The following is a 144,179-nucleotide window of genomic DNA, read 5'->3' as shown; positions in this document are numbered from 1 at the left end:
AATCAGAGGCCGAGGGTCCCTGCCCACCAAATCGGAGGCCGAGGGGCCCCGCTAACCAAATCAGAGGCCGAGGGGCCCCGCCCACCAAATCGGAGGCCGAGGGACCCCACCCACCAAATCGGAGGCCGAGGGTCCCCGCCCACCAAATCGGAGGATAAGGGGCCCCGCCCACCAAATCGGAGGCCGAGGGGCCCCACCAACCAAATTGGAGGCCGAGGAGCCCCGCCCACCAAATCGAAGGCCGAGCGGCCCCACCCACCAAAGCGGAGGCAGAGGGACCCCGCCCACCAAATCGGATGCCGTGGGGCCCCGCCAACCAAAGCGGAGGCCGAGGGTCCCCACCCACCAAATCGGAGGCAGAGGGACCCCGCCCACCAAATCGGAGGCCGAGGGGCCCCGCCCACCAAAGCTGAGGCCGAGGGTCCCCGCCCACCAAATCGGAGGTCGAGGGTCCCCGCCCACCAAATCGGAGGCCGAGGGTCCCCGCCCACCAAATCGGAAGCCGGTCCCCGCCCACCAAATCGGAGGCCGAGGGTCCCCACCCACCAAATCGGAGGATGAGGGGCCCCACCAACCAAATCGGAGGCCGAGGAGCCCCGCCCACCAAAAGTAAGTGCGGCCCCAAAAGTAAGTGCGCCCCCGGGTGCAAAAGTAAGTGCGCCCCCGGGTGCAAAAGTAAGTGCGCCCCCGGGTGCAAAAGTAAGTGCGCCCCCGGGTGCAAAAGTAAGTGCGCCCCCGGGTGCAAAAGTAAGTGCGCCCCTGGGTGCAAAAGTAAGTGCGCCCCCGGGTGCAAAAGTAAGTGCGCCCCCGGGTGCAAAAGTAAGTGCGCCTCTGGGTGCAAAAGTAAGTGCGCCCCTGGGTGCAAAAGTAAGCGCGCCCCCGGCCCCGGGTGCAAAAGTAAGCGCGCCCCCCCAGTCCCGTGTGTGAAAAGTGCTGCTGTAAAGCTGGTAGCGCTGTTCAAGCACCATGTATTTCCTTCAGGAAATGCCCATCTAATATATAATTGCCTAGAATACTACTTCCTGCAATTTGTGCCAACTTCCGTGGCTTTGTCCGGAGCTAATGTCCGGAGATAATGTCCGGAGCTAATGTCCGGAGCTAATGTCCGGAGCTAATGTCCGGAGCTAATGTCCGGAGATAATGTCCGGAGCTAATGTCCGGAGCTAATGTCCGGAGATAAGTGACGTCACCAGTGTCCTACACCCAGGCAGAGCACAGGGGCCCCAGGCAGCATATGGGGCCCCAGGCAGAGCACAGTGGCCCCAGGCAGAGCACAGGGGCCCCAGGCAGCATATGGGGCCCCAGGCAGCATATGGGGCCCCAGGCAGAGCACAGGGGCCCCAGGCAGAGCACAGGGGCCCCAGGCAGCATATGGGGCCCCAGGCAGAGCACAGGGGCCCCAGGCAGCATATGGGGCCCCAGGCAGAGCACAGTGGCCGCAGGCAGAGCACAGGGACCCCAGGCAGAACATGGGGCCCCAGGCAGAGCACAGGGGCCCCAGGCAGAGCACAGGGGCCCCAGGCAGCATATGGGGCCCCAGGCAGAGCACAGGGGCCCCAGGCAGCATATGGGGCCCCAGGCAGAGCACAGTGGCCCCAGGCAGAGCACAGGGGCCCCAGGCAGAACATGGGGCCCCAGGCAGAGCACAGGGGCCCCAGGCAGAGCACAGGGGCCCCAGGCAGAGCACAGGGGCCCCAGGCAGCATATGGGGCCCAAGGCAGAGCACAGGGGCCCCAGGCAGCATATGGGGCCCCAGGCAGAGCACAGTGGCCCCAGGCAGCATATGGGGCCCCAGGCAGAGTACAGTGGCCCCAGGCAGAGCACAGGGGCCCAAGGCAGCATATGGGGCCCCAGGCAGAGCACAGTGGTCCCAGGCAGAGCACAGGGGCCCCAGGCAGCTTATGGGGCCCCAGGCAGAGCACAGTGGCCCCAGGCAGAACATGGGGCCCCAGGCAGAGCACAGTGGCCCCAGGCAGAGCACAGGGGCCCCAGGCAGAACATGGGGCCCCAGGCAGAGCACAGGGGCCCCAGGCAGAGCACAGGGGCCCCAGGCAGCATATGGGGCCCCAGGCAGAGCACAGGGGCCCCAGGCAGCATATGGGGCCCCAGGCAGAGCACAGTGGCCCCAGGCAGAGCACAGGGGCCCCAGGCAGCATATGGGGCCCCAGGCAGAGCACAGTGGTCCCAGGCAGAGCACAGGGGCCCCAGGCAGAGCACAGGGGCCCCAGGCAGCATATGGGGCCCCAGGCAGAGCACAGTGGCCCCAGGCAGAGCACAGGGGCCCCAGGCAGCATATGGGGCCCCAGGCAGAGCACAGGGGCCCCAGGCAGCATATGGGGCCCCAGGCAGAGCACAGCAATATTTTGGACCACTGTGCGGTGTTTCAGACCCCCTGTGTGATGTCTGGGGCCCTGTTCTTAAGTATATTAAAGATTAAAGTAACGTATATTAAAGTATATTATAGATCAAATTTGACACGTTTATGAGCACCATTGAGTGATATACTCAAGAATGACATAATTTTTCAACATTTTATGGTTTCAAACTGTAAACACTCAGAGTTTTTTTTACTTCAACCAGAAAACCTTAACGGTTCAAAAAAAACTTGACTGTTCAGGATATGATAAAAGTCATAGTATTCTAAATCTTTAACTTATAAAGATACCTTTACATGGGGTGATTATTGGTTCCAGAGAGGCTTTCGGCCGATAATCGTACACATGGCTGGTGACAGGACAATACAATATAAACGTTCAAAGGTAAACACTGATAACATTAAAATCTAATATATAATTGCCTAGAATGCTACTTCCGGCAATTTGTGCGAACTTCCGTGGCTTTGTCCGGAGATAATGTCCGGAGATAAGTGACGTCACCAGCGTCCTACACCCGCTCAGGGTGGACAAAGATATATGCCTTCGTGGTGCGCGGCACTTTTCTGATTGGTTGCCGCCTGCCGCGAGCGACCAATCAGAAATGTGCCGTACTGTCAAGAATTGTCAAGAGCTGGTGAGTGCAGCCATTTTTTGTTCTTTCTTACTATTATTTATTAATTGTATTATTCTTACATTTGAATAAATAAAGTATATATGGATTCTAGACTCCCGATTCTTTAGAATCGGGCTGCCATCTAGTACTATATAAGCTTGGTGGTTGCTCCTCATTAGAAATTGCATTTTTGGCATGTTGGTTGCAGCACATTCATAGTGGCACAGTTACTCTCTCATTGACTACTTATCACAATCGGTGAACTTGAACATTGTACAACTTTGTGCAACCAATGTTAACTTCACAGAGGCCAAAAGTAAGTGTTACTTATACACAATCTTCCATGACTATGCATATTCTAACTTTAGCTTATAGCTTTACATACAACTCTAAAGGGGTTTTCTGGTTTCAGCAATCTGCATGCCATCAGCATATTAAACGAAATACAAACCACCGATGCTCATCCTTCCCGACTGCAACATTGTGTTTCTGCAGCTGCTTTAGGCTACGTTCACATTTGCGGTCAGCGCCGCAGCGTCGGGCGCCGCAGCGGCGCCGCATGCGTCATGCGCCCCTATACTTAACATGGGGGCGCATGGACATGCGTTGTGCTGCGTTTTGCGCCGCATGGCCGCAAGCGTTGGACGCAAGAAACGCTTCAAGTTGCATTTTTTTTGCGTCCAACTTGCGGGCAAAAACGACGCATGCGGCGCAAAACGCAGCGTTTTAGCGTGCGTTTTGCCGCGTTTTTGTTTGCGTTGTGCGCTGCGGCGCCGACGCTGCGGCGCACAACGCAAATGTGAACGTAGCCTTAGTGATGGTTTACCGGCTGCAATGGTGACATCACATTAAGAGGTCTGCAGTATATTACCAGGCTCAGCAATTCGTGTCATCTACAATCACAGGAGCAGTGGTGGATAGAAAGTGGTAGTCCCAGAAAGGGTGATTAATGGCTGTTTTAAAGGCATGTAGAATAGAATACTAGAAGCAGAGAACCATTCTACATACTTCTACTAAGAAGGAGGGTTTCTCTCTAGACACCTGATTCTCTTCCTAAGCACTCTTGTAAGCAACCTTCTCAAGGCAAAACCCTATTATGCCCCCATTTAATTAACTACATTATGGAACTGTGCCATCAAGATTACATAATGGGTCTCAGGAAAAAAAAACGTTTGGATCAGGGAAGAAGAGGAAAAACCTGAAGCACAACAACAAAAAATGGCCCTGTCACGATGGGGTTAAATTCCAATACTAGGCCTAATATATAAATCTTAGATCTTTTCTGCTTGCCACCAAGTTGGACCCCAAACTTTCATAAAAAATATATTAAGATAAGGAGAAATGCCACAATTACAATATGCCATACAAATTGTTTTGTTTTTTTTCATTTTCCGTAATTATTATTTTTTTTTTTTTAAATAAGAAGCTACTGCTCAGTTCACTGCAGGCAATACCAAGCCACTTTGGCAAATAACACTGTTGACAGTCAATAAGCCCCTAGGTCACACACACTTTGTGATCTTCTCAAATGGTACATTTCCTCTATGAATACAATTTCCTCTGTTTCCATGGCCACAATGACTTGAGTGTGCCACTTCTGAAGACTATTCAGCAAACACTACATGATGTACTTATTTATTACCTGGCCATAAAAGCAATAACATATAACTATTTAAAATAATCATCCACTGGTTGAATAGTGTAATCAAAGCAAAATGAAAATTCTGAGTATGTAAAGTTACATTTCTGTTCCTCTAAGGACAGTATGTTCTTATTCGCCAGCCTAATCCCAGTACTCTGTTAATCTTATTCTTAGATCTTATCCAGGGAAACTGGAAATTCCAGGTTAGGCAAATGAGGTTATTACTAAAAATGTGTGCAAATAAATGGATAAATGTTCACTTCCTATTTTCAACAACTTGTAATTATTCTGGGTGATAAATATCTAATGATAGCATCAAAGATTTATTTTTTGTTGTTTTTCTATTTAGTCTTTATTCAACCCTTTCCTGACATTAAACATATCCATATGTCTTATATGCTGTGGTTTTCCTGTAAATGGACATACAAGTACATCCAGGAGATTGTGCCAGGACAGGAGCAATGCCCTATACAATAATCTTAACTGACAGCCTAGCTCCTGCATCGATCTTGGCAATTTACCCCTCTAGCAGACACTGTCAATAGGGTCAACAGTGTTTAGATGCTTGGGAGAGGCTCCAACTTTAACCCCCTTAAGCACTCCTGTGCATCAATCGTGCTGATAGTTGTCATGGCAATCAGAGGTCAAACCATGGCTTCCAGGTCTGCCCGTTACTGTGGCCTGTTAGGCCCTGTCATAAACAAGGTGTAACAGGCCACCATTTTATGTAACACTGACTGGTTTAATGCACCGCAATACAACATTTTAGTGGAAAACATGTAGGCCCCAATTCATCAAAGTGATGACACCGGAATTCTGACGTACATCTCTTTAAAAATTAGCAAAATTTTTGTTAATTTTGGAGTTTTCACAGCTTTGCCCAGCTTTGCCAAAATGGGCAGAGATAGAGAATGATGGAGCTGCGATGGGGATAGTATCCAAGTTGTGATCACTTGATTGTGGTTTCTGCTGTTTTCTGGTACTCTGCAAATGCGACGAGTAACTTTTGCTTTCATTTGACTTTGTGCTAATTCTGTGAAGTAGCTGAGTGGTTAATAAACTTTTTGAATGTGGTTTTGAATATTTTGAGAAGTGCAGTTTTTTTAAAATAAAGCTTTGATTGTTTGTTTTTCTGACAAATAGACCCCTCCAAGTCACTTTAAAATGAAGCGGTGACTTAAAAAAAGGTTTTCTAAATTTTTGTTAAAAAATGAAAAACTGTTGCTAAAATTTTAAAGGGAATCTGTCACCCCAAAATTGGCCTATAAACTAAGGCCACCAGCATCAGGGGCTTATCTACAGCAGTCTGTAATGCTGTAGATAAGCCCCTGATGTAACCTGCAAGATAAGAAAAATGAGTTAGATTATACTCACCCAGGGGCGGTCCTTGTCCGGTTCGGGTCCAATGGGTGTCGCGGTCCGAGTCCAGCGCCTCCCATCTTCATGTGATGACATCCTCTTCTTCTCTTCTGGCCACGGCTCTGGCGCAGGTGTACTTTGTCTGCCCTGTTGAGGGCAAAGTACTGCAGTGCGCAGGCGCTGGGCCTCTCTGACCTTTCCCGGCGCCTGCACACTGCAGTACTTTGCTCTGCCCCCAACAGGACAGACAAAGTACACCTGCGCAGGAGCCATGACAGGAAGACAAGAAGAGGACGTCATCGCAACGAGATTTGAGGTGCCGGACCCGGACCGCGATGCCCATCGGACCGGACTGCACCAGGACCGCCCCTGGGTGAGTATAGTCTAACTCGTTTTTCTTATCTTGCAGATTACATCGGGGGCTTATCTATAGCATTACAGAATGCTGCAGATAAGCCGCTGATGCCGGTGGCCTTAGTTCATAGGCCAATTTTGGGGTGACGGATTCCTTTTAAGCCTTCTAACATCCTAACAACATAAAAGTACAAGTAAAAGATTAAACTAGACATACCATACTGTGTATATATATATATATATATATATATATATATATATATATATATATATATATATATATATATAGCAAAAAGTTGAATATTTTAAAGGCTTCAAATTTTTGTAATTTTTTTTAATCTCACATATTAAATAAATACAAAGCATATTAACCTAAATTCACCACTAAGAAAAAGAAAAATGAGTCATGAAAAAACACTCTCAGAATCACTGGGATATGTAAAATGATTCCAGAGTTAATACCACATAAAGTAACATATTTAAGAAATCTGGTCTGATCTGATGTTGCCTGCAATTTGGCTGCAGTAGGAAGTGGTTAAAAAACAACTTTTACTTGTCAATAATGTGTAGTTGTGTTAATTGCTATAAACACTCTCTGTTCTCTTTAGTATGGCAAGTTTTCCTTATTGTTCCTGCACATTTTGTTCCCGAGATACAGTATGACTCACTTTTTCCTTATATGTATATCTAGTCCTGTTAGCTAAGCAAGTAAGCAGGTGTGATCTTCATGTAGATGCCCACAGGTAAGAGATGAGAATCACACTACTTTGCTAAAAAGATTAGAAACAGGATGAGGTACAAAATAATGGAAAATCAATATTAGATTCAAAAGAACAGGGGCATTTTGACCAGGTGAAAGTTATACCAGTTATTTAAAGCAAAGGACACGTCCTCTTCAAAGAGAAACTGTCAACAAGATTTTGTAACGTAAAGTAAAGACAAGACTTTAATGGCATTTTAACACAAATTACATTGATAGCTTTGGTGAAGAAATTTGCTCTGATGTTCTTCTTTAACCACCATTTGAACTTTTCTGCTAATTAGATTTCAGTGCAGGGGCTGGACTGTCCACAGGGTCTTCTCCTCCCTGTCTGTGATGTACCAGCCTCTCTCCCTGCCTTCTTTGGGTGACCTGCCTCCATTCTTCGAAATCTCCTCCACTGAACTGTCATTCAAAGACCGGATGTGAGCAGAGGGAACAGAGAATCCCAGGCAGGGAGAAGATGACTAAGTGCACTGTGCACCGAAATCTAATTTAAGGTATCAATTTAATCTGTATTACATGGTCATTATAGTAATATTTTTAATTTACATTACAAAATCATGCTTACAGGTTCTCTTTACATTGATTTTCCAGTGTGTTCACACTATTATCCTGGTTGTAGGTTATCAGAAATTAGAAAACATCATTTTAACTAATGAAAGCAAAAAGGTAATTATTAAATAATTTAAGAAGTGTTTAAAGTCTTAGTACCTATGCTGAAAGTGAGCAAATCTGAAGACAAATAGGTCAAAAATGGTCTCTAGGAAATCGTTGTAGTTAAAAAACATACCTTAGACATAGAAATTGGGCCAAGGGACTGAACTGTGTATGAAAACATAAGAACTGAGATTCTGAAAAATGACATGTGCTGTGATCTGATGAGTCAAAATAGAAAATATTTGACAAACAGAAGGCTGTTAGATTGTTGGAGGACTGGAGAACGATGCAAAAATAGGTGTCTGAAAGGAACAGTGAACTATGACGGAGGTTCCTTGCAAATTTGGGGCTGCATTTAAGCAAATGAAGTTGGAATTCACGTAATAAATACTTTAAATGGGACAATTGATCAGAATAAAAGATAAAGATCATAATAATCTAGATGGTGCAACAGTCCATAAAAGACAAAAAATATCCCTGATGTAAGAGGTAATAAAGCCTTTTCCCCCTTATTGTAATGAAGTAAGTATAAATCAACAAAAAACATACTTAATAACAAATTTATAGCGCTGGCAATCAGCAGTCCAAATAGGAGAGTAGGTAAATAGCAGTATGCTAAAATAGGCACACAGAGACTTAAGAAAAAAAAATATAATAATAAAAATGATGAGGACAAATTCCATAGTTATATTGACCTAGGAGGAGCACAAAATAGTAGAGGACTATACCAGACAAAAAAGAGAATATGTGAAGTAATTTGAGGTCTCTGTTTCTCTATTGTATTTTAGTCAATTCATATTTACTTCACTATATTAAGGGGCAAAGGGTATTTCTTGCCTCTTACATCAGGATTATTTTTGGGCCTTTTATGGACTATTACACCATCTAAAATATTCTGATGTTTATTTTTTAGTCTGATATTTCTCATACTGTCTATTGATACTTGTTATAGACTTATTAATAAACTTAATTTATTTTATACCTTATTACTTGTTGGCCCCTATGTTTTTTGTTTTGTAAACATTTATTTTACTGTTGTTGTTTGGGTCATACATTATTGGTTATACATATTTATTTTCTAGGTGGTTTATTATATTCTTTAGATCATATGAAGGTTGGGAAGTTGGTTACAAGTAATGGCATTCTCAATGTTAAGATTTACAGGCAGAAAATTATCCATCATGTAATGAGGAAATTGTTTGACTCCAAATTTATTTTCCAGCAGGACAACAACTGTAATATACCATTAAGAACTATCTTCATAGTAAAGAAGAGCACAAAGTACTGGAAATGATGATATACTGTTAGGGATGGTGGATTGCACTAAATAAATTTAATAAAGAAGTGCAATGGCAACCCGAGGTCCACCGTGCAGAGATGTAAAACTGCAGCTAATGTGAACATTGATGGAACACACAGCGAGTGATTGCTTGTACACACTGAGCTAAATGTCACTCAGTGAACAGCAAATGAAGCTGTGTCACTTGCACACAGACATAGAAAAGATGCTCTGCAATAGAGATGTGTCACTCGCACACAGTAACAAAATAGATGCTCTGCAAAAGAGCTTTGTCACTTGGACACAGTAACAGAATAGATGCTCTGCTAACAGCTGTGTCACTAGCACACAGTAACTGAATAGATGCTCTGCTATAGGGCTGTGTCACTCACACACAGTAACGGAATAGGAATGATTCTAGATACAATCCCTGTTAACCTCACAGGGGAACAAAGCCCACTCATAGGGTAAGAAGCAAACAGTAGTCACACAGTCAGCAAAGCACTCACCAAACTCCTCTCTGGAGATCCGGAAGCGTGATGAGCACATGCTGATAAAGACCACACTGTTGCAATGTCTCATGCACACATGTAAAGTGATTGACACTAGAGTACCCACGTGCGCTTCTGAGACCCTTTTATATGTTCAGCTCATGCCCAGTCAGAAAGGACCTTGTTCGCGGACCCATCCGAAGCTGCCACACCAGAGCAGCTGATGACTGACCACCAATGAAATGTCGCCACATCATGAGCATGCTCAGTAGGGTGATTTCTGGACTTAGTCTCCAGAGCGTTCGCTTGTTGCTGCCTACCGCTGCTTACCATAGGCTTGGCTGAAGAGCCAGCAGTACCCAGACAAGCAGCACAAGCCTGAGCAAGATGCTGAGACTGATGTCTATGCTCAGCAGCACCTGCAGCGGCCAAAGATGAATGGGGGACCACTGATGCAGGCAAGGCTTGGGATCTACCCTGTGCAGTGTGACAATCCCAGTGCCTAACATAGGGCCCAGCTGAGCCCTGATCTCAACATTGTTGAGTCTTTGTGGAATTACATGGAGAGACAGAAGGTTTTTTGCAACTGTACATCCACAAAAGATCTGTGTAGCTAAAGGCATTGAGATAGATTTATCATTTGTTTATTCAATTTGAATTAACTAATAAACACTTATATTTTTTGAAAAGCATTCTTGCTTTGCAGCATTTTTACCACATATGCCTAAAACTTTTGCACAGCACTATAATATGTGGCAGCATTATTTATTTACAGTACAATATATAGCTGTATTAAAAATGAGAGCATTATGCATAATCTCTTTTTGATAAGTTTTTATTAAATATATCAAGACTCATACACTGGATCAAAATTGAAATGCAATAAAACATCAATATGACAAGCCCAGCAGCCAGTCTCAAGGGGCCCGCAAAATAGCATTAGTTGAGGGGAAACCACAAATATTGAGTTGTTCTCAGATCAATTCTCCCTTACCTATTCTATACAAAAGGATTAGATAACTAAAAATAAATAAGAAAAAAAAAACTAAACCAAGCTGAGAGAACAGAAAAGAGAGGAGAAAAATAGAAGAGAAAGAAAAAAAAATAGGTGTAGGGGATAGTAAACATGAAGGCATCCTGTAGTATATAATACTTGACATCCAACCGCTGTCTGCAGATTAGTAATTATAAGCCACTGTACACATACCCAGCTATTTTAGGAAGTTCATGGGAACAAAATTTTAATGAAGACATCAGAGCAGTCATGTTCTGTTTCTATTATCTCCATCATTCTCATAATGCTGTATAGCTCTAAACCCATTCACAGAGAGTAAACCGCATTTGTCCTCAAATGCAGAGGGATAATTATTAAATAGCAAACAATTGAGAATCAGAAAAAGCCAGAAGATCAGTCAGTCTTTCTTTAGGGCCTACCCATGGAGATGTAAGCAAGTTGTAAGTATCAAACTCCACCAATTATTTACAATCTTTATTATGGACCCAATCCTGAAAACAGGCTAGGATTTCAGCATCAAGTTGAAGCTGTAAAAGAGGTAAACTCACTTATTTAGATTTAGTGAAGGCCTTCTTTCCTAATTTAGGCACATTCCAAATCAACTTAGTAAATACAATTGTGCTCAAAAGTTTACATACCCCAAAAGAATTTTTGCTTTCTTGGCCTTTTTTTCAGAGAATATGAATGGTAACACCAAAACATTTTCTCTACTCATGGTTAGTGGTTGGGTGAAGCCATTTATTATCAAACTACTGTATTTTCTCTTTTTAAATTATAATGACAACCCAAAACATCCAAATGACCCTGCTCAAAGGTTCACATATCCTGGTGATTTTGGCCAGATAACATGCACAGAAGTTGATACAAATGGGTGAATGGCTACTAAAGGTAACACCTCACCTGTGACCTGTTTGCTTGCAATCAGTGTGTGTGCATAAAAGCTGAGTGATTTTCTGTGATCCACACAGACTATTGCAACTTTCATCCAGCCACTGCTGTTTCTGGATTGTGAGTCATGGGGTAGGCAAAAGAATTGTCAATGGATCTACGGGAAAATGTAGTTGAACTGTATAAAACAGGAAATAGATACCATAGGATATCCATGGAATTGATAATGCCAGTCTGCAGCGTTCAAACTGGGATTAACAAATGGAAAATCAGGGGCTCTATAAAAACAAAACCACGGTCAGGTAGACCAACAAAAAATTTTGCACAACTGCCAGGAAAATTGTTTGGGATGCAAAGAAAAACCCACAAATAACATCACCTGAAATACTGGACACTCTGAAAACTAGCGGTGTGGTTGTTTCAAGATGCACAATAAGGAGGCACTTGAAGAAAAAAGGGCTGCATGGTCGAGTTGCCAGAAGAAAGCTATTACTGTGCAAATGCCACAAAGTATCTCACCCTATGATATGCAAATAAGCGCAGATATAAACATCAAAACTTCTGGAACAAGGTAATTTGGAATGATGAGACCAAAATTGAAGTTTTTGGCCACAACCATAAACGATACATTTGGAGAGCGGTCAACAAGGCCTATGATGAAAGGAACACCATTCCTACTGTAATGTTTTGGGGATGTGTGAGCTACAAAGGCACAGGAAACTTGGTCAAAGTTGAAGGAAAGATGAATGCAGTAGGTTACCAGCAAATACTGAAGGCAAATTTGCACTCATCTGCCCGGAAGCTGCGCATGAGACATGCTTGGACGTTCCAACATAACAATCATCCAAAACACAAGGCCAAGTCAACCTTTCATTGGCTACAGCAGAACAGAGCGAAGGTTCTGGAGTGGCCATCTCAGTCTCCTGACCTCAGTATCATTGAGCCACTCTGAGGAGATCTCAAGAGCGTGATTCATGCTCGACAGCCCAGGAATTTACAGGAACTGGAGGCTTTTTGCCAAGAAGAGTGGGCAGCTTTACCATATGAGAAAATAAAGAACCTCATCCACAACTACAACAAAAGACTTCAAGCTGTCATATATGTTACAAGTAGCAGTACACGGTACTAAGAAATGGAGTATGTGAACTTTTGATCAGGGTTATTTGGATGCTTTGGGTTATCATTATAATTTAACCCCTTTATGACCCAGCCCATTTTGACCTTAATGACCTGGCCATTTTTTGCAATTCTGACCAGTGTCCTTTTATGAGGTAATAACTCAGGAACGCTTCAACGGATCCTAGCGATTCTGAGAATATTTTTTCGTGACACATTGGGCTTCAAGTCAGTGGTAAATTTAGGTCAATAATTTTTGCATTTATTTGTGAAAAAATTGGAAATTTGGAGAAAATATTGTAAATTTTGCAATTTTCAAATTTTGAATTTTTATTCTGTTAAACCAGAGAGTTATGTGACACAAAATAGTTAATAAATAACATTTACCTCAAGTTTACTTTACATCAGCACAATTTTGGAAACAAATTTTTTTTTTTGTTACGAAGCTATAAGGGTTAAAAGTTGACCAGCAATTTCTCATTTTTACAACAAAATTTACAAAACCTTTTTTTTTAGGGACCACTTCACATTTGAAGTCAGTTTGAAGGGTCTATATGGCTGAAAATACCCAAAAGTGACACCATTCTAAAAACTGCACCCCTTAAGGTGCTCAAAACCACAATCAAGAAGTTTATTAACCCTTCAGGTGTTTCACAGCAGCAGAAGCAACATGGAAGAAAAAAATGAACATTTAACTTTTTAGTCACAAAAATGATCTTTTAGCAACAATTTTTTTTATTTTCCCAAGGGTAAAAGGAGAAAGTGGACCCCAAAAGTTGTTGTCCAATTTGTCCTGAGTATGCTGAAATCCCATATGTGAGGGGGAACCACTGTTAGGGCGCACGGCAAGGCTCGGAAGGGAAGGAGCGCCATTTGACTTTTTGAATAGAAAATTAGCTCCAATCATTAGCACACACCATGTCGCATTTGGAGAGCCGCTGCACGCCTAAACATTAGAGCACCCCCACACGTAACCTCATTTTGGAAACTAGACCCCCCAGGGAACTTATCTAGATGCATACTGAGCACTTTGAACCCCCAGATGCTTCCCAAATTGATCCATAAAAATGAAAAAGTACTTTTTTATCACAAAAATTTTATTTTAGCCTCCATTTTTTCATTTTCACATGGTCAACAGGATAAAATCGATCCTGTAGTTTGTTGGGCAATTTCTCCTGAGTACACCGATGCCTCATATGTGGGGGTAAACCACTGTTTGGGCACACGGCAAGGCTCGGAAGGGAAGGAGCGCTATTGAATTTTTTCAATGGAAAATTAGCTCCAATTGTTAGAGGACACCATGTAGCGTTCAGAGATCCCCTGTGTGCCTAAAAATTGGAGCTCCCCACATATGACCCCATTTTAGAAACTAGACTTCCCAAGAAATTACAGTTAACCTTTTACCTGACCTGCAGGAACGCGATCATTCTGTGACACAGCATATGCGTCGTGCAGCGCCCCAGAGTCCTGGTCGTTGCAGTACTGTGGCTCCGCCACTAAGGGGAGCCATGGTGCGTCTGATGGCACTGAAGGAGTTCATCTGATCAGGTATCACAGACACCAATACATTTCACAGTCGGGCCCCCGGGGGGAGCTAAGGGTTCTATTCACTAGGCCATTCCCCACCATAGTGGGTAAACTGGGGGTCAGGCAGGAAGTTAGATGAGAAAGCTGACTGGGTTGGAACCAGGCAACACCTTGTGGCAGAGGGTGTTGTGGGGGAAGATACAGTAGGGTCTCTGTCAGGGGTGGGATCCTGACAGAGGCTTGGCAACTTGAACGAACGTAACGGGACCGTGCCTGCTCAGGATAGCGGCGGTGCCCAAGGAAGGATTAGAAGCGAGATAGATTGTGCTGAGTGAGAAACGAGATCACGCAAAAGGAGAAATACCAGTAGGAGTCGTGCTGTAAGACCGAAGCAACATCCTACTGAGGCGCACTACCGGTGGCCGGAACGCCGAGGGAGTATCATAACATTCAGCTTCAAGCAATACTCCAAACAGCGGCAGGACAGTCAGTCTAAGGCAGGCTGTCTAACTTTAATCACCTATGCAGTCTTGGGGGGCAACTTGTGGAGAGGGGCGACTCTAGGGTCCTGGAAGAGCTCCGAGCCTACCCGTCAAACGGGTGCCGTCCCAACCAGAACACCAGGGAGGGACGGAGGATTAGCAGAACATCATCTAATCGAGTTGTGAGGGAACTTAAGAAACAGACACAACAGTTGTGGGGACTTTCTGTAAGCACAGCAGGGAAGGACCACAACACATAGCGCTAGCAGGAAGGCACAGATTTCCACCTGCTAAGAGAACTCTGGAGGTGCCATTGGGCGGGCCGGACTTGCGCAGCCTGGTTATCCGGATTCCGGACTGAGGACCCAGAAATCTTCAGTAAAGAGGTAAAGAGACTGCAACCTTGGGTCCTCGTTATTTACTGCACCGCACCACCACAGCCTCACCACCTTCACCCGTCACATCATTCACTGTGCGCCCCTCGGCAGGGTCATGGACTGGGCCTAGCCACCGTGACAACTCCAGAGCAGAGGCTCACAGGCCCGGTACCAGGTACCCCTCGGCCCTGCGGCGGTGGGGGCGCTCCAACTTGGCGTCACGAACAGGATCTACTTAAGCCTGAAGAATCAGGTCATGTGTGCCTTGGAACTGTGATTTACTGTGATTTACTGTACTTTATTGCAAAGACTGTGGATTGTCACTTGCCGCCAAAAGTTCGCGCCAAAACCGCCGCCATTACGGCGCTAAGGAGAGCGCAGGAGAAGAAGAAGGGCGTGGAAGTGGGCGTGAACAAGCTGAAGAGCGCGAAAGACAATGGCCACCCAGTCTAAATATCTCGGCCCCTTGAGGACGTGTCCATCAGCAGCCGAGATCCGCCTCCTGATCCTCAATGGTGGGCAGAGACAGAGAAAACGAAACCGCCCACGAAGGAGAGAGCGGGAAAAGGACGAGGAAGAAGAAGTCAGCGACATGGAGGACGCCATGGCCAGCCGCCCGGAGCCGGAGCGTGGGGTTGGAGCCGAGGACTCCCCCAGCTACCCAGAGAGGCACCGCAGCCAGACCTCCATAGTTGACGCTGACCTCCTGCAGACCGGAGGGACCGCATCTGAAGCAGGTATGAAGGACGACCCTGCCCTGATGACTGACACCACTCCCGCGACTGCTAGTGCCACAGCTGCTGACTCCGTTCCAGTGACTGATCTTGCAGCAGCCGCTACCTCTGCTGCAGCAGATGCCCTGTTGTGATTCGGTTCGTGGGCTCCCCCGGTGGTCTCTTGTGGTACTGGTGTCCTGCAAGCTTTGCCTTCTCAGTTCACCTGTTCCTATCAGGATGTGGGAGTATCCTATTTAACCTTGCTCCTCAGTCATTCTAATGCTGGCCATCAATGTATCCAGAGTGATTCTGTTGCTTGTTCCTGCTCCCAGTTTTCTGCTCAGCTAAGTTGGACACTTTAGTCCTTAAGTCTATTTTTGTATGTTTTGTCCAGTTTGCACTTATGTGAATCTCTGCAGCTGGAAGCTCTTATTGGGCTGAAATTATCACTCCGGTGTCATGAGTTGTCACATGAGTTAAGGTAATTTCAGGATGGTGTTTTGAAGGGTTTTGCAGCTGACCGCGAAGTCCTCTGTTGTATCTTTCTGCTATTTAGTTAGCGGGCCTCTCTGTGCTAAATCTGCTTTCATACTACGTGTGTCTTTTCATCTGCTCTCACCGTTATTATATGTGCGGGGCTGCTATCTCCTGTGGGGACATTCTCTGGAGGCAAGCCAGGACTGTGTTTTCTTCTACCAGGGGTAGTTAGTTCTCCGGCTGGCGCGCGGCATCTAGAGACAACGCAGGAATGCCCCCTGGCTACTTCTAGTGTGGTGTGTAGGTTTAGCATCGCGGTCAGCTCTAGTTTCCATCACCCGAGAGCTTGTCCGTTTATTCTATGCTTCTGATGTTTCCTTGCCATTGGAAACCATAACAGTATGGCCAGCCCAAATGTTTAATCTATAGGCTGAAGCAGGAGAGAAAAGGAACTGTGTGAAACCTTTTTTTTTTTTTTTTTTATTCCTTCCTCTGAAGTTGCACTCCAGCTCTAATTGCAGTCTCCTGTTTTCCTCTCCTCTTAACCCCTGAATGGCTCAGACTTTATCTGTTGAAATATGGATCCCCAGAGTCTGGCTACCAATTTGAATAATCTTGCCTCTAAAGTTCAGAATATACAAGATTTTTTGTTACATGCTCCTCGGTCTGAACCTAAAATTCCTATACCGGAGTTTTTTTCTGGAGATCGATCTTGTTTTCTAAATTTTAAATACAATTGTAAATTGTTTCTTTCGCTGAGATCTCATTCTGCTGGAGATCCTGCCCAGCAAGTAAAAATTGTTATTTCTTTACTGCGGGGTGACCCCCAAAATTGGGCATTTTCATTGGCACCAGGGGATCCTGCGTTGCTCAATGTGGATGCGTTTTTTCTGGCTTTGGGGTTGCTTTATGAGGAACCAAATTTGGAGATTCAGGCTGAGAAAGCCCTAATAGCCCTCTCTCAGGGGCAAGATGAAGCCGAAATATATTGCCAAAAATTTCGAAAATTGTCTGTGCTTACTCAGTGGAATGAGTGCGCTCTGGCGGCAATTTTCAGAGAAGGTCTCTCTGATGCTGTAAAAGACGTCATGGTGGGGTTTCCTGCGCCTACTGGTCTGAATGAGTCCATGACAATGGCAATTCAGATTGATCGGCGTTTACGGGAACGCAAACCTGTGCACCAGTTGGCGGTGTCTTCTGAAGAGGCACCACAGAGTATGCAATGTGATAGCTTTCTGTCCAGAAGCGAACGACAGATTTATAGGCGCAAAAATCATTTGTGCTTCTATTGTGGAAATTCTACTCATGTTATATCAGCATGCTCTAAACGAACAAAGAAAGTTGATAAATCCTCTGCTATTGGCACTTTGCAGTCCAAGTTTATTTTGTCTGTAACTCTAATTTGTTCGTTATCTTCTATTGTTGCGGATGCGTATGTGGATTCTGGCGCCGCTTTGAGTCTTATGGATTGGTCCTTTGCCAGGCGCTGTGGGTTTGATCTAGAGCCTCTGGAAGTTCCTATACCTTTAAAGGGTATTGATTCTACACCATTGGCTAGTAATAAACCACAATACTGGACACAAGTGACTATGCGTATGACTCCAGACCATCAAGAGGTGATTCGCTTCCTTGTACTGTATAATCTACATGATGTGTTGGTGCTGGGATTGCCATGGTTGCAAATTCATAACCCTGTCCTTGACTGGAAAACAATGTCTGTACTAAGCTGGGGATGTCAGGGAAATCATGGGGACACATCTTTGGTCTCGATTGCTTCATCTATTCCCTCTGAAATTCCTGAGTTTTTGTCTGATTATCGTGAGGTTTTTGAGGAATCTACTCTTAATTCTCTTCCTCCTCACAGAGATTGCGATTGCGCCATAGATTTGATCCCTGGCAGTAAATTTCCTAAGGGTCGTCTATTCAATCTGTCTGTACCTGAACATGCTGCCATGCGAGAGTATATTAGGGAGTCCTTGGAAAAGGGACATATTCGTCCTTCTTCGTCTCCTCTTGGAGCGGGGTTCTTTTTCGTAGCTAAAAGCGATGGTTCTTTGAGACCTTGTATTGATTATAGACTCTTGAATAAGATCACAGTCAAGTATCAGTATCCTTTGCCATTGCTGACAGATTTATTTGCTCGCATTGAGGGGGCGAAGTGGTTCTCTAAGATTGATCTTCGCGGTGCGTATAATTTGGTGCGAATTAAGCAGGGGGATGAGTGGAAAACCGCATTTAATACGCCCGAGGGCCATTTTGAGTATTTGGTGATGCCTTTTGGTCTGTCAAATGCCCCTTCGGTCTTTCAGTCTTTTATGCACAATATTTTCCGTGAATATCTGGATAAATTTATGATTGTGTATTTGGACGATATCTTGATTTTTTCGGATGACTGGGAATCTCATGTTCAACAAGTTAGGAGGGTTTTTCAGGTTTTGCGGACCAATTCTCTGTTTGTTAAAGGTTCAAAGTGTGTTTTTGGGGTTCAGAAGATTTCTTTTTTGGGGTACATTTTTTCCCCCTCTTCTATTGAGATGGATCCTGTGAAGGTTCGGGCTATTTGTGACTGGACGCAACAGACTTCTCTTAAGGGCCTTCAGAAATTTTTGGGCTTTGCTAACTTTTATCGTCGATTCATAACTGGTTTTTCTAGCGTTGTCAGGCCTTTGACTGATTTGACTAAAAAGGGTGCTGATGTTGCAGATTGGTCTCCTGCTGCTGTGGAGGCCTTTCGGGAGCTTAAGCACCGTTTTTCTTCTGCTCCGGTGTTGTGCCAGCCTGATGTTTCTCTTCCTTTTCAGGTGGAAGTTGATGCTTCCGAGATCGGAGCGGGGGCGGTCTTGTCGCAGAAAAGTTCAGATTGTTCAGTGATGAGACCTTGTGCGTTCTTTTCTCCAAAATTTTCGCCCGCCGAGCGAAATTATGACGTCGGTAATCGGGAGCTTTTGGCGATGAAGTGGGCATTCGAGGAGTGGCGTCATTGGCTTGAGGGTGCTAAACATCAGGTGGTGGTCTTGACTGATCACAAAAATTTGATTTATCTTGAGTCGGCCAGACATCTGAATCCTAGACAGGCGCGCTGGTCGTTGTTTTTCTCCCGGTTTAATTTTGTGGTTTCGTATCTGCCAGGTACTAAGAATGTGAAGGCGGATGCCCTTTCTAGGAGTTTTGAACCTGATTCCCCTGGTGATTCTAAACCTACGGGTATACTTAAGGATGGGGTGATATTGTCTGCTGTCTTCCCAGACCTGCGACGTGCTTTACAAGAGTTTCAGGCGGATCGGCCTGATCGTTGTCCGCCTGGTAGATTGTTTGTGCCGGATGAGTGGACCAATAGAGTCATCTCGGAGGTTCATTCTTCTGCGTTGGCAGGTCATCCGGGAATTTTTGGTACCAGAGATTTGGTGGCTAGGTCCTTCTGGTGGCCTTCCCTGCCTCGGGACGTGCGTACTTTTGTGCAGTCTTGCGATGTTTGTGCTCGGGCCAAGCCTTGTTGTTCTCGGGCTAGTGGGTTGTTGTTGCCCTTGCCTGTTCCTAAGAGGCCTTGGACACACATCTCTATGGATTTTATTTCTGATCTCCCTGTTTCTCAGAAGATGTCCGTCATTTGGGTGGTGTGTGACCGCTTTTCTAAGATGGTTCATTTGGTGCCCTTGCCCAAGCTGCCTTCCTCATCTGAGTTGGTGCCCCTGTTTTTTCAGAATGTGGTTCGGCTGCATGGTATTCCGGAGAATATCGTTTCCGACAGGGGATCCCAGTTTGTGTCCAGATTTTGGCGGGCGTTTTGTGCTAGGATGGGCATTGATTTGTCTTTTTCGTCTGCATTTCATCCCCAGACAAATGGCCAGACGGAACGTACTAATCAGACCTTGGAGACTTATTTGAGGTGTTTCGTGTCTGCTGATCAGGATGACTGGGTCTCCTTTTTGCCGTTGGCTGAGTTTGCCCTTAATAATCGGGCCAGTTCTGCCACTTTGGTCTCCCCTTTCATTTGAAATTCAGGGTTCCATCCTCGTTTTTCATCTGGTCAGGTGGAGTCTTCGGATTGTCCTGGAGTGGATACCATGGTCGATAGGTTGCATCGTATTTGGGGGCAGGTGGTGGACAATTTGGAGTTGTCCCAGGAGAGGACTCAACGTTTTGCTAATCACCATCGTCGTGTTGGTCCTCGTCTTCGTGTTGGGGACTTGGTGTGGTTGTCCTCCCGTTTTGTCCCTATGAGGGTCTCTTCTCCTAAGTTTAAGCCTCGGTTCATCGGTCCTTATAAGATTTTGGAAATTCTTAACCCTGTGTCTTTTCGTTTGGACCTCCCAGCATCCTTTGCTATCCATAATGTCTTCCATCGGTCATTATTGCGGAGGTATGAGGTACCACTTGTGCCTTCTGTTGAGCCTCCTGCTCCTGTGCTGGTTGAGGGTGAATTGGAGTACGTGGTGGAGAAAATCTTGGACTCCCGTGTTTCCAGACGGAGACTTCAATATCTGGTGAAATGGAAGGGCTACGGTCAAGAGGATAATTCTTGGGTTACAGCTTCTGATGTTCATGCTTCTGATTTGGTCCGTGCCTTTCATAGGGCTCATCCAGATCGCCCTGGTGGTTCTTGTGAGGGTTCGGTGCCCCCTCCTTAAGGGGGGGGTACTGTTGTGATTCGGTTCGTGGGCTCCCCCGGTGGTCTCTTGTGGTACTGGTGTCCTGCAAGCTTTGCCTTCTCAGTTCACCTGTTCCTATCAGGATGTGGGAGTATCCTATTTAACCTTGCTCCTCAGTCATTCTAATGCTGGCCATCAATGTATCCAGAGTGATTCTGTTGCATGTTCCTGCTCCCAGTTTTCTGCTCAGCTAAGTTGGACACTTTAGTCCTTAAGTCTATTTTTGTATGTTTTGTCCAGTTTGCACTTATGTGAATCTCTGCAGCTGGAAGCTCTTGTTGGGCTGAAATTACCACTCCGGTGTCATGAGTTGTCACATGAGTTAAGGTAATTTCAGGATGGTGTTTTGAAGGGTTTTGCAGCTGACCGCGAAGTCCTCTGTTGTATCTTTCTGCTATTTAGTTAGCGGGCCTCTCTGTGCTAAATCTGCTTTCATACTACGTGTGTCTTTTCATCTGCTCTCACCGTTATTATATGTGGGGGGATGCTATCTCCTGTGGGGACATTCTCTGGAGGCAAGCCAGGACTGTGTTTTCTTCTACCAGGGGTAGTTAGTTCTCCGGCTGGCGCGCGGCATCTAGAGACAACGCAGGAATGCCCCCTGGCTACTTCTAGTGTGGTGTGTAGGTTTAGCATCGCGGTCAGCTCTAGTTTCCATCACCCGAGAGCTTGTCCGTTTATTCTATGCTTCTGATGTTTCCTTGCCATTGGAAACCATAACAATGCCCATACTCAAGCTGCGCGGACCTCCATCACTGTGCATGATTTAACTGTACATGAAAGACGGATTAACGGCGTTTGTCCAGCACTGGGTGTAACCCTGGACCTCACTTTGCCCAGGCCAAGAAGGGTTAAGTGCCAGGTGCAGCCCTGGAAGCTGTCCAACTAAACCTCGGAAACCTGAAACTGTACATAGTTAACTGTTTGTTTCCCTGCTTTTTGCTACTTTAAACCCGACCTGGGTTATTCTTAAAGGGATCCCTTTGTTTACCCGGGATCCCTTCTTCTGCTTTTTTGTTTTGTTTCCTGTTTATTCATTACTGAAAGAACTGCTGGATCATGAACAATGCATGATACAAACTCTTTGTAAATAGATGCACCTTCTTAAAGGTGCTCCTTAATGGTTTTACATAAAAGAAGGACTCTTTGTGAAGTTACCGCACCGGAGCCTTTGCTGAGTACGAACTGGTAGCTTGAGAAGATGTGCTACCTCATAGAGACTTGGTCCCCTCCTAAAGGGGATGTTCATGTGTTGCACTTAGAGAATAGTATTGCTTTAAGACTGAGAGATAGCAATAATGTTTTGACGAAAAGAAAGTGATGATAATGTTTGTATGAGAAAGTTATATGTATCCAACTAGTTAATTGTACAGAAATGCTGATAATGTTCCCTGAAAGAAAGTGAAAGCTAGAAGAAGGATGCAGTGGGCCCGTAGGGGTAGACGTAGTGTCCTGCATACGTGTTAGTAAGAAGGTAATGAGAAGGTTTAATGTTATGTAAAGAAAATGGTTGATAATGTTGATAGACAAAGAGGATAGAAGGTGAACCCTGAGTCCTCCTGGGAGCCATATAGAGATGGTTCAGTGCTCTTAAACTGAAAGTAATGTTATGTTCTATACTGTGTATAGTAGTTGAAAAAGCAGTAGGCCCGGGCTGAAAGGAGCGGTCCTGTAAGAAAGGAGAGGCAGTAGGTCTTGTGCCGTTAGGACAGGCGGTCCTGCAGATTTAAAGAAGGAGAATGAAAAAGTTAAATTGCCTTATAATGTGATTATAAGAAGGTCTTTAGTGGATTCAGAGTGTATGTCCTTAAAGGCAATGTTAAATTATTGTTCAACAATTTTGCACTTAGTAGAATACCCGGTTGGGTAAGAAAAGTTAATTGTAGCATGTTGCTATGATATCTAACCATGTTTGTAACGTTCAAGTGTCCTTACCTCCCATAAAGGGAAGCTCTGTTTAAATATGCTTATTGTTATTGCACTCAACAAAACTGTATGTCTTTTTGCTAACTTGTATTGTTGTTTTCTTCCCAGTCCCGGAGTACTGTGTTTAACCAAGGGGGAGTGCAGCGCCCCAGAGTCCTGGTCGTTGCAGTACTGTGGCTCCGCCACTAAGGGGAGCCATGGTGCGTCTGATGGCACTGAAGGAGTTCATCTGATCAGGTATCACAGACACCAATACATTTCACAGTCGGGCCCCCGGGGGGAGCTAAGGGTTCTATTCACTAGGCCACTCCCCACCATAGTGGGTAAACTGGGGGTCAGGCAGGAAGTTAGATGAGAAAGCTGACTGGGTTGGAACCAGGCAACACCTTGTGGCAGAGGGTGTTGTGGGGGAAGATACAGTAGGGTCTCTGTCAGGGGTGGGATCCTGACAGAGGCTTGGCAACTTGAACGAACGTAACGGGACCGTGCCTGCTCAGGATAGCGGCGGTGCCCAAGGAAGGATTAGAAGCGAGATAGATTGTGCTGAGTGAGAAACGAGATCACGCAAAAGGAGAAATACCAGTAGGAGTCGTGCTGTAAGACCGAAGCAACATCCTACTGAGGCGCACTACCGGTGGCTGGAATGCCGAGGGAGCATCATAACATTCAGCTTCAAGCAATACTCCAAACAGCGGCAGGACAGTCAGTCTAAGGCGGGCTGTCTAACTTTAATCACCTATGCAGTCTTGGGGGGCAACTTGTGGAGAGGGGCGACTCTAGGGTCCCGGAGGAGCTCCGAGCCTACCCGTCAAACGGGTGCCGTCCCAACCAGAACACCAGGGAGGGACGGAGGATTAGCAGAACATCATCTAATCGAGTTGTGAGGGAACTTAAGAAACAGACACAACAGTTGTGAGGACTTTCTGTAAGCACAGCAGGGAAGGACCACAACACATAGCGCTAGCAGGAAGGCACAGATTTCCACCTGCTAAGAGAACTCTGGAGGTGCCATTGGGCCGGCCGGACTTGCGCAGCCTGGTTATCCGGATTCCGGACTGAGGACCCAGAAATCTTCAGTAAAGAGGTAAAGAGACTGCAACCTGGTGTCCTCGTTATTTACTGCACCGCACCACCACAGCCTCACCACCTTCACCCGTCACATCATTCACTGTGCACCCCTCGGCAGGGTCACGGACTGGGCCTAGCCACCGTGACAACCCCAGAGCAGAGGCTCACAGGCCCGGTACCGGGTACCCCTCGGCCCTGCGGCGGTGGGGGCGCTCCACGTCACAGTTCGGATTGGCCCCGACTTTCATGATGCATACGCTGTGTCACAGGTCGCGAAGGGGTTAAAAAGAGAAAGCACAGTAGTTTGACAATAAATTGCTTCACCTAACCACTAACCATGAGTGGAGAAAAAGTTTTGGTGTTATCATTCATAGTCTCTGAAAAAAGGCCAAGAAAGCAAAAATTCTGCTGGGGTATGTAAACTTTTGAGCACAACTGTAAATTCTGAAGTGGGAAGTATGGTTTTTTTTAGCTCAATTGAATAACTATTGGGAATTCTGAAGAGACAAGTTGTGCATCGCTCTCCATCCATCATCCAAGAATAAAAAGAGATGTCATTCTTCCAGAAAAGTAAAGATGTTGCCGTATTTTACAAACTTGTACATGTACAAGACTTGATGCTGTCCTTAAAAATCATGGAGGTCATACAGAGTTCTAGATGTAGTAGTTTGTGGCATTGGGTGTATTGAATTTTGCATCAACTCATTTGAGCAAAGCTGAAGATTTTTTCATTATTAACCTCACTTTCATGTCATTGGTTAAAAAATTGTTCCGAAAATTGTTCTTGTGTTCAGTGAGATATTGATAAAAATCTTACTTTTCAAAAGGGGTGTATTCATTTTTAGATATTATTTTCTTATTCACTATGTAAGAGAATAATATATGTATATATATTATTCTATATATTCTCTATATATACAGAATAAGAGAACAACAGAGAACGTTTTCTTGCCCTAGTACACTGGGTGCTGGCATGGTTGTCTTCCTGCCCTCCGTCTTATATTTTTGAACACATAGCTGACAATTTTGAGTGATTAGTCTCTTATAGTACTGTGTTGTTCAGGGTTGCTGACCTACAATTAAACGTTTTTTGGACAACTGAACCAAAATTCACAGAAAGTCACAATTTTTTAAAGACATTTTCCACAACCTCTTAATAATGACTGCTCTCCTAATAAAGAGCATGACCCCTAAGCCATTTAGAATAAGAGCATACATTGCGAATTACACTTAGTATGCAGGACAGGATGTGCATAAGTATATATATATATATATCTACATATATATTTATGCACATCCTGTCCTGCATACTATGTGTAACTCTCTATATCTGTATTATTTTGTATTTATGTTCATGGCATGTTAACAATTCTCCTTCCTCAGTCTCACTTGGGCACCGATTCATCCATAAACTGAAGTACACATAAATCATGTGACCACATCGACCATGAAGATCTTGAACATGCAAGTTCATGATTATGAATGACCTTCGACATTCGCACTACTTCTATCTGTCCCATGCATATTCTTTTCTCACAGCTCTGTATAAGCCTGTCCTGGATGAGAAAATATTTCCTGTGATAGTGTTACCGTGTTCATTAAAAATTAAGATTTACTCTGCTACAACCTCCCCTCTCCCGGCTGTTCAGTGGCATCTTCAAAATATAAAAGCGTGCTTTGCTACCTCAGGTTGCATGAGGTTGTTTTGCTTTCACATCATTTTTTTACCACATGAACTATTTATGTACAATTATGTATTTTATGATGTAATAATATGTTGTACCAGTCTTAGAGACTGTAGCGTGGTAAAGGAAAGACCGCGAGCTGTAGAAGCCATAGTGTGGACCAGAAGAGACCATAAGTGGTGGAGGCTGTAGTGTGGACTAGGAAGAGCGGGAGGGTTGAAAGGCTGCAGTGTGTCTTAGGAAAGGGCAATGATTGCAAAAACTGTGGTGCAGTCAAGGAAGAGCCATTAATTGAAGTACCTGTGGTGTGGCCCAAGAAAAACCATGAGCTGCAGACACTATAGGGTGGCTCAGGTGAGGCCATGGCTGTAGAACCTGGAGTGTGGCTCACGAAAAGCTATAGGATGAAGAGGATAATTATATCCTCAAGAAAGACCTATAGTCTGCAAAGGTTGTAGTTTGGCTTGGGAAAGACAACAGTGGGTGCAAAATGCCTTAAAATTATTCCTTTGACAAATAGAAACACTATGCAATATGCAAATGCAAATATATCAAATTTTATTAGTTAAACAAGTACATTGAAAGCTACTGAAGAAAATTTTGAAAAAACAAACCATAAAAAACCCCAAGGGAACGGACAGCATGGTAAATAGTAAATCCCACGATGGCTTAAAATAATCAAGTGTATGATATATTAGTAGCACAGCAAAAGTACGATGCAGAAATGTTCATGGTAATGAAAAACACTGTTAGGGTTGGTGGATTGCGTAAAATAAAATAAATAATAAAGCGCACTCACAACCTGGGGTCCACCGTGCAGAGGTGGAAAACTGCTGCCAGAAAATAATTACGGAATACACGATGAGCGATTACCCATACACAGAAATGAAACAGATGCTCTGAAACTGAGCTGTGTCACTCGCAAACAGAAATGAAAGAGATGTTCTGTAACTGAGCTGTGTCACTCACACACAGAAATGAAAGAGATGCTCTGTAACTCAGCTGTGTCACTTGCACACAGAAACAAAAAAGATGCTCTGCAACTGAGCTGTGTCACTCACACACAGAAACAGGAGAGATGCTCTGCAACTGAGCTGTGTTGCTCACACACAGGAATGAAGCAGATGCTCTGAGCTTAATACCCTGACTATGGTTGAGCTTGCTCTGAGACTATACTGTGCTAACTGCACACATGTAGGTAACAGATGCTAAGCCAAGTGGCTAATTGCCCCCAGTGATGCTAGCTGCCTGCCTAAGTGTACAGTCCTAAAGCTAAACAGACATACAACACTTGCAGAGTGGTAGAGCCTCCACTCATATAGCTACATACAAATGACACGCGCTCCTGTGTGTGCCGCAGGGGGCTTTTTGTACATAAGGCTCTGCCCCAAACACTTACACCCAGTCGGTCGAGACATCACACGCGAGCCAATTCGGAACTGCCAAATCACGAACATGCTCTGTACGGAGAACCTGGACTTAGGCTCCAGAGTAGCAGGCTGCTCCTGTATAACACTGGTTACACAGGTCTTGGCTGGAGAGCCTGCAGTAGCCAACCATACACCACAAGCCTGAGCTAGACACTGGAACCGATGTCTATGCTGAGCAGCACCTGCCACGACCGAGCCCGAATTGGAGACCACCAAGGCACACAAGGCTTGGGATCTACCCCGTGCAGTGGGAGAATCCCGGCACCTAACAAACACATTATAGGAACTCAAAGCATGATTTAGAAACAGAACAATATAATAATTATAACTGAACATCCCCTGATTTGAGAATGAGTCACTTGTAAGAGATCTCCTAACAGTATCCAGCAACAAAAGACAAAAAATACCCACCACAAGCCATAATTTGTGGACCAAATAATAAACCACACTGCCTAGAATCCCGATGCACTTTTTTCCTATAGCTTGTCAATGTGGCTCAGGAAAGACCATAGGCTGTAGAGGCTGTAGTTTGGTTCAGATGGGATAGAGATGATTTCTCAACACAAGTGGATTCCTCAGAATCAGGAAAACAAATAGACCCTATATTGAACATTAGGGCTACTGATCAGGCTCCTTCTGAACATTATATAAGAGATTTGATAATGACTGAAAAGTTCTTTGAAAATTGATATAGGTGAACAAATTAATATTATACAGGCATCATTTGAAGCAATTGCTCACTAAATTGATTGCACATACAGTAAATTTGGGCATCTCTCAAATGCTAATAAAGTTATAATAAAGGATCAATCAACAACTAAGGAAGAAGTTAAAGATCTTAGAGCAAATAGTTGATTTAGAAGATTGGAATCAGAGAAAAAAACTAAAGATGAAAGGGATTCAAGAGAGCATGTAATCTGACAATCAGTAACTTAATATCAAAGACCTTATAAAAAGTGGTATCCCACAACTCACAGATCTAGAATTAACAAATAATCATGCTTATCGCCTGACAAGGCAAAAATTTATCACTGATGACATTCCACAAGACGTAGTCTTCCGTGTATACTTTTTCAAACGAAGAACTTATTAACAAATTGCTTTAAGAGAAATAGAAGTCTCCCTGCTCCTTTTCAAAATGTTAAAGTCTTCATGGACTTATCTAAAGAAACTTTGCTGTTAAGAAAAGCATTTGGACCAAATACAATGTCCTTATGCCGAAAAGGATAATATATAGATGCGGATACATAATAAATTATTGTTCATCATAGGAAAAATGACATCATTACTGTCTCCAGAAGAAAGAAAAAGATTCTCGAAAAACTGGGAATGGATATTCCATAAATATATGATCCTTTTCTTCTCAAATAAAAATAATGACTTGAGCATTCAATAAAATAATGGATATATATGTAAATATACTCTTTCTTCACCATAGAGGATTTAAAATGGCTACTTACAACTTTTATTTAAAACTTAAAAATGTTCTCTCTTTAAAAGTGGTAATAACTGAATATACAATTTGATATATGATCCTTATGAACTCCTAAATACCCTACAAAAGGAATAATAATTTTTACATCCTTTAAAGAAGCAGAATAGAACTATTATAAACATTAACATTTAATTTCTGCATAACAATATATACATCAAGAAGTATCACTGGATATTTGATTATCTCCCTTTAATTTTTTCTACTTGAAGGAGAATAAACAGGATTTTTCGGGAACTATTGCTCCACATGCTCCACATGGATGTTACCAATATTTTTATTCTTGCATGTTCCTGTGAAAGGACAAGGCACTATAACTTTGATTCAATGTGTTTTTAACTCTTTTGCTTGTATAACCCTTTTTTTCCCTTCTAGTTCTTCATTTAGTAAGTACAGTAACGTGAACGATGATATATTTTATTTTATAATAGAAGCAAATTGTATCTGGAATTATCACTCACTCAAGTTTACCTACAATTAAAATTGCAGACCTCTCTATTCTTTGTAGGTGGGAAAACTTGCAAAATCGTCACTGTATCAAATACTTATTTTCCCCATTTTAATACAATGTCACTTTTAGTTGGTTTGTAAGCTAAACAACCCTGTGGTCTCTGATGTGCTTTTGGTACTCATTCTAGGCCTTGCCATACATAGCCCATGCAGCTAGAATAATGGAATTCTTCTCCAGTGAGATCACTTGTTCCCAGAAGCTGTTTTTCTTTCAGAAATTGCTCCAAAAACACCTAAAACTGGAAACATGACAAGGCATCAGCTAAGACATTTTGAACCCCCTCTGACGTGAAGTGTCTTAAAGCAGATAAGTATTTGTCTCCAAGCAGCAGAGTATTAAATGTCAGAGAAGAGTTAGGACTGGAAGGGTGGAAGAAGAAGTTAAAGATAGATTGAGTAGATAACACTAACATTGTCAGACCAAAATAAAATTCTTTAGTTTGATAAATCTTGGCCCAATATTTCATATATAACTACCACTATGGGGAAAAAGCTCAAGTAAGTGAGGTGTTGGGGTAAACCACTGTCTTGTGTGCATAAAGCAACACTAGGAGCACCAGTGTGTTCCAAATATTGCCCTAAAGTGAAAAGATCCTGATGAGTCGGTGTACAGCAAAAATGTAAGAATTGGAGATCTCTCCAACCAGACAGCATATGTAGCCATTGAGATAGATCTCCAAATTGTCAAATTCCTCCACAACTGTGTTGATATACTTATCCTATGACCTAACTCATGGGTAGAAAAAGACAGGAACCATGAAAAAACTCAGCCTATGGATACTATCCGGCAGGTGAAAAGCAAGAGTCCTAGAGTCACTTTTTTAACACTTTAAAAGCCTGAAATAAGATCTAATAGGTGGTCCATCTTGTACCTTGGTAAACAGAAATCAATGGCCATGGTGTCTCTTTGACTAAGAACGATAACATTTTGTTGCAACTTCTGTTTTTTCTTCAGATAGGGAAAAACAGAAATGAGCCATTATGAAATAAAAAGCTTAAAAAAGGAACATTTAACTGTTGCTAACTGCTGAGACAACAAATAGGATGACAGCTGTAGAACCAGTGTCATGTCATACCATCTTTTCAAGAAAACAGTTAAGCATCTCAAAACAGTGTCACAAAATTAAGCAGCCCTTTGGGAGGCACTTTTTAAAAAATAATGATCCACTGCCTTAGAACCTTAGAAGTCAAAACAGTCAAGGTGCACTGGTAACAATCTGAAAACTTAGATGAACAAATGGAGAACCTTTAACAGGAACATCAAGCTTTTTCCTTGTTCCTTATACAGAGATCATAAATATGGAGGACTGCATGGCATCAGGTTTACTAATCCTCTACTGATAAACTTTTTTCTCTTTTTCTCAAAACTACAGCAAGCAGCTCAGTAAGTGGCACTGTTAGGGTTGGCGGATTGCATTAAATAAATTAAATAATAAAGTGCAATCATAACCCGGGGTCCACCATGCAGAGATGTTAAACTGCAGCTAGTGTGAACAATGACGGAACACACAGCAAGTGATTGCTTACACACACAGTTAAATGCCACTCTGTGAACAGCACCAGAAAATAACATACAAGCAGAAACAAAACAGATGCTCTGCTACAGCGGTGTGCCGCTCGCACACGCTAACGGATCAGATGTTCTGCAATAGAGCTGTGTCACTCGCACACAGTAACAGAATAGATGCTCTGCAAGAGAGCTGGTATGGCGCTAGGCACGACCTCTGTTGACCTCACAGGGGAACGTGAACCGCTAATGGGGTAAAGGCAGACAGTGGTCGCACATCATCAGCAAGTGCACTCAACCAACTCCTCTCCGGAGGTGCCAGAATTCTAATGGCTAAATGCCAGCCCAGAACTCATACAGACAAACTCCTCTCCAGAGGTTCCGGAATTCTAACAGCTTTCCACTGACTCTGAACACATGCTGGCAAAAACCAAACTGGTGCAAAGTCCCATACACACATGAACAAAGATGATACTAGTGCACCAGAATGTGCCTTTGAGAGCCTTTTATATGTAAAGCTCAAGTCCATTCGGACAGGACCTTGCCCGTGGATCAATCCAGAGCTGCCACATCACGAGATCAGCTGACAACCGAGCACCAATGAGACAGCACCACCTCACGGACATGCTCAGTAGCGTAGTTTCTGGACTTAGGCTCTGGAGTGCAATGCTGCACGTGTAAACCAATGTTTACCATAGACTTAGCTGGAAAGCCAGCAGTAACCGCATGTACAGCACAAGCCTGAGCAATACGATGGGGCCAGAGTCTGTACTGAGCAGTTATCCCAGTGGCAGGGCCTGAATGGGAGACCACAGCACCCGACAAGGCTTGGGATCTATCTGGTGCAGCGGAAATATCCTGGCGCCTAACAGGCACATTACTAGAATCAGTATCTCTGTCTCTATATTATGCTGTTCTCAGTTTAGGATGCAAAAAACTGATGACATATTCCCATTAAGATGTGTGTTCCAAAACTTTTGCCAATATAAAGCATATATGCTGAATATTATTGTCAAATGCTTAGGTTTTGAGTAAGCTGGCTAATATGGTTGCTGCTATTTTACATATTGCAGAAGATTACATCATTCGCCCTGCCTCTAAGAGTACATTGGGATGCTGAGGCACACGCCAGGGAAAAAAAAATCACACTATATGGTTTTGACGACAGTTATGGATTCCAAGGTCAAGAAATTATGCTACCAGTGAGATAAAACAAATAGGTTAAATCAAGGCAATATATGGAGGAAAAAGTAAATATCAAGATCCACTGACACATGCAAACAAAAGCAGGAGGGAAGACCAGCCTAAGATATATTCATGGTCATGAAGGATGTCCAATTATTTCCAAAAAAAATGCTTCTGAAGAGGTTATATCACAAATTGGAATTAGTGGGAATCTTGACTGTGGCTGAGGAAAAGAATCTTTGTTGATTCTGGAATCCTTTTCAGTCAATGCGAGACACCAGTAGCAGTGGTGGAAACTCTCAAGTGGACCAGGAAAAGGTGAGTACATTGCAGTTTGTTTCTTTGTAATAAACTGCAGCCCAGGACATTCATTTGCTGAAAGGGAACCAATTCCTTTACTCCTCCAGGAAAACCAATTGTATTGGGATCACATATACCTACAGAAACAAAGCCATGGGGGCTGCTTGTGCTCCCGCTTATAGAAAATTAGCTCTTGGCACATGAGAGATATTCCAGGCTGATCCCCCTCATGTCATGCAAAATGTTCATACCTGTAATTGTTATATAATTGATGTTTAGTTAACTTGGGAAGATATTATATCATGGTTATTGATATCAAGCCTCATTTCTAAATGAGATTTACAAGTTAGGCTTTAGTAGTAGAATGAAAAAAACAGTCAGAGGAGCGCTAGGAACTCAAGTACGCAGGTAGATTAGATGATTCCACAACGCGTTTTGACAGCCACCCTGTCTTCATCAGGTGGAAATCTCCACCTGATGAAGACGGGGTTACCATCAAAATGCATTGTGGAATTATCTAATCTACCTGTGTCCTTGAGTTGCTAGCTCTCCTCTTTCATTCAACTAAGGCACCCATCCTCCATCGGAGGCACATGGCTGGAGCTGCGGTGGACCTTTCATTCCATCTGACCTACCTGCTTCATCTGCGCTTCCCAGAGACCACAATACACTTGACTGGTACTTACAAGTTAGGCTTGGCATTCGCCCTCTGTATATTTATGCTGCATTGGATATCCAATGAAGACTTGGGGAGAAATTACTTTAAAATCACTGATAATACACCCCCTGACAAAGCATGCATCCCTCAAACATAGGCACATTTTTAAACCACTGACTATGTTTCTCCATGCGTCCATGTGATTGGTGCTAATAGTAACAAACACTAGTGTTGGTAAGACATTTCATATATGGACTATTTTGCTTGTAAACACTCTTTTATAACTTCATTGGGTGGATATAAATAGTCATACATGACACAGTATATCCTATGTAACCTATTATATTTCTCATGACTTATTGGAACATATATGTATAACATAATGCACACAAAAAAGTCTTTCAGGTATGTTCATCACTGTGCCATTTTCATCATGAGGAAATTGTGATTTATTCAAATTCAGTATATATGTGTTTTAATAATTATTTTTTAATAAACTTAATAATTCTATTGGGAGTTGTATTGCACTATATGGTTCTTACAGGGATGCCCATGTTTATGGGACTCCCTGATATGTTGTTTTGAATGTCATTTGGTGCATCCTTGCTAATTTGAATTATATGGAGCGTTCTAAGGATTGAATATAATGATCTATACGCATAGAAGTACGATGGGTATGACTAGACAGGAGGTGAGAGTTAGTCTGCACTATAATGCAAAAAAAGATTTAAAAAAAATAATAAATGACCACTGATTCCAAGTATTGCAGCTCAGTCTCTATTTAAGCATGTTTTATGATTTGTATTCAACAAAAATGATTTCATTGGAGATTAAAAACTTACTTATAAAGCTATGTTCCCACATAGAGCTTTTCATGAGTTTTTGATGCTGTATAATTTGTATTCCATTTCTGCACCTATTATTTAAATTAGATTACTTCCTTTCCTTCATTGCATTTTTGAGTGCATTTTTATAACATAAGTTTTTATCATGTTTTTGATCCTCCATTTTTTGCCTTTTGTTGCTATGCCATGCTTTAAATAAAGCTGCTTTGTTTTTGATACTTCCTGATATTTGATTTTGAAAAAACTTTATTTATACAGTCATGTGTGGAATACATGTGTTTTTGATGCATTTCTTCATGTGCCTTTTTTACCTGCAAATGTTCCACATTTATGGGGGAAATCCACCCAGAAAACTCTGCGTACCCGCAAGAGAAATTGACCCGTTGTGGATTTCATGCTGAGTAAAAAAGAAGCACAGTGAGCATGAGATTTCTACAAATCCTATCGACTTTGGTGGATCTGTAAGGGTGAGTATACAAGGTCCGGTGTTGTGAATTCTGCTTTTGGGCTCCCTCCGGTGGTTGTAGGTGGTAATGCAGTTGCGCCTGAGTTGCAGTCCTGGTCAGGTGTATCTGCTGATTGCAGTTCTGACTGGGGTATTTAGGCGTGCAGGATTCATTAGTCCTTGCCAGTTGTCCATGGTTGTTGGGAGGTTTTGGTCCTGGTTTGGTTCCTTCTGCCTTCTGCCAAATCAGCAAAGATAAGTTTCTGGTTTTGTTTCTGTGGCACACATGCTGTGTGCTTAATAATTCTGTGCTATTCAGTGTTTTTTGTCCAGCTTAGATTGTGTCAGTATTTTCTCAGTCTTGTTGGATTCTCTGGAGTGGCAGATATACATTCCGTGTCTTTAGTTAGATTGTGGAACTTTTTGTATTATCTGCTGTGGATATTTTTGGAAGGGTTTTAATACTGACCGCTTAGTATTCTGTCCTATCTTTCCCTATTTAGCTAGAGTGGCCTCTTTTGCTGAATCCTGTTTTCTGCCTGCGTGTGTCTTTCCTCTCCTACTCACAGTCAATATTCGTGGGGGGCTGCCTATCCTTTGGGGTTCTGCTCTGAGGCAAGGTAGTATTCCTATTTCTATCTATAGGGGTATTTAGTCCTCCGGCTGTGTCGAGGTGTCTAGGGTTTGTTAGTCACACCCCACGGCAACTTCTAGTTGCGGTGTTAGTTCAGATTTTGCGGTCAGTACAGTTTCCACCTACTCCAGAGAAAGTTCATGCGGCTCCAAAGTCACCGGATCATAACAGTACAACTGGCCCACTATGAGTTAAATGCATCTCAGAAGAAGGGAAGAAAGGTGTTGAGTCATTTTTTTTTCTGCAGTTTGCTTTGCCTTTTCTTCCTTCTTTTTCTCTGGGTGGCTAAGGAGTCTTGTGTTAGCATGGATGTTCAGGAATTAGCTTCTCGTGTAGACCAGCTTGCTGCTAGGGTACAGGGAATTTCTGATTATATTGTTCAGACTCCTGTTTTAGAGCCGAAGATTCCTACTCCTGATTTGTTTTTTGGTGACAGGTAGGGTTGAGCGAAACGGGTCGATCATTTTCAAAAGTCGCCGACTTTTGGCTAAGTCGGCGTCTCATGAAACCCGATCCGACCCCTGTGCTTGTCGGCCATGCGGTACGCGACTTTCGCGCCAAAGTCGCGTTTCAATGACGCGAAAAGCGCCATTTCTCAGCCAATGAAGGTGAACGCAGAGTGTGGGCAGCGTGATGACATAGATCCTGGTCCCCACCATCTTAGAGAAGGGCATTGCAGTGATTGGCTTGCTGTCTGCGGCGTCACAGGGGCTATAAAGGGGCGTTCCCGCCGACCGCCATCTTACTGCTGCTGATCTGAGCTTAGGGACAGGTTGCTGCCGCTTCATCAGAAGCAGGGAGAGCGTTAGGCAGGGTCCACTAACCACCAAACCGCTTGTGCTGCAGCGATTTCCACTGTCCAACACCACCTTCGGTGTGCAGGGACTGTGGAAGCTATTTTTTTTTTTTTTTCCCCTCAGCGCTGTAGCTCATTGGGCTGCCCTAGAAGGCTCCGTGATAGCTGTATTGCTGTGTGTACGCCACTGTGGAAACCAACTGCTTTTTTCAAAGCACATATCCTCTTGTTCCTTCCTTTCTGCACAGCTATCTTTTCTGTTTGTCCACACTTTTTATTTAATTTGTGCATCAGTCCACTCCTATTGCTGCCTGCCATACCTGGCTTACATTACTGCAGGGAGATAGTAATTGTAGGACAGTTTTTTTTTTTTTTTTGTTTTTTTTTTTTGTGGGAGATTAAGATTGGCATTTCTGCTACAGTGCCATCCCTGTGTGTGCCATCTCTCACTGAGTGGGCCATAGAAAGCCTATTTATTTTTTCCGTGATTTGTGTTCTAAAATCTACCTCAACACAAAAACAGTACATCAATCAGTGGGAGAAAAATATTGGCCTCAGTCAGGGCTTGTGTGCCACTGCTGTGTGTGCTATCTCTCATTCAGTGGGCTATAGCAAGCCTATTTTTTTTTTTTTTTTTTAATATTATTTGGTTTCTAATTCTCCCTGAAAAAAAAAAAAAAAACCTAAAAAAACAGTGGGAGAATAATATTGCCCTTTCAGCTTGTGTGCCAGTCTTGACTCCTGGGTGTGCCACCTCTCTCCCTCTCATTCAGTGGGCCATAGAAAGCCTATTTATTTATTTTTTTAAATATTATTGGGTTTCTAAAGTCTCCCTGAAAAAACAAAAAATACATAAAAAAACAGTGGGAGAGTAATATTGCCCTTTCAGCTTGTGTGCCAGTCTTGACTCCTGGGTGTGCCACCTCTCTCCCTTTCATTCAGTGGGCCATAGAAAGCCTATTTATTTTTTCCGTGATTTGTGTTCTAAAATCTACCTCAACACAAAAACACTACATCAATCAGTGGGAGAAAAATATTGGCCTCAGTCAGGGCTTGTGTGCCACTGCTGTGTGTGCTATCTCTCATTCAGTGGGCTATAGCAAGCCTATTTTTTTTTTTTTTTTTTTTTTTTAATATTATTTGGTTTCTAAAGTCTCCCTGAAAAAAAAAAAAAAACATAAAAAAACAGTGGGAGAGTAATATTGCCCTTTCAGCTTGTGTGCCAGTCTTGACTCCTGGGTGTGCCACCTCTCTCCCTTTCATTCAGTGGGCCATAGAAAGCCTATTTATTTTTTGGTTTTTTTAATATTATTTGGTTTCTAAAGTCTCCCTGAAAATAAAAAAAAAAAATACATAAAAAAACAGTGGGAGAGTAATATTGCCATTTCAGCTTGTGTGCCAGTCTTGACTCCTGGGTGTGCCACCTCTCTCCCTCTCATTCAGTGGGCCATAGAAAGCCTTGTTTTTTTGTTTTTTTTTTAATATTATTTGGTTTCTAAAGTCTCCCTGAAAATAAAAAAAAAAAACATAAAAAAACAGTGGGAGAGTAATATTGCCATTTCAGCTTGTGTGCCAGTCTTGACTCCTGGGTGTGCCACCTCTCTCTCTAATTGTGGGCCATAGAAAGCCTATTTATTTTTTGGTTTTTTTAATATTATTTGGTTTCTAAAGTCTCCCTGAAAATAAAAAAAAAAAATACATAAAAAAACAGTGGGAGAGTAATATTGCCCTTTCAGCTTGTGTGCCAGTCTTGACTCCTGGGTGTGCCACCTCTCTCCCTTTCATTCAGTGGGCCATAGAAAGCCTATTTATTTTTTGGTTTTTTTAATATTATTTGGTTTCTAAAGTCTCCCTGAAAATAAAAAAAAAAAATACATAAAAAAACAGTGGGAGAGTAATATTGCCATTTCAGCTTGTGTGCCAGTCTTGACTCCTGGGTGTGCCACCTCTCTCCCTCTCATTCAGTGGGCCATAGAAAGCCTTGTTTTTTTGTTTTTTTTTTAATATTATTTGGTTTCTAAAGTCTCCCTGAAAATAAAAAAAAAAAACATAAAAAAACAGTGGGAGAGTAATATTGCCATTTCAGCTTGTGTGCCAGTCTTGACTCCTGGGTGTGCCACCTCTCTCTCTAATTGTGGGCCATAGAAAGCCTATTTATTTTTTGGTTTTTTTAATATTATTTGGTTTCTAAAGTCTCCCTGAAAATAAAAAAAAAAAATACATAAAAAAACAGTGGGAGAGTAATATTGCCCTTTCAGCTTGTGTGCCAGTCTTGACTCCTGGGTGTGCCACCTCTCTCCCTTTCATTCAGTGGGCCATAGAAAGCCTATTTATTTTTTGGTTTTTTTAATATTATTTGGTTTCTAAAGTCTCCCTGAAAATAAAAAAAAAAAATACATAAAAAAACAGTGGGAGAGTAATATTGCCATTTCAGCTTGTGTGCCAGTCTTGACTCCTGGGTGTGCCACCTCTCTCCCTCTCATTCAGTGGGCCATAGAAAGCCTTGTTTTTTTGTTTTTTTTTTAATATTATTTGGTTTCTAAAGTCTCCCTGAAAATAAAAAAAAAAAACATAAAAAAACAGTGGGAGAGTAATATTGCCATTTCAGCTTGTGTGCCAGTCTTGACTCCTGGGTGTGCCACCTCTCTCTCTAATTGTGGGCCATAGAAAGCCTATTTATTTTTTGGTTTTTTTAATATTATTTGGTTTCTAAAGTCTCCCTGAAAATAAAAAAAAAAAATACATAAAAAAACAGTGGGAGAGTAATATTGCCCTTTCAGCTTGTGTGCCAGTCTTGACTCCTGGGTGTGCCACCTCTCTCCCTTTCATTCAGTGGGCCATAGAAAGCCTATTTATTTTTTGGTTTTTTTAATATTATTTGGTTTCTAAAGTCTCCCTGAAAATAAAAAAAAAAAATACATAAAAAAACAGTGGGAGAGTAATATTGCCATTTCAGCTTGTGTGCCAGTCTTGACTCCTGGGTGTGCCACCTCTGTCCCTCTCATTCAGTGGGCCATAGAAAGCCTTGTTTTTTTTTTTTTTTTTAAATATTATTTGGTTTCTAAAGTCTCCCTGAAAATAAAAAAAAAATACATAAAAAAACAGTGGGAGAGTAATATTGCCATTTCAGCTTGTGTGCCAGTCTTGACTCCTGGGTGTGCCACCTCTCTCTCTAATTGTGGGCCATAGAAAGCCTTTTTATTTTTTTCCTTCATTTGTGTTTTAAAATCAACCTCAACACAAAAACACTACATCAATCAGTGGGAGAAAAATATTGGCCTCAGTCAGGGCTTGTGTGCCACTCCTGTGCGTGCCATCTCTCATTCAGTGGGCCATAGAAAGCCTTGTTTTTTTGTTTTTTTTTTAAATATTATTTGGTTTCTAAAGTCTCACAGAGAAAAAAAAAAAAATAAATTAGGTGGGAGATTAATATTGACATTAGTGCTTGAGTGACAGTCCTGCGTGTGTGTCATCTCTGTGATTTGGTGTCACAGAAAACAGAGTGTGTAACATTGTGCCTGATTTTCCTTGTGGTCTCACCAACCTGTTAAGGGATATTGAAATCATACTGAAGTTATAGCTCACCGTGTAAGTTGTTTGACAGCAACAAATAAAGTTAGTTTGGTTACGATTTTTAAACAATGAGGAAGTCTGGTGCAAGAGGTCGTCGTGGGCGTTCATTGTCAGCTGGTAATGATGGTAGTGGTAGTGGAGCATCAGGTGGTCGTGGGGATAAAAATATTCCACCTAAGTCTGGAGCTGTGGAGCCAGTTTCGTCGTCAGGCTACACAAGGCCTCGAACGCTCTCTTTTCTGGGAGTAGGAAAACCGCTTTTAAAGGCGGAGCAGCAACAGCAAGTTTTGGCTTACATTGCAGACTCAGCCTCTAGCTCTTTTGCCTCCTCTTCCGAAACTGGTAAATGTAAAAGCAGCGCGTCGCTTGTGGATGTTCACGGTCAGGGACAAGTCGCTTCCTTGTCCTCCTCAGCAAAAACTACAACAAGAGAGAAGGATGCAGCAGGCGACACAACGGGTCACTCCATGGAGCTCTTTACACATACCGTCCCTGGCTTAGAAAGTGAAACATTTAACAGGCCATGCCCATTACAAGTAGATTCTGACATGGAGTGCACTGATGCACAGCCACAGCCAGAGTACTATGCTGCTCCTTTGACTCAGACCACCACATTGCCCTCTCAGGGTACAGATCCACAATCAGACCCTGATGAGACTATGTTGCCCCGCCACGAACGCTATACCACCGACCGACACAGTGACACAGACGAAGTTGCACACGAGCTCGAAGAGGAGGTAATAGATGACCCAGTTATTGACCCCGATTGGCAGCCATTGGGGGAACAGGGTGCAGGCGGCAGTAGTTCAGAAGCGGAGGTGGAGGAGGGGCCGCAGCAGGCATCAACATCGCAACAGGTTCCATCTGCCGGGCCCGTATCTGGCCCAAAACGCGTGTCAAAGCCAAAACCTGTTGGAGGACAGCGTGGCCATCCGGTTAAAGCTCAGTCTGCAATCCCTGAAAAGGGATCCGAGTCTAGGAAGAGTGCAGTCTGGCATTTTTTTAAACAACATCCAACTGATCAGCGCAAAGTCATCTGTCAAAAATGTTCAACTAGCTTAAGCAGAGGTCAGAATCTGAAAAGTCTAAATACTAGTTGCATGCATAGACACTTAACCACCATGCATTTTCAAGCCTGGACTAACTACCAAACGTCCCTTAAGGTTGTAGCACCCTCGGCCAATGAAGCTAGTCAGCAACGCAACATCCCTTCCGTCACTGTAAGGCCACCATTTTCCGCACCACCGGCAGTATCTGTGCAGGTTTCTTTGCCAGCCAAAAGCAGTCAGGGTCAGGGAATCACCAGTTTAGTAGGAGGAAATATTGCATCTAGGGCACCGGCGGAAACAATACCGTCTCCAACCGTCTCTCAGTCTGCCATGTACACCGGCACACCCGAAAGTTCCACGATCTCCTGCTCTCCAGTCCAGCTCACCCTACATGAGACTCTGGTTAGAAAAAGGAAGTACTTATCCTCGCATCCGCGTACACAGGGTTTTAACGCCCACATAGCTAGACTAATCTCGTTAGAGATGATGCCCTACCGTTTAGTTGAAAGCGAAGCTTTTAAAGCCCTGATGGAGTACGCTGAACCACGATACGAGCTACCTAGTCGACACTTTTTTTCCAGAAAAGCCATCCCAGCCCTGCACCAGCATGTTAAACAGTGCATCGTCCATGCACTTAGGCAATCTGTGAGTACAAAGGTGCACCTGACTACAGATGCATGGACCAGTAGGCATGGCCAGGGACGTTATGTGTCCATCACGGCACACTGGGTGAATGTGGTGGATGCAGGGTCCACAGGCGACATCAATTTAGGGACAGTTGTGCCTAGCCCACGGTCTAGGAAACAGTTGGCTGTAGGCGTTCGCACCCCCTCCTCCTCCTCCTCGTCCTCCTGCAGAAGCTACAGCTCTTCCACAGAACGCAGTCGGCCAACCACTCCATCGGCAGATGACACTGTTGCACACCAGTTGTCCCATTATGGGCCAGCTACTGCCAAGCGTCAGCAGGCTGTATTGGCTATGAAGTGTTTGGGCGACAACAGACACACCGCGGAAGTTCTGTCCGAGTTCTTGCAACAAGAAACGCAGTCGTGGCTGGGCACAGTAGATCTTGAGGCAGGCAAGGTAGTGAGTGATAACGGAAGGAATTTCATGGCTGCCATCTCCCTTTCCCAACTGAAACACATTCCTTGCCTGGCTCACACCTTAAACCTGGTGGTGCAGTGCTTATTGAAAACTTATCCTGGGTTCTCCGACCTGCTCCTCAAAGTGCGTGCACTTTGCTCACATATCCGACGTTCGCCTGTACACGCCAGCCGTATGCAGACCTATCAGCGGTCTTTGAACCTTCCCCAGCATCGCCTAATCATAGACGTTGCAACAAGGTGGAACTCAACACTGCACATGCTTCAGAGACTGTGCGAACAGAGGCGTGCTGTTATTTATTTGTGGGAGGATACACGGGCAGGCAGTAGGATGGCAGACATGGAGTTGTCAGGTGTGCAGTGGTCGAAGATACAAGACATGTGTCAAGTCCTTCAGTGTTTTGAGGAATGCACACGGCTGGTTAGTGCAGACAACGCCGTAATAAGCATGAGCATCCCCCTAATGCGTCTGCTGATGCAAAGTTTGACGCACATAAAGGAGCAGGCGTCTGCACCAGAGGAAGAGGGAAGCCTTGATGACAGTCAGCCATTGTCTGGTCAGGGCAGTGTACAGGACGAGGTAGCGGGCGAAGAGGAGGTGGAGGACGAGGAGGATGATGGGGATGAGTATATTTTTAATGCGGAAACTTTCACGGGGGCACAGGAAATTGGTTGCGTGTCACGGCCGGGTTCTGGTTTTTTGAGGGACACAAGTGACGTAGATTTGCCTGCAACTGCCCCTCAACCAATCACAACCGGAGATTTGACAACTGGAACTTTGGCCCACATGGCGGATTATGCCTTACGTATCCTAAAAAGGGACACACGCATTACGAAAATGATGAACGATGACGATTACTGGTTGGCCTGCCTCCTTGATCCACGCTATAAAGGCAAATTGCAAAATATTATGCCACATGAGAACTTGGAACTAATATTAGCAACCAAACAATCAACTCTTGTTGACCGTTTGCTTCAGGCATTCCCAGCACACAGCGCACGTGATCGTTCTCACACAAGCTCCAGGGGGCAGCAGACTAGGAGTGTTAGGGGTGCACACATCAGAAGTGGCGTTGGACAGAGGGGTTTTCTGACCAGGTTGTGGAGTGATTTTGCTATGACCGCAGACAGGACAGGTACTGCTGCATCAATTGAAAGTGACAGGAGACAACATTTGTCCAGTATGGTTACTAACTATTTTTCATCCCTTATCGATGTTCTCCCTCAACCGTCATTCCCATTTGATTACTGGGCCTCCAAATTAGACACCTGGCCAGAATTGGCAGAATATGCATTGCAGGAGCTTGCTTGCCCGGCAGCAAGTGTCCTATCAGAAAGAGTATTCAGTGCTGCAGGTTCAATATTAACCGAAAAAAGGACTCGTCTGGCTACCCAAAATGTTGACGATCTAACATTCATTAAAATGAACCACAACTGGATTTCGAAATCTTTTGCCCCACCTTGCCCGGCCGACACCTAGCTTTCCTATGAAAAGCTCTTGCCTGTGAATTACTTTTCTAATGTCTAATTTGCTGCAGCTGATTGTACAGCATACGACATGTTTACACCTCCCTAAATGGCAAAACTCCCCACACGGGGCCGTGGTATCGCGACTTGGCGCAAGCACCCGTGAGACTGCTGTTTGTCTGAAGAGGTGGGTGTGCTCGCTTTTGGTTGACGGCATTGCTACTGGGTCCCTCATAGTACAATGTAGTGTCTCTGGCGGTGGTGGTGCGCACCCAACGTCAGACACACCGTTGTAACATGAGGGGCCCTGGGGCGGTCCCGCCGGCCTCAAGAGAGTTCCCCCCTACCCCAGCTCAAAATGTGCTCTACCACGTGCAAAATTATGTCGCACAGCTCCACCAATCTTTAGTCTATTCGCTGACATCATTCAATGTCTGGCACTGACAATACAAATTTGTAGACATCTATGATGCAACTTAAAGTAGTCTGTGTCTGTGTCCTATATTGGCACCATTAAATAGTTACTGCCAAATTACAATGTCAGAAACTCAGTAGATGAGCCCACCCCTGTACCTAAGTATGCCACCTTTTTTTTTTGTTTTGGTTGTTTTGCGAGACATTAACATCTATTTATATTTTGGGAGTACTGGGACAGACACTCCTTGCACTACTCCTCCACTCACCACCAAGCTGCCTGTGTATCCATGTAACCGCTGTAAAACTGCCATGAGCCTATTGTTTGTTATTTTAGGCCTTTGATAGCCTGTCTGCGGTCCCTACTTTAAATACTCCTCCACTGACCACCAAGCTGCCTGCCCGTGTATCCATGTAACCGCTGTGAAACTGCCATGAGCCTATTGTTTGTTATGTTAGGCCTTTGATAGCCTGTCTGCGGTCCCTACTTTAAATACTCCTCCACTGACCAGACCACTGCTGCCCGTGTACCCCTGGAACCAATTATAAAGTGCCTACAGCCAGCCCATTTTCTTATGTTAGGCCTTTGAAGCCTGTCTGCGGTCCCTACTTTAAATACTCCTCCACTGACCAGACCACTGCTGCCCGTGTACCCCTGGAACCAATTATAAAGTGCCTACAGCCAGCCCATTTTCTTATGTTAGGCCTTTGAAGCCTTTCTGCGGTCCCTACTTTAAATACTCCTCCACTCACCACCACCAAGCTGCCTGCCCGTGTATCCATGTAACCGCTGTGAAACTGCCATGAGCCTATTGTTTGTTATTTTAGGCCTTTGATAGCCTGTCTGCGGTCCCTACTTTAAATACTCCTCCACTCACCACCAAGCTGCCTGTGTATCCATGTAACCGCTGTAAAACTGCCATGAGCCTATTGTTTGTTATTTTAGGCCTTTGATAGCCTGTCTGCGGTCCCTACTTTAAATACTCCTCCACTGACCAGACCACTGCTGCCCGTGTACCCCTGGAACCAATTATAAAGTGCCTACAGCCAGCCCATTTTCTTATGTTAGGCCTTTGAAGCCTGTCTGCGGTCCCTACTTTAAATACTCCTCCACTCACCACCACCAAGCTGCCTGCCCGTGTATCCATGTAACCGCTGTGAAACTGCCATGAGCCTATTGTTTGTTATTTTAGGCCTTTGATAGCCTGTGTGCGGTCCCTACTTTAAATACTCCTCCACTCACCACCAAGCTGCCTGCCCGTGTATCCATGTAACCGCTGTGAAACTGCCATGAGCCTATTGTTTGTTATTTTAGGCCTTTGATAGCCTGTGTGCGGTCCCTACTTTAAATACTCCTCCACTCACCACCAAGCTGCCTGCCCGTGTATCCATGTAACCGCTGTGAAACTGCCATGAGCCTATTGTTTGTTATGTTAGGCCTTTGATAGCCTGTCTGCGGTCCCTACTTTAAATACTCCTCCACTGACCAGACCACTGCTGCCCGTGTACCCCTGGAACCAATTATAAAGTGCCTACAGCCAGCCCATTTTCTTATGTTAGGCCTTTGAAGCCTGTCTGCGGTCCCTACTTTAAATACTCCTCCACTCACCACCACCAAGCTGCCTGCCCGTGTATCCATGTAACCGCTGTGAAACTGCCATGAGCCTATTGTTTGTTATTTTAGGCCTTTGATAGCCTGTGTGCGGTCCCTACTTTAAATACTCCTCCACTCACCACCAAGCTGCCTGCCCGTGTATCCATGTAACCGCTGTGAAACTGCCATGAGCCTATTGTTTGTTATTTTAGGCCTTTGATAGCCTGTGTGCGGTCCCTACTTTAAATACTCCTCCACTCACCACCAAGCTGCCTGCCCGTGTATCCATGTAACCGCTGTGAAACTGCCATGAGCCTATTGTTTGTTATGTTAGGCCTTTGATAGCCTGTCTGCGGTCCCTACTTTAAATACTCCTCCACTGACCAGACCACTGCTGCCCGTGTACCCCTGGAACCAATTATAAAGTGCCTACAGCCAGCCCATTTTCTTATGTTAGGCCTTTGAAGCCTGTCTGCGGTCCCTACTTTAAATACTCCTCCACTGACCAGACCACTGCTGCCCGTGTACCCCTGGAACCAATTATAAAGTGCCTACAGCCAGCCCATTTTCTTATGTTAGGCCTTTGAAGCCTGTCTGCGGTCCCTACTTTAAATACTCCTCCACTCACCACCACCAAGCTGCCTGCCCGTGTATCCATGTAACCGCTGGGAAACTGCCATGAGCCTATTGTTTGTTATTTTAGGCCTTTGATAGCCTGTCTGCGGTCCCTACTTTAAATACTCCTCCACTCACCACCAAGCTGCCTGCCCGTGTATCCATGTAACCGCTGTGAAACTGCCATGAGCCTATTGTTTGTTATGTTAGGCCTTTGATAGCCTGTCTGCGGTCCCTACTTTAAATACTCCTCCACTGACCAGACCACTGCTGCCCGTGTACCCCTGGAACCAATTATAAAGTGCCTACAGCCAGCCCATTTTCTTATGTTAGGCCTTTGAAGCCTGTCTGCGGTCCCTACTTTAAATACTCCTCCACTGACCAGACCACTGCTGCCCGTGTACCCCTGGAACCAATTATAAAGTGCCTACAGCCAGCCCATTTTCTTATGTTAGGCCTTTGAAGCCTGTCTGCGGTCCCTACTTTAAATACTCCTCCACTCACCACCACCAAGCTGCCTGCCCGTGTATCCATGTAACCGCTGTGAAACTGCCATGAGCCTATTGTTTGTTATTTTAGGCCTTTGATAGCCTGTCTGCGGTCCCTACTTTAAATACTCCTCCACTCACCACCAAGCTGCCTGCCCGTGTATCCATGTAACCGCTGTGAAACTGCAATGAGCCTATTGTTTGTTATTTTAGGCCTTTGATAGCCTGTCTGCGGCCCCTACTTGCAATACTCCTCCACTGACCACAATGCTGCCTGGAGTGCCTGCCTGTGTATCCATGTAACCGATGTAAAACTGCCATGACTGCCTACTGTTTGTTATTTTAGGCCTTTGATAGCCTGTCTGCAGCCCCTACTTGCAATACTCCTCCACTGACCACACCAATGCTGCCCGTGTACCCCTGGAACCTATTTAAAAGTTCATAGAGCCTAGTTATATATTTTATTTACTATTAATAAGGCCATGATGGACTACGCTGTACCACGCTACAAGCTAACCAGTCGACACTTCTTTTGCGAGAAAAGCCATCCCAACCCTCCACCAGCATGTAGAAGACCGCATTGTCCATGCACTCTGGCAATCTGTGAGTACAAAGGTGCACCTGACAACAGACGCATGGACCTGTAGGCATGGCCACGGAAGATTACGTGTCCATTACGGCGCAATGGGTTAATGTGGTGGATGCATGGTCCACAGGGGACAGCCTACTAAGTCTGTCTGCAGTCCCTAATTCAAATTGTGCTCCACTGTCTAAATCGGAACTTCCACCTTCTGGCTTTCGGCCTATAGTATCAGAAATTAAACTGCATTTGGCCTTCAACTTTGGTTAGGGCCTACTAACGGCTTCTGCCCCTCCCTGGTGTTGCCCTCAACTAAATAAAGCTGAGCTTCAACCTTCTGCTCCAAATTACCATTTTGAAAAATGCAATAGGCTTTTCAGGCCTACTAAAGGAGTCTGTCTGTGTGCCCCTCCCTGGTGTTGTCCTCAACTAAATAAAGCTGAGCTTCAACCTTCCGGCTCTCATTATGTGGTTTTAAAAAAAAAAATGGTGGTTAGGGCCTACTAACGGCTTCTGCCCCTCCCTGGTGTTGTCCTCAACTAAATAAAGCTGAGCTTCAACCTTCCGGCTCTCATTATGTGGTTTTAAAAAAAAAAATGGTGGTTAGGGCCTACTAACGGCTTCTGCCCCTCCCTGGTGTTGTCCTCAACTAAATAAAGCTGAGCTTCAACCTTCCGGCTCTCATTATGTGGTTTTAAAAAAAAAAAAGGTGGTTAGGGCCTACTAACGGCTTCTGCCCCTCCCTGGTGTTGTCCTCAACTAAATAAAGCTGAGCTTCAACCTTCCGGCTCTCATTATGTGGTTTTAAAAAAAAAAAGGTGGTTAGGGCCTACTAACGGCTTCTGCCCCTCCCTGGTGTTGTCCTCAACTAAATAAAGCTGAGCTTCAACCTTCCGGCTCTCATTATGTGGTTTTAAAAAAAAAAAATGGTGGTTAGGGCCTACTAACGGCTTCTGCCCCTCCCTGGTGTTGTCCTCAACTAAATAAAGCTGAGCTTCAACCTTCCGACTCTCATTAAGTGGTTTTAAAAAAAAAATGGTGGTTAGGGCCTACTAACGGCTTCTGCCCCTCCCTGGTGTTGCCCTCAACTAAATAAAGCTGAGCTTCAACCTTCTGCTCCAAATTACCATTTTAAAAAATGCAATAGGCTTTTCCGGCCTACTAAAGGTGTCTGCCCCTCCCTGGTGTTGTCCTCAACTGAACAAAGCTGAGCTTCCACATTCTGGCTTTCGCCCTATACTATCAGATATTAAACTGCATTTGGCCTACTAGTGTGGTTAGGCCCTTGAAACAGTGTCTGCTGCTCTTGGGTTTGCTACTCCACTGAACAAAGCAATGCCGCCTGTTTAGTCCTGTTACCAATTTTGAACTGCATGTAGCCTACTTTATTCTTTGGCCCTATATCTGTTTCCTCCTCATCCTGCCCATTGCCCAGCCACTGCTAAATGAGTCTGCTGGTACATTGACCGAGACCACTACATTCCCCTTGTACTCTACACAGCCAGAATCTGTCCCTGCTGAAAGTAAGGTTCCCCTTCCCGCATGTTATACCACCTTACACAGGGACAAAGAGGAAGGTGCAGATGAAAGTGCAGGTTCCTTCATCAGGTGGGGGGGCATACTCGTTGGCGACGTCACTGGCACAGGGCCCCTCAGAGTACGCAAAAGTGTCGCTGCTGGTGGGAGGCGCCCCCGCCATGCAAACACACCGCCGTACTTTGAGGGGCCCTGTGCCAGTGGCAATGCGAACGAGTGGGCCCCCCCCCTGCTTGCTCAGGATCACAGCACTTGCAACTTTTAAATAATTACCTTTCCCTGCAACACCGCCGTGACGTAGTCCGCATTTCCTGGGCCCACGAAAAACTTGAGCCGGCCCTACTCCCCCCACAACTTTTGCCAAATGACCCCCAATTCCCTATGCCCAACTATTATTATAAAGTTAATTAAGATTGACAAGCTTCAGAAACAAGAATGGATGTTTTTGGCATTAAAATGGGCACTGTAGGTGTTTTCCTGGCCTCCACTCACTGCCGACTATGCTTCCCCATTGACTTGCATTGGGTTTCGTGTTTCGGTCGATCCCCGACTTTTAGCGATAATCGGCCGACTGCACTCGACTCGACTCTGGACAAAATCGGGTTTCCCAAAACCCTACTCGATCTTAAAAAAATGAAAGTCGCTCAACCCTAGTGACAGGTCCAAATTTTTGAGTTTTAAAAACAACTGTAAACTGTTTTTTGCTTTGAGACCTCGATCCTCTGGGGATTCTATTCAGCAGGTTAAAATCGTCATTTCCCTGCTGCATGGTGATCCACAGGATTGGGCATTTTCCCTGGAATCTGGGAATCCGGCTTTGCTTAATGTAGATTCCTTTTTTCAGGCTTTAGGACTATTATATGATGAACCTAATTCTGTGGATCAAGCGGAGAAGACCTTGTTGGCCCTATCTCAGGGTCAAGAGGCGGCAGAATTGTATTGTCAGAAATTTAGAAAATGGTCTGTGTTGACTAAATGGAATGATGATGCTTTGGCTGCAATTTTCAGAAAGGGTCTTTCTGAATCCATTAAAGATGTTATGGTGGGGTTTCCCACGCCTGTCGGTCTGAGTGATTCTATGTCTTTGGCCATTCAGATTGATCGGCGCTTGCGGGAGCGCAGAACTGTGTGCGCTGTGGCGTTGTCCTCAGAGCAGAGTCCTGAGCCAATGCAGTGTGATAGGATTCTGTCTAGGACAGAACGACAAGGACTCAGACTTCAGAATAGGTTGTGTTATTATTGTGGCGACGCTTCTCATGTCATTTCAGTCTGCCCTAAACGGACAAAGAGGATCGCAAGTTCATTTACCATCAGTACTGTACAACCTAAATTTCTGTTATCGGTGTCCTTGATCTGCTCATTGTCATCATTTTCTGTCTTGGCGTTTGTGGATTCAGGCGCCGCTTTGAACTAATGAATCTTGAGTTTGCCAGGCGTTGTGGTTTCCCCTTGCAGCCCATGCAGAACCTTATTCCTTTAAGGGGCATTGATGCTACACCTTTGGCTAAAAATAAGCCCCAGTTTTGGACACAGGTGACCATGCGCATGGCGCCGGCCCATCAGGAAGATTGTCGATTTCTGGTATTGCATAATTTACATGATGCTATGTTGGGTTTTCCGTGGTTGCAGGTACATAATCCTGTGTTGGATTGGAAGTCTATGTCTGTGACTAGTTGGGGTTTTCAGGGGGTTCATAATGATGTTCCTTTAATGTCCATCTCCTCTTCTTCCTCTTCCGAAATTCCAGAGTTTTTGTCTGATTTTCAGGATGTATTCGATGAGCCCAATTCCAGTTCTCTTCCACCGCACAGGGACTGTGATTGTGCTATTGATTTGATTCCAGGCTGTAAGTTTCCTAAGGGCCGACTCTTCAACCTGTCTGTGCCTGAATATACCACTATGCGGAGCTATGTTAAGGAATCTTTGGAGAAAGGGCATATTCGGCCATCTTCTTCACCGATGGGAGCAGGATTTTTTTTTGTTGCTAAGTAGGATGGCTCCTTGAGACCCTGTATTGATTATCGCCTCTTGAATAAGATCATGGTCAAGTTTCAATACCCTTTACCTTTGCTTTCCGATTTGTTTGCTAGGATTAAGGGGGCTAGTGGGTTTACAAAGATTGACCTTCGGGGGGCGTATAATCTTGTTCGTATTAAGCAGGGTGATGAATGGAAAACTGCGTTCAATACGTTCGAAGGCCATTTTGAATACCTTGTGATGCCGTTCGGGCTCACTAATGCTCCATCTGTTTTTCAATCTTTCATGCATGATATCTTCCGGACTTATATTGATAAATTCTTGATTGTATATTTGGACGATATTTTTATTTTTTCTGATGATTGGGAGTCTCATGTGGAACAGGTCAGGATGGTGTTTCAGATCCTTCGTGACAATGCTTTGTTTGTGAAGAGGTCTAAGTGTCTCTTTGGGGTGCAGAAGGTTTCTTTTTGGGGTTTTATTTTTTCTCCTTCATCTATTGAGATGGATCCGGTTAAGGTTCAGGCCATTCATGATTGGATTCAACCCACGTCCGTAAAGAGCCTTCAGAAATTTTTGGGTTTTGCAAATTTTTATCGCCGTTTCATTGCTAACTTCTCCAGCGTGGTTAAACTCTTGACCGATTTGACGAAAAAAGGCTCTGATGTGGCGAATTGGTCCTTTGCGGCTGTTTCTGCCTTTCAGGAGCTTAAACGTTGATTTACTTCTGCTCCGGTATTGCTCCAACCAGATGTTTCCCTTCCGTTTCAGGTTGAGATTGACGCTTCTGAGATTGGCGCAGGGGCCGTTTTGTCCCAGAGGGATCATGTTGGTTCCTTGATGAAACCGTGTGCATTCTTTTCCCGTAAATTTTCGCCTGCTGAACGCAATTATGATGTTGGCAATCGGGAGTTGTTGGCTACGAAGTGGGCATTTGAGGAGTGGCGACATTGGCTTGAGGGAGCTTAGCACCGTATTGTGGTCTTGACCGATCATAAGAATTTGATTTACCTTGAGTCTGCCAAGCTGCTGAATCCTAGCCAGGCTCGATGGTCCTTGTTTTTTTCCCGTTTTGATTTTGTGGTCTCGTATCTTCCGGGTTCCAAGAATATTAAGGCTGATGCCCTTTCTAGGAGTTTTTTGCCTGATTCTCCTGAGGTCCTTGAACCGGTCGGCATTTTGAAAGAAGGGGTGGTTCTTTCTGCTATTTCCCCTGATTTACGACGGGTTCTTCAGGAATTTCAGGCTGACAGACCTGATCGTTGTCCAGTGGGAAACTGTTTGTTCCTGACAGATGGACTAGTATAGTGATTTCTAAGGTTCACTGTTCTGTGTTGGCTGGTCATCCTGGTATTTTTGGTACCAGAGACTTGGTTGGTAGGTCCTTTTGGTGGCCTTCTTATGTGATGTGCGTTGTTTTGTGCATTCCTGTGGGACTTGTACGCGGGCCAAGCCTTGTTGTTCCCGTGCTAGTGGGTTGCTTTTGCCATTGCCGGTCCCTGAGAGGCCCTGGACGCATATTTCTATGGATTTTATTTCTGATCTTCCGGTTTCCCAGAGGATGTCGGTTATCTGGGTTGTTTGTGACCGGTTTTCTAAGATGGTTCATTTGGTGCCTTTGCCTAAATTGCCTTCCTCTTCAGATTTAGTTTCGTTGTTTTTTCAGCATGTGGTTCGTTTGCATGGTATTCCGGAGAATATTGTGTCTGACAGAGGTTCCCAGTTTGCTTCTAGGTTTTGGCGGGCCTTTTGTGCTAGGATGGACATTGATTTATCTTTTTCCTCTGCATTTCATCCTCAGACAAATGGCCAAACCGAGCGAACTAATCAGACCTTGGAGACTTATTTGAGATGCTTTGTGTCTGCTGATCAGGATGATTGGGTGGCCTTTTTGCCATTGGCCGAGTTTGCCCTTAATAATCGGGCTAGTTCGGCTACTTTGGTTTCGCCTTTTTTTTGTAATTTTGGTTTTCATCCTCGTTTTTCTTCTGGGCAGGTTGAGCCTTCTGACTGTCCTGGTGTGGATTCGGTGGTTGACAGGTTGCAGCAGATTTGGGCTCATGTGGTGGACAATTTGGTGTTGTCTCAGGAGGAGGCTCAACGTTTTGCTAACCGTCGTCGATGTGTTGGTTCCCGGCTTCAGGTTGGGGATCTGGTCTGGTTGTCTTCCCGTCATGTTCCTATGAAGGTTTCTTCTCCTAAGTTTAAGCCTCGGTTTATTGGTCCTTATAGGATTTCTGTGATTATTAATCCGGTGTCTTTTCGATTGGCGCTTCCGGCCTCTTTTGCTATCCATAATGTCTTCCATAGATCTTTATTGCGGAAATATGTGGTACCCGTTGTTCCCTCTGTTGATCCTCCGGCCCCTGTGTTGGTTGATGGGGAGTTGAAGTATGTGGTTGAAAAGATTTTGTATTCTCGTTTTTCAAGGCGGAGACTTCAGTATCTTCTCAAATGGAAGGGTTACGGCCAGGAGGATAATTTTTGGGTTTTTGCCTCTGATGTCCATGCTGCTGATTTGGTTCAAGCTTTTCATCTGGCTCGTCCTGATCGGCCTGGGGGCTCTGGTGAGGGTTCGGTGACCCCTCCTCAAGGGGGGGTACTGTTGTGAATTCTGCTTTTGGGCTCCCTCCGGTGGTTGTAGGTGGTAATGCAGTTGCCCCTGAGTTGCAGTCCTGGTCAGGTGTATCTGCTGATTGCAGTTCTGACTGGGGTATTTAGGCGTGCAGGATTCATTAGTCCTTGCCAGTTGTCCATGGTTGTTGGGAGGTTTTGGTCCTGGTTTGGTTCCTTCTGCCTTCTGCCAAATCAGCAAAGATAAGTTTCTGGTTTTGTTTCTGTGGCACACATGCTGTGTGCTTAATAATTCTGTGCTATTGTACAGTGTTTTTTGTCTAGCTTAGATTGTGTCAGTATTTTCTCAGTCTTGTTGGATTCTCTGGAGTGGCAGATATACATTCCATGTCTTTAGTTAGATTGTGGAACTTTTTGTATTATCTGCTGTGGATATTTTTGGAAGGGTTTTAATACTGACCGCTTAGTATTCTGTCCTATCTTTCCCTATTTAGCTAGAGTGGCCTCTTTTGCTGAATCCTGTTTTCTGCCTGCGTGTGTCTTTCCTCTCCTACTCACAGTCAATATTCGTGGGGGGCTGCCTATCCTTTGGGGTTCTGCTCTGAGGCAAGGTAGTATTCCTATTTCTATCTATAGGGGTATTTAGTCCTCCGGCTGTGTCGAGGTGTCTAGGGTTTGTTAGGCACACCCCACGGCTACTTCTAGTTGCGGTGTTAGTTCAAGTTTTGCGGTCAGTACAGTTTCCACCTACTCCAGAGAAAGTTCATGCGGCTCCAAAGTCACCGGATCATAACAGTCCGGATTGACAGCGCTGTGGACGAAGTGGATAACCCGCTCTGCCCCCTTCTGTATGCATGGTGATTCTGGATGTGTTCAGTGAACACATCCGGAATCACCGCACCCTATACATAGAACCCTGTTATTTACCTTGCGGCAGCATGTCCGTAAACGCATGGCCGCCGCATGTGTGTTCGCACGGCTAGTGGAGACGAGATTACATAAAATCCCCTCCACTATGATGTAACATCTAGACGCTGCGGGTTGAAAGGTGCGGCTTTACGCAGCGTTCAATCCGCAGCTAATGCGGATGTTATCCGGCCCGTGGAAACATACCCTTAGACACTGTATTTTCAACGCAAAGGAAGTATGCAGCTTCAGAAAAAAAAGCTCAATGTGAGAACATAACCTTAGGCTAAAACAATGCACCCACTGTGGGCAACCATGTTTTGGTAATTCTTGATACCCATTTTCCTAGGTGATGATATTAGATTTATTAAAGTCCAGTTTTTACTTTTAGACATTATTCTCCTACTATTACACAAGAACTTACAGCAAAGTTGGCTGTACTTGTGAACTAATAAGTGTGCCTGAGAGTATACAGTTAATAAGGAAACCAAACAACTGTGCTGCTATTTACATAAAATAAGATGGTTTGCTCAATCAGACATGTATTGTTCCCGATGGACAACTCTAGCAGTCCTCTTTGTCTTGTCTACAAAAGATATTTTTTTCATGATTAATAAAGGAATACATGATGGCTCATTTGCTACGAAAGCCTGTCATTTATCATGTTTTTCTTCCCACTCTGAAAAGTTTCTGAGCAAGAAGTGCCTAATTGCACATAATGTAGAATGCTGTTTAACAATAATATGTTTGCTAATTAGCCAAAAGACCTAATGAGATCTCTAAATGCTATCAAAGTAATTAATAGCCCATTCCATTAACAAACCAAGTTGTTACTTGCAAGGTTTGACCCAGATTCACATTGCAGAGTTGAAGCCCCTTATGTAAAATAACAGGTTAAGAGAAATGCAAAGTGTTTCAGAGCTTTGCTATTATTATTATTAATAATAATAATAATAATAATCAATGTGTGCACATAAAGACTTTCAGGGCATACTTCCCACAGTCTATAAATAATCTTTTATAATTGCACCACTGCCAACTGCACATTGCTGAAGATGACAGGAGCCATTGTTCCAGCTTGTTACATCCATTGTTAAAGGGGAGGAATGGAGCTGTTTCACGCCCTGGAAGCGCTTTGTCCATCCACACTTTGTGTAATTTAGATCCTACTTCTAATTGCAGGCGTTAACTATGATGTACAGAACAACTAGTAAAAAATCTACAGGTAATAGGAGAAACTTCAAAAAAAACTACTTCTTCATGTATCCTGCATTATTCTGCTGAAGAAATAAAGGAAAAATGGTTGTTAAAAGTAATATGAAAATTATGACATTTAATATACAGTTAGGTCCATATATATTTGGACAGAGACAGCATTTTTCTAATTTTGGTTATAGTCATTACCACAATGAATTTTAAACAAAACAATTCAGATGCAGTTGAAGTTCAAACTTTCAGCTTTCATTTGAGAGTATCCACATTAAAATTGGGTGAAGGGTTTAGGAGTTTCAGCTCCTTAACATGTGCCACCCTGTTTTTAAAGGGACCAAAAGTAATTGGCAATTGACTCCAAGGCTATTTCATGGACAGGTGTGGGCAATCCCTTTGTTATGTCTTTCTCAATTAAGCAAATAAAAGGCCTGGAGTTGATTTGAGGTGTGGTGCTTGCATTTGGAAGGTTTTACTGTGAAGTAAACATGCTGTCAAAGGAGCTCTCCATGCAGGTGAAACAAGCCATCCTTAAGCTGTGAGAACAGAAAAAACCCATCCGAGAAATTGCTACAATATTAGGAGTGGCAAAATCTACAGTTTGGTACATCTTGAGAAAGAAAGAAAGCACTGGTGAACTCATCAATGCAAAAAGACCTGGGCGCCCACGGAAGACAACAGTGGTGGATGATCGCAGAATAATCTCCATGGTGAAGAGAAACCCCTTCACAACAGCCAACCAAGTGAACAACACTCTCCAGGCGGTCGGCGTATCAGTATCCAAATCTACCATAAAGAGAAGACTGCATAAAAGTAAATACAGAGGGTTCACTGCACGGTGCAAGCCACTCATAAGCATCAAGAATAAAAAGGATAGACTGGACTTTGCTAAAAAACATCTAAAAAAGCCAGCACAGTTCTGGAAGAACATTCTTTGGACAGATGAAACCAAGATCAACCTTTACCAGAATGATGGAAAGAGAAAAGTATGGCGAAGGCGTGGTACAGTTCATGATCCAAAGCATACCACATCATCTGTAAAACACGGCGGAGGCAGTGTGATGGCTTGGGCATGCATGGCTGCCAGTGGTACTGGGTCACTAGTGTTTATTGATGATGTGACACAGGACAGAAGCAGCTGAATGAATTCTGAGGTATTCAGAGATATACTGTGTGCTCAGATCCAGCCAAATGCAGCAAAACTGATTGGTCGTCATTTCATACTACAGATGGACAATGACCCAAAACATAACGCCAAAGCAACCCAGGAGTTTATTAAAGCAAAGAAGTGGAATATTCTTGAATGGCCAAGTCAGTCACCTGATCTCAACCCAATTGAGCATGCATTTCACTTGTTAAAGACTAAACTTTAGACAGAAAGGCCCACAAACAAACAGCAACTGAAAACCACTGCAGTGAAGGCCTGGCAGAGCATCAAAAAGGAGGAAACACAGCGTCTGGTGATGTCCATGAGTTCAAGACTTCAGGCAGTCATTGCCAAGAAAGGGTTTTTAACCAAGTACTAAAAATTGACATTTTATTTAAAATTATTGAATCTGTCCAATTACTTTTGATCCTTTTAAAAACAGGGTGGCACATGTTAAGGAGCTGAAACTCCTAAACCCTTCATCCAATTTTAATGTGGATACCCTCAAATGAAAGCTGAAAGTCTGAACTTCAACTGCATCTGAATTGTTTTGTTTAAAAATCATTGTGGTAATGTCTATAACCAAAATTAGAAAAATGTTGTCTCTGTCTAAATATATATGGACCTAACTGTACTTTATTTTATTTATGTAATGGCAAAAAACATTTTTATAGCGAATAATTATTCTACTACAACTTCAGAATCCCGTGATGATCTGTTATGAGACTATGGATATTGCTTTTTTGTACAGGACAGAGTCCCTGAGAAAAATGAATATATGGGCTAATTTATTTATTTTACTCACTCATATAGCGATTATATACAAACATTATAATTAGTGATGAGCGAGTATACTCATTGCTCGGGTGATCTCCAAGTATTTGTTGTTGCTCGGAGATTTAGTTTTCATCGCCTCAGTTGCATGATTTACGGCTACTGGACAGGCTGAATGCATGTGAGGAATGCCTGTTTGTTAGGGAATTCCCACATCTATTCAGCCTGTCCAGCAGTTGTAAATGCTTATAATCACAGTTCCCGTTGGGGCTCACAATATAGATTCCCCATCAGTATGTATTTGGAGTGTGGGAGGAAACCGGAGTAAAGCCACACAAACAGAGGAGAGCATGCAAAATCCTTGCAGATGTTGTCCTCAGTGGGATTTGAACCCAGGATCCCAGCACTGCAAGGCTGCAGTACTAATGACTGAGCCACTATGCTGCTCTAATAGGACATATGTACAAGGATTGCAATATTAAAATCTGAAGGAATTAAATGATTTGTTTTGAATTTATGCTTTCTTATTCCCAAACTATACTCACTGGACCTGTGGATGATACCGTATGTCTTCTGAGCGTACTGCTAAATTTTATTGACATCCAGGTACCAAGCAAATGATGTATATGCAGTGTAAATTCATGGGTTAATGCTAAAAATGAGTGGATCTATCTGTGGAGGATTGACTTTAAGTCAAATTTTCTTAAACACTCTGAGATTTAAGGTACCGTCACACTCAGCAACTTTGCAATGAGAACGACAACAATCCATGGCGTTGCAGCATCCTGGAAAGCGATCTCGTTGTGTTTGACACGCAGCAGAGATCTGGATCCCGCTGTGCCATCGCTGGTCGGAGCTAAAAGTCCAGAACTTTATTTCGTCGCCAGGTCGGCGTGTATCGTCATGTTTGACATCAAAAGCAACGACGCCAGCAATGTTTGACATGGAGCTAACAACCAGCAAGAACGAGAAGTGAGTCGCCGTTACGTCATTGGATCGCTCCTGCATCGTTCTGGAGTTGCTGTGTTTGACGTCTCTACAGCGACCTAAACAGCGACGCTCCAGCGATCTAGTTTAGTTCAGCTCTTTGTCTATATCGCCGCAGCGTCGCTGAGTGTGACGGTACCTTTAGTTTATGAGGATCGCCAACAGGAAAAAAAGTTCTAAGCCATTTCATACAATGCTGAAGACTCAGAGAGCATGACATCAGCTGAGTGTGTTTTCTCTAATTCTCTACAGCACATCACTTGGTCTGGTGCAGCCAATCAGGGGGGCTATCACAGCCTATTTACAATATGGAGGCTTGCCAAAAAGAACAATTTTATGCCTTTATAGTGTTAGGACAAGAAGTTAGTTAGAACCTAGAGATCGAAAAAGGCCTAATCTATGAATTATAATCCAATAATTCAAGTAGTACTGGAGGAAGTGCTGTATTCAATGTTACTGCAAAGTGATTGATGTGTGATATACTGCAGTAACAGTACCTTATTAATAGCTTTTTTATTCTTCACACTCTGGAAACAAGGAGGGCAATATTAAACACATTATGGCATTAGTGCTAATTTTACTACTAAAACAAAATTCTGAATCAATGGCTTTCGTGTAACAGAAAGTTTCCTTCCTGTCTCGTAAGTTGGATAAAACATATATTTTTCAAAGCCAAAAAAGGAAAATCTCTATAAAACAGAACAGTCTACATCACAAAGTGTGTGTTATTTTTTTTTGCACACTTTTTTGTAATAATAAATTACAACTCAATACACCCACAAGTCTTCATCCTCTGAGCAAAGCCAATGCAATAAATCCACTGTGATAAAAAGACTGGCACTCTAACTTCATTATAAAATTAATTCAGTTTATTTTGTGAAAGAATGATATAAGACAACATATAGACTCAAATATGCAGACATTTGATGCATTTCAAAAATTACATATCCTTATTCATCACCGTTGTTGGAATAGTCCAATCTTACCAATGGTTACCATCCATTTTCCCATAGTCAGATAGGTTGAGTTCACTTGGAAATGAATAAGGCTGTGTTGCGTTAACAATCTCAAAACAGGATCAATGCAGTCCTAGGAGAAACTCATATTGTTATACATGTATTTTATGGTTAATAAGACGTTTTTCGGTATTGCAATCTAATTTGCTGCAAACTGAATTTCGGAGCAAAATCTGGCAAAACGTACAAATTCGTATTTCAAATTATCTGCCCAACTCCAGTTATTGCCTTTGGTCCACAAGTCTCAAGTTCATGTAAAGGACCCATACACAATAAAATATTTCTGGCCCAGTTTGCTAATTTTGGCAGAACTAGACAATCATCTAATGTGTATGGGGCCAACCAATTCTTCCCAACAGAATATGTAGGGTATTAGAAGTATTAAGTATACAGGTCTGTTGTGAAATTGGATTTTGGGCTCCCCCGGTGGCCACTGGTGGAATTGAACTTGTGTGCATCATCCCCTCTGTTCACCTGTTCCCATCAGGATGTGGGAGTCGCTATTTAACCTTGCTCCTCTGTCACTTCCATGCCGGTCAAACATTGTAATCAGAAGCCTTTCTGTGCATGTTCCTGCTACCAGACAACTTCCAGCTAAGTCGGACTTTTGTCCTTGTTTGTTTTTTGCATTTTGTTCCAGTTCACAGCTGCAGTTTCGTTTCTGTGTCTGGAAAGCTCTTGTGATCTGAAATTGCCACTCTGATGTTATGAGTTAATACTAGAGTCTTAAAGTAATTTCAGGATGGTGTATTGATAGGGTTTTCAGCTGACCATGAAAGTACCCTTTCTGTCTTCCTGCTATCTAGTAAGCGGACCTCGATTTTGCTAAACCTATTTTCATACTACGTTTGTCATTTTCATCTTAAATCACCGCCAATGTATGTGGGGGCCTCTGTCTGCCTTTCGGGGAAATTTCTCTAGAGGTGAGCCAGGACTATATTTTCCTCTGCCAGGATTAGTTAGTCCTCCGGCCGGCGCTGGGCGTCTAGGGATAAAACGCAGGCTACGCTACCCGGCTACTGTTAGTTGTGCGGCAGGTTTAGTTCATGGTCAGTTTAAGTTTCCATCCTTCCAAGAGCTAGTTCCTATGTATGCTGGGCTATGTTCTCTTGCCATTGAGAACCATAACAGTTTGACCGGCCATCAAAGGGTTAAATTAATTGGCAGAGAAAGGAGAGAAAAAAGAAGTCTGCTGAAATTTTTTTTTTTTTTTTCCTTCAGTTCTGAGTGTGCTTTCAATTGAATCACTTGCAAGTCTGCCTATATTGCAGCCTTCCTCTCTCTCTCTCCTTCTAATCCTGGAATGGCTCTGTGTTCACCTGTTTAAAATGGATATTCAGAGTTTAGCTGCAGGTTTGAATAATCTCACCACGAAAGTTCAAAATTTACAAGATTTTGTTGTTCATGTTCCTATATCTGAACCTAGAATTCCTTTGCCTGAATTTTTCTCGGGGAATAGATCTTGCTTTCAAAATTTCAAAAATAATTGCAAGTTGTTTTTGTCCCTGAAATCTCGCTCTGCTGGAGATCCTGCTCAGCAGGTCAGGATTGTGATTTCCTTGCTCCGGGGCGACCCTCAAGATTGGGCTTTTGCATTGGCTCCAGGGGATCCTGCGTTGCTCAATGTGGATGCGTTTTTTCTGGCCTTGGGGTTGCTTTATGAGGAACCTCATTTAGAGCTTCAGGCGGAAAAAGCCTTGATGTCCCTATCTCAGGGGCAAGATGAAGTTGAAATATACTGCCAAAAATTCCGTAAATGGTCTGTGCTTACTCAGTGGAATGAGTGCGCCCTGGCGGCGAATTTCAGAGAGGGTCTCTCTGATGCCGTTAAGGATATTATGGTGGGGTTCCCTGTGCCTGCGGGTCTGAATGAGTCCATGACAATGGCTATCCAGATTGATAGACGTCTGCGGGAGCGCAAACCTGTGCACCATTTGGCGGTGTCTACTGAGAAGACGCCAGAGAATATGCAATGTGATAGAATTCTGTCCAGAAGCGAACGGCAGAATTTTAGACGAAAAAATGGGTTGTGCTTTTATTGTGGTGATTCAACTCATGTTATATCAGCATGCTCTAAGCGTACTAAGAAGCTTGATAAGTCAGTTTCAATTGGCACTTTTCAGTCTAAGTTTATTCTATCTGTGACCCTGATTTGTTCTTTATCATCTATTACCGCGGATGCCTATGTCGACTCTGGCGCCGCTTTGAGTCTTATGGATTGGTCCTTTGCCAAACGCTGTGGGTATGATTTAGAGCCTCTTGAAACTCCTATACCTCTGAAGGGGATTGACTCCACCCCATTGGCTAGTAATAAACCACAATACTGGACACAAGTAACTATGCGAATTAATCCGGATCATCAGGAGATTATTCGCTTTCTTGTGCTGTATAATCTACATGATGTGTTGGTGCTTGGATTGCCATGGCTGCAATCTCATAACCCAGTCCTCGACTGGAACGCTATGTCTGTGTTAAGCTGGGGATGTAAGGGGATGCATGGGGACGTACCTTTGGTTTCCATTTCGTCATCTATTCCCTCTGAGATTCCTGAATTCTTGTCTGACTATCGTGACATTTTTGAAGAACCTAAGCTTGGTTCATTACCTCCGCACCGGGAGTGCGATTGTGCCATAGATTTGATTCCGGGTAGTAAATACCCTAAGGGTCGTTTATTTAATCTGTCTGTGCCTGAACATGCTGCTATGCGAGAATATATAAAGGAGTCCTTGGAAAAGGGACATATTCGTCCTTCGTCATCTCCCTTAGGAGCCGGTTTTTTCTTTGTGTCTAAGAAAGATGGCTCTTTGAGGCCGTGTATTGATTATCGGCTTTTGAATAAAATCACGGTTAAATATCAATATCCGTTGCCACTGCTGACTGATTTGTTTGCTCGCATAAAGGGGGCCAAGTGGTTCTCTAAGATAGATCTCCGTGGGGCGTATTGGTGCGAATTAAGCAGGGGGATGAGTGGAAAACCGCATTTAATACGCCCGAGGGCCACTTTGAGTATTTGGTGATGCCTTTTGGCCTTTCAAATGCCCCTTCAGTCTTTCAGTCCTTTATGCATGACATTTTCCGTGATTATTTGGATAAATTTATGATCGTGTATCTGGATGATATTCTGATTTTTTCGGATGACTGGGACTCTCATGTCCAGCAGGTCAGGAGGGTTTTTCAGGTTTTGCGGTCTAATTCCTTGTGTGTGAAGGGTTCTAAGTGCGTTTTTGGGGTTCAAAAGATTTCCTTCTTGGGATACATTTTTTCCCCCTCTTCCATCGAGATGGATCCTGTCAAGGTTCGGGCTATTTGTGATTGGACGCAACCCTCTTCTCTTAAGAGTCTTCAGAAATTTTTGGGCTTTGCTAACTTTTATCGTCGATTTATTGCTGGTTTTTCTGATGTTGTTAAACCATTGACTGATTTGACTAAGAAGGGTGCTGATGTTGCTGATTGGTCCCCTGCTGCTGTGGAGGCCTTTCGGGAGCTTAAGCGCCGCTTTTCTTCCGCCCCTGTGTTGCGTCAGCCTGATGTTGCTCTTCCTTTTCACGTTGAGGTCGACGCTTCTGAAATCGGAGCTGGGGCGGTTTTGTCGCAAAGAAGTTCCGACTGCTCCGTGATGAAACCTTGTGCTTTTTTTTCTCGTAAATTTTCGCCCGCCGAGCGGAATTATGATATTGGGAATCGAGAGCTTTTGGCCATGAAGTGGGCTTTTGAGGAGTGGCGTCATTGGCTTGAGGGGGCTAGACATCAGGTGGTGGTATTGACCGACCACAAAAATTTAATTTATCTTGAGTCCGCCAGACGCCTGAATCCTAGACAGGCGCGCTGGTCGTTGTTTTTCTCTCGGTTTAATTTTGTGGTGTCATACCTACCGGGTTCTAAGAGTGTTAAGGCGGATGCCCTTTCTAGGAGTTTTGAGCCTGACTCCCCTGGTAATTCTGAACCTACAGGTATCCTTAAGGATGGAGTGATATTGTCTGCCGTTTTTCCAGACCTGCGGCGGGCCTTGCAGGATTTTCAGGCGGATAGACCTGATCGTTGCCCACCTGGTAGACTGTTTGTTCCTGATGATTGGACCAGTAAAGTCATTTCTGAGGTTCATTCTTCTGCGTTGGCAGGTCATCCTGGAATCTTTGGTACCAGGGATTTGGTGGCAAGGTCCTTCTGGTGGCCTTCCCTGTCACGAGATGTACGAGGCTTTGTGCAGTCTTGTGACGTTTGTGCTCGGGCCAAGCCTTGTTGTTCTCGGGCTAGTGGATTGTTGTTGCCCTTGCCTATCCCGAAGAGGCCTTGGACGCACATCTCGATGGATTTTATTTCGGATCTTCCTGTTTCTCAGAAGATGTCTGTCATCTGGGTGGTGTGTGACCGTTTCTCTAAGATGGTCCATTTGGTTCCCCTGCCTAAGTTGCCTTCTTCTTCCGAGTTGGTTCCTCTGTTTTTTCAAAATGTGGTTCGTTTGCATGGTATTCCGGAGAATATCGTTTCTGACAGAGGAACCCAATTCGTGTCTAGATTTTGGCGGGCATTCTGTGCTAGGATGGGCATAGATTTGTCTTTCTCGTCTGCTTTCCATCCTCAGACTAATGGCCAGACCGAGCGGACGAATCAGACTTTGGAGACATATTTGAGGTGTTTTGTGTCTGCAGATCAGGATGATTGGGTTGCTTTTTTGCCTTTAGCGGAGTTTGCCCTCAATAATCGGGCCAGCTCTGCCACCTTGGTGTCTCCTTTTTTCTGTAATTCGGGGTTTCATCCTCGATTTTCCTCCGGTCAGGTGGAATCTTCGGATTGTCCTGGAGTGGATGCTGTGGTGGAGAGGTTGCATCAGATTTGGGGGCAGGTGGTGGACAATTTGAAGTTGTCCCAGGAGAAGACTCAGCTTTTTGCCAACCGCCGGCGTCGGGTTGGTCCTCGGCTTTGTGTCGGGGACTTGGTGTGGTTGTCTTCTCGTTTTGTCCCTATGAGGGTTTCTTCTCCTAAGTTTAAGCCTCGGTTCATCGGCCCGTACAAGATATTGGAGATTCTTAACCCTGTGTCCTTCCGTTTGGACCTCCCTGCATCTTTTTCTATTCATAATGTTTTTCATCGGTCATTGTTGCGCAGGTATGAGGTACCGGTTGTGCCTTCCGTTGAGCCTCCTGCTCCGGTGTTGGTTGAGGGCGAGTTGGAGTACGTTGTGGAAAAAATCTTGGACTCCCGTGTTTCCAGACGGAAACTCCAGTATCTGGTCAAATGGAAGGGATACGGTCAGGAGGATAATTCTTGGGTGACTGCCTCTGATGTTCATGCCTCCGATCTGGTCCGTGCCTTTCATAGGGCTCATCCTGATCGCCCTGGTGGTTCTGGTGAGGGTTCGGTGCCCCCTCCTTGAGGGGGGGGTACTGTTGTGAAATTGGATTTTGGGCTCCCCCGGTGGCCACTGGTGGAATTGAACTTGTGTGCATCATCCCCTCTGTTCACCTGTTCCCATCAGGATGTGGGAGTCGCTATTTAACCTTGCTCCTCTGTCACTTCCATGCCGGTCAAACATTGTAATCAGAAGCCTTTCTGTGCATGTTCCTGCTACCAGACAACTTCCAGCTAAGTCGGACTTTTGTCCTTGTTTGTTTTTTGCATTTTGTTCCAGTTCACAGCTGCAGTTTCGTTTCTGTGTCTGGAAAGCTCTTGTGATCTGAAATTGCCACTCTGATGTTATGAGTTAATACTAGAGTCTTAAAGTAATTTCAGGATGGTGTATTGATAGGGTTTTCAGCTGACCATGAAAGTACCCTTTCTGTCTTCCTGCTATCTAGTAAGCGGACCTCGATTTTGCTAAACCTATTTTCATACTACGTTTGTCATTTTCATCTTAAATCACCGCCAATGTATGTGGGGGCCTCTGTCTGCCTTTCGGGGAAATTTCTCTAGAGGTGAGCCAGGACTATATTTTCCTCTGCCAGGATTAGTTAGTCCTCCGGCCGGCGCTGGGCGTCTAGGGATAAAACGCAGGCTACGCTACCCGGCTACTGTTAGTTGTGCGGCAGGTTTAGTTCATGGTCAGTTTAAGTTTCCATCCTTCCAAGAGCTAGTTCCTATGTATGCTGGGCTATGTTCTCTTGCCATTGAGAACCATAACACAGGTCCTTCTCAAAAAATTAGCATATAGTGTTAAATTTCATTATTTACCATAATGTAATGATTACAATTAAACTTTCATATATTATAGATTCATTATCCACCAACTGAAATTTGTCAGGTCTTTTATTGTTTTAATACTGATGATTTTGGCATACAACTCCTGATAACCCAAAAAACCTGTCTCAATAAATTAGCATATCAAGAAAAGTTTTTTTGGGTTATCAGGAGTTGTATGCCAAAATCATCATTATTAAAACAATAAAAGACCTGACAAATTTCAGTTGGTGGATAATGAATCTATAATATATGAAAGTTTAATTGTAATCATTACATTATGGTAAATAATGAAATTTAACACTATATGCTAATTTTTTGAGAAGGACCTGTATTACAATTAATGCCCCATTATACATTAGATAAAAGTCAGCCAAAACAGGGAACAACTGATGACCTAGTGTTTATGGAGCCTACCCAAACTCAATTCATATGCTGAGAGAGAGAAGGAATTGTCCTGTGAACTTTCAATGGACAATTTTTTCGTTTAGTGCTAAGATAAGGTGCAGTCAGAGTGAACACAAGTAGAGTTGAGCGAATATGTTCAGGTTCCCTCTTATTCAGCAAGCTATAGCGATTGCTGAATAAACTGCAGAGGGAACCTGACTTCCTGGATCGTGCCGGCCGATCAGCTCATCGGAGCGGCAGCTGCATGTGTCGCGGCTGTGTCACAGTCACGACACATGCATGAAGAGCCCAACAAACAGGATCTCCATGCATGTGTCTTGACTGTGACACAGCCGCGACACATGCAGCTATGGTGCCGATCAGCTGATCAGTCAGTGCAATCCAGGAAGCCAGGTTCCCTCTGCAGCTTATTCGGCAAGCGCTGTAGCTTGCCGAATAAGAAGGAACCCAAATATATTTGCTGAACTCTAAACACAAGAACATTTGGCAGTGAGAAGTATTTCTGCATATGGCGGAGTTAGAAGTGTTATCTTTCGGATGAACATTAGTTATCTAATGTCTATGGCTATTTTTACAGTGTCCAATCTTATTGTTTTTCAGGGAGAAAGTTGTCTTTAAATTCAGGAAATGTTACTTTTGATTGAACAAGTAGTCAACTGACTGTTATCCAAAGCGCATGGTACGATAGAATGAGTCACTGTCAGACATTCTGACATGCTTAACAGGAAGACGTTTTGAGAAAAACCTTGATTAATCAAACATTACCAATCTAATTTTTAAAAATAGTAGCAGCCATAAACTTGAATTAATTTAATTAGAAATGCAAATATTCACAAAAACACATGTTAGGAGCACTTTTAGATCAAGCCTTCTTTAAGAACATCACTGTTCATTGCTATTGCTCTAAACAACAGTTGCCTGTCTTCCGCATATTTGAGCTTTCCACTGTCAGTAATAGTCATATCTATAAATAAACCTCAGCTGAACACTTAAGTGGTTAAATTCCAATTTGCAATAACACCACACCTTCATATCTCTTGTTCATTTCTCTTTCTAGTTTTCTGCTTTTAATTTCCACCCAAAGAGGGTATTAAATAAACTTTTAGTTGTGTACTTAAATAGAAACACAAACCTCATATTCACAACACGAATCATTGAAAAATTATCAAATAATCTTTTTTTCATACATCATAAAAACACATAAAGTAGGGAAGATTCATCCTAAACAAAGGCCGCAAATAAACAAAGATAACAAAATTTGAACATACTGAAAATAATACAATAAGTAAACTGAACAAGAACCAGTGTATCATTATCAATTACAGTGTGGTGCTGTTCTTTTATTCTTCCATACTTTTTCTTTGCATTTACCCATTAAAAAAATGTCACTTTATTACGGTATTTCTATTTTATATTTGTTGCCATAAGGTTATTCATTTTTTTTGTTCCATTTGAATTTTTTCCTTCTTTGTCATTTAGGTTAAAAAAAAAGTACAAGTTTGCTTTCCCTTTTAAACTTATTAGTTTAAATGGGAGAAACACTCTAAAAAGCATCTAAAAGAAAAAACTGATTAAAAATAGCAGGTCGTAACTGTTAAACTGGTAACCAGTCCCTTGTGTTTGATGTTTTGAGGTTGCTTAGTGTAGAAGATTCTTGGGGAATCACTTACTTCTGACAACTAGTTCTCAGGCTGAGACATTATGCAATAGTTTCTCACATTCTATTACGGCTGGGTTAACGCTTCACTTAGTGAAGTGTTTTGATCTATTACGAAGAGGAGACTGCACAGACAATCCTCTTCTGTTGGGACATGCTGTTGCTATAAAGTCACAGGAAGTTCTGCAGATACTGCAGCAGGTACAGTAAGTGGCAGGACGAAGATGCTCCATTGCGCAGCACGTTGGATGTCCACACCCTAGCCTGATTATATAAGATTTTAAAAGCATGTGTCATGGCAAGCCTGTGTTAATAATTGATTATATGGCTCTGATGAACCATGTTTAAGCACTTGCTCGCGTCACCTGACACATGTGTTTTCTCAAGTTTACTGTGAAAAACATAGGAGATGACCTTAGGTTATAAAACATGAAGAAGAAGAAGAACAGAGTTCCAGTACGCACTCATGATACCAAAATACTTCTAATGGCAAACAGAGCAAAGTACTCTCTCGAAATGCCTTTGCTTAGAGATAATCACAGCTCATGCTCTGGAATCTGAGATACGCTTAAAGGGAAACTATGGTTAAGATACTTGTCCTTGCTATCTCAGGGAGTTATGTAACACACACAAGTGTGCCATTTCATCTATTTTAATTTGCATTCCTACTGTAGTACCGGCATACGATGCTCAATTCCTGCAAACCGTAGTATTGAACATCACTGTGTACTCTATTTATGCAACTTGGTCATGTCGATTCTGCCAATGGATAAATTGCAAAGCACTTTCCAGAGAAAAATGTTTTGTACTGCATATTGTGAGGTTTTATATAATTTTAAAAAATGTCTAAATATTAGGTAAGGCTCATAGCACATCTGTGGCAATAAAATATAGTCAACTGTATTTTTCAATATAAGGCCATTGTGTCGTGATATTTACTAGTGAAAGCTATACCAAAAGTACTCGTCTTATGAATAGAAATGTTTTCTGCTTAATATCACCAGTAGAGCTGAATATCTTGGTAAAATAATTTTTTTTTGCTCTCTTAAACCAAAAGATATTAAAATCAGCATTGCATTCTTTTTATTAAATAAACCAGGTTACCAATTACTCAGAGTAGGAAAAACGCTGATTACAACAGCTACAAGCAGCAAGGTCCACCAAAATCAGCAACTCTCGTGAGGCCTGCAGTCTGAAAAAAGGTAACCCTAATTGTAAATCCTATTAAAATGAAATATGTTATTGCTCACGTAGTTCTTTAATGAGCTAATCAGCAGAAAAATGTCCGACTATGATTACTACTTTCTGTTACATATCTCAAGCTCTGAAAACCTTCAGCTATGATGACATATAAATGTACTTATTAGCAGCATTTTATAAGTTTTAGTTTTATTTGCATATTACTTTAGGATCATTCAGATGTCCAGTTTTCATGTACGTGTTATATTCATGATTTTCACAGATAGTACAGTTATATGAAAAAGTTTGGGCACCCCTATTAATCTTAAGCTTAATGTTTTATATATTTATTTTTTTTTGCAACAGCTATTTCAGTTTCATAAGCTGTCAATTTCCACTGTGAGGAACATAGTAAGGAAATGGAAGAACACAGGTACAGTTCTTGTTAAGGCCAGAAGTGGCAGGCCAAGAAAAACATCAGAAAGGCAGAGAAGAAGAATGGTGAGATCAGTCAAGGACAATCCTCAGACCACCTCCAGAGAGCTGCAGCATCAACTTGCTGCAGATGGTGTCACTGTGCATCGGTCAACTATACAACGCACTGTTTTTTTGCCGCCATGCATAACGCCTTTTTGTATGACCAAACAACTCAATCTTGGTTTCATCAGTCCGCAGGACCTTCTTCCAAAAAGAAATTGGCTTCTCCAAATGTTCTTTTGCATACCTCAGCCGACTCTGTTTGTGGCGTGCTTGCAGAAACGGCTTCTTTCGCATCACTCTCCCATACATCTTCTCCTTGTGCAAAGTGCGTTGTATAGTTGACCGATGGACAGTGACACCATCTGCAGCAAGTTGATGCTGCAGCTCTCTGGAGGTGGTCTGAGGATTGTCCTTGACTGATCTCACCATTCTTCTTCTCTGCCTTTCTGATGTTTTTCTTGGCCTGCCACTTCTGGCCTTAACAAGAACTGTACCTGTGTTCTTCCATTTCCTTACTATGTTCCTCACAGTGGAAATTGACAGGTTAAATCTCTGAGACAGCTTTTTGTATCCTTCCCCTTAACAACTATGTTGAATAATCTTTGTTTTCAGATAATTTGACAGTTGTTTAGAGGAGCCCATGATGCCACTCTTCAGAGGAGATTCAAACAGGAGAACAACTTGCAAGTGGCCACTTTAAGTAGCTTTTCTCATGATTGCATACACCTGGCTATGAAGTTCAAAGCTCAATGAGGTTACAAAACCAAAAAAAGTGCTTTAGTAAGTCAGTAAAAAGTAGGTAGGAGTATTTTAAACAAGAAAATGATAAGGGTGCCCATACTTATGCACCTGTCAAATTTTGTTTGAGTGCAGATTGCACATTTTCTGTTAGTTCAATAAACCTCATTTCAAGGCAGAAGCATTACTGTGTCCAACACTTATTAGATATATGAAACTGAAATAGCTGTTGCAAAAAAAACAATTTTTATAAAACATTAAGCTTAAGATTAATAGGGGTGCCCAAACTTTTTCATATAACTGTATATGTCCCCAATATACAGTAATTTATGGAGCTGCATATTTTTCCATATTTTTATGCAGATAGTGAATCTGCAAAAAATATCACAGAAATGTGTCTTTGATCTCTCTCATGGATCAAAATGACCCATAAAAGTAAATATAATGAATAGGGAACGGGAGAAGTCAGCTCTCCATTTGCAGTATCTTTCCAAGAATGAGTTCCATGCACGGAGCCGCCTGGGCTTGGGCGTGCAACTTCCAAAGAATTAAGAAAAAAAGCATAGAAAAATATAAAACTTCATCTTTAATGGAAAAAATCATAAAAACAGGCACAATGCGGACTTCATATAGATCCCAGAGAACTACCAACCGACACATTTCGACACTCCGATCTTAACCATGTTTAATCTTATTCCTTCTTCTGTGCAGGCGCCGGTGAGTCACTGCTACTGCCCAGTGACTCACATGCGCAAAAGAAGGATGAAGACACTGCCCAGAGAAGGACGGATAAGGTACAGATGATAGCACGAGTGCAGGGCACAGATGCGGGATTAGGGCACCACAGCTGCACATCACAGGGCTGTGACATGTATGGGAGAGGGTTGTGTCATGGTTTGGACAGGGTTCATGCCCTGCCCTCTCAGGGTTAATTGTTTGTGGCCTCCTTTTGGATCTGGGAGGAATATTTATTTCCGCTCTGAACCTGGATTCCCTGTCAGTTATACTTTTGTTCTGTCTGTGTGTCTGACCCCCTGGTGTGTGTGTGCATACTGCATTTGTTTGACTGCTTTCCTTGATGCTTACCTCCAGCTTTCACCTGACTATCCTTCTGTCTCACCCCCGATACCTCATTGTCCACCCGAATTTGATCTTGGCACGTTTGACTTCTTTCCAGTACCGTCCGGCTCCCTGGCACTCAAGCACCTATCCCCGCCCTTGGCCACTCCCCCTCAGTCACGAGGCTCAGGTCCTGCTCACTGCCCAGTGAGATCTCTGTCGCTCTGTTCGTGTCTGCAGCAAGCTGCCTGGTTTGCGACAGGTACACCTGGGGATTGTGACAATATAACTGACTGCACATTCTCTTTCCACCGGGTCAGGTGGTGGGGTGTCTGCTGTTATGGATCCGGTACAGACTCTCTCAGATCAAGTAAGTGGGCTCTCCCAGTTAATGCAGAAGCTGTACATGGAACAGCAAGCCCTGGCTCACTCGCATCTACAGATGCAGAGAGATGTGGGAGGAACTTTACAGGGTCCTGTTCCGTCGGGAACTCAGGATGGGGGCTCCACTAATGTGTCTTTTGTGGACCCCGAGCCACTAGTAAAATTACCTGACAATTTTTCCAGGGATAAAAAGTTGATTAGGGTTTTTACAGAAGGATGCAAGTTGTTTTTTGAGTTACATCCCTGTGCTCCTGTAAATGAAAGGCGGAGGGTGGGGATCGTTATGTCCTTGGTAAGTGGGGCTCCACAGGCGTGGGCTTTCTCTCTATCTCCCTCTGCACAGGAATGCATGTTGGTGAGTCTGTTTTTTGAGGCACTGGGGCACATTTATGACAAGCCTGATGGAATGTGCCTGGCAGAGGATATGGTGATGAGTGTGACAAAGGGGAAGCACTCAGCGGAATGGTTCTATTCATAGTTTAGATGCTGGGCCACTGACGTATCCTGGAATGACGCTGCCCAGAGGGGGTTGATCCGCAGGGGCCTGTCCAACCATCTACAGGATGCACTGGCATTATATCTGCCCCTGATACTCTGGAGGACGCCATGACTCAGGCTGTCCACATGGACTGAAGGCTCCGTGCTAGAGGAGTGATGCAGCAGGAGACTCCATTTTACTCCAACCTGAGTAACATTGCGTCCGACCCTGAGCCAATGGAGGTTGGGGCTGTCTCGTTGAAGGAAAGAGAGAGAAGATGCCAAAGAGACAACCAACTAAGCTTTTACTGTGGAGCCTCTGGACATAGGAAAAAGTACTGTCCCTCTTGTCCTTTTTCAGCCAGGCCATCGGGAAACGCCTAAGTCTGGGTAATGATTGAGGAGTTTGCCCAGACTATCAGGTACATTTTTCCTCACTTGCAATAATTCTTCTTCGGGTGGAGTTATATCTTGCTGGCGGTCCCGTGGTGACCACCGCCTTCGTTGACTGTGACTCTACTATTAACCTGATTGATAATTTGGTGGTGACACTTAACAAAATAGGGACAGTCAGGCTTAAAGATCCTGTTAAAATCATGGCTACTGACTCTTCTCCTCTCACCCATGATGGAACTTGTTCAATGTCTGAAATTTTTTAGCTGAAAGTGGGTCCTACTCATGTGGAAAAATTAAGTTGTTTTTTTCTGAATAATTTGCCTGCAGGTCTGGTATTAGGGATGCCTTGGCTTCAACACCCCAACCCTATTATTGATTGGGTCACGGGAGAAATCATTCAGTGGGGATTTTAGGCTAACAGTTTGTGTTGTAACTTGGTACCTTTTGTCACCCCTGTAAAATCTGTGTAAGTATCATCTGTCGGTCTAGAGGGTATTCTGGAGTACCTAAAGGACTTTGAAGACGTGTTTTCCAAAAGTGAGGCTGAGGCGCTTCCACCACATAGACCTTTTGATGGTGCCATTGATTTAGTCCCACGAGCCAAGTTACCCAAGGCTCATCTGTTTAATTTGTCCGGGCCAGAGTGTCAAGCAATGAAGGAGTACATCACAGCGAGTCTCCGCAAGGGGTATATTTGGCCTTCTGTTTCACCTGTGGCAGCGGGGTTCTTTTTTGTAAAAAAAAAGGATGGTGGTTTGTGGCCGTGCCTCGACTTTCAGGAACTGAAGCAGATTACGGTGAAAAACCCTCTTCCTGATCCCCGATTTATGTATCCAACTCACCGGGGCCAAATGGTTCTCTAAGCTTGATTTACGAGGGGCTTATAACCTTATTCGAGAAGGGGATGAATGGAAAACAGCATTTCTAATGACTGAAGGGCAGTTTGAAAACTTGGTTATGATCTTTGGTCTCACTAACGCTCCTGTTGCTTTTCAGAATGTCATTAATGTTATTCTCTCCGACCTAATTGGGCGTTATGTGGGTATCTACCTGGATAATATTTTGGTGTATTCGGTGGATAGTCAAACTCACTTCCACCATCTGCGTATGGTTCTTTTGAGACTCAGGGAAAATCATGTTAGGGGTCGAGTTCCCGCCGCTGCACAGGGGGAATCTCGAGCCATGTCTGCTGCGGTCTCCCATTCTGCATCAGCCGCAGTGGAACCTGCTCAGCAGAAACATCGGTCCCAGCATCTCACTCAGCCTTAGGCTGCCGTCACAGTAGCAGTATTTGGTCAGTATTTTACATCAGTATTTCTCAGCCAAATCCAGGAGTGGGTGATAAATGCAGAAGTGGTGCATAGGTTTCTATTATACTTTTCCTCTAATTGTTCCACTCCTGGTTTTGGCTGAGAAATACTGATGTAAAATACTGACCAAATACTGCTAGTGTGATGGCAGCCTTATACTGTACAAAGGGTTACTGCTGCCTTTCCAGGCTCTGCTTTTGTAGCCAGCACTGGTCAGCGGCGAGCAGGCTTTTCTGGGACTAAGTCCTGCTTTCCACACACTGAGCATGCCCACAGGAGGACCTCTCATTGGAGGTCGGGGGTCACACACTCAGGTCCTGTAGCAGCTCCAATTGGACCACTAGGAAGGTCTTTGTCTGCTGCTGCTATATAAGGTTCACATGGCCGTACGCGCTAGTATCAACCTATGTTATGAGCTTTGCTACTTGGTGGTCATGTCTGCATGAGGTCAGGATTGGCTGAAATAAGCCCCTAGAATACCGGCACCTCTGGTGAGGAGTTTTGTATGCTTGGATTCAGGGCCCAGCTGAAATAAGCCCCTAGAATACCGGCACCTCCGGTGAGGAGTTGTTTGTGTGCTATGCTGTCTGCATGACCACTCTTTGCTTTGCTCAATTAAGAAGCTGTGATCCTCTGTGAGGTTATCAGGGCACAGTGTTTTCATATCTTTGCGATTCTGTGAAGTTAACAGAGTTCGCTTATACCACCATATAGTGCTGCCAATTACTTTGCAGCAGATATCTCTGCACGGTGGACCCCCGGCTGAGAGTGCACCTTGTTGTTTTTCTTCCTATACTCGGTGCGTTCCGCTAGCCCTAACAAATCATTTGTATGCCAAATTGGAGAAATGTTCATTTTTTGTACAAGAACTGTCCTTTCTGGGTTTAATTGTTTCAGAGGAGGACTTCCGCATGGATCTTAAGAAGGTCCAGGCCATTACGGATTGGGTGCAGCCTCATGACTTACAGGGGTTGCAGTGATTTTTGGGCTTTGCTCACTTCTATAGGAAATTTATTTAGGGTTTTTTGCAGGTGGTAATGCCTTTGACGGACCTTACTCTCAAGGGGGCTGATGTGAAAAATTGGTCTGTGGCTGCGAAAAATTCTTTCCTGACATTGAAAAAGTGTTTTACTTCAGCTCCTGTGTTGGTACAACCCGATCCGTAAAGACCTTTTATCGTGGAGGTTGACACTTCTGAGGTGGGGGTGGGGGCAGTTTTGTCTCAAGATTTCTCCACCCTTACTAATCTTAAGCCGTGCGCCTTGATTTCTAAAAAATTCTTCTGACGAGAGAAATTTTGATGTCGGCAATAAGGAATTGTTGGCGGTTAAGTTGGCCTTTGAAGAATGGAGGCATTTCCTGGAGGGGGTCGCCCATCCCATCACAGTTATCACTGATCATAAAAATTTTGCCTATATTTAGTCTGCCAAGAGATTGACCCCCAGACAGGCTCGGTGGGTGCTTTTTTTCTCATTTTCATTTTACTATCACATTTCGCCCTGAATCTAAGAATATTAAGGCTGATGCTATATCCTGAAGCTTTGATTCTGTGTCCCCTCCGGAACCCCCTCCTCCATTCTTCAGCCAGGAGTAGTGGTGGCCGAAATCTCATCTGATTTACAGAGAGAAATTTTGGAGGCCCAAACGTGGGCTCCTAGTAATAAACCTTCAGGTAAATTGTTCGTACCTGAACGTTTCTGTCTCAGACTCTTGCAGGAGTTTAATGATTCTGCGTTAAGTCCTCATCCTGGGATTGCGGCTACCTGGGAGGCAGTCACTAGGGGTTTCTGGTGGCCCTCTATGGTATCAGATATTAAAAAGTTTGTGATTGCATGTGGGGTGTTAGCCCGTTCTAAAAGTTCTCATGTCTGGCTGGCCAGGGAGTTGGTGCCTTTGCCAATTCCGGATAGACCATGAACACATTTGCTTATTTATACAGCATCTAGTTCAGTTGCATGGAGTGCCTGTGAATGTGGTGTCAGACAGAAGTGTGCAGTTTGTGGCCAGGTTTTGGAGGGCTTTCTGTAAAAGCTAGGGATTACTTTGTCCTTTTCCTCTGCCTATCACCAATGCACAGACTTAACGCACAAACCAAACTTTGGAGCAAATTCTGAGATGTCTGGCCTCTCCAGCAACTGGATTCAGCAACTTGTTCAATTGTGCAGGATATCACTGTCGGGTGCTAGGTAGCTCTACCATTCGTGGGCAGGCAACAACACTAGGGATGGGAATGATTCAGAGCTTTCATCCATCGACAGGCATTCATCCACACACACACAAGTTGTTAAGTTTACACTAGCGCATGGCCAAGCGGCCATGCGAACCTTTTATAGCAGTAGTGCTCAAGGACCTTCCTGGTGGTCCAATAGGAGCCGCAACAGGACCTGAGCATGTGACCCCCGACCTCCAATGGGAGGTCATCCCGTGGGCATGTTCAGTGTGGGAAAAGCAGGACTTAGTCCCTGAAATGCCTGCTCGATGCTGAACAGTGCTGGCTACAAAGGCAGAGACTGGAAAGGTAGCAGTACCCAAGCGCACAGTATCAGTTTGAGCCAGACGCTGGGATCGGCATCTCTGCTGAGAAGGTTCCACTGTGGCTGGAGGAGAATGGGAGACCCCAGTGGACATGGTTCGAGATTCCCCCTGTGCAGCAGTGGGAACTCAACACCTAACATTACCCCCTCTCCTAGGACACCCCCTACTTGGGCCTTGCTACATTCAAAGGCTGCAATGAGCAGCGGAGCCTGAATGTGCTCCAGAGGTTCCCAGGTTCTGTCCTCTGGGCCGTGACCCTTCCAGTCTACCATATAGTACTTTTTGCCACAAACCACCTTGCACCCCAGGATAGAATTCACCTCGTACTCGTCCGTGGACGAACCCGATGTCACGGCAGATGACTCAGAAAACCGGGACATGTAACCGGACTTTAAGAGGGACACATGAAAGGTGTCGGTGATACCCAGGTGTGGAGGATGAGCCTGACAGTAGACCACAGGATTAACCTGTTCCAGAACCTTGAAGGGACATAAGTAGCGAGGCGCAAATTTAGTGGACTTGGTTCGAGATTCGCCCTGTGCAGCAGCGGGAACTCGACACCTAACAGGGAGGTTCAGAGGAACATCTTTAAGGCCCAGAAAAGGTACAAAAGGTTTGCAGACAGTAGGAGGGGGTCAGGTCCAGCGTTTGCTGTGGGGGAGAGGGTGTGGCTATTCACCCATAATATCAAGCTTAAGATACCATCTATGAAGCTGGGCCCCAAGTTTATTGGTTCCTACAAAATTATGGACGTTTTCAATCCAGTGGCCTGCAGGCTTTAGTTGCCCACCTCCTTTAATATTTCTGATGTTTTCCACAGGTCCCTGTTAAAGCCGGGGGGGACGGTTAGGGAAGACTCTTCGTTTGATGCTCCTTCATTATTGGTAGAGGGGCAGCTGGAGTATGAGGTGGGACGCACCATTGACTGTCGGTGGGTGCGCCAGAAGCTCCAGTTAATGATACATTGGAAAGGGTATTCTATGGAGGATCGCTCATGGGTCCCGGCCAGTTCGGTGCATGGCGATCGACTGGCACGGGCCTTTTATGCCAGATACAAAGGGAAGCCTGGGGGTCCAATGGCCCCCTGATAAGAGGAGGGTACTGTCATGGTTTGGACAGAGTTTATGCTCTGCCCTCTCATGGTTAATTGTTTGTGGCCTCCTTTTGGATCTAGGAGGGATATTTATTTCTGCTCTGAACTTGGATTCCCTGTCAGTTATACTTTTGGTCTGTCTGTGTGTCTGACCCCTGGTGTGTGTGTGCATACTGCATTTGTTTGACTGCTTTCCTTGATTTTTATGGAGCACCCCCAGACGCAGGGCCGCGGGGTACTCGGTACCGGGCCTCTCTGTCTCAGTTCTGGGGTTGTCACGGTGGCTAGACCCGGGCCGTGACCCTGATAAGTGGTCGTGCTAGGTGGTGCGTGGTGCAGGTCGTGAGGAATAACGAGGACACAGGGTTGCAGTCTCTTTACCTCTTTACTGAAGGCTTCAAGATCCTCAATCCAGAGTACGGTTAACAGGGCTGTCTGAGACCGGCCGGTCCGATGGCACCTCCAGAGTTCCCTTTGCAGATGGAAATCTGTGCCTACCTTCTAGCGCCTGTGTGTTATAGTACTTCCCTGCTGAGCACCACAGGATAGTCCTCACAACTGTTGTGTCTGTTTCTGATGTTCTTTCCCACAACTTATGTCTGTTCTGATGTTCTTCTCCGTCCCCCAGATGATATGGATAGGATGCACCTGTATGACGGGTAGGCCTGGAGTTCTTCCAGGACCCTAGTGATGCCCCTCTCCCACAGTTGCCCCCTATGTCTGCTTAGGTGATTTAGGTGAGACAGCCAACCTATAATTAACTGTCCTGCCGTTGGTTTGAAGTAATGCTTGGAGCCCAATACTTCCTCGGCGTTCCGGCCACCGGGTACGCGCCTCAGTAGGATGTTGCCTCAATCTTACAGCACGACTCCTACTGGTGTTATCTCCTTTTTGCTTTGATCTCGTTTCTCACTCTCCACAATAAACCTCGCTTCTTGTTCTTTCTTGAGATACCGCCGCGATGTAGTGCAGATGCGGTTCCTTAACGTTCTGTCCTTTTCGCTAGTCCTCACCCCTGACAGGGACCCCCCTGAATCTTCCCCTGCAACACCCTCTGCCACAGGATGTTGCCTGGTTCCAACCCAGTCAGCTTCTGTCTAACTTTCTATCTAACCCCCAGTTTTACCAGATTGTGAGGAGTGGCCTATTACATAGCGCCCTTAGCTCCCCCTGGAGGCCAGACTATGAAGTGTATTGGTGTCTGTGATACCTGGTCAGGTGAACTCCTTCAGTGCCATCAGACGTACCATCACTCCCCTTAGCGGCGGAGCATCAGTACTGCAACGACCAGGACTCTGGGGCGCTGCACTTACCTCTGGCTTTCACCTGACTATCCTTTCATCTCACCCCCGGTACCTCATTGTCCTCCCGGATTTGGTCTCAGCATGTTTGACTTCTCTCCGGCGCCATTCGGCTCCCTGACACTCCCCCTCAGTCACGTGGTTCAAGTCCTGCTCGCTGAGCAGTGAGTTCTCCTCCGCTCTGCTCTTGTTTCCCTTACTGTGGCGAGCCACCCGGTTTGCAGCAGGTTCAACTGGGGATCGTGACAGGTTGCTATGACAATGAACACAGGAGACAGAGATTTCTTCCAGGCACCTCATGCCCCAGAGCCTGGAAGAAATCATTAGCATAAAAGTTTAAAACTCAATTTCTCAACAACTAAACCTGAACTTTGAGGCATACAAGTAAGAATATTTTATCAATTGTATTACCTGTAACAGCTTAAAAGTGTCCAAGGGGGTGACAGATTCCCCTTAAATGGTGCCAGGAGTCCTGATTCCTCAGTCTATACAGAGACAATTACAGATTTTCCTGTGCAAATTGCCTCTTCTGAGAAAAAGAGGACTTAACTCTATAGCGCCACCTGTTGGAAGTAGCGATCCTACAAGTCACAATCAACCCTCTAACGAGTCGTGCATTATGACTTAGGATAAAAGCCAAATCAGTATCTCAATTCGCAGACACAGTGTTTTGGGCTGTTGGCCCTCGTCAGTGCAAAGCATTCCTGTGTGAGATTGAATATAGAATCCTTAACTCCACTGTCCTAGTAAAATTTTACCACAGCTCCAAATAAGTACTTAAAGGCGTTAAAGTATATTTTAATCAATAGATCTTGGAATAAAAATAAACTCCACAACTGACTGTGTTTAAAAAAATTATCCTGTGCTGATATAAACTTATTAATGTGCCCCTGCTGTGTGCTGTTTAATGGCTGTGTCTGACCGTGCAGGAACGTGGTCTGATCATACCACATCTCTTGGGCAGGGGAGGACACAAGAGAGAATATACAGGCATTGCAGCATCAGATCACAGCTGATTCTTTTTGTGAGTAAAAAATGTCACTGCCTATTTTTAACCCCTTTGTGACCTTGAACGGGATAGTGCGTCCAAGGTCAGAACCCTTGCTTTGATGCGGACTCCGGCGGTGAGTTTTATACAGCTGACATGTGCCCGCAATAGCGGCGGGTGAAATCTCGATCCACCTGCCGCTATTAACTGGTTAAATGCCGCTGTCAAATGTTGACAGCGGCATTTAACTAGCGCCTCCGGCCTTCAGGCCGGAAATGCGCACATCGCTGATCCCCGTCATGTGATTGGGGGTCAGTGATGCGTTAGCATGACAACCAGAGGTCTATTGAAGATATTGATTGCTGTGAACACCACCCTGTGGTCGGCGCTGATAGAAATGCAGCAATTCTACTACAAGGGAACAAGCTGAGCATCGCTCCTATGTAGCAGAGCCGATCAGGCTGTGCTAGCTTCTAGCCTCTCATGGAGTAAAATAAGTAAAAAAAAATAAAAAAATGAGCCATTACCCAACCCCAGATCACGAAAAATGGAGACGCTACGGCTATTGGAAAATTGCGCAATTTTTTGTTTTAGCAAAGTTTGGAAAAATATTTTACCACTTAGATAAAAAAGATCCTAGACATGTTTAGTGTCTATGTACTCGTAATGACCTGGATAATCAAAATTGAAGGTCAGTTTTAGCATTTAGTGAACCTAGCAAAAAAAGCAAACAAAAACAAGTGTGGGATTGCACTTTTTTTTCCAATTTCACCGCACTTGGAATTTTTTTCCTGTTTCCTAGTACATGGCATGCTAAAACCAATGATGTCGTTCAAAAGTACAACTTGTCCTGCAAAAAATAAGCCCTCACATGGCCATATTGACGGTAAAATATAAAAAAGTTATGGCTCTTGGAAGGAGGGGGGCGAAAAATGAAAACGCAAAACAGAAAAAAGCTGAGGTCATAAAGGGGTTAAACAATATTTTACCTCAAAGAAAGAATCATCTGTGACCCCCTGCTGTACTGTCTGTATACTCTCTTTTGCTTCCTCGCCTGGCCAGGAGCTGAGGTATATATGACCATGTTCCTGCATGGTGGGACACGATCATTACACAGGGGGACATTTACAAGATTATCTCAGCACAGGAACATTTTGCTTAAACACATCTAATTTAGTTTTATTTCAAGATCTGTTGATTAAAATATGCTTTACTTCATGGCACAACCCCTTAAAGCACGACTCCAACAGGTGGTTTTTTTCATAGCTGTAATGTTGCTTTAAAGGTAAGTCCCCTGCATCTGGTCATATACTCAACCACCGGTGTCTTCACTGTTTTTCAGCACAGCTCCGGTCCCTTGGCACCATCTTGTGAGTGCCATATTTGACTGATCCAGAAGTCGGAAGCCATATTACTAGTTCTTGATGCAAGTTTATAAGAGCCAGAATGAGGCTCTCATAGACTTACATTAATTAGTAATCTACAGCACATTCCATGCAACACTGGAGCAGCCGGCAGGTCACAAACTGCAGGAGACGAACCAGAGTGGTGGCGAAAAAAAGATGAAAACTTCAGAGGGGGAGTATCAGAAAGGGGGCAGACAACGTGGATTTTCAGCACCACTCCAGAGGTGAGATTTTAAAAAAATGCAGCAGTGGTGCTTTTAAGAAACATACTTCATTCTGATTAATTGGCAATATCTCTGTGTCTTTGAGTCAGCCATTTGAGGGCTGCATTTTTTAATAGTATAATTTAGGGAATATGCAATATAATGAAAAACTTTTATTATCTTTTGAATGGGATGGAAAAAAAACTGCAATTTTGCTATTTTTTTTCTTTTTTTAAAAAATTTTACACTGTTCAGACAAAGAAAATAACTGTGTGATGATTTTTTTTCTTTTGCATGATTGGTTGACGTTTTTATTTGGTACCATTTTTGGAGTGCATGTGAATTTTGATCACTTTTTATTCTATGAATGTATAACATTCAATGTACTGGTTAAATACTGTGACATTTGTATAACTGCAGTTGTTTCGTATATGTTGATACAAATTATGTGTTTTATTTTGTATTATTTTTAATATATAATATAGAAGTGGCTAACGGGAAATAACACTAATATATATATATCCATATTTGGCCTCTGGCTGAACCCATTAGAAAGACTAAAATGTAATTGATGGAACCCATTGACATACCCTTTCCCACTGCCGTGACTGGCATTAGCACCCCCATGGTTGGGTAGTCGGAATGAATGATGGGCTGATAGATGGAACACCCTTCTGTCTAATCTCTTAGATGCTTCTGTCACAACAAACAGTGTCATCTGAGGGACTAAACTTTGCGGATCAGTGTTTTCATCAGTCCTTTCAGTTTCAGCATGAGCCCTGCTGTGTAAATCAGTCAGACTTCTGCAGCTGATATCGCTGGTGCACAGACAATAATCACATAATAAGCATGATATATTTATTAAAGATGATCGTTTCTTCTGAAATTCGAATTTAGCAAGTTTTCCACATTTTCCCTGAAAATTAAATTTGTGGCAAATACATTTTTGTGAATTTTAATACTGGAAAGCTTATACATTATTTGTGAGGGAGAGGAGAAAGAGAGAACATCGCTTACCATAAGAGCTTACATTCTACAGGAAAGAGAGAATCCCACTGATCATAAGAGCTTACACTCCATAGGAGAAAGAGGAGCCACTGATCACAAGAACTTACACTCCATAGGAGAAAGAGGAGCCACTGATCATAAGAGCTTACACTCCATATGAGAAAGAGGAGCCACTGATCATAAGAGCTTACACTCCATATGAGAAAGAGGAGCCACTGATCATAAGAGCTTACACTCTATAGGAGAAAGATGAGCCACTGATCACAAGAACTTACACTCCATAGGAGAAAGAGGAGCCACTGATCATAAGAGCTTACACTCCATATGAGAAAGAGGAGTCACTGATCACAAGAACTTACACTCCATAGGAGAAAGAGGAGCCACTGATCATAAGAGCTTACACTCCATATGAGAAAGAGGAGCCACTGATCATAAGAGCTTACACTCCATATGAGAAAGAGGAGCCACTGATCATAAGAGCTTACACTCCATATGAGAAAGAGGAGTCACTGATCACAAGAACTTACACTCCATATGAGAAAGAGGAGCCACTGATCATAAGAGCTTACACTCCATATGAGAAAGAGGAGCCACTGATCATAAGAGCTTACACTCCATAGGAGAAAGAGGAGCCACTGATCATAAGAACTTACACTCCATAGGAGAAAGAGGAGCCACTGATCATAAGAGCTTACACTCCATATGAGAAAGAGGAGCCACTGATCATAAGAGCTTACACTCCATATGAGAAAGAGGAGCCACTGATCATAAGAGCTTACACTCCATATGAGAAAGAGGAGTCACTGATCACAAGAACTTACACTCCATAGGAGAAAGAGGAGCCACTGATCATAAGAGCTTACACTCCATATGAGAAAGAGGAGCCACTGATCATAAGAGCTTACACTCCATAGGAGAAAGAGGAGCCACTGATCATAAGAACTTACACTCCATAGGAGAAAGAGGAGCCACTGATCATAAGAGCTTACACTCCATATGAGAAAGAGGAGCCACTGATCATAAGAGCTTACAGTCCATAGGAGAAAGAGGAGCCACTGATCATAAGAACTTACACTCCATAGGAGAAAGAGGAGCCACTGATCATAAGAACTTACACTCCATAGGAGAAAGAGGAGCCACTGATCATAAGAGCTTACACTCCATATGAGAAAGAGGAGCCACTGATCATAAGAGCTTACAGTCCATAGGAGAAAGAGGAGCCACTGATCATAAGAACTTACACTCCATAGGAGAAAGAGGAGCCACTGATCATAAGAGCTTGCACTCCATAGGAGAAAGAGGAGCCACTGATCACAAGAGCTTACACTCCATAGGAGAAAGAGGAGCCACTGATCATAAGAGCTTACACTCCATATGAGAAAGAGGAGCCACTGATCATAAGAGCTTACGCTCCATAGGAGAAAGAGGAGCCACTGATCATAAGAACTTACACTCCATAGGAGAAAGAGGAGCCACTGATCATAAGAGCTTGCACTCCATAGGAGAAAGAGGAGCCACTGGTCACAAGAGCTTACACTCCATAGGAGAAAGAGGAGCCACTGATCATAAGAGCTTACACTCTATAGGAGCAAGAGAGGACCACACTGGTCATAATAGCTTACACCCTACAGGAGTAAGAGAGAAAGAGAGAGGACCCCGCTCATCACAACAGCTTACACACTACAGAAGAGAGGGCCTTGCTGACTATAAAACTTACACTCTACAGAAGAGAGAGACTTATCCAGCAACTCTGAATATGGAAAATAACTCTGCTGTACAAACTGTGCTCAACTGGAAACTGCTTATTTCTAAGGACATACATGGTATGATGATCTGTAAGATGTCATAGTTGTAGGGTATTAATGGAGAAACCTGCATGGTAATGAAAGATGACATTTACCTGCTCTTTGATGCTTCAGCAGCTCTCTCTTTCTTATTAGTCAGAAGTGTGGGAAAGTGTGTGTCAAGGAAATATTTTTTGGGGGAACTGCAAATCATATATCAATTTTTTTTTAATTTGCTTGAAATCGCAAATTTCATGTAATTTGACTAGAAATCGATCCTACATGAATCGATCCACTCATCTCTAGTATCTAATCATCATTGATTAATATCTTACCGACACTGTTAATGGATTTAGAGTATATATCATGGATTGATAATGGGGTTAATAAATGGCACTAATTGTTTCCTAGAGTAGTAAGTGACAACCTGGATAGACAGGAATATTGAAATCAGGCAGTGTCAACTGTCTCAAACTATTATGCAATGGCCCAGATATATTACAAGGAGGTCAGGTCATAAATTATTCAATAGAAGCTCTGTAAGTTTCCCTTATGAATAAGATTAAAGTTAATGCCATGCTTTCCCTTTAAGTTGTAAGTAATTAACCTGTTTCACAACCATTGAATAGGTTTTTAGAGGCTCACATTAACAAAATATAAACCAGGTATATGAGTGAGGGACATTATAAGGTTATGACCTTTTGAGCCCACCAAATGGCATCAGGTTAGAATTGTGTTTTTCTTTCCTTGTAAAGCCTTGCAAACTGAAATGGTACATTCAAGCAGGGCAATGCTATTTATAAAGCTTGGATTCTTTGGAAAGGATCTAACAGGACAATATATGGACACTGATCTCTGTATTAAAGGCTTATGTCGGTATAACTGTGGAGAATGGGAGAAAACAAATCTTCTTTATCAAATTGACCCATGGGATACTCGGAGATTTATTTTGACATACAAACACTGGCTTTATGTTTGCAGCTGAAAGACTTTGATAAATAGTGCTTATTATATTAGACTTGCATGTTTAGCTTTATAATATTAATTTGCTGATATTTAAATAATTGTTTCCACAAAACCCGACTCTCTAACCTATTTAAAAGAGGCCTAGAAACAAATATTTATAAAAGAACTTTCCATGTAAAATAATAATCTGAAAACATTTTTAAGTCTTTTACTTCTATACTGATACTATATATCAAAATAAAGATTAAATAATGCAGGAAAGCCAAAGGAAGGATTAAAAAGCACTACATGTGACAATTTAAGATAGTAAAAGAGAATATTAAGTTGGCAAGTTAAAAAAACGTTAAAGAAACAGACCACACTCTGGTAATTTGCATGTGATAAACATCGGTGCATGCAATAATTTCCTCCATAATTTGGATGAGACTTGCCCGTTCAAGTTTACGGGTGGGCAAAAAAAATCAAATGCCATATGGAGCCACAGTTTAATATCCATTTTTTTATGGATAGATTGCAATTCTGTAACATAGTAAACTGTAAATTAGGGGTGCACAACTTTTTTTGGTCAAAGGGCGACATTGTCATGCTGCACTAAAAATTAAAGGAGTATTACCATCTGAGACATTTCTGCCATATGAAAGGATATACCAGAAAAATCTGATAGTATCAGATTTTGCTTACACGATTCTTGCCTCCAAAAATCAGCACTCTAGTGGTATATTCACACTGAGATATTTTAGAATTTAAAAATGAATTTTGCTCTTATATCTGTGTCAAGTACCCTTTGAATAATTTTCAAACTGATTCTAATAGGAAAAGCGCCTTTAGTTCACACAGTACTGTTTTTTTCACGCTATTGTGAACATTTTGCAGTAAAGCTAATAGGTAGCTATGCAAAGAGCATTTGAGGCATTTTTTAAATGGATTTGCAGTAAAATCGACTTCCAAATCCTTGTAAAAAAAAAACTGTGTGAATAGGTCCTAGAGTGGAATATCACCCCCATACACACTGCCCTCTGCAACTACCCCCCCCAAAAAAAAAAACACACACACACACACTGTCCCTCTTCAAAATATCCCCAACACACACACACAGCCTTTCTGCAAAATATGCTCCCACACATGCCGGTCTTCTGCAAAATATCCCCACCACACACTGCCCCCTGCAAATCCACCCCCCACTACCTTTTTTGAAAATATCCCCCCATACTCACACTGTCCTTCTGCAAAATACCCACTCATAGACACTGCCCCATTGCAAAATACCCCCCCACACACTGCCCCTCTGAATTAAGTAGCCCACATTCCCCCATGCTGTTTCTAGAAAAACATTACCCCCTTTCATTGTACCCTACATCCACAATGATAAAGCATTTGAAGGCAACCTGTCACCAGGTTTGTACCATGTGAGATAAGACCAGTACCATTCAGCCCTGATATACAGAATTCTAATATGCTGTATACTTTATATGCTCCAATATGGCCTTGAAGGAAAGAAAAATACCTTTTATGCTACTCACCTAAGGGGCGATCGGGTCAGATGGGCATAGCTGTTTTGGTTCAGTGTCTCCTCTCTTCTTGCGATGCTGTCCTTCTTTGTTCTATGAATGACACATCTTACATCATCCACACAGTGTCCTCAGCATAGTGCTCCTGCGCAGGCGTACATCTCAGTCATGATTAGGGAAGAGTAAAGCACGGCAATACGCATGTGCCAGGGATCTTTGACCTTTCCCAGTGCATGCACACAGCAGTAATTTGCTCTGCCCTCAGCAGTGTAGAGAAAAGTGTGCTTGCTCAGGAGCATGATGCTTGGAGACACTTTGTGGATGAGCGAGACAGAGACGCCCATCGTACCTAACCGAACTGTAGGTGAGTAACATAAAAGGCCTTTTTCTTGTCTTCCAGGATGGATTGGTGGCAGATATACAGCAGATCAGATTAGAATGCTCTATATGAGAAAAACCTGGTGGCAGGTTCGCTTTAATATTTTCTGATCCTAAAGCACTTACCACTGCCATCACATTGGGTGGAGGCTGATGAGCGGTGCCCTGCCTCTGTCTCAGCTCCATAGTGTTCAAATCTCTTGACAAAATCTTAATCTTGGATCCTGAGACTTTCGCATGTGCAAAAGGTGATGTAAAAGTTTTATGTGAACAATTAAAAGTAGAAGAATGTAATGCCTTGAATATAGGAAAAAAAAATTGGCATCTCCTAGGCAGCTACGCGGGTATGAGCAAACCCATTGATGTGCAACATGAGGCCTGCAGGACTGTACCTGGTTCATGCATGAACGGCCCAAGCCCAAGTAGGGCAGATAGCCTGTCCGAGCCTGGTGCATGCACCAGCTCACATTACTCCCCCCACAACTCAATTAAAGGGACTAATGGGTTACTGTGACAGCCAAGGGCCTGCTTTAATAATCTTTAAACATCCATGGACTTGGTTTCATAGAATGCATTTCTACTATGTACAGATTTAAATCCCATGATGATGTTGCAAGATAATATATACAATGGGGAAAGTCTCCCCATCTACAAAGAATGGCGAGGTCTGTAATTTTTATTGTAAGTACACTTCACCTGTGAGAGACAGAATCTTTAAAAAATTCAGAAAATCACATTGTATGATTTTTAAATAATTATTTTGCATTTTATTGCTTGAAATAAGTATTTCAATCATTTCAATTACAATACAAAAGGAGAACTTAATATTTGATACAGAAACCTTTGCAATTAGAGAAGTCAGATGTTTCCTGCACTTCTTGACCAAGTTTGCACAGACTGCAGCAGGGATTTTGGCCCACTCCTCCATACAAATTTTCTCCAGGTCTTTCAGGTTTTGGGGCTGTCGCTGGGCAACACTGAGCTTCAGTTCCTTCCAAAGATTTTCTATTGGGTGGTTCAGGTCTGGAGACTGGCTAGGACCACTCTAGGACCTTGAAATGCATCTTACGAAGCAACTCCCTAGTTGCCCTGGTTGTGGGTTTCGGATCATTGTCATGCTGGAAGAACAAGCCATGACCCATCTTCAATGCTTTTACTGAGGAAAGGAGGTTGTTGGCCAAAATCTTTGTATACATGACCCCATCCATCATACCTTCAATATTGTGCAGTTTTTCCTGTCCCTTTTGCAGAAAAGCACCTCCAAAGTATGAGGTTTTAATTATCATGCTTCGTGGTTGAGATGGTGTTCTTGGAGTTGTACTCATCCTTCGTCTTCCTCCAAACACGGTGAGTGGAGTTTATATCAAAAAGTTTCATTTTGGTCTCATCTGACATTAAAAATGTCAGTTCGGCACACAAAGAGACGCTACGGGTATTGGAAAATTGCGCATTTTTTTTTTTTTAGCAAAGTTTGGAATTTTTTTTTACCACTTAGATAAAACGTAACCTAGACATGTTTGGTGTCTATGAACTCATAATGACATGGAAAATCATAATGGCAGGTCAGTTTTAGCATTTAGTAAACCTAGCAAAAAAGCCAATCAAAAAACAAGTGTGGGATTGCACTTTTTTTGCAATTTCACCGCACTTGGAATTTTTTTCCTGTTTTCTAGTACACAACATGCTAAAACCAATGCTGTCTTTCAAAAGTGCAACTTGTCCCGCTAAAAACAAGCCCTACATGGCCAGATTGATGGAAAAATAAAAAAAGTTATGGCTCTGGGAAGGAGGGGAGTGAAAAACGAGAACGCAAAAACGGAAAAGGGCAAGGTCTTGAAGGGGTTAATTAAACACCGCTGGATTCCAATGAAGGAGTACAACCATCTCATCTTAAATATGAGTGTCTGAGCAAAGGGGTTTGAATACTTATGACCATGTGATATCTCAGTTTTTCTTTTTTAAGAAATATGCAAAAATTTCTAGATTTCTGTTTTTTTCAGTCAAGATGGGGTGCAGAGTGTACATTAATGAGAAAAAAATGAACTTTTTTAATTTACCAAATGGCTGCAATGAAACAAATAGTGAAAAATTTAAATTGGTCTGAATTCTTTCCTTAGCCACTGTAACTTTGATCCTTGTGGTCAAAGAGTTATTTTTTAACCTTATCAGTCCACAGGACTTGATTCCTAATTGCATCAGGCTTGTTTAGATGTTCTTTTTCATACTTTTGAAGCTAAATTTTATGGTGAAGAAGGAGAGGTTTTCTTCTGATGGCTCTTTGAGATTGTGAGAGCTGTCTCTGAAGAGTACAACAATGCACCACAACTCAATAGTCTGCAAAATCTCTTTGAAGTTATTTTGCAGTTCAGCCGGGATTCTGAGCAGCTCTCAATGAAATTTTGCTCTGCCATCCAGAGTTTATCTTGACCGCCACTGTTCCTGGTTATTGTCATTTCTTAAATACAGTTTAATCTGAGGAAAAGATAACTTAAAAATGCTTTGTTATTTTATAATAGCCTTCTCCTGCCGTGGGCTTTTTTATTCTCAGAGTGCTGACATGTCCCGGCTTTGATGTGGGCTCACGGCCGGAACCCACATCAAAGCAGGGGATCTGACCTGTGCAGTAATAGTACGGCGGAGGTCAGTAAGGGGTTAAACTGATAGGACTTGATTTGGAAAGGCATACACCTGTCTATAAAAGACCTCACAGCTCACAGTGCATGTCAGACCAAATGAGAATCATGAGGTCAATGGAACTGGCCAAGAAGCTCAGAGACAGAATTGTGGAAAGGCACAGATCTGGCCAAAATAATTTCTCTAGTACTCAAGGTTCCTAAAGCACAGTGGCCTCCATAATCCTTAAATGGAAGAAGTTTGGGACCACCAGAAGTCTTCCTAGACCTGGCGGTCCAGCCAAACTGAGCAATTGTGGAAGAAGAGCCTTGGTGAGAGAGATAAAGAAGAACCCCAAGATCACTGTGGCTGTGTTCCAAAGATGCATTAGGGAGATGGGAGAAAGTTCCACAATGTCAACTATCACTACAGCCCTCCACCAGTGGGGCCTTTATGGCAGAGTGGCCACACACAAACCTCTCCTCATTGCAAGGCATATGAAAGTCCGCATAGAGTTTGCTAAAAAATACACATGAAGGACTCCCAGTCTATGAGAAATAAGATTCTCTCGTCTGATGAGATGAAGATAGACTTTTTTGGTGATAATTCTATGCCGTATTTGTGGTGAAAACCAGGCACAGCTCATCACCTGCCCAATACAATCACAACAGTGAAACATGGTGGTGACAGCATCATGCTATGGGGGTGTTTTTCAGCTGCAGGGACAGGACAACTGGTTGCCATTGAAGGAAACATGAATGTGGCCAAGTACAGAGATATCCTGAATGAACAGCTCTTCCAGAGTGCTCTGGACCTCAGACTTGGCCGAAGTTTCACCTTCCAACAAGACAATGACCCTAAGCACCTAAGCGCACACAGCTAAAATAACAAAGGAGTGGCTTCAGAACAACTCTGTGACCATTCTTGACTGGCTCAGCCAGAGTCCTGACCTGAACCCAATTGAGCATCTCTGGAGAGACCTGAAAATGGCTGTCCATCAATGTTCACCATCCAACCTGACGGAACTGGAGACGATTGGCAAGGAAGTGTACATTAATGAGAGAAAAAAATGAACTTTTTTGAATTTACCAAATGGCTGCAATGAAACAAAGAGTGAAACATTTAAAGGGGTCTTAATGCTTTCCGTATCCACTGTATGTGTGGAGAAAAAAGACACATGTGTAAGATGGCGGGGCCAGGGCTATAGTCATGGCCCGGGACGCTAGAGCATCGGCGTCCAGGCCTTCCCCCACAGAAAAGCAAAGTCCATTATTCAGCATACCTGCGTCTCCAGGTTCAGATCCCACCGGCCACTTTCCAGACGATGATAGCCGATCTTTGAGGTGACTCCAAATAACTGAAACCCAGTCCTTGGTAATTTGAATAGTTTCTTTACTGACAACTTCACACATTATATCCACAGTTGGCACATCATTACTGACACATCCATCTTGACATGCTTTCTCAGCTTTCCCTACTGTGCTAACACTTCCACACGACACGTACCTAGAACGGACCATCTTAGACTGCCTTCCAGCTCCTTTCTGGCCAAGCCTTGCCATGATGACAACTCCTTTTGCCTGCTTCTCCCCAGACTTGAAATCATCAGCCACCTGGTTTAGTTGCCTCTGGAACCGTCTGTACTACTCCTGGTGAAGCTACAGCATCCATCTGTTCTAGTTCACTGTACCAATGTTGGTTGCTGTGGTATCCTGGGCCTATAGCCCATGTGGTTGGTTTGGGCATCCCTCGCCCTCTGACTCTAACTCGTCCTGTGTCTAGCCTTACCGCACAGCAGCCCCTCCTACAAATTAACCATTCACTAACACTACACACCAGCTGGAGGACCTAAACACTACTGTGTCCCCAATCTAGTGGTCAAACATGAACATTACACAATAATATACATACATGGTAATACACTTATTCAGTGTAGCAGTACCAATGATTATAGGCGGTAATACATGTTTCATGTAGCAGTACCGCAACATATCAGTAAATACATAACAGCTATCATTATATTCTTAACAGACGGCACCGGGACGGGACTAATGAGGGAAGAAAGGTGAAACAGTAATAATATTTCATCCCCTTACACATAATTTCAGGAAAAGAACATCTCACTAATAGTGTTGAGCGATACCGTCCGATACTTGAAAGTATCGGTATCGGAAAGTATCGGCCGATACCAGCAAAGTATCGGATCTAATCCGATACCGATACCCGATACGAATACAAGTCAATGGGACACCAAGTATCGGACGGTATCCTGTATGGTTCCCAGGGTCTGAAGGAGAGGAAACTCTCCTTCAGGCCCTGGGATCCATATCAATGTGTAAAAGAAAGAATTAAAATAAAAAATAGGGATATACTCACCCTCCGACGCAGCCTGGACTTTACCGCCGTAACCGGGAGCCGTTGTACCTAAGAATGCGCGCTTGAAGGGCCTTAGATGAGGTCACTGCGCTCTGATTGGTCCGTAGCGGTCGCGTGACCGCTACGCGACCAATCACAAAGCAGTGACGTCACCTAAGGTCTTTCAAGCGCTTGAAATACCTTAGAAGACGTCCGCAGCTTCTGATTGGTCGCGTAGCGGTCGTGTGACCGCTACGCGACCAATCACAAAGCAGGTCATTTCAAGGCCCTGGAGTCTCTCTAGCCAGTTTCCAGACCTGAACTCAGTTGAAAATCTTTAAAAGGGAGCTGAAATTCAATGCATAGTGAAAGATCTGGAGAATATCTACAGTATATGGAGGAGTAGGCCAAAATCCCTGCTGCAGTGTGTGCAAACTTGGTCAAGAACTACAGGAAACGTGTGACCTCTGTAACTGAAATCAAACATTACTGTACCCAATATTAAGTTCTGTTTTTCTATTGTTTCAAATACTTATTTCACGCAATAAAATTCTAAATAATTATGTAAAAATCATACAATGTGATTTTCATTTTTTTTTTTTAAGATTCTGTCTCTCACATTTAAAATGTACCTACGATAAAAATTACAGACCACTCCATTCTTTGCATGTGGGAAAATGGAGAAAATCAGCAGTGTATCAAATACTTATTTTCCCCACTGTATATTTATATAGAAAGAAACACTTAGAACAAGGCTTCATGAAAAGGCAAATAAAGAGAGTAAAATCAAGTTTATTGATGAAAATAATAATAAAATCATGAGGGTAATAAGGGAATAAAAAGATGAGGAAACACAGACGAGGTACATAGGTGGCATAGCCTGTTCACATACCACAAAGTAATAAATGTACAACAGGGTAATGGCATATAAAATGCAGGTAGGTAACACATTAATAATTGGGCAACATGCCACCTAAGGCTAAAGGAGTAAGTCAATAATTATTATAAGGTATAATTACCAAGGTAAGGCATACAGTGAAGTGAAAAAATATGCTTGACAGTTCAATTTTGAACTGCCTAGTTGTATAGATACACATATATAGTAAATGACATGCAATGCCTTCATCTACAATGTGTAACCAATATATAGCAATATATATATTTATTATGCTAGGTTGGGTATATAATCAGTAAAAGTCAACAGTAACCTACTAGAGTTTAGTGGCTGTGCAGTATAGAACAAGTATGCATACTCAGGATTAGTGTTGAGCGATACCTTCCGATACTTGAAAGTATCGGTATCGGATAGTATCGGCCGATACCCAAAAAATATCGGATATCGCAGAGACCGATACCCGATACCAATACAAGTCAATGGGACTCAAGTATCGGAAGGTATCCTGGATGGTTCCCAGGGTCTGAAGGAGAGGAAACTCTCCTTCAGGCCCTGGGATCCATATTCATGTAAAAAATAAAGAATTAAAATAAAAAATATGGATATACTCACCCGTCTGGTGGCCCCTGGACCTTACCGATGTAAACTCCTGAGGAGTTTAGGACCTGCGATGACGTCGCGGCTTGTGATTGGTCGCGTGAGCGGTCACATGAGCGGCACGCGACCAATCACAAGCCGCAACATCATCATCGAGGGTCCTAAACTCCTCATTCTTAGGAACGGAGGCTGCCGGTTACAATCAGTAAGGTCCAGGGGCCACCAGACGGGTGAGTATTATTTTTTACATGAATATGGATCCCAGGGCCTGAAGGAGAGTCTCCTCTCCTCCAGACCCTGGGAACCATACACTGGGAACTTCCGATTCCGATTTCCGATACCACAAAAGTATCGGAACTCGGTATCGGAATTCCGATACTGCAAGTATCGGCCGATACCCGATACTTGCGGTATCGGAATGCTCAACACTACTCAGGATAGAACTAATATATCAATATATCAAAAGATGCCTGCATAATAACAATATAATAAGATAGACATTACCAATAAAGTAGGTAAAAGTCCACCACACCCAACTCACGTTTCACAATGACATGATTTGTTCAGTATATATATACATACAGTATATATATATATATATATATATATATATATATATATATGCATACAGTATATATATAAGTATATAAATATATATATGTATATATATATATATATATATATATATATATATATATTAGCCTTTGTTGCTATACATATTTGTATAAAATATTATTTATATAAAATTCTAAAAAAAATATATATAAAAAACCTGTGATGTGCCTTTTTTCAGGGGTCATTGAGACACCTTTCTTCCTCAGTGCTGTGAAATAATGTAATAGTACCCACTAGATGTTGCTGTCAATTGTCAATTTGATAACTAGATTGCAAACAGAGGGAAGGGCTCTCTCTTTCGCCCCATGCACAACCTGCAGGGTCCCATGCTATGGTGGGATGTTGGGTCCTTTTGTGGACCTGCATGAGAGCTGCTGGTTTCAGGAAGCTGCATTCCATTGATGGTATCATGAAATCACAGATATACTGCTTTGTTTTGAAAGAGAAAATGCTACCATAATTTAATTCCCTTGATAGACAACATGATATGACAATGATCTAAAACACATATCTGTTGCATTTCTGAAGGAAAACAAGATGAAAGTGATTCTATGGCCAAGTAGGTCTCTTATCTCCTGATCTGAACTCAATGGAACGCCTATGGAGAATTCTGAAGAGACAAATTGATTCTCCATCCAGCATCAAGGCTTTAAAATACAATGTCTTGAGTAGTGTTGAGCATTCCAATACCGCAAGTATCGGGTATCCGCCGATACTTGCGGTATCGGAACTCCGATACCGAGTTCCGATATTTTTGTGATATCGGAAATCGAAATCGGAAGTTCCCAGTGTATGGTTCCCAGGGTCTGGAGGAGAGGAGACTCTCCTTCAGGCCCTGGGATCCATATTCATGTAAAAAATAAAGAATTAAAATAAAAAATATGGATATACTCACCCGTCCGGCGGCCCCTGGACCTTACCGATGTAACCGGCAGCCTCCGTTCCTAAGAATGAGGAGCTTAGGACCTGCGATGATGTCGCGGCTTGTGATTGGTCGCGTGAGCGGTCACATGAGCGGTCACGCGACCAATCACAAGCCGCGACGTCATCGCAGGTCCTAAACTTCTCATTCTTAGGAACGGAGGCTGCCGGTTACAGCGGTTACTACCAGAGTCAGAGGGTGAGTATATCCCTATTTTTTATTTTTATTCTTTATTTTACACATGAATATGGATCCCAGGGCCTGAAGGAGAGTTTCCTCTCCTTCAGACCCTGGGAACCATCCAGGATACCTTCCGATACTTGTATCCCATTGACTTGCATTGTTATCGGGTATCGGTATCGGCGATATGCGATATTTTTCGGATATCGGCCGATACCATCCAATACCGATACCTTTGAGTATCGGAAGGTATCGCTCAACACTAGTCTTGAGTAATCAAAAATGATATAAATTGATGTTGCAATTTGTCGCCAACTTATTTATTCTATGCCTAGAAGACTTAGTGCTGCCCTGAACAATCATGGAGGTCATACAAATATTAGATGTAGTAGTTTTCATTATTGCATGATCTAATTTTATTAAAACTGAAGATTTTGTATTCAAAGGTGTATTATTAAACTTACTTACACTTTATGGGTTAAACAATGTTCTATTAAACTCAGACTTATGCACATTTTGAATATTGTTCTTGTGTTCAGTGAAATTCTGATTAAAACCTTACTTTTTATAGAGTGTGTACTCATTTATACTGAGCTCTGCAAAAAATGTAGTATCGCTGAAATTATCAACTTGCCCTACAGAAATCAATCCCTCTGGCTCTGTCAAAAACAAATTATATGTATTGTGACAAAGTCACTGGAAAAGTGTTGGAGGGGAGATACATTTCACTGAGGCTATTAGCTTCAGTGATTTGAAACTCAGAAGTTTGCTCCAGTACACTGTGTGTTGAGAGGGGTTAATCTGCCATTTTAAGGGCTGGGTTTTGTGGACAACTATATAGCATGTGGGAGGTTATTCACCTGATCTCCACCCCAGTGTGTGGTCTGGGGTTTAAAAATCGGACTTCTGAGGCATTCAATGTTCAGTGTGTCTGGAGAGGCTAACTCCAGGCATGTGTTCGGATCCCCATCACTTCCCTCTTACCTTGGACCCGTGGAAACGCTTGCAGCACAAAACGGCTGTAGTCCTCTTGTTGTCTCCATCTCTTCTCCTTGCTTTTAAGCTGCTTTGAATAAAGAATCACGATTGTTATGGTGAGTGCTGATTTTCTCTCTATATTGGACATTGACACTGTACTTAAAATCCGGCAAGCACCCAGATTACTGTCATTCCACTGGACTCCTGAGGAGCTGTCATGCGAGGTATGCTGCGACTGGGTTTTTTGGTCCTGGTGCCGGGTTTTATTCCTTTCTGCACTATTGACGGTTTAGAAGTACTGATACCAGTTTACAGATTGCAACTATAATAGAGGACGTCTAAAGAGTAATGAAATAAACAATAACCTACTGCTGCCCATAGTGATATCAACTGAATGAGGTGAGCTATGACATTATACTGTATGGACCTTTAAAAACATTATATATATGTATATATTTTAGACGATCCATCAGATGAATAGAGGTTGTCCAAACCAGACAAATAATTCAAGTCTAAAATTTCCTGCACCCTTACTGATTAATCACAATATTATAAATCGAAATGGCAGGCTTCATGGATGTCAGTATAAAGAAAAAAATGGTCTTTTTCAACCAAAGCAACCTTCATTATACACTGAAACCTGGGCCTCAATAGGCTCCCAAGGACAAAAATGCAATGTTTTCTCCAAGAAAGCATTTTACATAAGGTAAAATATTTGATTTCATGGCCAAATTTTTGGAGACCAAAGAATGTTTTACTATTACAAAATAATAATTTCTAATCTATTGGCCAGAATTAAAAGAATTGTCAATTGGAAAAAGGTATCTTCTGCTCTTCAGAAACAGCTCGAATAGGGATGAGTTGAAATGCCAGACATAGCGAAAAAACAGATGTAGTGCTGTTTCTGGAAATAAGCAAATCTTTTGTTTTTCTAATCCAGCGCAACACCTTTTAAGCCTAGTCTCATAAAAATATATATTACTAACCCAGTAAAAGTAGCTTTAAGCACTTATTCAATTGTATCTGCTTATTTGCATTACATCCCCTGGGAACCATCTTTCATGACTTTTCTGGTTTCATTGGTGGAGCATCTTTACCATGCTCTATCCCAAGCATTATTAAAATTATTGTCTTTGACCCCGACAGGAATGTTAGGAGATTACATTCTGTAGTCACTGAGAAAGGAAGTGATGTTAGTCTAGAGATAGCTACAGACAGGATAACATAATTTGGAACAGGTACATAGCATAGTGTATGTTTCATGTAAGTCACATTTTGTCTCTGAACTTGGACTCTATGTCTTGTGTGGAATCTCAGACTGTGGCTGAGAACAGCCTTGAGTCATCATTCTGAAATTGTACAGTCAATTGTTTTAATAGTGTACCACATAGCTCAGGCTGCATTTATCCTAAAAGCATTCAGGGATTTTATAACCAATAAAACTTGACCAGTTTTTCACATTTAATTAAAATAGACTATATATATTTTTTTATTTTTTTTTTGAGGTTAGTAAACTGATTTTTTTGCCTTTTTTAACTAGCTATTTTTAGCAACATTCTTTTTTATTGCTAAAGACAAAGGTCCAAACTATTTTTTTTATTGTTTTTCACCTTTGTATGATTGTTACTTTGATATATGGCATGCACTAATTAATGACACTCCATTGGAAGCATGACATTGCTTATTCTTTATATAAGTATTTATTACCAATTTTTTATATTACACATTTTTTGTTTAACTTCTACCTTATTCTCTTTATGACATGTCCTCCAAAAGGTAAAAAAAAAAAATCTTTGGGGAATTTTTATATTTTTTCTTTAATTTACCTATGTCTGGATTATGTGATAGTTGGAACAGTGAAAGTAGTGGTACTGTTTATTGTGGTTGCCTTGTTGCCTCATAGTTGCATAGCTTGAAGTAGACATAGGTTCATGAAGTTCAACCATTCTCCACCAGTTCTATATTGTTTAGAATGCATAGTACCATTTGTTGTGAGAAAACCATCCAGCCCCTTTAGTAATGCTGTTTTAGTATCTCCCATTATTACCTCTTCTTAGTCTTCATGCTGTCATGGTTGTGGACAGGGTTCCATCCCTGTCCTTTCAGGGTTAATTTGTATAGCCTCCTTTGGGTTTTGGGAGGGCTATATTTACCCGCCTTCATCTGGGGATCCTTGTCAGTGTTACATATGTCTTGGCTGTGTGTCTGACCCCCTGGTGTGCTTGCATGCTGTTGTCCGGTTGCTTTCTTGTGCATGACTTGGTCTGTTTTCTCGTTCTGTGCTTTGCCTTGTGACTCTGTGCTAAATGTCTGTTTCTGGCTCTGAGCTTTGGCTTGGTACTCTAACTTCCCTCCTGTCTGCCCCGTTTGTACTGCACCGCTATCTTCGGCTCCCCAACTTTTTTGCTACGTCCCAACCACGCTTACGTCTCACACTTTTGGCACTACAACAAACTCCCGGCTTGATTTTGGCACGTTCAGACTACTCTCCAGCTCCGCCGGTCACCACCGCCACTCGGCATCTGGCTCCACCTCCGTCTACTCCCCCGGAGGTCACATGTTTGAAGTCCTGCGCTCAGGCAGGTAAGCTCACTGCAGCGCTCCTTACTCTCTCTGTCCTTCTGTAACACGTGCACTGACTCTTGCTGTAAGTCTGCAGCAGGGCTCTTGATACATGCTCTAACTATAGAGAACCCTTTTCTGTCTAACTGCCATAAACAACTTTCCTTCACATGTAAAGATTGTCTCCAGGTGCTATGTAAGGTCCTTGGAAGGAATCAGTCATGTGCCTCTCCTTTGTATTGACCACACATATGTTCATAAATATAAATTATATCGACTCTGAGGTATATTTTTTCTAAGCTAAACAAGCCCAACTTTTCTAACCTCTCATTATAGGATGTAATAATCCAGCTTCCCTCCTGTGAATTGACTAAATTTCCAATGTGGAGCCCAAAACTGGATCCCATATTCAAGATGTGGCCTCACAAGTGATTTATAGAGGAGTAATAATACATGTGGATCACAGGATTCTCTCTCTCTTTTCATACAGTACATCATAAAATCTTGTTTGATTTATCAACTGTTGCTTGACATTGAGTACTACTGCTCAGCTTACCTATAACTAGAATACCCAAACCTTTGTTTTAGAGTACACTAAAGACATGGTACTATAGAGTATAGTACTTTACTGACCACCATATAAAAATATAGCCGTATTCCAATCCCACATGCTGAAAGGCAGCTGATTGTATTTTCTAGCACACACGCACTGCTGTGAACTACCAGCACGGCAGATGTCAGTGTGCTTTTCAGTGCAAAGGGTGAAACAGGTGGCTTTACAAAACAATTTTCCCAACATTACCTTCAGCGGTATTTCACAGTGTGCATATCTACTGGGAAAGGTCCACAACTAGTGTTGAGCGATACCTTCCGATATTTGAAAGTATCGGTATCGGATTGGATCGGCCGATATCCAAAAAATATCGGATATCGCTGATACCGATACCCGATACCAATACAAGTCAATGGGACACAAATATCGGAAGTGATCATGGATGGTTCCCAGGGTCTGAAGGAGATGAAACTCTCCTTCAGGCCCTGGGATCCATATTCATGTAAAAAATAAAGAATAAAAATAAAAAATATGGATATACTCACCCTCGGACAGCCCCTGGCTGTCACCGCTGCAAGCGTCTGCCTCCGTTCCTAAGAATGCAGAGTGAAGGACCTTCGATGACGTCGCGGCTTGTAATTGGTCGTGTGACCGCTCATGTGACCGCTCACGCGACCAATCACAAGCCGCGACGTCATCGCAGGTCCTACACTCACTGCATTCTTAGGAATGGAGGCTGCCGGTTGCACGGCTGAGGTCCGGGTCCGTCGGAGGGGTGAGTATATCCATATTTTTTATTTTTATTCTTTATTTTTTACATGAATATGGATCCCAGGGCCTGAAGGAGAGTCTCCTCTCCTCCAGACCCTGGGAAATATACGCACCGCACATGCCTGGGAACTTATAGGAACTTCCGATTCCGATTTCCGATATCACAAAAATATCGGAACTCGGTATCGGAATTCCGATACAGCGAATATCGGCCGATACCCGATATTTGCAGTATCGAATGCTCAACACTATCCACAACTGAAATGGGAATGTGCCCCCTAATATGTGTGTGATTTAAGAATGGAGAAACAGACACATATTGACACCCAAACATAAGCAATGGGGTCTCTCTGCTTCAGTTATGCAACAAAGTCATTTTGGACCTTCATTTTATTTGTCTGTTTCTAAAATTTGAAAAGACAAATGGAATGTCAGAAGGCAAGTGTGAACACAGTTGAAGGAAATCTGTCACCCCCTGGGACATATATAACCTATTATTATGAGTGCACAGATGATAGAAATGTTAAACTAGTCCTACCTAAATGTCTCATATTAGCGCTCGTGTTATTGTGAAATTGTATTTTATTTCTGGATGCTAAAGATTTCTTCCAGGCTCACGGGCGTGCAGTGCCTGGAATAAATCTCTGCCTCGCGTCACTTCCTACTTCCATTTTAGTGACCTCCAGCATGTGCGGTGAGAAGGTGCTCTCACCTCCATGCATACATAGGTGACAGGGGTATCATAAACTGTATGGTTCCTAACTCTGCAGGGAGGAAGGTAGCGCACCCTATAGCCGCACATGTCAGCATCTGCTCAGAAGAGCGTTGAAGCCAATGCCAATAGAAGGAAGGAATGGGTACTGTAAAATCACGCTGTTGCAGACTGCAGGCACGGGATTCCGGGGCCACCATTACATTTTACATGGCATTGTGATGCTGATGGGAGGGGGATGGAATTATTATGAAGACAGGAGAAAGAGATTTCTTCCAGGCATCGCACGTCCCAGAGCCTGGAAGAAATCATTAGCATACAGAAAGAAAATACAATTTCTCAACAGGAAGACCGCAAATGTGAGGCATACAGGTCAGACTACTTTAACATATCTGTCACCTGTATGCCCATAGTAATAGGTTATATGCATCCCAGGAGGGGGAACACATTCCCTTTAAGTTTTCTCTGTTTTTGCAGTATCCAATTAAACCATGTTTACTATTTGATTATTTACTTCAGAGACAAGCTGAGAGGATTACCATTGCTAATTACCTCATATGTTATAGTTCAAGGATGCTTTTGCTGAAACACACAAAAGAACCAATAGTTTTGCGCGTAACAGTTTCAAGCTGCATCTGCTTGTGCAATGGTTAGCAAGCTTCCAGAATTCTTAAGAAAAGATTAAATACGTATATATATGCTGTGTAGTTTAATGCATCATTATTTTTTTATGATTATGCTGATTAAAAAGGTTTTCTCATCTTCTGTCTTCAGGAACGAATCACTCCTCTGTCTGCTGACTTCCTGCTTGCTGGGTAATGGTGCACTCCTGAAGATTGACAGTTGGAACTGTGGTATAATTGGACTGCTGATCTGAACTGTGCACTCTATGGTTCGGAAAGCAGAGGCTGTGTTGCCTTTGCAGGATTGGAGGAGCGCATGGGCACTGTAGCCTGATCTGGCAAGCTTCAGAGCAAGGCTTGTAAGGTCTAAAGCAAGACGCTCACAAATGAGCACTCCTTGCCTAGGAAGCAAGCAATTTTTCAAGAATTTTGCCATATTATCCATTTAGCAAAACAATGCATTCCATCTAATTTACAAATGTCAATCAAACAGTTCTTAGAATATGGTGCTTTTCATCTCCTCATCCATGGTGTTAGTCAAGCAGTATTTTTCACTGGCTTCCCTTACCATGTATCCCATAATACCTCCAATTATAGAACAATTATCCTGGAAATAAGCAAATTTTTAGGTATATTGATGTGCATGATCTAGTCTCAATTTCTCACAAGGGCAAACTTCTTGAAAGATGCACTCCCATGGAAATTTTCATTGGCTAAGGCCCCTACACTTCCGTTTTTTGTGTCTGTGTTTTCTTTGTCCGTATGTGGTCCTTTTTTAAGGGCCTCAAATACGGACACACGCGCAGACATTGTATTCAATGGTGGTGCACACATGTCATGTTTTTCACATGGACCCTGCGAGCGTGTGAAAAACCCATAGTCATATTAGTTTTTTATCAGCAGCAAAGACAAAATGTGTGCTGCAGACATGCACACTGATGACACATTCCAGCGCCTGGGAAGAAGAGGTACAGTTTGCACTGTTTCCAGGCACCAAATACTGATGGCAGCTCTCATCGATACCACTTGGTCTCCCTGAGATTAGCAGCAATGATGTTAGTTGCAGTCAACAGCTTCCATCTGTGTATAGCATTGACTAAAACTCCCATCATAGTCGCCTGGTAATGCTGATCACTGGGGAAGCAGGCAACAATGATGACAGTTGTAGTCAGAGGCCACCATCTGTGTATAGCGTTAACTACAGCTGTCATCATTGTTGCCTAGTGTGACACCCCAGGGTCCTGGTTGTTGCAGTGGCATTGCTTTCCTCATGGCGAGAGTGATGTCACACTTGGAAGCGAAGGAAGATCCCTTTCACCAGGTAAACACAATGCACACAACATGTTCACACTCCAGGCCATAAGGGGGAGCTCTAAACCTGGTTTAGAGGGAACTCCCCTATAAATACATTCTGGTCTGGAAGGAAAGAGAGTTTTCAGACAGGTAGTGCCAGACAGCAGACTGGAGCAGTCAGAGGCAGAGAGACGTGTATGGGGCCGTGCAGCCAGAGTTGCTGCAGCTCCAGGATTGAGAGATACCAAAAGAAGAACAGTGTTAGTGAGCGTGCGGGAGAGTGGAGCACAGGAGAGTGACATCAGGGGAGATAGCAGCAACTTGGCTGCTTCCCTGGCCGAGTGTAGATTCCAGTAGCTGGAAGACTGAGGTTGTGCCGGACTCTAAAAAGCACAGCAGAAAGTGGCAGGACAGCTGGATTACAAATCATCTGTCTGCCTTAATACCCAGGAGGCACAGTGGCACATAGGGCCTGGGTCATGATAGAGACCCTGTAAAAAGGCTCGAGCCACCTGTCATACCGGTTTGTGTCCCACCCTTATAGAGAACAGAGAAGAACTGTGAGGACCTTGCCAGAAGCTATAGGCAGTAAGGGACTACAACATCACCACACTAATAGGAAGGCTTCTGACTTCACCTGGTAAAGGGGACTCTGAATTTGCTTCCAAGCCGGCCGGACCCTGCCTGTACCTGTGATCTGGTGCCGTCAGTAAACCAGGTAAAGAGGCTGCAAACCTGTGTCCTCCATCTTTTACTGCACCACTCACCATCCTCGTCTATACACTGGGAGCCCTGGGGACCCATCTTCACCTGTGAGAAGTTATACCATGTAGCTGCCATGACATCACCCCAGAGGACCCATTTAAGCAGCATCAGTCCCTACTGACTGAATACCACAAGTGGTGCCACAAACACAAACTTTATTCACCAAACCCTTATAAGACCATCACCTTTATTTGGGCGCCCAGGGCCTGGGCCGGGTTGCTGCCACTGTGACACATCCCCTTTAAGGACCAGGTATCGAGTACCCCACGGCCCTGGCGAGCGTTCCATTTTAGTCAGAGGCCACCATCTGTGTATAGCATTAACTACAACTGTCATAATTGTTGCCTAGTCTCCCTGCGATCAGTGCGACCAAGCAACAATGATGGGAGTTGTGTTTAGCACCTGCTGTTTCCCTCCTTTATAAAATAAAGAATTACATTTAAAAACCGGCATGATCTCCCATACAGTTTTCATAACCAGCAGAGGTAAAGTCTACAGCTGGAGGCTGTCAAGCTCACCACGTCAGGCGAGGCCGACTACTGCTAACGTCACTGAGCATGCGCAGCCTCCTTGCCTGACCCGCAGTGAACTGACAGCATGGAAAAATGTTCAGAAACTTTCCCACGCTAACGAGTTCATGTCCAGTCAGGCGGGGAGGCTGCGCAGGCAGGTTTTCATTCATTCCTCTGTGGTTTACAGCCCGGCCTGTAGCATTAGCACCGCTCCGTTTTGTAAACTATTAAACCTCTTGAGATGGATTGCAGTGTGGGACTTGACTGTACGACAGACAGGTATGGGATATTGTTGCTTTTTTATTTTTAATATTTTTTCAGAAGAACGAGGGCTTTGCTTGGATTGAGAGTGTAATAAAGATGATAACCCTTTGTGTTTCATTATTTTATTTAAAAACTTTATGCTTAATGTGTGTGTGTGTATTTTTAAGCCATTCATACTATTGGATTAATAATGGATAGGTGTCTTATTGACACCTCTCCATTATTAACCAGGCAAGTGCCGGAATAGGCGCATCTTACAGATGCGCCTTTTCTGGGGTGGCTGGGGGCAGATGTTTTTAGCCGGGGGGTAATAACCATGGTCCCTCTCTAGGCTATTAATATCTGCCCTCAGTCACTGACTTTCCCTCTCTGGCAGAGAAAATTGTGCGGGAGCCCATGACAGTTTTCTTCGTGAATTAATCCTTTAATTTAACACCTACAGCTCCAAAATTTTACACACACACACACACACTACTAACATTATTAGTGAGGGACATATAAAAATCTAGTGGATATGCAATGGTGTACTGTATGTAAACCATGTCTCATATTCTGTTGGGTTCTGCGATGATTAAACAGAACCCGACAATTGAATTATCGGCCATTCTGCTCTCGAGCTCTGTATGAAATATAAAGATATATATATATGTCTCACAGTGATATACATATATATATATATATATATATATATATATATATATATATATATATATATATATATATATATATATATATAGACTGTGTAGATATTTTCAAGAATATTTGAGGCCACGGATCCATTATATGTCCATTTTGCAAGCCGGCGAGAAAATCTCGCCATACGGATGCCGTACGGATGTCACACGGATACTTTGATGAGAAAAAAAATTGCATCCTTTCATTGCACACGGATGACATACAGATCACTGTTTGAGAATATTTCTCCAAATCATGAAAAACGGACCAATTTTTTTATACGTTGTGGGTGACTCCAGTCTTATTGGTATGATTTGCTTACACAAACCTGACATTGTAACAATGGTGTGTAGATTATTTATATCCAGCGTATGGTAATCCTATAGAACAAATATAGGTATGTAGTCAGTAGTAGCAAATAATCTTAAGGTACCTTCACACTAAGCGATGCTGCAGCGATACAGACAACGATGCCGATCGCTGCAGCGTCGCTGTTTCGTCGTTGTGTGGTCGCTGTAGAGCTGTCACACAGACGGCTCTCCAGCGTCCAACGATGCCGAAGTCCCCTGGTAACCAGGGTAAACATCGGGTTACTAAGCGCAGGGCCGCGCTTAGTAACCCGATGTTTACCCTGGTTACCATTGTAAAAGTAAAAAAAAAAAAACCCCATACTCACATTCCGGTGCCCGGCGTCCGCTTCCCTGCACTCCTCCTGCATCCTGTGTCAGCGCCGAACATCTCCGGCATCTCCCACAGAGCAGAGCGGTAACGTCACCGCTCTGCTTTACGGCCGGCACTTACACAGGATGCAGGAGGAGTGCAGGGAAGCGGACGCCGGGCACCGGAATGTGAGTATGTGTTTTTTTTTTTTACTTTTACAATGGTAACCAGGGTAAACATCGGGTTACTAAGCGCGGCCCTGCGCTTAGTAACCCGATGTTTACCCTGGTTACCAGTGAAGACATCGCTGGATCGGTGTCACACACACCAATCCAGCGATGTCAGTGGGAGATCCAGCGATGAAATAAAGTTCTGGACTTTCAGCAACGACCAGCGATCTCACAGCGGGATCCTGATCGCTGCTGCCTGTCACACGCAACGATATCGCTAGCCAGGACGCTGCAACGTCACGGATCGCTAGCGATATCGTTTAGTGTGAAGGTACCTTTATTTCAACTTCTTAAATTGTTGCAGGTCATATAACAGTAGTCTGTGGGGATAATCAGAATATATTGCATACTGATCAGAATAAAATTTCACATCTAAAAGCTTTTGAACTTCGCACACGCACGCACACACACTTTCAGATTTGCTTTTAACATTATGCAACATTTATAAACTATATCTTGAATATTGCATGTTCTTAACTTATTTACAATTTTTTTTTATTTTATTATATCTGAAATACAGTATGTGTTTTCATAGTTCCTGTAGAGGAGTTCCTTAGAAAAAAGTGAATTAAAAGTTAAACCCAGAGCATGGTGGTAGTGTAAGTCACAACTTATTATATGCTGGCTTCCTATGAAAAATCCTGTTCTGCACCATAAGTTATATATATATATATATATATATATATATATATATATATATATACATATATATTTCTAGGTACTGCCATGTTTGTATCTTTATTATCTTTATTGTTGGACTCTTGTCAAAGGCTTTTTGTTGTGATATGAAATTGAAGAGTGTCCTGTGTATATTGCTGTTGTGTATCGCTGTCTGTTAAGAGTAGTGTCGACCTATTTCGCCTAATATTCATAGTGCTCAAAATAATCCAACAGTATTTGTTTTCTCAGTAATGCCTCTTTGGCTTCCTCTGCATGACTGTGCCATTATGCCACTCCCATACCAGGTACCAGGTGCTAAGTCACTCCTGTCAATCAATTTTGCTCGGTCTGGCTGTGGTACATCACAATGTGATCAGTGTGACCCACATTGACTGTACAGTACAGCTCTGTCCATAGTCAGGCAGAAACACTCAGTTCACTGTAAATGTGATATGGTCAGAGCACTGTCCTACTATCGAGCTATGGAAAGTAACATCTGTTTTATACAGGTAGGGTGCAGAGCTGCGTGTAGCTGTAGCAGACCTTGGTCTGCCCAATCTAGTGGAATCACATGACACTAAAGTTTGCCTTCATGGTCAACTAGAGGAGGGCATTGCCAGGCAGAGAAAACAGCACGGGAAACTTGGACTGCAAGTGCAATGATATACCACCAGTGCACTTGCAGATGAGTTTAAATATACATAAATTAAAGATTTCCCAACAATGGCGCAAAAGACCGGTCTTAAGAAGTCTTATGGGAATTGTGGCACTTGACCTCCACAGCAATACCTTTGTTGACAATGGGAATTGAAGCTGACAGTTTCCCTTAAAAATTAGCAGATGCCAATACGAGAACATATCTATAGATATCTGAGGGAGTAATTGCTACAGTCACAATTGTCCTATGTTTTCCTACATTGTACATTGACAATGGACCTTTAAAAATTATTAAGCTCTCACAGAATTATCTTTCTGTTTTTATAATCTATAGTGAACTGAACAATTTACAAAAGCACATGCTGGGGGATTTTCTCTAAATGTCTGAATAATTATATGGGAATTAGCATGAAATCTTAGCTGAATAAATAAGTAAATGAAAATAAAAGAACAAAGGAACTGACACATTTCCAAGGATGCTGACATTTGCAGAAAAATCACAGGGCTAATAGTTAAAGGGGTTGTCTGCACTTTTTTCCTATTCTGTGTGTGTACCTAGGCTGCAGAGTGCTGATAGTTTGCAATATTCTCCCTGTCAGCATTCTGCACTGTTGCCTAGGTACCACAATTGTGGATGTAACCAGCTCTCTCCTGATTCCGGAAGAGCTGGTAGCAACCAGTCTAGAGTTTTCCTGTGTGGCAGAGACAGGATGTAGCGTCACAACAAACAGAAAGAGATAGGAGGGGCACCATCAACAGTTAAACGGGATCTACCTGAGGCATGCCAACTATCATTGGAATACTTACTAAGGGACTCTAAAACTACTCCTCATATTTCTCTCAATCCACACTTGGTGGCTCGACGGGCAAAAAATCTTAAGTTTGATCTTTGCCATAGTCATTAACAGTGCCCTACCACCAATTTTAAATGTGGAATTAAGACTTTTGGATCTTACCCATGTAGCAACTGCAATATTTGCCAGTTCATGATTGCACATGATGGTTACTCTATTTCTACTCTATCCTTTCAGATTCGGCCTATTGAATTTTCCAACTGCAAATCAAGAAATTTGGTCTACACAATTTTTTGGGATTGCCCAAAAATGTATGTGGGACAAACCACACAGGAACTAAGGAGGAGGATGAAGCAGCACCTTTTAAATATTTCAACAGCCCGGAAAGATCGTGATAAGAACAAAACCATTTTGTCAGTGGCCTCTCATTTCCTGGATGTCCATCAAAGTATAACTTCTGGCTTCATGGTCATGGGTCTTGAGAGCATACACCTGAATATAAGGGGCAGTAATATTGCCAATCGGCTTCTCTGTTGCGAATCTAAATGGATTTATGACCTTCAAAGTTTATCCCAAAAAGGATTAAATAAGGATTTCTCTTCACAATGTTTTACAAACAATTGTGATTGACTGTATCACATTTCCTCCTCTCTTTTTCTTCTTTTTTTTGGTGCCATACCTAATTACACGAGGGTGGTATTTCACCACCTTCCTTTATCCTTCTTTTTGTGTTTTGAATGGCTTTAGGATAAAGATCATAAATACACATTACATACTGTATATCTTGGACTGTATCTGGCAAATACATTTCTTTATTAATTGGCTACTTGGACGGGACCGTCTTGTTTCAATGTAATATACCTTTGGTCTGTACAATGTATGTCACTATTCATGTCATATCTTACTATATATGACATCTCACTTGTAATTTAGATTCAGTTCCTTCCAACCCTTCTTTGCCCCCTCCTGTCCACCCCTTCCTTCACTCTTCCTTCCTTCACTTCCCACACCTTCATCACTCCCCATGCCTTCCCCTTCCTTATTTTCCTCTCCATTTCCTTCCAACTCCTCTTCCCCTCTCGCTCTCTCTTCTCCATTCCCTATGGCACGTTCTTCCATTCAGTAATCTTTGAATTTGTTCCCCCTCTTTTTCTTATGATAAAACTAATAAATATGATTGATATTTCATTCCATTTGTGTTATTCTACATTTTTTCATTTTTCTTATTTACTCTGGTTTATAAAAGTTTTTTACATCGTCCTTTCTTTTTCTCTGTATTGGTGGTGAGATTTGTGACTGTTTGATGAGAACTCAAAATGCTTTTCTTCCCCTCTGGTGGCCATCTTTCTCTATTTACATATTCGTTAGTGTGGTGCATCTGCTTTAAGTATAAGCACATGGGCATAGGATACACACGTTTTGTTCCATTTATTTGCATGTCTCTTATCGCTCATAGGCATGCGCGAGTTGTTACCCTTTGCCGGCTTGTATCGGAGTGCACGCCGCACACGTGCACCTGATTTCTGGCACTCTGCATCAGACTGCGGATTACATTTCCAGTTTAGTTCAAGCGCATCTCTCAGCTGATCATGATTGAGGTATTTGGGTTACCTCTATTTATATTTGGGAGCTACTTATAGCAGTATACCTGCCCCTGAAGAAGCCACTGGTGTGGCGACACGCGCTGGACTTCCATGCACCCCACCGACTGCTGCAACACATTCTGGTCTTGCTCTATAGGCATTATCCCTTTTTTGGACTTCAGCATAGTCCCGCATTATCATAACTGGAGACAGACTCATACAATTCAGGCTTGTATCCTCAGGAACATTGCTGCTATTTCTCCATTTGCACCTGCACTTTATCTAAGGACATATCTCCAGAGTTGTTTACAACATGGTTTGTTCTCTTAGGCTACTTTCACATTAGCGTCGTGCACTGCACGTCGCTATGCGTCGTTCTGTAGAAAAAACGCATCCTGCAAAAGTGCTTGCAGGATGCGTTTTTTCTCCATAGACTTGAATTAGCGACGCAGTGCGACGCATTGCCACATGCGACGGTTGCGATGTGTTGCGTCAGACCGTCGCCACCAAAAAACGTTGCATGTAACGTTTTTTTGTGCGTCGATAGCGTCTTTTCTGACCGCGCATGCACGGCCGGAACTCCGCCCCGCCTCCCTGCACATCACAATGGGGCAGCGGATGCGATATAAAACAGCATCCGCTGCCCCCGTTGTGCGGCGCTTCCACACTATGCGTCGGTGCGCTGCAACGTCGCATAGCGACGTGCAGTGCACGACGCTAGTGTGAAAGTAGCCTTAAAGGGACTCTGTCACCTGAATTTGGAGGGAACAATCTGTCCTCCATAGTACACGCCTGCACAAGGCAAGATTGCCTTATGCAGGGGTGTACTATGGAGGACAGAGAATGAACTTCAATCCAATATTGCAGCCAGCATGCAGCCAGCGGGTAAGGAAAGGGTGAATCAAACACCTGAAAACCCCGCCCCTATGGCTGAAGATTGTTCCCTCCAAATTCAGGTGACAGAGTCCCTTTAAACTCGGTCTGATTGAATGGGGAGGTTTTAAACTGCAATGATGATGAACATAATAAGATTACATTGAAACACAGGTGTGACATGACAAGTATATATAAGCATGTACGTGAACACAAGAATACAATAGCATACATAGAATAAAGAAAAAAAAATAATATAGCATATAAGATAGGGCAAGCAATATATTTGAGTGACCCACTCAGCATGTTTGGTGCTTTATTTGCAGCCAATGAACATGCTGGGCTTGCTTGCCAATCACAATAATGCCGGCGCCATCTTTGGTGTGACATTGCTGTGATTGGCTGACCTTACAGCATCATAGGGGATATTTAATCCCTGCTGGCACCATCTTGCGCACATTATAGCTGGAAACAGCGCAGTGTGATTATAGGGAGAGTGAAAGCAGCATACTAGGAGAGTTTGTGATTACAAAAAGCTCTTTTAAAAGCTACTGTGAGCAAAGATTAGTCCTATGTTTGGTGGAGATAGTGTAGGGAGAGATTTAATACTAGGGCAAGGCAAGCACCTGGGTGTTTTCATTACAAGTAGATGCTGCAGATCTCTGCTAGTTTGCATTATATTGCATAGTGTAGGAACAGAATGTGGGATTAGGAAGATATAGGCAGGGTTTCATCCACTAGAATGATATACAAAGCAGCTCTTTTTAGAGGCAAATAATATTGCTTAGTGCCAGCATAAACTAAACAAACATTTTTGGAGCTACACAATATTCCTGAGTACCAGTATAGAAAAAAAACTTTTTTTTTACAGCTAAATAATATTTGTCAGTGCCAGCACATAGTCAACATCTTTTTAAAAGCTAATTGCTAAATAATATTCCAGGCCTATTGCTGAAATAGCTAATATTAATCTAGCAGTTGTGCAACTGGCGCAAAATGAACTAAGCTACACAAACATCACTATTTACCAGTAGGGTTGAGCGAAACGGATCGAACAATTTCAAAAGTCGCCGACTTTTGGCAAAGTCGGGTTTCGTGAAACCCGACCCGATCCCAGCGTGGGATCGGCCATGCGGTCGGCGATCTTCGCGCCAAAGTCGCGTTTCATATGACGCGTTCAGCGCCATTTCTCAGCCAATGAAGGTGGACGCAGAGTGTGGGCAGCGTGATGACATAGGTCCTGGTCCCCACCATCTTAGAGAAGGGCATGGCAGTGATTGGCTTGCTTTCTGCAGTGTCACAGGGGCTATAAAGGGGTGTGCACGCTGACCGCCATCTTTCTGCTGCTGATCTGAGCATAGGGAGAGGTTGCTGCAGCTTCGTCTGAAGCAGGGATATTGTTAGGGAGGGAAGATAAGCCCCCAAACTGCTTGTGCTGTAGCGATTTCCACTGTCCAACACCACCTTTTCTTGGCAGGGACAGTGGAGGCTAGATTTCTGTGCATCAGCTCTGTAGCTTATAAGGCTCCCTGACATCTGCATTGCTGTTTGTACGCCACTGTGCAAACCAACTGCTTTTTTAAAAGCAAAAGTCCTGCTGCTCCTTTCTGCAAAGTTCTCTTGTTTCTTTGTCCAAATTCTTGTGTGCAGCAGTCCTTTTTATTGCTGCTGTTCTTGTTCTTTGATCATTATAGGGAGATTGAAATTCTACTACAGCCCTTGTATTTTTAGTGGCATATCTGCCAGCCTCTTTCTGCCAATCAAACTGTGTAGTGTAATACAGTGGGCCTGATTTTTCTGCTGTCTCCCACACATAAAAAAGGGAGATTTATATTGCCAGTGTGTGCATCTGCGTTAGCCCTGTTAGTGGCATATCTGCCAGCCTCTTTCTGCCAATCTAACTGTGTAGTGTAATACAGTGGGCCTGATTTTTCTGCTGTCTCCCACACATAAAAAAGGGAGATTTATATTGCCAGTGTGTGCATCTGCGTTAGCCCTGTTAGTGGCATATCTGCCAGCCTCTTTCTGCCAATCTAACTGTGTAGTGTAATACAGTGGGCCTGATTTTTCTGCTGTCTCCCACACGTAAAAAAGGGAGATTTATATTGCCAGTGTGTGCATCTGCGTCAGCCCTGTTAGTGGCATATCTGCCAGCCTCTTTCTGCCAATCAAACTGTGTAGTGTAATACAGTGGGCCTGATTTTTCTGCTGTCTCCCACACATAAAAAAGGGAGATTTATATTGCCAGTGTGTGCATCTGCGTCAGCCCTGTTAGTGGCATATCTGCCAGCCTCTTTCTGCCAATCTAACTGTGTAGTGTAATACAGTGGGCCTGATTTTTCTGCTGTCTCCCACACATAAAAAAGGGAGATTTATATTGCCAGTGTGTGCATCTGCGTCAGCCCTGTTAGTGGCATATCTGCCAGCCTCTTTCTGACACTCAAACTCTGTAGTGTAATACAGTGGGCCTGATTTTTCTGCTGTCTCCCACACATAAAAAAGGGAGATTTATATTGCCAGTGTGTGCATCTGCGTCAGCCCTGTTAGTGGCATATCTGCCAGCCACTTTCTGCCAATCTAACTGTGTAGTTTAATACAGTGGGCCTGATTTTTCTGCTGTCTCCCACACATAAAAAAGGGAGATTTATATTGCCAGTGTGTGCAACTGCGTCAGCCCTGTTAGTGGCATATCTGCCAGCCTCTTTCTGACACTCAAACTCTGTAGTGTAATACAGTGGGCCTGATTTTTCTGCTGTCTCTCACACATAAAAAAGGGAGATTTAAATTCACAACAAGTTTACGTACACCTTCTACCTGGTTTTACAGTACCATATAACGGTTGTTAGTTAGGTTACATTTTTCCAAGAATGAGGAAGTCTGGTGGAAGAGGTCATGGCCGTGGGCGGTCATTGCCAGCTGGTAATGATGGTAGTGGTGGTGGTGGTCGTGGAGCATCAGGTGGTCGTGGGAAAAGCAATATAGCACCTAAGTCTCGAGTTGTTGAGCCAGCGTCATCGTCTGGCTACACAAGGCCTCGAACGCTCCCTTTTCTGGGAGTAGGAAAACCGCTTTTAAAGCCGGAGCAGCAGGAAAAAGTTTTGGCTTTCCTTGCTGACTCTGCCTCTAGCTCTTTCGCCTCCTCTTCTGAAAGTGCAAAATTTAAAAGCAGCACGTTGTCAGTGGATGCTCCCGGTCAGGAACAAGTCCCTTCCTTGTGTCCTTCACCCAGAACAACAGTGAAGGATGCGTCAGGCGACACAACAGGTTACTCCATGGAGCTCTTTACACATACCGTGCCTGGGTTAGAAAGGGAAATTGTTAACAGGCCATGCACATTACAAGATGAATCGGACATGGAGTGCACAGATGCACAGCCACAGCTAGATTATTATGCTGTTCCATTGACTCAGATCACAACATTGCCCTCGCAGTGTACCGAGCCAGAATCTGACCCTGATGAGACTATGGTGCCCCGTCCCGAACGCTATAGCTCCGGCTTACATGGTGACACACAGGAAGGTGCACAGGACATAGAAGAGGAGGTGATAGATGAACCAGTTGTTGACCCCGATTGGCAGCCATTGTGGGAACAGGGTGCCGCTGGCAGTAGCTCTGAAGCGGAGGAGGAGGAGCCGCAGCAGGAATCAACATTGCAACAGCTTTCATCTGGCAGGCCCGTATCTGGCCAAAAACGTGTGTCAAAACCAAAAATAGTTGTAGGACAACGTGGCCATCCGGTTATAGTAGCACAGTGTGCAATGCCTGAAAAGGTATTCAATAGCAGGAAGAGTGCAGTCTGGCAATTTTTTAACCAAGATCCGAATGATCAGTGCAAAGTGATCTGTAAGAATTGCTCAAGGACCTTTAGCAGAGGTCAGAATGTCAAAAGTTTAAATACAACTTGCATGCGTAGACATTTAACCACCATGCACTTGCAAGCCTGGACTAGCTACCAAATGTCCCGTAATGTCGTTGCACCCGCTCAGAATGAAGGAAGTCAGCAACGCTACATTGCTTTCCTCACTGTAAGCCCACCGCTTAGGACACCACCTGCAGCAAATGTGGAGGTATTGTCGCAAGGCCAAAGCAGTCAGGGAATCAACAGGTTCTTGGTAGGAAACACTGTATGTAGGCCAACAGCAAGAATAACATCACCAACCCTCTCTCAGTCTGCCATGTCCACCACCACCCCCGCTAGTTCCACCATATGCAGCCCTCCAGTCCAGCTCACCCTACAAGAGACTCTCGTTAGGAAAAGGAAGTACTCATCCTCTCATCCGTGTACACAGGGTTTGATCGTCTACATTGCTAGACTAATCTCGTTAGAGATGATGCCCTACCGGTTGGTTGAAAGCAAAGCTTTCAAAGCCCTGATGGACTATGCAGTGCCACGCTATGACTTACCCAGTCACCACTTCTTTGCAAGAAAAGCCATCCCAGCCCTAGACCAGCATGTCAAAGACCGCATTGTCCATGCACTCAGGCAATCTGTCAGTAGAAAGGTGCACCTCACAACAGATGCATGGACCAGTAGGCATGGCCAGGGACATTACGTGTCCATCACGGCACACTGGGTTAATGTGCTGGATGCAGGGTCCACAGGGGACAGCCATATTGGGACAGTTCTGCCTAGCCCGCGGTCTAGGAAACATTTGGCTGTAGACGTTCGCCACCCCTCCTCCTCCTCCTCCTCCAGCAGAAGCGAGAGCTCATCCATAGACCGCAGTCGCATGACCACTCCATTCGCAGATGCCAGTGTTGCACACGAGGTGTCCCATTATGGAACAGCTAGTGGTAAGCGTCAGCAGGCTGTGTTGGAAATGAAGTGTTTGGGCGACAACAGACACACCGCGGAAGTTCTGGCCGAGTTCTTGCAGCAAGAAACTCAGTCATGGCTGGGCAGTGTACATCTTGAGGCAGGCAAGATAGTCAGTGATAACGGAAGGAATTTTATGGCCGCCATAGCCCTTTCTCAACTGAAACACATTCCTTGCCTGGCTCACACCTTGAACCTTGTGGTGCAGTGCTTCCTGAAAAGTTATCCAGGGTTACCTGCCCTTCTCCTGAAGATGCAAAGACTTTGCTCACACATCCGCCGTTCGCCCGTACACTCCAGCCGTATGCAGAACCATCAGCGATCTTTGAAGCTTCCCCAGCACCGCCTAATAATCGATGTTGCAACAAGGTGGAACTCCACACTGCACATGCTTCAGAGGCTGTGCGAACAGAGGCGTGCTGTTATGTATTTGTGGGAGGATGCACATACACGGGCAGGCAGTTGGATGGCAGACATGGAGTTGTCAGGTGTGCAGTGGTCAAAGCTACAAGACCTGTGTCAAGTCCTTCAGTGTTTTGAGGAATGCACATGCCTGGTTAGTGCAGACGACGCCATCATAAGCATGAGCATCCCCCTAATGCGTCTGCTGATGCAAAGTTTGATGCAGATAAAGGAGCAGGCGTCTGCAGCTGAGGACGAGGGAAGCCTTGATGACAGTCAGCCATTGTCTGCTCAGGGAAGTCTCCTGGACGAGGTGGCGGACGAAGAGGAGGAGGATGAGGAGGATGATGGGGATGAATATTTATGGGAGGAGGAAGCTTCTCAGGGGGCAATAGAAACTGGTGGCGTTGCAAGGTCAGGTACAGGGTTTTTGAGGGAGACTAGTGATGTTGATTTGCCAGAAAGTGCTCCTCAACCCAGCACAAGCAGTGAATTGACACCTGGAACATTGGCCCACTTGGTGGATTATGCCTTGCGTATCCTAAAAAGGGACCCCCGCATTATCAAAATGATGACCGATGAAGATTACTGGTTGGCCTGCCTCCTGGATCCACGCTATAAAGGGAAATTGCAAAATATCATGCCACATGAGAACCTTGAGCAAATATTGGCTACCAAACAAGCAACTCTTGTAGACCGCTTGGTTCAGGCATTCCCAGCACACAGCGGCGGTGATGGTTTTCACACGAGCTGCAGGGGGCAACATGCAAGAGGTGTTAGAGGGGCACAAATCAGAAGTGGCATTGGACAGAGGGGTTTTATGACCAGGTTGTGGAGTGATTTCGCAATGACCGCAGACATGACAGGTACTGCAGCTTCAATTCAAAGTGACAGGAGACAACATTTGTCCAGTATGGTTACTAACTATTTTTCCTCCCTTATCAATGTTCTCCCTCACACGTCATTCCCATTTGAATACTGGGCATCCAAAATAGACACCTGGCCTGAATTGGCAGAATATGCTTTACAGGAGCTTGCTTGCCCGGCAGCAAGTGTCCTATCAGAAAGAGTATTCAGTGCTGCTGGTTCAATACTGACCGAAAAAAGGACTCGTCTGGCTACCCAAAATGTTGATGATCTAACCTTCATTAAAATGAACCAATCATGGATTTCAAATTATTTTGCCCCACCTTTCCCTGCTGACACCTAGCTTTCCTGTAAAAAGGTCTTGCTTTTGGACTCGTCTTACTGACTGCTCCAATTTCTCCATTTGCAGCTGCTGTATGTCCACCATAGGCAATTTTTACACCTCCCTAAATGGGCTGACTCCCCCCACGGGGCCATGGTCACCACTTGGCGCAAGCACCCGTGCGAGTGCCGTTTGGCTGAACAGGTGGGTGTGCTCACTTTTGGGTGACGGCTCTGGCACAGGGTCCCTGATAGTACAATGAAGTGTCTCTGGTGGTGGCCAACGTCAGACACACCGTCGTAACATGAGGAGCCCTGGGCCAGTACCGCCGCCCACGAGAGAGTGTTCCCCCCAGCTCAAACAGTGCTCTACCACTTGCAAAATTACCTCTCACTGCTCCACCACTGTTTAGTCTGTGCTGTTAAATCCTTCAATGGCACTGCCAATACCAATTTGTTGACATGATTGATGCTAGTAAAAATATTCAGGGGCCCTGTCCTACATTTACACCAGTTAATACTTTGCGCCAACTACCACTGTCTGCAAGTCAGCAGAGGAGCCTGTTATGATCCCAGTGGCTGGGGATCACAGGAAATACTAGCTAAGTAACTAAATATAGACACGAGCTCTAGGGAGGTGGTAACTGGACTGACCGCAAAACCTGATCCTATCCAAACACACTAAAGGTAGCCAGTGAACGTGCCTAAAATCCTGGACGTCTCGACGCAGCCTGAGAAACTGACTACCCCTAAAGAGAAAGCAAGACCTCACTTGCCTCAAGAGAAATAATCCCAAAGATATAGGAAGCCCCCAACAAATAATAACAGTGAGGTAAGGAGAAAAGACACACGTAGGAATGAAAACAGATTCAGCAAATGAGGCCCGCTAATACTAGATAGCAGAAGACAGATAGCGAACTGTGCGGTCAGTAAAAAACCCTACCAAAATATCCATGCTGAGAATTCAAGAACCCCCACACCAACTAACGGTGTGGGGGGAGAAACTCAGCCCCCCAGAGCTACCAGCAAGCTGGGAAATCACATATTAGCAAGCTGGACAAGAAACATATTGAACACTGATGATCAAAAAATGAACAAAACGGAAACTTAGCTTCTCTTGAAGAGACTGGGAGCAAGGTAGTCAGAAGGAATCAGAATAGCACTGAATACACTGACAGCAGGCATAGACTGAGAGTCCAAGTGAGCTTAAATAGAAAACCAGCCCACAGATAACGAGACAGCTGATGCCAGTCACAAACCTGCAGAAAGACAGCACTCACACAGTACCACTTGTGACCACAAGAGGGAGCCCAGAAATAGAGTTCACAACAGTACCCCCCCCTTGAGGAGGGGTCACCGATCCCTCATCAAGACCCCCAGGGCGATCAGGATGAGCCGCATGGAAGGCACGAACCAAATCGGCCGCATGGACATCAGAGGCGACAACCCAGGAATTATCCTCCTGACCATAGCCCTTCCACTTAACTAAATACTGAAGCCTCCGTCTGGAAATACGAGAATCCAAGATGTTCTCCACCACGTACTCCAATTCACCCTCAACCAGCACCGGAGCAGGAGGCTCAACAGAAGGAACCACAGGCACCACATACCTCCGCAACAAAGACCTATGGAACACATTATGAATGGCAAACGATGCTGGGAGGTCCAAACGAAAAGACACCGGGTTAAGGATTTCCAAAATCTTATAAGGACCGATGAAGCGAGGCTTGAATTTAGGAGAGGAAACCTTCATAGGAACATACCGAGAAGACAGCCATACCAAATCCCCAACACGAAGTCGGGGACCAACACCGCGACGGCGGTTGGCAAAGCGCTGAGCCTTCTCCTGTGACAACTTCAAATTGTCCACCACATGGTTCCAAATCTGCTGCAACCTATCCACCACAGAATCCACCCCCGGACAGTCAGAAGGCTCAACCTGACCCGAGGAAAAATGAGGTTGAAAACCAGAATTACAGAAAAAAGGCGAAACCAAAGTAGCAGAACTAGCCCGATTATTAAGGGCAAACTCGGCCAATGGCAAAAAAGTCACCCAATCATCCTGATCAGCAGAAACAAAACATCTTAAATAAGTTTCCAACGTCTGATTAGTTCGCTTGGTTTGGCCATTCGTCTGAGGATGGAAGGCCGACAAAAAAGACAAATCAATGCCCATCTTAGCACAAAAAATCTGCCAAAATCTGGACACAAACTGGGATCCTCTGTCAGACACAATATTTTCAGGAATGCCGTGCGAGCGAACCACATTCTGAAAAAATAAAGGAACCAAATCAGAGGAGGAAGGCAACTTAGGCAAGGGCACCAAATGGACCATTTTGGAAAAATGATCACACACCACCCAGATGACAGACATTCTCTGAGATACTGGAAGATCTGAAATAAAATCCATGGAAATGTGCGTCCAAGGCCTCTTCGGGACAGGCAAAGGCAAAAGCAAACCGCTGGCACGAGAACAGCAAGGCTTAGCCCGAGCACAAATCCCACAGGACTGCACAAACGAACGCACATCCCGCGACAAGGAAGGCCACCAGAAGGACCTAGCCACCAAATCTATGGTACCAAAAATCCCAGGATGACCTGCCAACACCGAAGAATGAACCTCGGAAATAACTCTGCTGGTCCATCTATCTGGGACAAACAGTCTCTCTGGTGGGCAACGGTCAGGTCTATCAGCCTGAAATTTCTGCAGCACCCGCCGCAAATCTGGGGAAATGGCAGACAAAATCACTCCCTCTTTGAGGATACCAGCCGGCTCTGAAACTCCCAGAGAGTCAGGCACAAAACTCCTAGAAAGGGCATCAGCCTTCACGTTCTTCGAACCAGGCAGGTACGAGACCACGAAATCGAAACGGGAGAAAAACAACGACCAACGAGCCTGTCTAGGATGCAGGCGCTTGGCAGACTCGAGATAAATCAGATTTTTGTGATCAGTCAAGACCACCACACGATGCCTAGCTCCCTTGAGCCAATGTCGCCACTCCTCAAATGCCCACTTCATAGCCAACAACTCCCGATTACCAACATCATAATTCCGCTTGGCAGGCGAAAACTTTCTTGAAAAGAAGGCACAAGGCTTCATCACAGAGCAATCAGAGCTTCTCTGCGACAAAACAGCCCCTGCTCCAATCTCAGAAGCATCCATCTCGACCTGGAAAGGAAGAGAGACATCAGGCTGACATAAGACTGGAGCTGAAGAAAACCGGCGCTTCAGCTCCCGAAAGGCTTCCACTGCCGCAGGAGACCAATTAGTCACATCAGAACCTTTCTTGGTCAAATCCGTCAAAGGTTTAACCACACTAGAAAAATTAGCGATGAAACGACGGTAAAAATTAGCAAAACCCAAGAACTTCTGAAGACTCTTAACAGACGTAGGCTGAGTCCAGTCATGAATAGCCTGGACCTTGACTGGGTCCATCTCAATAGTAGAAGGAGAAAAAATAAAACCCAAAAAGGAAACCTTCTGTACTCCGAAGAGACATTTTGAGCCCTTCACAAATAAAGCATTAGCATGCAGGACCTGAAACACCATCCTGACCTGCTTCACATGTGACTCCCAATCATTAGAAAAGACCAAAATGTCATCCAGATACACAATCATAAATTTATCCAGATATTCTCGGAAAATGTCATGCATAAAGGACTGAAACACAGAAGGAGCATTAGAGAGTCCAAAAGGCATCACCAAGTACTCAAAATGGCCTTCGGGCGTATTAAATGCTGTTTTCCATTCGTCCCCCTGCTTGATACGCACAAGGTTATATGCACCACGAAGATCTATCTTGGTGAACCAACTGGATCCCTTAATCCGAGCAAACAGATCAGACAATAATGGCAAAGGATACTGAAATTTGACCGTGATTTTATTTAGAAGACGATAATCTATACAAGGTCTCAGAGAACCATCCTTCTTGGCCACAAAAAAGAATCCTGCACCAAGAGGGGAGGAGGATGGGTGAATATGTCCCTTCGCCAAAGACTCCTTTATATAACTCCGCATCGTGGCATGTTCTGGTATAGACAAATTAAAAAGTCATCCCTTAGGGAACTTACTGCCAGGAATCAAATTTATAGCACAATCACAATCCCTATGAGGAGGCAGGGCACCGGATCTGGGCTCATCAAATACATCCAGGTAGTCCGACAAAAACTCAGGGACCTCAGAAGGAGTGGAAGAAGCAATTGACACCAAAGGGACATCGCCATGAATCCCCTGACAACCCCAACTTGACACAGACATAGCTTTCCAATCCAGAACTGGATTATGGGCCTGCAGCCATGGCAGACCCAAAACTACAACATCATGCAAATTATGCAGCACAAGAAAGCGAATCACCTCCTGATGTACAGGAGTCATGCACATGGTCACTTGAGTCCAATACTGAGGCTTATTCTCAGCCAATGGCGTAGCATCTATTCCCCTCAGTGGAATAGGAAATTCCAAAGGCTCCAGAACAAAACCACAGCGCTTGGCAAACGACAAATCCATAAGATTCAGGGCAGCACCTGAATCCACAAAAGCCATAACCGAGTAGGATGACAAAGAACAGATTAAAGTAACAGACAAAATGAACTTAGGCTGCATAGTACCAATGGTGACAGGTTTAGCGTTTTTTTTTTAAGCGCTTAGAGCATGCTGAGATAACATGAGTAGAATCACCACAGTAAAAGCACAACCCATTTTGACGTCTATGACTTTGTCGCTCAATTCTAGTCAGAATTCTGTCACATTGCATTGACTCAGGTCTCTGTTCAGAGAACACCGCCAGAGGATGCGCAGATTTGCGCTCCCGCAAACGCCGATCAATCTGAATGGCCAAAGCCATTGAATCACTCAGACTTGCAGGCGTGGGGAACCCCACCATAACATTCTTAATGGCTTCAGAAAGACCCTCTCTGAAATTTGCAGCCAGGGCACACTCATTCCATTGAGTAAGCACTGACCATTTCCGAAATTTTTGACAGTACACCTCAGCTTCATCCTGACCTTGAGAAATAGCCAGCAAAGCTTTTCTGCCTGGTTCTCAAGATTAGGTTCCTCATAAAGCAGTCCAAGCGCCAGAAAAAACACATCCACATTCAGCAATGCAGGATCTCCTGGCGCCAGAGAGAAAGCCCAATCTTGAGGGTTGCCACGTAACAAGGAGATAACAATTTTAACTTGCTGAGCGGAATCACCAGAGGAACGAGGTCTCAAAGATAGAAACAATTTACAATTATTCCTAAAATTCAGAAACCAAGATCTATCTCCAGAAAACAACTCAGGAATAGGTATCTTTGGCTCAGACATAGGGCTATGAACAACAAAATCCTGAATATTTTGCACCTTTGCAGCAAGATGATCCACACTAGAAGTCAGACTCTGAATATCCATGTCTGCAGCTGAGCTCAAAACCACCCAGAGATTAAGGGGATGAGAGAAGCTAGACAGACTGCAGCAAAGGAGGAAAAAAAATAAATAAATTGTACTCAGGACTTCTTTTATCCCACTTCATGAGATGCACTTTTTTGGCCTGCTGTACTGTTATGATCCCAGTGGCTGGGGATCACAGGAAATACTAGCTAAGTAACTAAACATAGACACAAGCTCTAGGGAGGGGGTAACTGGACGGACCGCAAAACCTGATCCTATCCAAACACACTAAAGGTAGCCGGTGAACGTGCCTAAAATCCTGGACGTCTCGACGCAGCCTGAGAAACTGACTACCCCTAAAGAGAAAGCAAGACCTCACTTGCCTCAAGAGAAATAATCCCAAAGATATAGGAAGCCCTCAACAAATAATAACGGTGAGGTAAGGAGAAAAGACACATGTAGGAATGAAAACAGATTCAGCAAATGAGGCCCGCTAATACTAGATAGCAGAAGACAGATAGCGAACTGTGCGGTCAGTAAAAAACCCTACCAAAATATCCACGCTGAGAATTCAAAAACCCCCACACCAACTAACGGTGTGGGGGGAGAAACTCAGCCCCCCAGAGCTACCAGCAAGCTGGGAAATCACATATTAGCAAGCTGGACAAGAAACATATTGAACACTGATGATCAAAAAATGAACAAAACGGAAACTTAGCTTCTCTTGAAGAGACTGGGAGCAAGGTAGTCAGAAGGAATCAGAATAGCACTGAATACATTGACAGCAGGCATAGACTGAGAGTCCAAGTGAGCTTAAATAGAAAACCAGCCCACAGATAACGAGACAGCTGATGCCAGTCACAGACCTGCAGAAAGACAGCACTCACACAGTACCACTTGTGACCACAAGAGGGAGCCCAGAAATAGAGTTCACAACAGGAGCCCACCCCTGTACCTAGGTATGCCACCTGTTAATTTGTGAAATTTTTTGCCAGACATTAACCTCACTTTATTATTTTGGCCTACTAACTGTGTCAGACACTCCTTACAGTTGTCCTCCACTGAACAAAGCTAGGCCGCCTCCGTACTCCTGTAACCTATTTTTAACTGCATTTTTCCTATTATTTTTTTGGCCCTACTAACTGTGTCTGCCACTCCTTGCAATCATCCTCCTCTGACCACACCAATGCTGCCTGTGAACCCCTGTAACCTATTTAAACCTGAATAGAGCCTACTTTTTTTATTTTAGGCCTAGTAAGTCTGTCTGCGGTCCCTCCTTGCAATCATCCTCCTCTGACCACACCAATGCTGCCTGTGTACCCCTGTAACCTATTTAAACCTGCATAGAGCCTACTTTTTTATTTTAGGCCTAGTAAGTCTGTCTGCGGTCCCTCCTTGCAATCGTCCTCCTCTGACCACACCAATGCTGCCTGTGTACCCCTGTAACCTATTTAAACCTGCATGGAGCCTACTTTTTTATTTTAGGCCTAGTAAGTCTGTCAGCGGTCCCTCCTTGCAATCGTCCTCCTCTGACCACACCAATGCTGCCTGTGTACCCCTGTAACCTATTTAAACCTGAATAGAGCCTACTTTTTTATTTTAGGCCTAGTAAGTCTGCACCACTCCTTCCAATTGTCCTCCGCTGACCACACCAATGCTGCCTGTGTACCCCTGTAACCTATTTAAACCTGAATAGAGCCTACTTTTTATTTTAGGCCTAATAAGTCTGTCTGCGGTCTCTCCTTGCAATCGTCCTCCTCTGACCACACCAATGCTGCCTGTGTACCCCTGTAACCTATTTAAACCTGAATAGAGCCTACTTTTTTATTTTAGGCCTAGTAAGTCTGCGCCACTCCTTCCAATTGTCCTCCGCTGACCACACCAATGCTGCCTGTGTACCCCTGTAACCTTTGTTAAGCTGCATTGAGCCAACTTTTTGGTTTAAGGCTTACTACCTGTGTCTGCACCACTCAATACAGCTGTCCTCCTCTGAAAAAAGCTGAGCTTCAATTGTCAGGTTTTCAGCCTATAGGAATTTGAAAACTGTATTGAGGCTACTAGTTTGGTTGGGCCAACTAACGGTGTCTGCCGCTCATTGGTGTTCTCCATGTTTTTTTTCTTGAGCTTCAATCTACAGGCTTTCGACCTATATTTAAAAATTTTAAACTGCTTTTGGCCTACTAGTTTGGTTGGGCCCTACTGACGGTGTCTGCCTCTCCTTGGTGTTCTCCTCCACTGAACAGAGCTGAGCTTCAATCTTCAGGCTTTCGGCCTATATTTAAAAATTTTAAACTGCTTTTGGCCTACTAGTTTGGTTGGGCCCTACTGACGGTGTCTGCCTCTCCTTGGTGTTCTCCTTCACTGAACAAAGCAGTGCCGCCTGTTTACTCCTGTTACCAAATTTGAACTTTATTTGGCCCACTTTATTATTTGGGCCTACTAACTGTGTCTGCCTCTCATTACAGTTGTCCTCCACTGAACAAAGCAATGCCGCCTGGTTAGTCCTGTTACCAATTTTGAACTGCATTTAGCCCACTTTATTATTTGGGCATATATCTGTGTTTCCTCCTCATCCTGCCCATTTGCCCAGCCAGTGCTACATGAGTCTGCTGGTACATTGACCCAGACCGCTACATTCCCTTTGCACTCTACACAGACAGAATCTGACCCTGCTGAAATTCAGGTTCCACTTCCCGCATACTATACCACCTTACACGGGGACAAAGAGGAAGGTGCAGATGAAAGTGCAGGTTCCTTCATCAGGTGGGGAGGGCATACTCGTTGGCGACGTCACTGTCACAGGGCCCCTCATAGTACGCAAAAGTGTCTCTGCCGGTGGGAGGCGCCCCCGCCGTCAAACACAACGCCATACTTTGAGGGGCCCTGTGCCAGTGCCAATGCGAACGAGTGTGCCGCCCTGCTTGTTCAGGATCACAGCACTTGCAAAGTTGAAATACTGACCTCTTCCTGCTCCACCGCCGTGACGTAGTCCGCGTTTCCTGGGCCCACGAAAAACTTGAGCCAGCCCTACCCCCCCCCCACAACTTTAGCCAAATGACCCCCAATTTTCAATGCCTAACTATTATTATAAGATAAATTAAGATTCACAAGCTTAAGTGACACGAATTGATGTTTTTGACATTAAAATGGGCACTGTAGGTGTTTTCCTGTCCTCCACTCACTGCCGACTTTGCTCCCCATTGACTTACATTGGGTTTCGTGTTTCGGTCGATCCCCGACTTTGCTCGATAATCGGCCGATTTCACTCGACTCGACTTTTGACAAAGTCGGGTTTCGCGAAACCCGCCTCGATCAAAAGTAAAAGTCGCTCAACCCTATTTACCTGTAATTTCCTGAGTCTGCTGTTGGCATGTGTCATAAAAGTAGTATAAAAATACCTAAAATAATCATATTGGTTAAATAAATAGCGTATCTTTATACACTGTGTGCAGAATTATTAGGTAAGCATTTTAGAGGATTATTTTTATTATTGATCAACATCTATGTTCTCAATCAGCCCCAAAGACTCATAAATATCAAAGCTTAATATTTTTGGAAGTTGGAGTGGGTTTTATTTTTAGATTTGGCTATCTTAGGAGGACATCTGTTTGTGCAGGTAAATGTTACTGTGCAGAATTATTAGGCAACTTAATAATAACCATATATCTTCCCATCTCACTTGTTTATTTTCACCAGGTAAACCAATATAACTGCACAAAATTTAGAAATAAACATTTCTGACATGCAAAAACAACACTCCAAAACATTAGTGACCAATATAGCCACCTTTCTTTATGATGACACTTAACAGCCTTCCATCTATAGATTCTGTCAGTTGCTTGATCTGTTTACGATCAACATTGCGTGCAGCTGCCACCACAGCCTCCCAGACACTGTTCCACGAGGTGTACTGTTTTACCTCCCTGTACATCTCACATTTTATGAGGGACCACACGGGTTCAGATCAGGTGAACAAGGGGGCCATGTCATTATTTTTTTTTCTTTGAGACCTTTACTGGCCTGCCACGCAGTGGAGTAGTTGGAGGCAAGTGATGGAGCATTGTCCTGCATGAAAATCATGTTTTTCTTGAACGATACCGACTTCTTCCTGTACCACTGATTGAAGAAGTTGTCTTCCAGAAACTGGCAGTAGGTCTGGGAGTTGAGCTTCACTCCATCCTCAACCAGAAAAGGTCCCACATGTTCATCTTTGATGATACCAGCCCATACCAGTACCTACCTCCACCTTGCTGGCGTCTGAATCGGCGTGGAGCTCTCTGCCCTTTACTGATCCAGCCTCTGGCCCATCCATCAGGCCCATCAAGAGTCACTCTCATTTCATCAGTCCATAAAACCTTTGAAAAGTCAGTCTTAAGATATTTCTTGGCCCAAGTCTTGACGTTTTATCTTGTGTTTCTTGGTCAAAGGTGGTCGTTTTTCAGCCTTCCTTACCTTGGCCATGTCCCTGTGTATCGCACATCTTGTGCTTTTTGTTACTCCAGTAACATTGCAGCTCTGAAATATGGCAAACCTGGTGGCAAATGGCATCTTGACAGCTTCACGCTTGATTTTCCTCAATTCATGGGCAGTTATTTCGCGCCTTTTTTGCCCAACACGCTTCTTGCTACCCTGTTGGCTATTTGCCATGAAACGCTTGATTGTTCAGTGATCATCACGCTTCAAAAATTTGGCAATTTCAAGACTGCTGCATCCCTCTGCAAAACATCTCACAATTTTGGACTTTTCAGAGCCCGTCAAATCTCTCTTCTGACCCATTTTGCCAAAGGAAAGGAAGTTGCCTAATAATTAAACACACCTTATATAGGGTTTGATGTAATTAGACAACACCCCTCCTCATTACAGAGATGCACATCACCTGATTTACTTAATTGATAGATGGCTCTCAAGCCTGAGCAGCTTGGAGTAGGAAAAACATCAAAATACACCTTGCCTAAAAATTCTGCACACAGTGTATAGCAGTTGCACGACTTCTGGAAAGCCTGCAGAGATACGCAAATGTCACAATTTACCAATGCCAATAATTTTTCTTACTCTGCTGTTGGTGTGTGTCATAACGACGATTTAGAAAAAAATACAAATGTTTATTGGTTAACTAAATAGCATATCTTTATCCAGCAGTTGTGCGACTGGTGCAAAGCCTGCAGAGATATGCAAACATCACTATTTACCAGTAATTTTCCTTACGCTGCTGTTGCCGTGTGTCATAAAGGTAATATAAAAAATACTAATTTTCTATTGGTTAAATAAATAGCATATCCTTTTCTAGCAGTTGTGTGGTGCAAAGCCTGCTTAGATACGCAAACATGACTATTTACCTGTATTTTTGGTGAGTCTGCTGTTGCCATGTGTAATAAAGCTGATATCTGGAAAAAAATACCCACACATTGCTCGATACAGAGAATTTGTACATAACACCTCTCTGTGGGTACTTGTGAAAAATAAAGCCAGGACTTTTTTTTCATAACGCATACAATATAGGAAAGGGTGACATTATGAAATGTGGAAGTGGATGTGGTGATGCCCATCAAGGCCACGTAACAGATCAGAAGGTGACTGTATGTCGTTCTAGCTTCTTGTCAAAATGTGGTCAGCGCGCTACACCACTGTCAAACCCAAACAAGTGTGAGGATGTTGTTGGATGGATGACAGACCAAGGCTGCAGTTGTTTACAAGCAGCACCATCAAGTCTTTCACACGGTCCAGTCTCAGTAGCCAAGAGGCTGAGCCTCACAATCCTCAACTTGGTCCTCCTTCCTCCCCCCATCATGAGTCCCAGGAGACATATGACCCCGACGCTGGCCACTTCAAGGAACTGTTTATGTTTCCTTGTAATTATTCAGGCATGTCAAGGTGCACCATTAAAGAGGGTCATGAGGAGGTGGAGTGCACTGATGGACAAACATTTGAGCACCCACGGGCAGGAGAAAGCCACATTAGAGAAGGTCAATTCATGTCTGTAGAGGTGGAGGATAATCATGGTGCACAGTTACCATCAGGTCAGTCTAAAATCGCAACTCAGAAGAAGGATCAGATTGTTGAATTGGAAGAAATTGTGGTCAATGATGAGTCCACTGATCCAACCTGGCACGGTGGCACGTCTAGCGAGCACAGCAGTGCAGAGAAGGATGGACCTGTAGCACGAAAACAGGCAAGAAGAGGTAGTGGTTTGATGAAAGGGAGAGCTCTGTCAACTATTACACAGAGCCCCCCACTCTGCTAGATAAAAGGCCAATGGGCCCTGTTCCCCTGTATAGCAATATTTTTCTGAAAGTCCTTCATACAATGCAACTGTAATTTGCAGCATCTGCCATACCAAGCTGAGATGAAGCAAAAACACTGCCAACTTGAGCACCACCAGCATGCAGAAGCACATGGCAGCCAAGCACCTCAGAAGGTGGGCGGAACACCTGGGTACCAAATCTGTGTATGAGGGTGACACCACTGCCCCTTCCCCTGTGTTATGGCCTTCCCAATCTGCTGTTCAGGAAGCAGGAACTAATGCCTCCTACCCACATCCTACAGTTGCATAGACACAACAGTCAGCAACCACATCCTGTTTGTTGTCCCAGCAAAGCATTCAGTTGTCCCTACCACAGACATTCTACAGGAAGCAGAAATATCCACCCACCCACTCATCCACCCACACATTCGTTCCAGAATCCAAATATTTCACTATGCGCTCATCACGAATAACAATCCTCCTTCATGATGTGTAACTGTAACAGGACAAGCGGTTTAGAAATGGCTTTATAACCTTTTCCATATTGATAGATCTCAATTACTTAGTTTCTCATTTGTTCCGGAATTTCTTTTGATCGAGGCATGATGTATAGCTTTTGAGGATCTTTCGCCTACTTCACTTTGTCAGGCATGTCCTATATAAATGATTTTTTGATTGAGGACATGTGTGGCAGTAATCAGGCCTGGGTGTGGCTATGGAAATTGAACTCCGCTTCCCTGTGATAAACCAGTTAATTTATGTTTTAAGGAGGAGGGGGCAATCACTTTTTGAATGTGGATGTTGCTGCAGGGTGTCAGCTCTCATATAGAGCTGACACCCGCATTTGATCACAGTGGAGCTCAGTGTGAGCCTACATGATCATCACGCCGTATATATACAGCAGTTTGCAGGAACACAGTCCCGCAGTGTCGTATATATGGCGCATGTTGTGAAGGGGTTAATAGTCTTTGACTTTTCATAATATATACAACCAAGATGAAGAAAGTATCCTTTATATTGTATAAAGTGTAACTTGCCTGTGGTAACATATTTCTCATCAGTGCATTCCAAGTAGAAAATTATATTTCAAAATCTCAACCATTCTATGAACCGTATACTGCACCTTTTACTCTTTTGTGATATATTGAACGTGCTATAGATGTTATATCACAAATGCTCATTGTTCGCTCTGTTATTCTTATTCATGTTATAAAATGAGGTTCTGTTTTGTACCTGTCAATAAAAATTAAAATAAAAACGTCAGCCAAAAAATAATAGAACTATCCATTCACTGACTGAATTTTACCAGCAAAAGAGACAAACAGTGGGAATCAGATTACCTTCACAAGACAAAGTTCAAAAAACAAAGTTTACTGGTTTCTACCACCCACCACTGAAAAGATCACTTATCAAGTCCCAATGTAAACAGGACAACAGATAGAGACATATTAGGGAAGATATATGCTTTATTTAAATATTTACTATTAAGCATTGTTCACAAGTGGCACTTCAAAAATGCCAACATAAAATAAAGAATGTGAAAACTAGACCTTACTGGTCACAACTGAACACAACAATATGTAACAATTCATTGATTCTAGTAAAAAAGGGAGGAGCTGTTACAAAGTTTCATAAATATTTGATGTAAATATAAAATGGATGCACTAATAAACTGGTAGCAGATCATGCTACTGTCAATGGGATTGGATGCAGGTTTAACCCCTTCATGCTGCAGCACTTTTTCATTTTTGCATTTCTGTTTTTCTCTCCCCTTCTTCCCGGAGCCATACCATGTAATTTTTCCATCAATATGGCAATGTAAGGATTTGTTTTTGGCAGGACAAGTTGTACTTTTGAAGGACACCATTGGTTTTCCATATCGTGGACTCGAAAATGGAAAAAAAATTCCAAGTGCTGTGAAATTGCGAAAAAGTGCAATTCCACAACTTTTTTTAATTTCTTTTTTTACCATGTTCACCAAATGCTAAAACTGACCTTCCATTATAATTCTACAGGTCATTACAAGTTCATAGATACATAACACATCTAGGCTGTTTTTTATTTAAATGATGAAAAAAAATCCAAAATTTGTAAAAAAAAAAAAAAAATTGAGTCATTTTCCAAGACCCGTAGTGTCTCCATTTTTCAAAATCTGGAGCTGGAATAGGGCTTATTTTTTGTATGCCAAGCTGAAGTTTTTAATGATACCATTTCCGTGTGTATACGATCTTTTGATCGCCCGTTATTGCATTTCAATGCAATGTTGCAGTGACCAAAAAAACGTAATTCTGGCGTTTTGACTTTTTTTTTACTACGTCGTTTACCAATTGGATTAATTCTTTTTATATCTTGATAGATCGGGCGATTCTGAACGCGGCGATACCAAATATGTGTATTTTTTTTTAATTGTTTTATTTTGAATGAGGCAAATGGGGGGTGATTTGAACTTTTATATTTTTTTCTTTTTTTAATATTTTTTAAAGCATTTTTTTTACTTTTCACTCTCTTCAATAGTCTCCATGGGAGTCTGGAAGCTGTGATAGTCCAAAAGATTATAGCTAGAAAAATATGGCAACCCAAAAAGTTGCTTTTGCAATAAAAAGCGTATTTAGCGTGTGATAGCAGCCCTAGAAACCCGATATGAATCTGGTATCGCTCTATTCGTACTGACTTGAAGAGTAAAGGTGTCCAATCACTTATACAGCACGTGGAACGGCGTGAAAACTAAACTGGAATGTCCATGTAAATCTCTGAAATATGTAATTCAGATTAAACCCCAGGTGGAAGATTCCCTATAATGACAAAGATGGAGGCACTGTGAATGCCCTCTGGCTGCCTATGATCTGGTGCTGTCTTTCTTTTTAGACGTGCATGAAAGCTTAGGCGGTCACAGTTTTGTGCACTTCTGAAAAGAAGAACAACTCAGCAATGAGGCTAGATGGAGTCCAGAGTAACTCTGCTGCCTCATTATAGTAAACTGATCCCTTGTTGGTTTCATCTGAATCACATCACTCGGAGATTTAGGCCGGGGTAACACTAGCGTAAAATACAGACGAGTGCTATACGAGAAAACATCGCATAGCACTAGGGCCAATATTAATCTATGGGACAGCTAACATCAATGTATTTTTTCTCAGGCGTATTCAACGTGCGTGTAAAATTGCAGCATGCTGCGATTGTACACGTATATCGTCCAAGACTTACCAATGCAAGCCTATGGGTGCGAGAAAAACTCGGACACCACACGGACCATCCGTGTAACTTGCGAGAAAAACGCACACATTTTTCTCATTTCGGCCCATTGAGCCATTAAATTCAATGAGGAAAAGCAGTGAGAAATGTAAAGCCATACGCATGTCATATGGATGCCATACGGATACATAGGTGCGAGAAAATCGCATAATCGCATTGCAGACGCATTACACACGGATGACCAGAAAGAGAACACACCTGCAACTCTCAGCTGGGAGATTCGGCCCGCTTTTCCATACGTTTAGTGTGACCCCGGCCTTATATGGAAACTCCAAAAGTAATTGCTCAGTGTAGAGTCCAGGATAAATGTCATCCCAAACCTTATGTTAAGTGTTCCCCCAAAAAGCTTAAAATTAATCAACAAAAAAGCAAGTCCTCACTCACGTTTATCATCTGTTATTGAAAATATGAGGGGCTACCACTTTGCTGGTAGTACAAAGTCTCTGGGAAAGCAAAATGGCTCCTCGCCCCCAAGAGAAATTCTGCAAACTCTGTGAGCCCAAATTCAAATGCACCTTCCCTTCTGAACCCAAGTGTGCATAAACCTTCATTTAGCATCCGCATGTTTGGCTTTTCTGCAGCTATGACAGCCCGCTTAATTTATGGGTGCATGCCTCCAAAAGCATGAGCTGGGCACCACAATGTACTGGTCACTACGGCATACAGCATACTGGTCACTACAACATACTGTGAGCTACAATGGCAGTAAGCAATTTTCACTCAGCAACATCCACTGCTTTTTGTTTATGGAGAACAGCCAAAATCGTCACTACACCTGTAGATGAATTCCAAAATGGGGTCACTTGAGGGGTTATTCTGCTTTTCTAGCACTAGTGGCTTTGTATATGGAGTCCACAAACTGTTCGAGGGACTGCTCTATGATCCAGGAGGCAAATAGCGCTCCGTCCATCCCAGGTATCGTTGTATGGCTAAGCAGCACTGTACAGCCACATATTTCCATGTACAGCAGAAATTGTGGGAGAAATTTTGGTGGCATTTTTTGCCCATTTCCAATTGTTAAAATGTAAAATTTGGGGCTAAAACTACATTTTGGTGGTAAAAATAGAAATATAATAATTTTTTTCTACACTACCCAATAGTGTTAAAATTCTGTGACACACCTGTGGTGTCTATATGATCACTGTACCCCAAGATTAATTTATTAAGAGGTTTAGCTTGTAAAACGGGGTCACTTATGGGACTTATGCAGTTCTGGCACCTGATGGGCTCTGACAATGTGACATGTCACTCTCTAACAAGTCCAGCAAAATCTGAACTCTAATATGGCCCTCCTTCCTTTCTGACCTTTGCACTGTACCTCAAAAGTAGTTTTTGCTCACATATGGGGTATCGGTGTACTCAGGATAAATTGATTAATATTTTTTTGGCTCCACTTTTCTCCTGTTACTCTAATAAAAATAAAAATGTAGGGCTAAAATAAAATTTTTGAAGGAAAAATGTGATTTTTTTCTTTATTTTCAACGCTCTACGAGATAAACTTCGGTGAAGCACCTGAGGTTCAAAGTGCTCACCACACATCTACAGTAGATACATTTCTTGAGGGTTATAGTTTCCAAAATGGGGTCACTTTTGGAGGGTTTCCACTGTTTAGGCAAATGAAGGCCTCTCCAAATGCGACATGACACCCGTAGACTATTCCATCAAAGTCACTCATTCCTTTCTAAGGGCGGTCATGCAGTAGTTTTACCCAGAATATGGGTTATTGGCATACTCAGGAGAAATTACCAACAAATTGTGTGATGCAATTTCTCCTCTTATCCTTGAGAAAATGCACAATTTTGGGCTAAAAAACATTTTCGTGGAAAAATTAGATTTTTTTATTTTCACAGCTCAGTGTTATAAACTTCTGTGAAGCACCTAGATGCTCTAGGTGTCACCGCACATCTAGATAAGTTCCCTGAGGGGTCTAATTTCCAAAATGCTGCAACTTGTAGGGACTTTCCACTGTTCACATCAAGGGCTCTCCAAATGCAACATGGCATCTGCTAAGTATTTCAGCAAATTTTGCATTCAAAAAGTCAAATGGCTCTCTTTCTCTTCCAAGCCCTGCCGTGTGCCCAAACAGTGGTTTCCTCCCATATATGGGGTATCTGTTATGATCCCAGTGGCTCAGGATCACAAATCTAACAAGCTAAGTCAGAGATAATAGGACAAGCTCTGGGGATGTGGTAACTGGACTGACCGCAAACCTGATTCTAACCAAACACACTAAAGGTAGCCGTGGAACGTTTCCTGAAATCCTAGACGTCTCTTCACAGCCTGAGAAACTGACTACCCCTAAAGAGAAAGTAAGACCTCACTTGCCTCAGAGAAATACCCCAAAGATATAGAAGCCCCCCACAAATAATAACGGTGAGTTAAGAGGAAAAGACAAACGCAGAGATGAAACAGGTTAAGCAAATGAGGCCCGCTAACGCTAGATAGCAGAAAATAGCAAGGGATCTGTGCGGTCAGTAAAAAACCCTATGCAAAAATATCCACGCAGAGAATGCGAGAACCCCCACACCAACTAACGATGTGGGGGGAGCAACTCAGCACCCCAGAGCACCAGCAAGCAGGGAAATCACATATTAGCAAGCTGGACCAAAACACATCATATACTAGGACACATCTTGAACACAGATGAGCAAAAATAAGCAAACAAAACTTAGCTTCTTTTGGAGAGACTGATAACGGATGTAGACAGGAGCAATCAGAATAGCACTGAATACAACGACAGCAGGCAACCACTGAGAGTCCAGCTGAACTAAATAGGAACCAGCTAACAGATAACGAGACAGCTGATCCAACCTCAGACCTGTAGAATGACACAAAGAGCCACCAGAGGGAGCCCAAAGACAACACTCACACAGTACCACTTGTGACCACAAGAGGGAGCCCAAAAACAGAGTTCACAACAGTACCCCCCCCCCTTGAGGAGGGGTCACCGAACCCTCATCAAAACCCCCAGGGCGATCAGGATGAGCCACATGGAAGGCATGAACCAAATCGGCCGCATGAACATCAGAGGCGACAACCCAGGAATTATCCTCCTGAACATAGCCCTTCCACTTAACCAAATACTGAAGCCTCCGTCTCGAAATATGAGAATCCAAGATCTTCTCCACCACGTACTCCAATTCGCCCTCAACCAGCATCGGGGCAGGGGGCTCAACAGAAGAAACCACAGGCACCACATACCTCCGCAACAAAGACCTATGGAACATGTTATGAATGGCAAATGACGCTGGGAGGTCCAAACGAAATGACACCGGGTTAAGGATTTCCAAAATCTTATAAGGACCAATGAAGCGAGGCTTGAATTTAGGAGAGGAAACCTTCATAGGAACATACCGAGAAGACAGCCATACCAAATCCCCAACACGAAGTCGGGGACCCACACCGCAACGGCAGTTGGCAAAGCGCTGAGCCTTCTCCTGTGACAATTTCAAATTGTCCACCACATGGTTCCAAATCTACTGCAACCTATCCACCACAGAATCCACCCCAGGACAGTCAGAAGGCTCAACCTGACCCGAGGAAAAACGAGGATGAAAACCAGAATTGCAGAAAAAAGGCGAAACCAAAGTAGCAGAACTAGCCCGATTATTAAGGGCAAACTCGGCCAATGGCAAAAAAGTCACCCAATCATCCTGATCAGCAGAAACAAAACATCTTAAATAAGTTTCCAACGTCTGATTAGTTCGCTCGGTTTGGCCATTCTTCTGAGGATGGAAGGCCGACGAAAAAGAAAAATCAATGTCCATCTTAGCACAAAAGATCCGCCAAAATCTGGATACAAACTGGGATCCTCTGTCAGACACAATATTTTCAGGGATGCCGTGCAAGCGAACCACATTCTGAAAAAATAGAGGAACCAAATCGGAGGAAGAAGGCAACTTAGGCAAGGGCACCAAATGGACCATTTTGGAAAAACGATCACGCACCACCCAGATGACAGACATTCTCTGAGAGACTGGAAGATCCGAAATAAAATCCATGGAAATGTGCGTCCAAGGCCTCTTCGGGACAGGCAAAGGCAAAAGCAAACCGCTGGCACGAGAACAGCAAGACTTAGCCCGAGCACAAATCCCACAGGACTGCACAAAGGAACGCACATCCCACGACAAGGAAGGCCACCAGAAGGACCTAGCCACCAAATCCCTGGTACCAAAAATCCCAGGATGGCCTGCCAACACCGAAGAATGAACCTCGGAAATAACTCTGCTGGTCCATCTATCTGGGACAAACAGTCTCTCTGGTGGGCAACGGTCAGGTCTATCCGCCTGAAATTTCTGCAGCACTCGTCGCAAATCTGGGGAAATGGCAGACAATATCACTCCCTCTCTGAGGATACCAGCCGGCTCTGAAACTCCCGGAGAGTCAAGCACAAAACTCCGAGAAAGAGCATCAGCCTTCACGTTCTTCGAACCAGGCAGGTACGAGACCACGAAATCGAAACGGGAGAAAAACAACGACCAACGAGCCTGTCTAGGATTCAGCCGCTTGGCAGACTCGAGATAAATCAGATTTTTGTGATCAGTCAAGACCACCACACGATGCTTAGCTCCCTCGAGCCAATGTCGCCACTCCTCAAATGCCCACTTCATAGCCAACAACTCCCGATTACCAACATCATAATTCCCCTCGGCAGGCGAAAACTTTCTTGAAAAGAAAGCACAAGGCTTCATCACAGAGCAATCAGAGCTTCTCTGCGACAAAACAGCCCCTGCTCCAATCTCAGAAGCATCAACCTCGACCTGAAAAGGAAGAGAGACATCAGGCTGACACAAAACTGGAGCCGAAGAAAACCGGCGCTTCAGCTCCCGAAAGGCTTCCACGGCCGCAGGAGACCAATTAGTCACATCAGAACCCTTCTTGGTCAAATCCGTCAAGGGTTTAACCACGCCAGAAAAATTAGCAATGAAGCGACGGTAAAAATTAGCAAAACCCAAGAACTTCTGAAGACTCTTAACAGATGTAGGCTGAGTCCAGTCATGAATAGCCTGGACCTTGACTGGGTCCATCTCAATAGTAGAAGGAGAAAAAATAAAACACAAAAAGGAAACCTTCTGTACTCCGAAGAGACATTTTGAGCCCTTCACAAATAAGGCATTAGCACGCAGGACCTGAAATACCATCCTGACCTGCTTCACATGGGACTCCCAGTCCTCAGAAAAGACCAAAATGTCATCCAGATACACAATCATAAATTTATCCAGATATTCTCGGAAGATGTCATGCATGAAGGACTGGAACACAGAAGGAGCATTAGAGAGTCCAAAAGGCATCACCAAGTACTCAAAATGGCCTTCGGGCGTATTAAATGCTGTTTTCCATTCATCCCCCTGCTTAATACGCACAAGGTTATACGCACCACGAAGATCTATCTTGGTGAACCAACTGGACCCCTTAATCCGAGCAAACAGATCAGATAATAATGGCAAAGGATACTGAAATTTGACCGTGATTTTATTTAGAAGACGATAATCTATACAAGGTCTCAGAGAACCATCCTTCTTGGCCACAAAAAAGAATCCTGCACCAAGAGGAGAGGAGGACGGGCGAATATGTCCCTTCTCTAAAGACTCCTTTATATAACTCCGCATTGCGGCATGTTCTGGTACAGACAAATTAAAAAGTCGTCCCTTAGGGAACTTACTACCAGGAATCAAATTTATAGCACAATCACAATCCCTGTGAGGAGGCAGGGCACCGGATCTGGGCTCATCAAATACATCCTGGTAGTCCGACAAAAACTCAGGGACCTCAGAAGGAGTGGAAGAAGCAATTGACACCAAAGGAGCATCGCCATGAATCCCCTGGCAACCCCAACTTGAAACAGACATAGCTTTCCAATCCAGAACTGGATTATGGGCCTGCAGCCATGGCAGACCCAAAACGACCGCATCATGCAGATTATGCAGCACAAGAAAGCGAATCACCTCCTGATGTACAGGAGTCATGCACATGGTCACTTGAGTCCAATACTGAGGCTTATTCTCAGCCAATGGTGTAGCATCAATACCCCTCAGTGGAATAGGGAATTCCAAAGGCTCCAGGACAAAACCACAGCGCCTGGCAAACGACAAATCCGTCAGGTTCAGGGCAGCACCTGAATCCACAAAAGCCATAACCGAGTAGGATGACAAAGAACAAATTAAAGTAACAGACAAAATGAATTTAGGCTGTATAGTACCAACGGTGACAGATTTAGCAATTTTTTTTACGCGCTTAGAGCATGCTGAGATAACATGAGTTGAATCACCACAGTAAAAGCACAACCCATTTTGACGTCTATGATTTTGCCGCTCAATTCTGGTCAGAATTCGGTCACATTGCATAGACTCAGGTCTCTGTTCAGAAAACACCGCCAGATGGTGCGCAGACTTGCGCTCCCCCAAACGCCGATCAATCTGAATGGCCAAAGCCATTGAGTCATTGAAACTTGCAGGCGTGGGGAACCCCACCATAACATTCTTAATGGCTTCAGAAAGACCTTCTCTGAAATTTGCAGCCAGGGCACACTCATTCCATTGAGTAAGCACCGACCATTTCCGAAATTTTTGACAATACACCTCAGCTTCATCCTGGCCCTGAGAGAGAGCCAGCAAGGCTCTTTCTGCCTGGTTCTCAAGATAAGGTTCCTCATAAAGCAATCCAAGCGCCAGAAAAAACGCATCCACATTCAGCAATGCAGGATCTCCTGGCGCCAGGGAGAAGGCCCAATCTTGAGGGTCGCCACGTAACAGGGAGATAACAATTCTAACTTGCTGAGCGGAATCACCAGAGGAACGAGGTCTCAAAGAAAGAAATAATTTACAATTATTCTTAAAATTCAGAAACTTAGATCTATCTCCAGAAAACAACTCAGGAATAGGTACTTTTGGCTCAGACATAGGACTGTGAACAACAAAATCCTGAATGCTTTGCACCCTTGCAGCAAGATGATCCACACTAGAAGTCAGACTCTGAATATCCATGTCTGCAGCTGAACTCAAAGCCACCCAGAGATTAAGGGGATGAGAGAAGCTGGACAGACTGCAGCAAAGGGAGAGGAAAAAAAAATTGTACTCAGGACTTCTCTTATCCCACTTCTGCGATGCATTAAACACTTTTCGGGCCTGCTGTACTGATATGATCCCAGTGGCTTAGGATCACAAATCTAACCAGCTAAGTCAGAGATAATAGGACAAGCTCTGGGGATGTGGTAACTGGACTGACCGCAAACCTGATTCTAACCAAACACACTAAAGGTAGCCGTGGAACGTTTCCTGAAATCCTAAAGAGAAAGTAAAACCTCACTTGCCTCAGAGAAATACCCCAAAGATATAGAAGCCCCCCACAAATAATAACGGTGAGTTAAGAGGAAAAGACAAACGCAGAGATGAAACAGGTTAAGCAAATGAGGCCCGCTAACGCTAGATAGCAGAAAATAGCAAGGGATCTGTGCGGTCAGTAAAAAACCCTATGCAAAAATATCCACGCAGAGAATGCGAGAACCCCCACACCAACTAACGATGTGGAGGGAGCAACTCAGCGCCCCAGAGCACCAGCAAGCAGGGAAATCACATATTAGCAAGCTGGACCAAAACACATCATATACTAGGACACATCTTGAACACAGATGAGCAAAAATAAGCAAACAAAACTTAGCTTCTCTTGGAGAGACTGATAACGGATGTAGACAGGAGCAATCAGAATAGCACTGAATACAACGACAGCAGGCAACCACTGAGAGTCCAGCTGAACTAAATAGGAACCAGCTAACAGTAGTGTTGAGCATTCCGATAATGCAAGTATCGGGTATCGGCCGATACTTGCTGTATCGGAATTCTGATACCGAGATCCGATATTTTTGTAGTATCTGGTATCGGTATCGAAACAACATTAATGTAAAAATGTGTAAAAGAAAGAATTAAAATAAAAAATATTGCTATACTCACCTCTCCGACGCAGCCTGCACCTTACCGAGGGAAGCGGCAGCGTTCTTTGTTTAAAATTCGCGCTTTTCTTTCCTTTACAAGAAGTCCAGGCTTGTGATTGGTTGCGTGCCGCCCATGTGGCCGGGACGCAACCAATCACAGCAAGCCGTGACGTAATTTCAGGTCCTTCAGGATTTTAAAATTACGTTCCGGCGTTGTGATTGGTTGCATCGCAGTCACATGGGCGACGCAACCAATCACAGCAAGCCGTGACGTAATTTCAGGTCCTTAAGGATTTTAAAATTACGTCCCGGCTTTGTGATTGGTTGTGACTGCGACGCAACCAATCACAACGCCGGAACGTAATTTTAAAATCCTGAAGGACCTGAAATTACGTCACGGCTTGCTGTGATTGGTTGCGTCCCGGCCACATGGGCGGCACGCAACCAATCACAAGCCTGGACTTCTTGTAAAGGAAAGAAAAGCGCAAATTTTAAATAAAGAACGCTGCCGCTTCCCTCGGTAAGGTGCAGGCTGCGTCGGAGAGGTGAGTATAGCAATATTTTTTATTTTAATTCTTTCTTTTACACATTAATATGGTTCCCAGGGCCTGAAGGAGAGTTTCCTCTCCTTCAGACCCTGGGAACCATCAGGAATACCGTCCGATACATGAGTCCCATTGACTTGTATTGGTATCGGGTATCGGTATCGGATTGGATCCGATACTTTGCCGGTATCGGCCGATACTTTCCGATACCGATACTTTCAAGTATCGGACGGTATCGCTCAACACTAGCTAACAGATAACGAGACAGCTGATCCAACCTCAGACCTGCAGAATGACACAAAGAGCCACCAGAGGGAGCCCAAAGACAACACTCACACAGTACCACTTGTGACCACAAGAGGGAGCCCAAAAACAGAGTTCACAACAGGTATCATCATGTTAATGAAAAAATTGCACAACAAATTTAGGGGTCCATTTTTTCCTGTTGCCCTTACAAAAATAGAACTTCTGGGGTCCAAAGTAAAAATTTGGTGTAAAAAAGTTAAATTAAATGTTTTTCCTTCCATATTTCATTAATTCCTATGAACCACCTGAAGGATTAATACAGTTTTTGAATGTGGCTTTGAACACCTTGAGGGGTGAGGTCTTTTAGAATGGTGTCACTTCTGAGCATTTTCTGTCATACAGGCCCCTCAAAGTCACTTGAAATGTGATGTGGTCCCTAAAAAAATGGTTTTGTAAATTTTGTTGGAAATCGCTGGTCACATTTCACCCTTATAACTTTCTAACAAAAAAAAATTATGTTTCAAAAATTTTGCTGATGTAGACATGTGGAAAATGTTATTTATTAACTAATTTGTGTGACATACAGTGGGGGAGATAAGTATTTGATCCTTTGCTGATTTTATAAGTTTGCTCACTGACAAATACATGAACAGCCTATAATTTTAAGGGTAGGTTAATTTTAACATTGAGAGATAGAATATCAAAAACAAAATCCAGAAAATCACATTGTATAAATAATATAAATGTATTTGCATTTTGCAATGAGAAATAAGTATTTGATCCCTCTGGCAACAAGACTTAATACTTGGTGGCAAAATCCTTGTTGGCAAGCACAGCAATCAAATGTTTTTTGTAGTTGATGATGAGGTTTGCGCACATATCAGGAGGAATTTTGGTCCTCTCCGCTTTGCAGATCATCTCTAAATCATTAAGATTTTGAGGCTGTCGCTTGGCAACTTGGAACTTCAAATCCCTCCATAAGATTTCTATGGGATTAAGGTCTGGAGACTGGCTAGGTCACTCGATGATCTTAATGTGCTCCATTTTGAGCCACTCCTTTGTTGTCTTGGCTGTATGTTTTGGGTAATTGTCTTGCTGGAATGTAAGGGGGATGATCGGACAGCAGGTACCTGCTTACTGGGGCCGGAGCTGTCGAGGCTGCATCTCCTGTTCCCGGCGGTAAGCAATAGTGAGCAGGACCTTCCTCCTGACCTAGGGGGGCCGAAAGATAAAAGAAGAAAACACGCGCAGCAGAGGAGTTTGGTGCCAACCCGGGGTAGCGTGCAGTCAGCTCCCCCACCCCACCGAGAAATGGCACTGCGACAGGCCCCACCGTCTGCAGAGAAACTGCTAGACAGAGGGGAGACGTGCACTCAGCAGCAGCTCAGAGAGAGACTTGGTGGAAGCAGATCATGCGCAGCAGGGACCAGTGAGTGCTGCGGCCCCGAGGCATCCATACAGCGCATGCCTGTGTCCAAGCACTGTCACCACTGACAGAAACTGTGGGGAGAGACATGCAGGTTGCCCGTTGGTCACCACCGAGGAGGTGTGGAAGGTTCCAGGCTAGTGAGTACTGTGTGCATGCTGCCAGATAGAGATTGGGTGCAGCACCCCGCCAGAGAAGCAGCATGCCATTGGTTGTCGGTGTAAAGAGAAGAGTGCAGCTCACCCAGTAGCTGGCAGAGATCGAGGTGCCGTGTGCTTCATGACCGTGAGTACAGCGCACGTGCCGCAAAGAGAGAGCCGAGTACTGAATAAACTTGCGTAATCCACCTTACCAGCTCATACTTTCCCGCTCATGGGAGACCCTCACTTTGCCAGTGTATATTTGCAGAGCCATATTGGGCTCGTACAGTATGGTGGCCCACGCCCTTGTCAGCCACTGCAGCATATGGACTAGGGGTAGAGGAAGGTACCAGAGACCGACCGCTACTGCCAGAAGATGAAGCATTATTGTCTACAGGAGCCCACTAGAAAAGACCCCGCACCTGACGTTGTCAGCACTATGGACTTCATCGTCTGAGTGACTGCTGACTTGTTAACCATATTCACCGGAATCGCTGTTACCCGACTCTCTATACTTGAACTCTGCATATCCTTTTGCAATTTGAACTGATTAATCTCCTCTTTAACCCTGTGCCTCTCTGCGAGGAGTTAACCCCCTGTTACATTAAAACTGTTATACTTGTTAACCCTTGCTCTGCCTCCTATCTGTCACTGCATCCCGCGCACCTGCTCACACTTGGTGTAGTCGGCATGGATGCAGTCTACGGTTGCAGAGGTGGCAGGCCAAGTGGTTAGGGGAGCTCCAAGGGCCAGTATACCGCTGGGGACAATATTGAGTAACCTTCCTAAGTTTACAGGGAGCAACATTCTGCTATGGAGTTGGACTGAGTGAGTCAGGGGTCTGTTGAGGATGTACCTCATGACCCCCATAATGGAGGCAGAGATTGCCCTGATGGCTCTGGACAGAGAGGCAAAGATCAGAACGTACATATATGTATATGTATATACATTCTATCTGCAGTAGGAGCTGGCAGTAATGTCTTCTTCCTCATTCTTTATATGTAAGTCATATTAAGAAGCTCATGTCTGGCATCTCTGGTTCAGAATAGTCTTTTTTACCTACTGTATTTGTGCATAGCTGCAAAACTGCAGCTTGAAAATAAATCTTCTTTTGCAATCTTCATATGTGCCTCCTGTAGTCGAGTCAAACTATCTGATGAAATGTCTTCGTGTGAATGCTGGCACATAGAGACAGCCAAGAAATGCTGTGTCAAGTGCCCCACACTCACAGCCTAGTTTTGAGGTCACAATAGGGATGGTCCTATGCCTAATATTTACCTTTCCCTGTGCCAGCAAGCCTCAATAGACATGAGCATAGCATTACCCTTGCCTGACTGTTTCAGCACCTGTCCATGGAAAGTTATATAAACTAAATGTACAGCTGAAAAAGTAGGAGCAATGCCCCTGGGTGTATGCACAAAAAAACTAAAGTAAAACAAAAAATGAGCTGGAACACATGTTGGTATAAGTGCAATGTGTAGGTGCACAATCACACTGTGGCCATTAACAAACATAACCTAGAATAAAAACAAAATGAGAAAATACCTTACAGTATGTAAATAAGTAAATAGTAATAGTACAAGTAAATAACGGAGGGCACTTAATTAACACTATTTTAATTAAAAAAAACATAAAATCCATCCGACCGTGACAAGATATACCCAATCAGGATGGGGTCTATATCTAGCATTTCTTCTCGCTATGTCATAGCAGGCCTCAAAATGTCCCAGTGATTGTCTGCAGTGTAGCTGTGTTGTCACTTCTGCAGCCTGTCATTAAAGACCAGAGGCAGCAGTGAAGAATTTGAAAAAAATTAAAGCTCAGTTTGTCATTTTCATCTAGTGGAAGCCTATGAAGTAAAAATAATAATTTCTGATAAAAATGGGGAGATTTTTGCATAATTCCTATATTTGAGAAGACAGTGTGATTTTGGTTTTTTTAGGGAGAAACAATCTTATTTTGTTCCCTCTCTGATAAAAATTAATCCCACTGTGATCAAACTCTGATCAGAATTTGATCACAGACTGATTAGCATAATCAGACCGATTTTGTCAGATGGAGAGAAAAGGGTTGTGTGGCCCTGGCCACAGAGTTTGTATGGCTATGGTCTTTTGGCAAGATAAATTGACACCCAGTTTACTCATACATTATAGAAAGAGAAAAAAAAGAGAAACAGAAAATAGCAGGATGTAAAATAGAATTGAATTGTCATTTCATGGACAATATAGTTATTTACAAAAACAGGCATGTCAGGATAGTTTACCCCCTGAGTGACCACCAATACCTCTTTTTACTGACCTGCTCTATATGAGACTAGCATCCCCCGACGGTGACAATCCTGTAGCTGTCAGCTGTACATTATAGCTGACAACTTGCTGCATCTGCAATGATCAATGTTGGTACTGACTATATCATATAAATGGTTAACAGAGTGTAGAGGCTCCCTCTTTAGCCCCATCAGCAACCTCTGGTCCTGATGTTTTCCATGGCAATTCATGGCCAATAAAGTCTTCCAGCTACAGTGGCCTGTTCAGAAGTCAGCAACATTTAGGTCGTAAAAGTCAATTTCTTCATTCCTGCTATGGCACTTTGCATTAATTCCTGAAAAGCACCTGAAGGGTTAATAAACAACATGAAAGCAATTTTGAATACGTTGAGGGGCGCCATTTTTAAAATGGTATCACTTTTGGGGGTTTCCATTATATAAGAATCCCCAAAAATGATCTTTTAGCCCCTAATTTTGTATTTTCCCAAGGGTATCTGGAGAAATTGGACCCCAAAAGTTGTTCAATTTGTCCTGAGTACGTTGATGCCCCATATGTGGGAGAAAACTACTGTTTGGGTGCATGTCAGAGCTCAGAAAGGATGAAGAGGCGTTTTGGAATGCAGACTTTGATGGAATGGTCTGCGGGCATCACGATGTGTTTGCAGAGCCCCTGATGTATCTAAACAATAGAAACCCCCCACAAGTGACCCCATATTGGAAAATAGACCCCAAGGAACTTATCTAGATGTGTTGTGAGAACTTTGAACCCTCAAGTGTTTCACTAAAGTTTATAACGCAGAGCCGTGAAAATAAAAAATAATTTATTTCCCACAAAAATCATTTCTTAGCCCCCAAATTTTTGTTTTCCCATGGGTAACACGTAGTGTTGAGCGATACTGATATTCAAAAGTATCGGTATCGGATTGGATCGGCCGATACCGGCAAAATATCGGATCTCGCCGATACCGATACCCGATACCAATACAAGTCAATGGGACACAAATATCGGAAGGTATCCTGGATGGTTCCCAGGGTCTGAAGGAGAGGAAACTCTCCTTCAGGCCCTGGGATCCATATTCATGTAAAAAATAAAGAATTAAAATAAAAAATATGGATATACTCACCCCTCCGGTGGCCCCTGGACCTTAGCGATGTAACCGGCAGCCTCCGTTCCTAAGAATGCAGAGTGAAGGACCTTCGATGACGTCGCGGCTTGTGATTGGTCGTGTGACTGCTCATTGGTCTCCTCTCCTCCAGACCCTGGGAACCATACACTGGGAACTTCCGATTCCGATTTCCGATATCACAAAAATAT

Source organism: Ranitomeya variabilis, chromosome 5 (assembly GCF_051348905.1).
Source record: "Ranitomeya variabilis isolate aRanVar5 chromosome 5, aRanVar5.hap1, whole genome shotgun sequence".
Lineage (NCBI taxonomy): Eukaryota > Metazoa > Chordata > Amphibia > Anura > Dendrobatidae > Ranitomeya > Ranitomeya variabilis.
This window is presented reverse-complemented; position numbering follows the sequence as displayed.